Below are 144,179 nucleotides of genomic sequence, written 5' to 3'. Positions count from 1 at the left end.
CCTGTTTGCAGTGTGTTTCCTCCCTGCTCTCTAATGGGGCGGGTCAGTCAGTCCGCCGGGTTATTGGTTCACCTGGGAAAGGCGTGGTGCTGTTCCTGATGGCAGGCTCCCCACTCAGCTGACGTCTGAGGCACGTGCCGGCCAAGTGCCCGGGGACTGGCGCTGGCGGGACGGCAAGTGGGTGCCACCACTGTTCCTAGGGCAGACCTCCCCGAGAAGGCAGCCGCTGTTGTTTTTTTTTTTAAGATTTTATTTATTTATTTGACAGAGAGAGACACAGCGAGAGAGGGAACACAAGCAGGGGAGTGGGAGAGGGAGGAGCAGCTTCCCGCCGAGCAGGGAGCCCGATGCGGGGCTCGATCCCGGGACCCTGGGATCATGACCTGAGCCGAAGGCAGCCACCCAACCGACTGAGCCAGCCAGGCGCCCCCAGAACGCAGCCTTTGAGAGAGAGGAGCCGTGTGGACGGCTGGAGGAAGGGCGCTGCAGGCCCGGAGAGCAGGAGGCTCGGGTGCCCGGGATGAGCGTGTGAGGCGGGGCTGTTCTAGGAACTTCTGGCGGCTGCTGTGGCTGGAGCAGAGGGGACAGGTCAGAGAGGAGGGGCCCGGCCATGAGGGCTGGCTCGGGGGCTACAAGAACCCGGGCTTTTCCCTGAGTGAGGTGCGAGTCCGTGGACGGTGGACAGGGCTGGACCTGCGTCCCCAGGGATGCTGGGTGGAACAGAGGAGCTGGGAGCGGCGAGGACCCGGGGGCACAGCCGGGGGAGACAGACGAGTTGTTTCTTTTCTCGTCCTCCCTCCCCCACACACATACTTTCAGTCGGTAATTGGCCAGACTAATCTTCCGATAAAGCCAAATGCACGTTCAGGTGCACAGAGGAGGTATTCAAGTGCCTTTCTGGGGATTCCCCTGCGCTCAGCAGAAATACCTGCTGCTCCGGGTCAAGGCAAGGCAAAACCACAGATTCTTAAATAGGAGTACAGGGCAGGTGCCTCCCAGTCTCTGGGCCCGGGAGTCAGGATTCTTGACTTTGGACAAAGATCTGGAAATTTTCCATAAAGGTGAAGATTTGCAAATCTAGGAATTCAGGGAATTCTCAGTCAGTGAAAGTCAGTCTCTCCCCAGCCATCCACGTCAGGAGTGGGCTCTGGTGAGGAGGCTGTGTACAGCTGTGTTGCCTGTCCGACTGTGTTGTCGTGCTAGCCCGGCCCTTCCAGCACATTCTGCGCCTCTCTCCCCTTCCCTGGGTTCTCTGTTACCCTGCTCCGTCCTGGGCTGGGGCTCCTTCCTTCACCCAGCCACATACATGACCTCCATTCCTCTCCTCTGGAACTATACTTGAGAATGGTGGGTCCTTCTACCCTCACCATGTCCCTCACTCCCCGCACCCTGAGGTGAGCCAACATCTTTACTTTGTCTTATTGCTGGTGGTTGATGAGTGAGAGTGTCTCAGGGTGTTCACTCCCCTGTCCCAACAGGCGGCGGATAGGGCCTGGGGCCTTCAATTCACTTGGCACAGCTCTGGGCACGCTGGATGAGTCTCTTAATGCAGTGGGTGGGAGATCATATAACACCCTCTTCTGAGGCCCTCACTGTAGCCATCCCTGAAGTAGAATTAGAATCTGCTGCTCGAAAATTCTACTTAGAACTTCTTGGTAGAATGCTGAAATCAGAAAGAAAATTCTGGAGAGAGACTCTGGAAGGGCCCTCCCTGGACATGGCCCTTTCTGGCCACCCAGTGCATTCCTGCTGCAGATGGACCTGGGAAGGGTCAGGGGACAGATCTTGGCTCATTCTTGTGAGGCCTTAAGTTTCCCCAAATCCTTCCAGAAGCTACATCCCCCTTTCATATTAATTAAATGTGCACTCTGTAACACCCAGGATCCTTATTTTTCCCAGAAAGTACTTTTTTTTAAAAAAAGATTTTATTTATTTATTTGAGAAAGAGAGCGAGAGAGAGGGAAAGCACAGAGGGAGAAGCAGGTTTCCCGCTGAGCAGGGAGCCCGATGAGGGACTCGATCCCAGGACGCTGGGATCATGACCTGAGCCAAAGGCAGATGCTTAACTGACTGAGCCAATCAGGCCCCCCCCCCCGAAAGTACTTTTAAGAGTCCCCAAATTTTGGAGCAAAAGGTTCCCGTTCCTGTATTCAGAGCTCCTTTGGGGGGCTGGGGGGATGGGAAGCCAGGATGTTTTTCTCTTCCTCACTAATTCCTCGTCCTGATCTAGCACATTCCATGAATTTGTTGATTGGGTCTGAAGTAATGTTTTTTCCACTCCCGCATTTTAAAAATTAGATCTTCAGTGGGTCCACAGGAAATTTTTGTATGTAAATACATGGGCTTATCTTTTAAAATACTGCCTTTAGGCTGGGCCATATTTGGCTACAGTAAAATGCCATTATACAATGCTTCATTACGCCTTGAACTCACTTAGGTCGCAGCTCAGAGACTGCTCCCCGCCCCCGCCCAGGTCCCTCAGCCCTGGCACTCAGACCCCTAACTGAGACGCTGTTCAGTCCACCCGGCAGTTTGGTCCTCGGGGAAGTGAGACCCCTCTGCTCATCACCCGCCCTGTGGGGGAGTCGAGGTGCTTTCAGCTGCTCTTGCAACCTGCTCCCCCCCAAAACTCCAGAGCCAGAGCCCGGGAAATGGCATGGCTTCTTAATTGAGTCTGTGGGGAGAGGCAGTTAGTTCTAGCTAGTTCTGGTGAGAGAACGCCAGGTCGGCTGGGTGCTTGGGAGTCCCGACGCTGCCGGGCCTGCAGACCCATGCCGAGTTCCTTTCTGCCATTCAGGGCTTCCCAGAGACAGCGTCCTACTGGAATAGTTGGGTTCCTCAGAATGAAAGTGGATGTGAAATTATTTTAAAGTATCAGCTTGAAAATCTTAATACTTTGCCTTATGTTTACTGGTAAATCAATCTGTGGGATTTAAAATGGAAATCTTGCAGCTTGAAGACTAACCACGGTGTGGAAGTATTGATTATTTGGCATTTTTTTGGCTTCTCCGAGCTCTTAGGCTCATTAAAAAGGAACTTTCATTTGTGAGCCCATCTGTAAGTCTAGTTTTAATATAGTCTTTATTTCATATTAGGGACAGATTTTTTTTTTTTTTATGCAGCCCTGACAGAAGAGTTAGGACTGAGAAGGCATAATTGCAGGTGATTAATGAGAAAGCACACATTTATGGATTTTTAGAGAAGAGCTAAAGGAGTGTGGTCTCCCCTGTGTTTTCCTACCAACTCAGCTTTGGGGCTCACTGATTTCTGTGGACTTCAGGTTTGCAAGAGATTTTTCCTTTTTCCTTTTTCTTTCTTCCGTTTTCTTTTTTCCTTTTTTAAGTAGGCTCCACAGTGGAGCCCGACGCAGGACAGAACTCACGACTCAGACGCTTAACTGCCCGAGCCACCCAGGTGCCCCTGCAAGACATTTTTCTAAAGATGAATAGGAAGAGGATGCCTCCCACCTATCTCTTCACCCGCCATGTGCAGCCTGCTGCCCCTTTGTGATTCACTCTTTATTCCCAAATGGAAATACCACAGCTCAGAGTTCACCCACCAAGCAAGCCACCCCAGAGAGCAAGGAGTAGTTAGGATATAAAGCCTCCAGGATCCTGGCTGTGTGCCAGGCTGATGCTTTTAGCTGAGCTCTAGAATCGCCTTCTGCTCCTCACCACAGCCCTGTGAGGTACATCACACATCCTTGTATCATGGATAAGGAAACTGAGACCCAGAGAAGTTAAGGTTGCCAGGCTGCTGAGTGACTGAGGGCTTGGAAGGACCCCCTGACGCCCCCCCCCCGAGATCTCCATCTCATCCAGCTCTTTATGAAAACTTGGGGCACAGGATCCATGTGACTATGTTGTAAAGAGAGTATCAGCTGTGGAACCCCACACCACAAGATTTACGTTGGTGAGCGAGGCCAGGAAGGTGCAGCAAGTGGAGCTCAGGATGTGAGGCCCTGGCCTGCAGAAAGGCTGCTGGGGGGCTGGGCGGCTGGGCGCGAGCCTCCAGGGCGCTCCCAGCTGAGGCCTGGCAGGGCTGACCACCCAGGGACACCGTAGGCATCGGAGCTGAGGTGGGGCTCTTGAGGACATGTTCGCCACCTTGGAAGGGTTCTACGAGCAAGTAGTCCCTTAGCACAGAGGCCGGGGATGGGGGGACAGGGAAGCCTCTTGTTCGGGACCTCAGAGGCAGGCTGGCTAAGGGCCTGGCAGCGCCTCTGCAGGGACCCAGGGTCCTCTCCCAGCTGCCACAGGCCCAGAGACCGTGCGAAGTGGCTGGCCCCGGAGCACCTGGAAGCTTGTGGGTAGAACTGGGGCAGAGAGGAAAGCCCGAGATGGCCTCTGTCTCTGCTCTCTCCAGTTCTTCTTGCCTGTTGGCGTCCTACCTGTGTCTGGTATTAGCTGTGATTTTCCACCTGCTCTGGGCTGTCTTCTTAAGCAGCCGAACATGAGGAAGTCAGACACACAAAGTGGGCTTCGAAACAAAAAGTGTGTCAGCCCCAGCTGCTCTCCTCCAAGGGTCCTGCGGAGAAGCTGTAAGAACTGAGCCAGCAAAGGGTAATTCTCTTGCCAGACACACTGTCCCTCTGCGCACAGGGCAGGGCCTCGGGCCACCTGGGGAAGCTACTCGCCGCCCCGTAGGAGGAGGGACGAGGGTCTGCGGGAGAGCATTCGATGGCCTGGGGGCTTTACTTTCAGGGAGATGCGTTAATTCAGTTACGAGCGCTCAGGCAAGGTGGCGAAGTGGGGAGGAGGTCCGCGCTGATGTTCGGTATATTTGGCGTGGTGGTAGAGCCGTGCTCTTTGTGCGTTTATGTTACATATATTCAGTTACACTCCTGGGGGCGGGGGGAAGGAGGGAGAGAGGTTGACTGAGATTTAAATGCTGCCATGATATCTGTCCTCCAGTCCTGCCCACGTGATCGTGAGTGACCCACAAATCTGTTTTTCCCTGATGATCTCAGCTCCTGCATGTGCCCCACGTGTGTGAGCATCCCTCCACTCTGGGGGTGCTCGAGACCCCTACACACACCTGAGCGTGTCCCTCCAGATTTGCACGCCAGTTCTCTGTTTCTGTGGGTTGGCAGAACTGACTTTACTGGAGGTAACGGAGAGGGCTTCTGCTGGTTCCAGAAGAGCGTCGTCGGTTAATCTGCAGACGGTAGCACATCCGCGAGTAAGGGGATGTCAAGGGTAAATTGAGTTATAGTTGTACGCGCCTTCACACTGACTTTAGCAACTCAGCATTCAGGACTCCTCTGTACAGTTCAGCCCCATCTGTCCTCAGGCCCCCGGGCAAGCTCATCAGTACTAAGAACCACGCTGTCTCTACTGGGCATGTTCTAGCTCTAGTTGATACAGATGCTTGTCTAGCCTGAGAGGGAAGTACTGACCAGCCAAATTACTTGAAACCTGAGTTTCAATTTCCTCCTCCTTACTTAAAAATGACAATTATTGCCAAGTGGAGTCATCGTGAAACTTAACCGACATAATGCGTGGGAAGCCCGCAGGAATGCCTGGCAGCCAGAAAGTGCCAACACACATGGGCACCACTGACCCACGGGGGGCCAGGCAGGGGCCACCACCAGGGAGGGGCGAAAGGGCAGCGCGTTCCTTCCTGCGACGCACAGTGCACCTGCTGATTGCCAGGCTGGGAATGAGCTGGGAGAGAGGCGAGGCCGTGTGCAGGTCCCTGAGCCCCAGGGCTGGAGTGGGAGGCGGAGAAGGTTCCTTGCACGGAACACATGTCAGCCCGTAGCCTGGTTCTTGGGACCTCTGCCAGCCTGTCTGGGCTTCGGGGTGCAGCGAAATGCTGCCCCTCGACTGTGGGTGCCCAGCCTGGCAGGCCATAGCAAGGGCTGGATTTCAGCCCTCACAGAACAGCACCTTGTGTGGTACATAAACTGTACAACAGGATACAGCTAGGCTCCCAGCCCTGGGAGTTGGTGCATTTAAAGCCTGGTCATGTCAGCCTTTGAGAACTTGACAAAAACCGTGGCCCCTTTCCCTAGAAAATAGACAAACCCACACAATTTTGCATTGTTCCAGAAGACTAAGACTTGTCCACACCTAATGCTTGGAGCCTGCGTTGGAGAAGCCCTCATCTAGAGGGACATTGCCCGTGTGGCTAATGCCTGCCCTGGGCTGCTGAGAGCAGTGTCCCGTCTGAGTTCTCTAGCTTCATGAGAACCGTGAAGGTCTGTGCTGCTCTCAGGAAAAGGCAGAACTCCTTTACATGCTATTTCAAAGCTTTTTTTTTTTTTTTTTAAGATTTTATTTATTTATTTGACAGAGACACAGCGAGAGAGGGAACACAAGCAGGGGGAGTGGGAGAGCGAGAAGCAGGCTTCCTGCTGAGCAGGGAGCCTGATGCGGGGCTCGATCCCAGGACCCTGGGATCATGACCTGAGCCGAAGGCAGACGCTTAACGACTGAACCACCCAGGCGCCCCGCATGCTATTTCAAAGCTTAAAAGAAGGTCTGGCCCCTGCCGAATTGGCCAGCCTGCACACCTACTCCCTCCCTTTGTGCACGTGGGCCCTTCCCTCAGCCCTTCCCTGCTCCCCAGGCTCCTTCCCACCACAGGCCCTTTGCACATGGTCTTCCCTCTGCCTGGACTATTTCCCTCCCCTCTTTAGCTTCGCAACTCTTACCCGGTCCAAACGTCCCTTCCTTAGGGAGAACTCTGTTTCCAGGTCAACTATCGGAGGCCCCCATGGCACTGGGCACTTTGCCCTCCCGCCTTCGTCACAGTTGGTGATTAATGGCCACCTTCCTGTTCTCCTTGGAGGAAGAAAGTGGGTCTGCTCACTGTTGTATTCGCAGCAGGTCTGGCAACCCGGAGGGCAGGGAATAACTAAATACGTGGCCAGTGAGCAGCCGACCCTTGCGGGGGTGGGAGACGCAATGTCTGTTGCCAGAGGCTGTTGGGTTTGTCATCTTGATGTCTTTTGATCCCCGGCTGCCCTCTTCTTGTGTGCCTGACTCTCTCCTCCTGTCTCCCTGGAGGTGTGCTGAGGCTCCTGGAACACGGGGAGGAGTACGTGTTCACCCTGCCCAGTGCCTACGCGCGCTCCATTCTCACCATCCCCTGGGTGGAGCTCGGAGGCAAAGTCAGCATCAGCTGTGCGAAGACCGGCTACTCGGCGACGGTGATATTCCACACGAAGCCTTTTTACGGAGGGAAAGTGCACAGGTAGGAAGGAGGCGGCCGCCGAGGGGCTGTGTGTCTGCCTTCACTTGATGCCCTTTCTTTCCTCCAGAGGGAGCTGGGCTTTCCACCCTGGGAGGAGCTGAAACTCTAAGTTAACAGATCTTGTTTAAAAGAGGCGCCTCTTTCCCACCACCAACCACCCCCCTTCACGTGGCAGTTTTTTGAAGCCCTCCCCACTCTACTCTTCCAGTGAAATCCTTTGGTGATCGAGTCACAGGACCCACAGCAGGGAATCAAAGCTGCTTCCATTTCTCAAGATAACCTCTCCCTTCTGAGGCCACAGCCCATTTCTCTGCTCTGAAGCAATTTCATCTGTGAGCTCAGATGCTGCCTGAGAGCTCTTTAAAAAAACAACAACAAAAAAAGATTGTATTTATTTGAGAGAGAGAAAATACAAACGGGGGAGGGGCAGAGGGAGAGGGAGAAGCAGGGTCCCCGCTGAGCAGGGAGCCCCACGTGGGGCTTGATCCCAGGACCCCGAGATTACGACCTGAGCCCAAGGCAGACGCTTAACCAACTGAGCCACCCAGGCACCCCTGAAAGCTCATTTCGTGTTAGGTTGGTTCCATGAAATATCCCGAACCCCGTATCATCTATGAAATCAGGACCACTGTAGAAGCTGGGGAAGCCTGATCCTAGGAAATTGACGGAAAAGTCTGCTGTTTGAGGGGAGCCTTAAGTTGTTCTTATTGCTGCGGTTACAGATCACCGTATAAGCAGGCTCCCATCTTGGCCCTTTCTCCTGGGAAGTGTTGTTCCGAATGGCGTTCACGCGAGGTGTCCGGGTGCCCCCCGGGAACCGGGGTGCCCACGGTGGCTGTTTCCCAGGCATGCGCGCTGGCTCGCACGAGCTGATGGTGTGCGTTTGTTTCTCCACGGCTCCACCGTCCCTCAGACCCTGTCAGTAGCTTGAGATCAGCTGTGGAGGGCACCCCCGAAGATGGCAGATGCTACAAATCAGGTGTTTTTCCCCGGGGAGAACCGTTTACTAAAGCCGTGCCAGCACCCCACTAGCAGCCTTCCACTGCATGCAGCCAGAAGATTCCTGATGCTGCCCGTGAGCCTTGGCCTCGGCACCCAGGAGCCATGGCTGTGCTCAGGCTCAGGGACAGAGCTTCCAAGCCTGTGTTTGAAAACCCTGGGTTCAGCCTGAGCTGGGCCATTAGAAAGAGAGGAGCTCAGCTCCTTCCTACCCTTGGCTGCTTCGGAGCGGGCTTTCCTGTTGGCACTGCGCGACTCTGACCACGGGTCAAGCTTCCAGATGGAGAGGGAGCTGGGCTCAGCTTTCTCCCGGAGCTGCAGACCCGGAGCCCCCTCGGGCCAGGCCGGAGAAGCAGGGGAGGGCACAGACCTCCACAAAGGCCCTTGTGAAGGTGGTCCCTCGGAGCTGCTGCTGGGAGGAGGATGGCGTTCAGTGCCGAGAGTCGCGGTTTTTGCCCCGCCTTCGCTCAGAGGAATGTGCAGGTGCCAGGGTGAAGGATTCCCTCCTTTTCCCTGGGATCTCAGGCCGCTTGTGGGCAGTCCTGTTTGGCCCGCCATTGTGGGTGTACTCTCAGGCCCTGTTGGTGGTTAAAATGTAGCACTCTTCGATGCTATTTTAGGGAGAAGTATATACTTTGTTTCTACTGAAGTGCCTGATTTCCACCCCAATAAAAAACACACCACCTTTGTGTGTTTATCAAAATTAAGCAATTAGCATTGCTGCATTGCGATCAGCTAACCTACAGACCCTCACCAGTTTGTCTACCAACGCCTGCTTTCTCTGATCAAGAATAGTAGGTCACATTTTAAGAGCTAGTCTTTAAGCAAAATGGCAAAACGCAATCCCTCCCCCTTGCGACCCCATGAAAAAGAATCTCTGCATGTGAGTACAGCTTTTCAAGTGTGAGCCTCTGTTTTGAGAGTCTCGCAAAGTGTGTTCATTTGACTCATTCATTCATTCAGGGTCACAGCCGAAGTGAAGCACAACCCAACCAACACCATTGTTTGTAAAGCCCACGGGGAATGGAACGGTACCTTAGAGTTCACGTACAACAGTGGAGAGACCAGGGTCATCGACACGACCACACTGCCAGTGTACCCCAAGAAGATCAGACCCCTGGAGAAGCAGGGGCCCATGGAGTCCAGGTGGGGACCCGGCGGGGTGTTTCTCTGGGGCTGGGCTCTCCTCAGCACCTGACCCTAGGGACAGAGAAGAGGCCGCTGTGCGCTCAGCTAACAGAAATGGGCCAGGAATAGTGTTCTTACTTGAATTTCTCACTGCATGTGGCTTTGGGGTAGATCCTTTGTAGCCTTCCGCTCAGTTCTTCTGTAAGTAGGGGTGGGTTGTGAGGATAGTCTGCAGTAGACTTTTAATGCTCGTCCTGAAAGAGTTTGTCCACTCAGCTGGTCTGTTGCTTGATCGCAGAGTTCGGTACGGGGCTGCTGGTCATCAAAGAACTGTGCCTAGAAGCCACGAGAGACTGTTTTTCTCACTAGATTAGCGACATGATTAAAAAAAAAAACAATGCAGCAGCGGCAAGAATGGGATCAAACTGATACTCTGTACCCTCCACTTAGAGTGACAGTGTGCGCAGGGTAGCTGCAGGGGTCCCTGGCTTCAAATTCATGAATTCACTTTAATTTTGTAGTCCAAAATTAAATTTGTAGGGATCTCTTCTGAGGGAGAATTCTTAAATTCAGAAAAGGTTTTAAGTATAAAACTGGGTATTTTTTTTCAAAAAAGAAAACTAATAGAAGAAGAAGAAACCACCTACCTGTCCAACAAGAGGAAAGTGGTTAAAGTAAATTATGGAGTATCACCCCAGTTAATAGGTCTACTCCGTGCTGTGAATATACTGCAGCTGCTTAAAGGGATGTTTATGCAGGTACAGAAGCAGAATCTTCTTAGAATATGCCTTTTTAAAGTTTTTAGTCCAGGAGGTTAGCAAACTACAGCCCATGGCTGATTTTTATAAAATGTTGGGGAACCATAGCCATGATCCTTAATTTACATATTGTTTGTGGCTGCCCCTTTGCACGGCATTTAAGCAGTTGCGACCCAGACCATATGGCCTGCAAAGCCTACCATGTTTGCTCTCTGGCCCTTTAAAGAAAATGTTTGCTGACCTGTTTTAGAGGGCTCTGCCCTTTAGAGGGCCCTACCTTATGATGAGACTCATCATGGGACGTCCTGCCCTTGAGAGCACCCCCACCTTGGATGTCCTTGTGCCCAGCTTCTCCCTCAGCTCTAGATGTGTGTGGAGGGTGTGGGTGATGAAAAGGCCATGATTTGACCCAGCACCCTTCCCTCACTCTTTCCTCCCCTCCCCTCACTGTTTTGGCCAGTTGGACCTAGCTTTATAGTCCAATTCTAGAAGTTTCTCCTGCTGTAAAATGGAAGCCAGAGCATTGTTCTCCCTGGGGCTGTGTATGGTGGGACTCAGGGCAGGTCCAGTGGGCAGGCTGAGCTTACAGAAGGAGCTCGCCCCTTGTCAGCTGCCTGATTCTGATCCCCTTCAGAAGGGGTTGCTCATTGTCCCCACTTTGCTGGCAGCCTTGTCTGCCTTTTTTCGGCATCATCATGCCAACACTCTGTGCTTCCCGCTGTTCTGGCCCTCTTGTGGACAAGGCCAAGGGTACTGTGGGAGTGCTCCCTGGCCGTGGATCTAATTATGGAATGTTCGCTTACTCCTGGCTGCCGAGGCGTCTTTTCCCCAAAGTCAGGGAGGGAGTCCTGGCAGCTGAGAGTACTGATAGTTCCTTTTATGCAAAATCCCAAATTGCCCGGATGCATTTACATGAGGAAGTACACGCACGGGTGATGGTATTCTGCTTTACCTCAGTCCCCTTCCTCCGCCTCTAGAGCAGAGTATGAATCAGGGATGGTCCTGGGACATTCCGAGGGGGGCAAAGCTATCCATCAGACAGGAGCCATTCTAGGCTGCCTTCTGCAGTGAATGAATGAAGAGGCAGAGAAGTGGCTTTCCATGTAGACAGGGGCGCGTGATGGATCGTGCCACATAAACACACACGGCCACTCCCCCCCAGCCTACCACTCCTAATACCGGGTTCCCCTGTGGGTCAGCAGCCATTGTTCCTATTTATCAGCTTGCTGACCTTGGGCCCGTCACTTTACGTGCATCTTATTTTTCTCTTTAAAATGGGGATGGTAATATAGCATCCATGCCACTGGGTTGTTGTGATGGTGAAATGAGCTAAGATACACGACAGTGTTAGAAACACGATATGCAGTGTGTCTGCTCTGACAGTTGTAACAGAAGGGTATTCATACCGCTGACCACTGCTGTTATGACTAGATTCCACTGCTAGACACTCAGAGCCCTGAGAGATGCATGCTGCTCAGGACAAGAGAGGACTGGAAACTTGGGCACCTGTTAGCCCTGGGTTCTCATCTTGGCTCTAGGGGTCTTTGAGGCACCTGGGATGCGCTCCCTCTGCCCAAATGCCCTCCCCACCCCAGTTCTTGCTGAGAACTGCCCTTGTCAAGCCAGTTGCCCCTGTCCGACCACTTCCTCTCCTCCATGCATCCCCAGGAACCTCTGGCAGGAGGTGACCAGATACCTGCGGCTGGGGAACATTGATGCTGCCACCGAGCAGAAGCGGCGCCTAGAGGAGAAGCAGCGGGTGGAGGAACGGAAACGGGAGAACCTCCACACACCGTGGCAGCCCAAGTATTTCATCCAGGAGGTAACTCTGCCACCTGCCTTTGGGGACTTGTCCCAAGCGAGGGGCGCATGGGTTTGTCTTGCCAATGCAGCCGTTTGGATGGATGAGGATGGGGGAGGGGAGGTCCTGGGAAGGTTTGGGGTGGCTTTGCTCAGCCCCAGCTTTGGGCCAGGCCGTCCTAGGGGCACAACAGAGTGCCTGACGCTTCCCCTCTGACATCTAATGTCAGAGTAGCCCATCAGCCTGGTGGGGAGTGCAAGGAATGAATGGGGTGGAGATCTGGATGCTGTCCTATTTAAAAAAAACAAAACCAAAAACACACCCCCTGCTACTTTATTGTCAGTAACAAATTAGCTGTGAAGCACCTCGAATGGACCAAAGGGGATGGACATGCCAGGAAAGGCCAGTATGAGTCCTGGGTCCTTAGTACCTCTGCTGTCACCCGGGAAAGCGACACTAGAAGAGTAATAGCCACCAGGCTGCCCACCCCCTGGGCAATTGGGCAAGGTACCCCGGGCCCCGTTGAGGTTCTTAGCTTTTCAAGTTGTTTGTGGAGCAGTTGGGAAGCTTTCTGAGAACAGGGTTAGAAATAACGAAAGTGTGGCAGCCACAATTTTGAATGCAGGCCCTCAGGAGCCTGGCAGCATCAATGAGAGAAGGACCCGTGAGGACCGGGGCGGACACAGGAGTCCATAAAGGGAGTGGAGGCCACTTAACCACCAGGCGATCACAGACCGTCCCGTTCTTCACAAGAAGTGAGAAGTCACATATTCACATGGGAGCGAGGAATTTTAGCAAGTTGCAACCCTGAGAGCCCATCGAAGTATGTCGAGGCTTTTTGGCCCAGGTGCAACTAGCGTCTGACTTGAGCTACAAGGAAGTTACTCTGTGTAGCAGGCAGGCGGCAGGGTGAGTTAGGAGCTTTGAGGTGGACTTCTGGTCAGGAACAGAAGCAGCTGCTGTTCTCCCCCACAGGCAGGAACTCCGACACTTCAAGGTTGGATTCTGGTTCAGGCAGGAAGCCTGCTTGAGCAGACTGCCTTATGAGGCTCTGAGCGAGAACCACGTTGGGAAGCCTTGCCTAGGTGAGGCGAATCTGTATTAGCCAGGGTTCTCCAGAGAAACAACAGAAACAGAAGCATGAGATGTAAATACGTAGAGATTTGTTATGAGGAATTGGCTCCTGAGATTACGGAGGCTGAAAAGCCTCAGGATCTGCCGTTTGCACGCTGAACCCTAGGAAAGCCAGTGGTAGAATTCAGTTGCGTCCAAAGGCAGGAGATGAGCTGTCCCAACTCAAGAAGTGAGGCAGAAGGAAAAAGAAAAAGGAGCTGAAGTCCTCCTTCCTTTACCTTTTTTTGTTTTCAGGCCTGCTCAGTGGATCGGATCATGCTCAGCCACTCTAGGCAGGGAAATCAGCTTGACTGAGTGCTTATTATCTCATCTGAAAACACCCTCACAGACACATTCAGAGATCATGTTGAATCTGGGTACCATGGCCAATCAAGTTAATACACAAAATTAACCATCACAAAATCAGTCAAGGATCCTTTTGTGAGGTGGATCTGGTCTCTCTGAGACAACTAGTTTGCCTGGCTTCTGGGAAAAGTTGGACATAGAAAAACCCAAAAGATGACAAAACAAAACAAAACAAAACAAAACAAAAACCCAGAAACCCATACAGTTCTTCTGGGGTTTAATAAAAAGCCAGTATGTTCATAACAGAAAGCTTGAGGGTATGTAAAGAACAAAAATCATCCCAATACCAGAATCATTACCATTCAGTACATCCCCCTCTAGGTAAACCCCAGATTGTGTATACCATTTTGATTCTTGCCCTTTTCCTGATACTTGGTATCATTTCTTGTGTGTGCTGATTGGGTTAGGCACTCCCCTCCAGGCTGGTGGGCTGTCAATCACTGGTTTGGGCAAATTCCTCAGAGGCAGGCCTTGCCTTCTCTCTTCTGTCTGCTTTTTTTTCTCTTGCTCCACTGTTTCGAAGAGCTTTTCTGGCCAATTAATCTTACGTGATATAAACCAACAAAGCCCCCCTTCTTATGTTATTTTGGTTATTTTGTGGGGTTTCCTCCTGAAATGCCAAGATGTGAAGATTTATGGTATCTACAAAGCAGCCAGGCCGAGGAGGGGTAGTGAGACCACCAGCATGGCGTGGCTGTGAGCTGCATTAATGGCAGTCCTGAATGGCTGCTAAGGGAGCACTGCTTTGCCTGGTATTCGGCTTTTAACATAGCAGAGTCTGGGGAAATATCTTTGCTTCTCCCCTTGCCCAGCTGAGAGGTCTTCATAAAATGTCTCCTTCTCTTACAGGGTGATGGCTGGGTATACTTCAATCCTCTTTGGAAGGCGCACTGATGGGGTGGAGGTGTAGAGCTTTCAGAAATAGCCCTGTTTTAGTAGGAATTAAAGTGGTACAGTATCAAGGTTCTGCTGGTATTCACTAAGACCTCTTGATACCGTTCAAGAAATGGTACCTGAGAGAGAAATGATATACTGTGAAAAATGCACCACCAAACTACTCCAGGATTGAGTTTATTCAAGAGCCATTTGGGGCATGTGTGTGTACACAGGTCTGTGTGTGAGCTCTCAGTACGGTATGTTCACGCACATGCACTATATACACATGTCTACTAGGTATTATTACACATGTAAATATTGCACTTACCGAGATTTAAGTGGGTAATTATGAGCTCCTTTTTATCAATGAGGTTTGAAGTTTTCTATTTTTCACTTTGCCAAAAATGTTTTGCACTCACAAAAGTATTCTCGTGTAGTCAGCTCCTGTCGAAACAGAGGTGAATTGGCTTGGCCCAGGTGAGGTCCCTATGGTGGAAAGTGGCTCATTCCTGGGAGAAGTGTAGGTGGTGGTCACTTCACAATTAGTGTTGTGATTCTCACCTCTCTCCCCACTTGAGCATTTTGTTTGTCCTTAAGAAAGAGAAGCTATTTCCTGCCGAATGGTGAGTGGGCAAGAAGCTGTTAAAGGTTTATGCCAGAGCCTTCCAAGATGGAGCATCTTTGGGAGAAGCAGGCCCATCTTGGAATTTGCCTCCCGTGTCCTTGCCCCAGAATCTTTCTGACAATTTCTCCTGCGCAAAGCATTAGACATTTTTCAGAAGCTGCTGCTTTTACAGTAGAAAACAAGTCAGATGAAGACTTCACTACTTTTGTGATGAAAAAGGGCTTTAGAAGTTAAATACACGCATGCATATATAAAACTGCACAACCATAGCCTCAATTTTGTATTTCGTTTGGGGAAAGAGAAAAGAACTTCCTGTGGGTTTTTTTTTTAAGTGCGCCTCTCTTGTTTGACCCAAACTCGGCAAGAAAACCACTGTGATTAAATGACACACACATAAAGCCTGCAAAAGCGTTCCATGGTTTCAGCTGAATTTCAGTCCTCAGCCTTTACAAATGAGGTCAAGACATGACTAGAATATAAAGCAAGGAGAAAATGAAGTATTTGATTTTTTGCTCAGTGCTTAATTTATTTTTTACTGTGCCACTCAGAATATTTATAAAAATCCAGTAGCATGAATGCTTCTCTGTAGTAATACTGATTTTGTGCCTTTTGTCTGCTTTCTTAAGACCAATTGTTCACTTTGTAGATATTAGACAATATATTTCGATTAAGTACTATACCTATCTGTGTGTCTGTATTTTATTTTTAGGGATCCAAAATTTCAGTTGGAACTGGTGGCTCTGAATGAGCTCAGATTTTATTGGTTAGATATTGCTAATTTGATGTGAACAGCAATCATATTTAGATCAGAACGGTGTTTTAAACACAGTAAAAAAAAAATCTACCAGATAAACATTATTTATGGAAATGTTCTGACAAGTTGATATGAACATTTAACTCCTATCTAGTGAATTTTATGGTTTGTGAGAAGTTACTACTGACCAAAGTCCTAATGTAGTAGGCCTGTTCAGGTTCATAGTCTTAAGACATCTGGGAGAATAAAGTGTGTGGAATCATTTTATTTCTGAGAAGGAAAACAGAATAGATGCTATTTTGAGGAAGAAAATCTTCAAAGAGAAGACTGCAAAATAATCACTGTGGTGTGTTTAGATTTTTCCAGTCTTATGTTATGCCAAAGTATGAACCATCTAGGAAATTAAACATGGACAAGGTTCGCTTTCTTTTCTGTTTTGGGCGGGAGAGGGTTCAATTTGCCTTTTTAAAAAATTGTGAAATATATACAGAAGATTTATATAAAATATATTACAGTTCCAAGAATAAACACCCATGTACCCAGTGCCTAAGTAAAGACCCCCAAGTTTGCTAGTACCTTAAACGCCACATTTGTGTCCCTACAAAATTGTATCCCCCTCCTTGACCACAGAGATAACACTACCACTGTCCTGATTTTTGGAGGAATTTTTTTCTTTTGAAACCACCACACGTGCTCTGTGGATTTATAAAGAGCATGCTTGGTTTTGCCTGTTAGAGCTAACATTTTGTTTATAGGTCAATCTATGTTATGAGTCACTCTATTTGTTCACTTTTCTGTTCTTTTTTGCTGAATTCACATTTTGTTTTATACTTTCATTGTGGCAAACTGTATGTAACATAAAATTTACCATTTTAGCAATTTTTAAGTATACAGTTCATTGGCATTAAATACGTTCCCAGTATTGTGTGACCAGCACAATCATCTGTGTCCATAGTTTCCACCTCCCCGAATTGCAACTCCCTGCACATTAAACAATGACTCTGCGTTCCTATCCCCCCATCTCTGCAGCCCTTAACAACCACCATTGTACTTTGTTTTTATTGACTACTCTAAGTACTTCATATAAGTGGAATCATTCTACACGTATCCTTTTGTGTCTGGCTTATTTTACTTGACATAATGTGTTCAAAGCTCATCAGAATTTCCCTTCTTTTTAGGACTGAATAATATTCCATTGTATGTATATATACCATATTTTGTTCATCTCTTTACCTATCCATGAACATTTGGGTCGTTTACATCTTTTGGCTATTGTGAATAATGCTGCTGTGAACATGGGAGTGCAAATATCTGAGTAATATCTGCTTTCAATTCTTTTGGGGATATACGTATCCAGAAGTAGAAGTACTGTATCGTATGAAAATTCCTTGTTTAACTTTCCAGTACCTGCCATACTGCTTTCCACAGTGCCTCCATCATTTTGCAGTCCTACCAGCAATGCATAAGGGTTTGAATTTTTCCACAGCCTCCCCAACACTTGTTTTTTTGTTTTATAATAATCATCATAAAGGGTGTGAAGTGCCATCTCATTGGGGTTTTGCTTTGCATTTCTCTAATGATTAGTGATGTGGAGCATCTTTTCATGTGCTTATTGGCCATTTCTGTATCTTCTTTGGAGAAATGTCTTTTTAAGTCCTTTGCCCATTTTCTAATTAGGTTTTGTGTGTTGAGTTGTAGTTCTTTATAAATTCTGGATATTCTTTATCAGATTATATTTTCTGATTTATAATTTTATCAGATATATAATGCTTCTTCCATTCTGTAGGTTGCCTTTTTACCCTGTTGATAGGGTTCATGATGTACAAAAGTATTTAGTTTTGGCGGAGTCCAATTTATCTACTTTTTCTTTTGTAGCTTGTACTTTGAATTGTCCTACCCAAGAAATCATTGACAAATCTAACTTCATGGAGCTTTTCTTTTCTTTCCCTTTTCTTTTCTTTTCTTTTTTCTTTCTTTCTTTCTTTTCCTTCCTTCCTTCCTTCCTTCCTCTCTTTCTTTCATCTTTTTCTTTTTTTTTAAGATTTTATTTATTTATTTGAGGGGGGAGAGGCAGAGGGAGAGGGAGAAGCAGACTCTCCCTGCTGAGCAGGGAGTCCGACACGGGGCTCAATCCCAGGACCCTGGGATCATGACCCGAGCCAAAGGCAGATGCTTAACCAACTGAACCACCCAGGTAGACCCCCATGTAGCTTTCCCCCTACGTTTTCTTCTAACAGTTTTATATTTTAAGCTCTTATGTTTAGGGTTTTGATCCATTTTAAGTTAATTTTTGTATATGGTGTTAAGGGTCCAACTTCATATCCTGTATTCCTAGGACCATTTGTTGAAAAGACTCTCCTTTCTCCATTGAATGGTATTGGTACCCTTAACAAAAATCATTTGACCAAGATGCAAGGGCTTATTCCTGGGCCCTTCATTCTATTACATTGGTCTAGGTATCTGTTTTTATGCCAGTACCACAGTTTTGATTACTATAGCTTTTTGAAATTTTTGAAAATAGGAAGTGAGAGACTTTCAACTTTTTTCTTTTTCAAGATTGTTTTGGCTACTAGGGGTCCCTTGAGATTCCACATGAATTTTAGGATGGAATTTTCTAGATTTGTTAAAAACATCACTGGAATTTTGATAGGTTAGGCGTTGCACTGACTCTGTAGATTACCTTGCACAGTATTGACATCTTAACAATATTGTCTTCTAATCCATAAACACAGGTGATCTTTCCATTTACTTATTTCATCTTCCATTTCTTCAGAAATATTTTGTGGTTTTCAGTTTTCATTTTATTGCATTTTGCTTTATTGTGCTTTGCAGATACTGCTTTTTTATAGTTGAAGGTTTGTGGCAGACTTCCTTAAGGTAGAGCTATCAGCACCATTTTACCAATAGCATTTGCTCACTTTATGTCTCTGTGTCACATTTTGTAATTTTTGCAATATTTTAATCTTTTTCATTATTTTACTTGTTAGGGTGATCTGTGATCACTGGTATTTGATCTTACTATTGTAACTGTTTGGGGGTGCCATGAACTGCACCCAGTGAGATGGCAGGCTGATTGGATAAATGTTAAAAGTTGTGTATGTTCTGACTGCTACACCAACCATCTGACCCCCCCACCTCTCTTCCTCTGCTTGGACCTCCTTATTCTGAGACAGACAATATTGGAATTAATTACCTCCCAATGGCCTCTAAGTGTTCAAGGAGAAGAGAGTCACACATCTCTTATTTTAAATCAGAAGCTAGAAATGATTACCCTTGGCGAGGAAGGCATGTTGAAAACTGAGAGAGGCCAAAAGCTAGGCCTCTTGGACCAGTTAGCCAAGTTGTGAATGCAAAGGAAAGGTTCTTGAAGGAAATTAAAAGTGCTACTCCAATGAACGCAAATGATAAGAAAGCAAAACAGCCTTATTGCTGATATGGAGAAAGTTTTAGTGGTCTGGACAGGAGGTCAAATCAGCTACAACACTGTCCCTTTAGCCAAAACCTAATCCAGAGCAAGACCCTAACTCTCCTTCTAGGAAGGCTGAGAGAGGTGAGGAAGCTGCAGAAGAAAAGTTTGAAGCTAGCAGAGGGTGGTTCATGAGGTTTAAGGAAAGAGATTGAAGCCATAACATAAAAGTGCAAGGGGAAGCAGCAAATACTGATGTAGAAGCTGCAGCAAATTATCCAGAAGACCCGAGCTAAATAATGAAGGTGGATACACTAAACAACAGATTTGCAGTGTAGATGAAACAGACTTCTATTGGAAGAAGATGCCACCTAGGACTAGTGGGGAGAAGTCAATGCCTGGCCTCAAAGGACAGGCTGAGACTCTTGTTAGGAGCTAATGTAGCTGGTGACTTAAGTTGAAGCCAATGCTCATTTACTATATTCTAAAAATCCTAGGGCCCTTAAGATCTACTCTGCTTATCCTCTAGAAATGGAACAACAAAGCCTAGATGACAGCACATCAGTACAACATGGTTTACTGCATATTTTAAGCCCACTGTTGAGAACTACTGCTCAGAAAAAAAAGGTTCCTTTCAAAATATTACTGCTTATTGACAATACACCTGTTACCCAAGAACTCTGATGGAAATATACAAGACGTTTTTATGCCTGCTAATACAACATCCATTCCGCAGCCCATGGATCAAGGAGTAATTTTAATTTTGAAGTCTTATTATTTAAGAAATACATTTTGTAAGGCTATAACTGCTATAGATAGTGATTCCTTTGATGTATCTGGGCATAGTATATTGAAAACCTTGAAAGGATTCACCATCCTAGACACCATTAAGAACATTCATGATTCATAGGAAGAGGTCAAAATATCAACAGTTACGGGAGTTTGAAAGTTGATTCCAATCCTCATGGGATGACTTTGAGGGGTTCAAGACTTCAAGTAGAAGTAACTGCAGATGTGGTGGAAATAGCAAGAGAACTAGAAATAGAAGTGGAGCCTGAATTTGTGATTGGATTGCTGTAATTTCGTGAAAAAATTTTAATGGATGAGAAGTTGCTACTTACAGATCAGCAAGCAATCTTATGGATGGTTTCATGAGGTTGAACCTATGCCTGGCACAGATGCTGTGAAAATTGTTGAAATGACAATAAAGGATTTAGAATATCATAAACTTAGATGATAAAGCAGTGGCAAGATTTGAGAGGATTGATTACAATGTTCTACTGGTGGGTAAAATGGTATCAAATAGCATTAGATGCTACAAAGAAATTGTTCATGAGAGAACTGATGCAGCAAACTTGTCTTATTTTAAGAAATTGGCCACAGCCACTCCAATCTTCAGCAACTGCCAACCTGATCAGTCAGCAGCCATCAACATCAGCAACAAGGCACGATCTTCACCAGCCAAAAAAAGTAGGACTTGCTGAAAGCTCAGATGGTTAGCATTTCCTTAGCAAAAAGTATTTTTTAGTTTAGGTATGTACCTTTCTTTTTAGACACTATGCGGTTGCACACTTAATAGTGTAGTGTAACTTTTATATGCACTGAAAAACCAGGAAGGTCATTTGATTTGCTTTAGTGAGATAATTTGCTTTGTTGTGGAGTTCTGGAACTGAAACTGCAGTATCTCTGAGGTATGCCTATATGAGACTTTTGCCTCCTTAGTTTATTGCTAAGTATTTTACTCTTATGCAATTGCAAATGGAATTGTTTTCTTAATTTCTTTTATGGATTGTTCATTGTTAGAATACAGGAACAATTGATTTTAATGTGTTGACTTTGTGTCCTGCAATTTTGCTGTATTTATTCCAACAATTTTGTATGGAATCTTTTTTTTTTTTTTTAAGATATTTATTTATTTATTTATTTATTTATTTATTTATTTATTTATTTATTTGAGAGCAAGAGAGAGAGAGAAACAGCATGAGAGGGGAGAGGGTCAGAGGGAGAAGCAGACTTCCTGCTGAGCTGGGAGCCCGATGTGGGACTCGATCCCAGCACTCTGGGATCATGACCTGAGCTGAAGGCAGTTGCTTAACCAGCTGAGCCACCCTGGCGCCCTGTATGGAATCTTTAGAGTTTTCCAGATATAAAATCATATCTTTCGTGAACAGTTTTACTACTACTTTTCCAACCTGGATGACTTTTATTTCCTTTTCTTGTCTAATAGCTCTGGATAGAACTTCCAATACATGAAAGGAAGTGGCAAAGCTGGTATCTTAAGAGGAAAAACTTTTAATCTTTCATCATTTGCTGTGTTTTTCATATATAGCCTTTATTATGTTGAGATAGCTTCCTTCTATTCCTAGTTGTTGAGTATTTTTATCATGAATTTTGTCAAATGGTTTTCCTGCATCATATTGAGATGGGTTTTTCCCTTTGTTCTGGTGAAGTGTGGTGTATAACTTTGATTTCATATTTTGAACCATCCTTGCATTCAGAGAATCCCACTTTGTCATGATATATAATACTTCTAATATGTTGTTGAATTTACTATTACTTAGGACTTTTTGCATCAGTATTCATAAGGGATACTGATCTATAATCTTACTGTAGTATCCTTTTCTGGCTTAGGTATCAGGATACTGCCTTCATAGAATGAGTTAGGAAGTGTTCCCTTTTCAGTTTTTTTGGAAGAGTTTGAGGATTGGTGGTTAATTCTTCTTTAAATATTTAGTAGAATTCACCAGTGAAGTCATATGGTCCTGGGTTTTTCTCAGGAGGTTTTAAATTGCAATCCAATCTCTTTCTGGATATAGGTCTTCTTCATATTTTGATTCTTGATGATTCAGTCTTGGATAGGTAATGTTTCTAGGAATTTGTTCCATTTGTTGATGTATAATTCATCTAGATCATCCCAATTTATTGATGTACAGTTGTTCATGGTATTTATTCTTAAAAGCCTTTCACTTATACAAAATTGGTTGTAATGGCCCCACTTTCATTTGATTTTTTCCTTAGTCTAGTTAATGCTTTGTCAATTTTGTTGATCTTTTTGAAGAAACGGTTTTTTATTTCATTTTTGTATTTTTGTTCTCTATTTTAGTTATTTCTGCTCTAGTCTTTTAATATTTCCTTCCTTCTGCTAGCTGTGGGTTTAGTTATTTTTTTTAGTTCCTTAAGGTTCAAAATTAGATTGTTGGTATTAGATCTTTAAATGTGTTTACAGCTGTATATTTCCTTTTAGCACTGCTTTCACAGCATCCCATTTTGGTGCTTTTATTTTTATGTCTTGAGATATGTTCTAATTTCTCTTGTGATTTCTTTTTTGACCCACTGGTTAAGAGTGTGTTGTTTAATTTCCACATGTTTGTGGATTACCCAGTTTTCCTTCTGCTGTTGATTTCTAGTTTCATTGAATAGTGACTGGAAAAGATACTTTGTATGGTTTGTCTTAAAATTTATTGACTTGTTTTGTGAACTAGCACATGGTCTGTCCTGGAGAATGTCCCATGCACACTTAAGAAAAATGAATATTCTGCTCTTACTGGGTGGAACCATCTGTATAAGCATGTTAGGTCCAGATGGCCTTACAGAGTTGTTCAAGTCTTCTATTTCCTTATTGATCCTGCATAGTTGTTTTATTATGGATTGTGGGGTATTGAAGTCTCCTATTATTGTAGGGCAATTTCTCCCTCAATTCTGTAAATGTTTGCTTCCTATATTTTGGAGCTCTGATATTTGGTGCTTCTATGTTTATGTTATAGTAGCAAGTTAATTTTTATCAATATGTAATGACCTTGTGTCTTATAAATGTTTGACTTTGTTATCTGATATTAGTATAGCCAATCCTGATTGCATGAAATATTTTTCCTGTCCTTTCACTTTGAATGCATGTTTCCATAGATCTTAAGTGAGTCTCTTGTAGACAGCATAATCTCTTCTGCCAGTGTTGGCCTTTGATTGGTGAATGTCACCTAAATTAATTACAGATAAGGACTTACTTTGCCATTTTATGTTTTCCAACTTCATTTGTCTCTCATTTCCTCAATTATCTTCCTTTGTATTTAATTTTTTGTAGTGTCATACTTTTATTCTCATTTTCTTTTATCTGTGTTCTCTAGTCGTCTTTGTGGTTCCCGAGAGATTACACAGAACGTCCTAAAGTAATAGCCATCCATTTTAAATTAATACCTTCAGTCACATAAACTCTACTCCTTTACAGTTCTACCCTTGTTACTGATGTCACAAATTACATCTTTGTATGTGTATACATGGACTTACAATTATTTTTATGCACTTTTAAGTCCTGTGGAATTACAGGACTGGAATTATGACCCAAAACTATAATACTGGTTTTCATATTTGCCCATGTATTTACCTGTATTGTTTTGTATGCCTTTGAGTTATTATCTAAAGCCTTCTATTTCTACTTAAAAGACTTAATTCCTTATAGGCAAGGGTAGTGGTTATGGACTCCATCAGCTTTTGTTATGTGGAAATTTCTTAACTACTTCTTAACTTCTAGATTTCTTGGTTTACAGTTATGTTCGTTCAGCACTACTGCTTCCTGACCTAAGTTTCTGCTGAGAAACCCACTGATAATCCAATCACTTTTATGTTATAAATCACTTTTCTCTTGCTGCTTCCAAGATGCTCTTTGCTTTTGGCTTTTGACAGTTTGATTATAATGTCTCAGTGTGGTCTGTGGGTTCTTTTGGGTTTAACATACTTGGGAGTTCACTGAACTTCTTGAATATGTAGATTCCTACCTTTCCTCAAATTTGGGGAATTTTCTGCCACAATTTCTTCAAATCTTGTTGCAGTTTTCTCTTTTTCTTCTGGGACTCCCATAATGTATTTTCATCCATTTAATGGTGGCCTGTAGGCAGTTTTCAGATTTCTAAAATTTTTTGTTCTCCTGAGACCAAATAACTTCAGTTGACTGGTTTTCTTGATTTTTCTGTTCCAGTGTTGTTAAACCCCCAGTCAACTTTTCATTTTTCAGCCACAGAATTTGATTTTCTTTAAAAATATAATTCCTATTTTAGTTGATATTCTTTGTTCATGTTTTCAGTTTAGTTTGTTGACTGTTTTTACTTTTAGCATATTTAAGACTGCTGGTTTAAAGTCTTTAGTGTGTCTGATGCCTGTTTGTTAATGGATGAGTCCTGTCAGATTATGTTCTTCCTTTGAATAGGCCACGTTTTTGTTTCCTCATATGCCTTGTGATCTTTTGCTGAAAATTAGGCATCTGAAAAAATAAATCTCTTCCAGTCTTTTCAAACTGGCTCTGTGCCAGAAAGACCTTCATTAACTTGCAGTGTCTGAGCCTTGGGATCAGCCCAGGGGGAGATTTAAGGTCATCTCAGGTCTTTTCTGGCCATGTCTTCCTTAGGGCTGTGTGCTGTTTTTTTATTCCCCTTTTATACATGGCCTTAGCTGTTCTTGTTCCTGGACCCATAATTTCTTGCCTGGTCATCTCCAGGTCTGTAGTATCCCTGCAGCTTTCCCCAGCCTGTAACACTTTTCCCTGAGCCAAGTTAGGTGAAAACCAGACGAGTTTTTCAGGCAGCCTTAGATACATTACGGTGTTGAAAATAAGGTCTGTCCTGTTCCCTGCTATTTGAGAAAGATCACTGGGAGCTTGGGAGGCTGCTCTCTCCTGACCATGCCACAAGGGTGGGGGGGGGGGGGCGGCGTAGAGAAAGGTTGAATAAAAACATGACATTTTTGAATGTGACTTTGTCTTGATTGGACATTTACTCAGTGCTATCAACCACTGTGGGTTTTCTGGGAAAGTTGGTTTGGTTTTGTTTTTAACTTTCGTGAAATGAATGAGCGCCTGGAGCTTCCTAGTCTGCAACTTTGCTCTCATTTTGTGTGCAGTATAATACAAGCACAATACAAAAATCAAATGTACAGTGTAATAAAGCAGACACATGTAACCACACTCCAACTCAAGAAACAGAACATTGTCATCACTCCAGAACCACTCTACTTACCCATTTTTAATCAAAGCCCCCAAATTATCCCTTCCACCTCCACAAAAAAATAATCACATCCTGCCTTGCCTTATAGCTTTAACACTATTACATTCCTAAATACATTCCTAAACACTATATATTAGTTTTTTTTGAACTGTATATAAATGAAATGTTATATAATCCTTTAGTCTAACTCATTTTTAAGATCAGTTATTTCTTATAAATGTAGTTCATTCTTTTTCATTTTATACTATTCCCTTATATGAACATACTGCTATCAGCTATTTTTGCCAGACTTAGAATTACTGGGAAATGGGGAATGTGTATTTTCAGAGTGGTCTGAACAGTTTTAAGTTCCACCAACAATATGGGACACTTTTTGTACATCCTAACTTACTTGACGCATTTTAGCTAACCTGATAGTATGTTCCTTTACATATACTGCCATTTGGATTTCTTCTTAAGAACTACACAAACTCTAGATAGTTGCAGGTTAGGTGATGATACATACTGAGTTGCCCAAAATACCCAGTGTGTGTTTGTGGGCCTAGGGTAAGTATTAAAAGGCCATTGAACAAAGGTATAGGACTCACATTACCGGATTTCAAGACTTAAAGTTAGTATATAGTTTGTATGTGGCTCCTACATCAAGCCATATACAAAAAGTAACTCAACAGATTACAAACCTAAAAGTTAATTCTATATAACTGAAAGATACAAAATGTAAAGTGGGCTTGCCTGCTGTAATGTTTGCTAGTGTAGTCCTTTTGTCAATAGGGCCATAAAAACATTTTAAAAAGTATGTATTTCCTTCAGCAGGATATACGCCTGGGCTCTGATCCATGTTCATCTCATTTTGCAAAGAACAGAAGATGTTTTATCTATCTAGCTTGTTTGAATAATTAAGAGAGTGTACTGAGGTTATAAGAGAATGCACACTGTCACACTTAGTCACTCTGGTTCCCATTTGATCTCCAGCTTTCACTGAAGCCAATTTCACAGAAGCAGAGACTTGATATGACCTCCAGGTTCTTTTTAAGATTTAAGAATAACTCTCCAAGAAAATTCCGTATTTTCTAAGTAAAGTATTCCTGACAGTGGTGGATTAGGGAGTTTGGGCCAATTCCTGGGCTAAGGACAAGTAGAAAAGCTAGACAAGACATAACATCTGCTTTAAGACTTCATAGAACTAAGATAGTAATCACCAGCCCATAATCTAGGAAAAGATGGAAATCCTGAGAGAGAAGCTTGGCATTTGGTGCCATTTCCTCCTGGAAATTGGGAGACACCAAACAATAATTTCAGTAACTTTGCAGAACTAGGAGGATAAATGCTGATATTTAAATCTGCATAGGTATCATCCTTGAAGAGTTTCAATGTAGGAATAATGAGCCAGCCCTTACCTAGGGGTGGCAGGCTAGCTTTGTATATCGTCCCTTAAATTGGATTAAGATCATTCTGGCTTGCTGGTTTCCTAGATAACCTAGCAGAAACCAAATCCTCTCTAGAAAGGGAAACAACCTAGGCCTGAACTTCCTCATACAATTTCTTCAATATGTTTAGAACACATAAAAAGGCCTGCACATTGGGAGATAAGATCACATGAACGATAGGAAAAAACCCCCACACAATAGAAACAAGACACACAGAGCTCTAGACCATGGATTTATTCATATAAGCTTAAAACAACTATGCCCACTATGTTAAATAAAAGATTGAAAATGTCATTGGGTCAGCTCTAAACCATAAAAAAAAAAAAAAAAAAAAAAAAAAAAAAAAAAAAAAAAAAAAAAAAGGGATAAATTCTAGACCTGAAAAACAGAATAAGTAAAATGAAATCAGTGAATGGGTTTAACATCAGATCAGCCATAAGTAATGAGAGAATTTAAGGAGAAAATACACAGAATGGAGGAGCAAAAGCAGAGACCCAAATAAAGAGGGTTTGTGTTTAATCAATCTCAGAAGGCAAAGAGAATGGGGGAGAAGCAATATTTAAAGAGATGACTAACGTTAAGCGTCTGCCTTCGGCTCCGGTCATGATCCCAGGGTCCTGGGATCGAGCCCCGCATCGGGCTCCCTGCTCGGCCAGGAGCCTGCTTCTCCCTCTCCCACTCCCCCTGCTTGTGTTCCCTCTCTCGCTGTGTCTCTATCAAATAAATAAATAAAATCTTAAAAAAAAAAAGATGACTAAGAATTTTAAACCTTGCTGTTGAAAACCAACAAGCTCAACAAATCCAAAGTAGGACATATTAGGAGTCTGAAAATGATACATCATGCAATCATCTTAATAAAGCTGATAAAACACTATTTTATTTATCAGACAAACTAGGCTGTAACAAAAAGTGTTACTGAAGATTTGGTATTCCCAAAAAACTGAAGGTTCAATTTATCAAGAAAGTTCCAAGTGTATATAACACCTAATAATACAGGTTCAAAGAAAAATTGACAGCTTAAGGACAATTAGGCAAACCTGTTAATTGCCTACAATTTTAACACATCATCCTCAGCAAGTAATAAGTTTCAGGGACATTTATAGACACACCTGTGTAGACTGTATGTTGGGCCACAGAGCAAATTTCAACCATTTTCAAAGGGTTAAAGTCAGAGTATCTGACCACGATGCAATTAAGGTAAAAACAGATAATAAAAGGGTAACTAGAAAATCACCACATTTGAATATCAAGAAATGTACATCTAACCCATGGTTCAAGGAAAGTACAATGGAAATTAAAATATACATTAAACTGAATAATAGTTCACATCAAAAATTTGTGAGAATGGAACTTAAGCTACATTTGGAGTAAATTTATAACTTTAAATTCATATATTGGGAAAAGAAATCAACACATTAAAAAGAACACCTCCTGTCCAAGGAAATAGAAGAAAATTGACACAAATTAATGAAATAAAAAACATACTGTAGAAAGTGTCAGCAAAGCCATAAACTGGTTTTTGAAAGGAAAAAAAAATTAACAAAATTGATTTAAAACTGCCAAAGCAAATGAGCATGGTAATGAGGGAGAGAACAGAGACAGAAACACATAGGGATGTGAGACAAAAAAAGAAAACCAATGTTAGGAATGAAAAGGACATCATTATAGAATCTGCAAACATTAAAATTAAGGGACATGAGCAACAATTTTAACTTGAAAATTTAGATGAAATGGACAAATTCCTTGAGAAACACAATTTCAACAAAACTGACGTAAGTAAAAAACCAAATCATCCTGTGTCTATAAAATAATTAAATCTGTAATTAAAAACCTTTGCACAAAGAAAAATCTAGGCCCAAATGTTTTACTAGCGAATTCTATCAAACACTTGTATTTCAAGCATGCAAATTTAGTTTAACACTGTGAACAAAAAGTCTAATTCACTACATTAACAGAATAAAAGAGGAAAATCAGAATCGTCTCAGTAAATGAAAAAAAAAAAAAAGCCCATTTGATAAGATTCATTCGTGATAAAAACTCAGCATATGGAAAAATACCAAAAACTTCCCATGTGAGGTGCCTGGGTGGCTCAGTGGGTTAAGCGTCTGCCTTCGGCTCAGGTCATGATCCCAGGAACTGAGCCAGCATCCCCGCATCAGACTCCCTGCTCAGCGGGGAGCCTGCTTCTCCCTCCCCTCCCTGCTTGTGCTCATTCATTCTCTCCTGTCGCTATTTTTCTCTCTCTCTCAAATAAATAAAATCTTAAAAAAAATTTAAAAATGGGTGCCTGGGTGGCTCAGTAGGTTGAGCATCTGCCTTCAGCTCAGGTCATGATTCTGGGGTCCTGGGATCGAGTCCCAAGTCGGGCTCCCTGCTCGGTGGGGAGTCTGCTTCTCCCTCTCCTCCCTGCTTGTGCTCTCTCTCTCTCGCTATCTCTGTCACTCTCTCAAATAAAATCTTAAAAAAAAAAAAAAAAACTTCCCATATGAGACAGAACAAAACACAAATGTTACCTTTTCCATGCAGTACTATACTAGATGTCCTATTGGTGCAGCATAAGAAAAAAAAATGTAACCACTAGAAAGGGAGAGATAAAACTGCCATTATTCCTCAATTATGATAGCACGTTTATAATAATCTGAACTGTTAGAATTTAACAGGTTGTGGAGTATAATTTCAACATACAAAACCAAACTTCCTATATGCTGACAATTGAAAAATAAAATTTTGTAAGACATCAAAAAATAACATATATTGTAATAAAAATTATGAAAATGTGCAAGGCCTATTTAAAAACTGGAAATAAGAAATTAAAGATGACCAAGCCCTAAATTGAAGGATATCCCATGTTCATAGACAGAAGACACAGTATTTCAAAGGTGTTCAGATTATTCTACAGTTTCAATGCCCAATCAAAAGCCTGACAAGATTTTTCTTTCTTTTTATGGTGTTACTTAACAACGTGGTTCTGAAATTTATATAAAAAAGCAAAAAAGGGCCATAAACAACCAAGGAAGATTAAAGAACAAGGTTGGGATGGGAGAAGGACTTGCTTTACTGTATCTTAGTTATCTTAAGCCTACAGTAAGTCAAGACCCAAAGGTAAGAACTCTCTGTAATGTAACAGACTCCAGAAGGAGACTCATGGACACTTGATTTATACTGCATAGGAGTACTGCAAAGGTGTAGGAAAAGTATATATTTTTTTTCAAGAAATGGTGCATAATTATATATACATATGCAAAACAAAACAAAAAGCATCCAAAAACAGTTCACACTACTCAACGAATGAATTCCAGGCGGACTACAAAGCTAAATACAAAATAATAACTTTCTGGAAAAGAATACAAGAGACTATCTTCACATCTCAGAAGGTTTTTTATACAGGGTATAGAAAGCTATAGGCATACAAAAGATTGAAAAATAAGGCTACATTAAAATAATAAATTCTTAGGCAGTTTGCAACACAAATGAAGGGCCTATATACAAGATAGATAAAGAACTACGACAAATAATAAACCAGAAAAATGGACTAGAATCAAAACCTATATAAAAGGATTTCCAAATGGCCATCCTCACCAATAACCTGGAAAAGGCAAATTAAACAAAATGAGAAATCATTATTCACCTACCAGAAAGGGAAAATTAGAAAGATTAATATGGGCTAATTAGGATATGAGAATTACAAGAACCCTCATATCCTACTTAGCAATTCTACTTTATTAGGTAAATACCCACCAAAAAATGTATGCATATATGCTCTGAGAGAGATGCAAAAGGATATTCCCATAGTATTTGTAATATCCTCAACCTGTAAACAATGCAAATATCTACCAACAACAGAATATGTGTGAAGCGGGGTGAAGAGAAAGAAAGTGACACACACAAGGAATACTATTTATCAGTGAAAATAAAAACATTGCATGCAACATTCTGGATCAATTTCATAAAAACTGAGGAAAAGAATACAAAAAATACTTTGATTCCATTTATGCTGTTTAAAATGTAGGTGCAATTAAACAGTTATGTTTAGAGAGAAATACTTAAGTATTAGAATCAGAAATCCGCAATTACTATGAAAGCTAGGGGAGTGGTTACCTTTGGGCGGGGGGGGGGGGGGGACTAGGACAGGCCAGTGACTGGGTTACAGCATGAGGAAACTTCTGGAGTACTGGTACAATTCTGTTCTCTTGACCTGAGTTGTGGTTACAAAGTTGCTCATTTTGTGGTAATTAACTAAGGTATAGTTTTTGTGATTCTGTGTTACATTTCACAGTAACAGAAGTTTATTTCAAGAGAATTAAACATCATGACATTTGTTTAGGGATGGTCTGTCTCAATTTCCTACCATCTCAATTGTAATTGCTGTTGAGCTCTCCATCTATCCACTATTCCACCTAAGTACCTTAATTGAGGATTATGGGCAGCAAGGTAGATGTCTAACAAAACCCACATCAAGCAGCAGCAGTTCCAGCAAGATGAAGAGAATTCTGGAGACTGGTTGCATGACAGTGTACTCAAAAGTACTGAATTGTACATTTAAGAATGTACAGTTGTGAGATGGTAAATTGTTATATATTTTTTGCCACAAATAAAATTTAAAAAAAAAAAAAAAGGAAGAACGTGCAGTAGCTCCAAATCTCTATGGCCCTTTAGTTATGAAAACAATATGCTAGAAGATGCTTTTATACTATCTAGCCCTCTGGCCTCTTGGTCATGGCTTAGGGACTCAAATGAAGTAAATCTCTACAAATGCAAACTCAAGTAGGTAATAATGTAAGTTTGAAAACTGAATTTTATCTTTGGATTTGCTGTCTCACTGACTTATACTCCAAAGCACTCAACTTTTTCAATTCTAAAACGTGGGACAAAAACAAAAGCTGTTTTATAGCCTAAATTCAAAGCTATGATCTTTAATACCTCCCTCTATGATGTATGGGGTTAGTGATCACACATGAATTTAGAGATTTAAAGAATATTCTGAGCCAATTATTGTATATTGCAATGTATTTAAACTACTATAATTTCACTTTTGTGCTACAATAAAACCACACATGGGGTTACAGTACGGGTGTTTTACTGAACCACTGAACCAAAATGGTGTTCCCTAAAACTGAGAAAGGTGGAAGATCATTTCTTTTAATGAGAAAATTCTACAATGAAGACTTGACTGGTTATATACTTTATGGAGCAGGGCTTTTGTTAAAGACCTATCCTCATTTAAAGGAGATAAAGTTCCTACTTGGCTAGGTATCTTCCCCCCCTCTCCCTTTCACTCATTCATAAAAAGTCAAAATAAGATTTTAATTCTTGAGTAGAAAGAAGGAAAAATAAAATAGTAGGTCGAGGTTGAAGTAATCTAGCACTTCTTTTCTGTAACAGTCCTCCCATTATCTGAGGGGGACATGTTCTAAGACCTCCAGTGGATGCCTAAGCATGTGGACAGTACCCAACCCTATACATTCATTCTGTATTTTCCTACACATAATACCTATAATAAAGTTTAATTTATAAATTAGGCACAATGATTAACAAAATAGAATGACAAAAATCTACTGTAATAAAAGTGTGAATGTGGTCTCTTTCTTAAAAGATCTTATTGTATTGTACTCACCCTTCTCGTGATGAGAAGGGTGAGTACAATGTGAGTACAAGATGTGAGATAAAATATCTACGTGATGAGATGATGTGGGGTGAATGATGTAGGCACTGTGATGTGAGTTAGGCTACTATTGACCTTCTAAGATGCATCATAAGGAGGATCATTTGCTTCTGGATCACGGTTGACAGCGGGAAACTGAAACTGAGGAAAGCCAAACCACAAACAAGGGGAGAGGACTACTGTACACATATTCTCTAAAATCTTTGTAAAAGTGAACAAGGAAGGAATTATGTGTTCAGTACTCTGAAACTCCTTTCAAAAATGAAATTTTTATGAAAGACAACACTTAACACAAAATTTGAATTAACTTTATTTCCCCTACAGTCAACAACTTCTCTGCATTGAATTTTAAAGCAATAAAGTAAAATAAAATCCCCCAAATGACAAGGTATCAGAAATCCAGATTTAGTTACACTTTATTTGTGAAAATGTTCAGCCATTTTATTGGTCTGTAAAAGAACCATCATCTGGGTCAAAAATGACTTCTATAAATCAAAGAATATTCTACACTTTGGAAAAGAAAATCAGCAGTAACATTCTCACTGAATATTGTAAATTACACTTTTCTTCATAAAAGGTACATACTATTCTGCACTTTTCCACCAAAAAGCAGTGGTAAGTTACGCTTGTTTATATAAAAAAAAGTTATATTCTGTGGCAGGAAAAACCCTTTCTCTTTCACTTTTACTAAACAACTGGAGAAAATTTTCAAGTCTATATAAAGTTGCCTATAAGCTGGAAAATGAACATGTTCAATCTCCATTTATATTTTAGTGCATTTTTTGACAATTGTCACATTTTTAATAAAAGTAAGAAAATGCATATAGCATTAAAGAGTGTTTCATCAAATGCTTCAGGGATTAAAAAAATAAATGGAGCAGAGGATAAAATCATTGTGATGGATGAAACTATTATAAAATGAAAGAAATCCAGGCAAAGTTTACAAATCCTTTGTCATTTTGAAGAGTCACAGAAAATGAACTTTGGATACCTGTCCACTTTAAGGGTTTTTTCCTTAATCTTTTGCATGTAAACATAGTGCTAATCTCAGTGATACCAAACCCCATCCTGGTAAGCAACATTCTGTGCAGTTGCCATGCCTTCCAAAGGATATAAATTTAGCCCTTGAATGAACAATGCATGAGATCTGCTCTGTTAAGTACCTGGTGAAAACAACTGCTAACAGCAGCAATGTGTCAACATAAAAGACTATTTGCATCAATTAGTTACTCAGAGGTCCATCTTTGAAACAGCAGCTTCTTTGACAGAGCAAACAGTAAGCAACAGAAAATGTACATTTGATGAAACAATCTTTGCACTGGAGAAACATGAAAATAAATATAGTTCAAGGAAGTATAATTATTTTTCTAATATCTCTTTTTCAGACCTGTACTAGTTTACTGGTTCAAGAAACTCACATCACATTTTGTCATTTGTATTTTACATATTGCTATTTGGGTAATTCAAATAAAATGTAGGTCTTGTAAAAAATAAAAACATTGACAAGTATGCATGTGCCAGGGACCAAATTAGAGGGTTCTTTGGTGCAATTAGTCCAAATTCTCAGATTTGAAGGATAATATGTACCAATAAAAAAAATCTGCTGTTAGACATTTACAGCAGTGCTCTGTCTTGCTTCACACTACAAATAGAAAATAGCTGTTCTCAATAAGCCAATTTTATTTTTTAAGTCAGACATTGCCAGAAAATTTTGTACATTAATCTGGACCAGTGATGGTTCTGTACCCTCTGTTGTGAAACACGACATGAGCTAAAGGCAAAGACCGGTTCACACAAGGACAACTGCGCTTCAAGTTAGGAACCAGAACAGTGTATTTAAACAGTCTTCTTAGATATTTTCTTGCCCTTCTTAACAACTAGCTTATTTTTAATGTAGCCACGCTTCCTTTTTGTAGTCTAAAAAAGAAAACAGAACAGATGATATTAGTGTAGGTTTCCCACAGATTAAAAAATATATACACACATGGTTTATAGCATTGTGATGAAGACTGCCTTAATAAAACCCTTAGTTTGTCCTATGACTGGATTGCTTGAACAGTCAATGAGCACCAATAATAGTTCTATGTGAAGTATGCTGAGAGATCCAAGGTAAACTGGACTAGGTCCCTAGCTTTAAGATGAAAGCACTACCACAGCATGCCTCAAATGCATATCATATATTCCTTACCATCAGGTAAATGAACTCTTCCTCCCCTCTCAACCACTAAATGCTTAGCTGTAATTATTACTCATATTTCCAAGCACGATAGAATATGACACTAGACTAAGGAATCAGGAAATGTTAATATGGCTCCTGGTTTGGCCTCCAAGAATTAGCTGTGTATGTGTATCAGAAATACAAATTAACTTAGGAACTTTCATTATGTGTATGATGAGGATGATTATAACCATCTACAAAAATGAAAGAAATAAAATTACTTGGCATATTCTCCCAATTTAGGTAGAAAAATAAGAACTTAAAAACCAAACACCAAGAAAAAAAAAGCTGTAACACTGAGTTTCATAGATCTTTAAAAAATAACATTTTTCTAAACACTTCAGGATCCCACTAAAATACGTTCAACAGATGTTTTCTGGTGTAAGAAACAAATCACTACAAATGTTGTTAGAACTTATTGCAAAAATATTTGCTACGTTAGACTCTTAGAAGACAAATCAGACAGACCACGTGTCTACCACTCTGACAGCCACAGATACTGAGAAGAGCAAATACTTTTTGCAAACAAATAATTTAAAGCACTTAGAAGAGGCTGAAGACTTAAATACTTAAAAACTCTTGCAGGTGGTTTCAAAATTCAGGGTAAATGCTAGATCATGTAATTTATGATGTCAGTTTAAAACAATTTATAACTTTTTTCTAACAGGCACAAGAATAAAAGGCAAAATGCAGTCCTTCCTAAGGTTATAAAAATTAGCTTCTGCTAACCTGTCCATAATTTATGTTACTTTATTATTAGTTCATAAAGGCAAAAAAGTAAAAAATTTCAGAGGGCACAATTTAAAAAGATTCAAACCAGGTCAAAGTGTTAGTTTCCTTATCATCATCACCTAAAGGTTTCTAACATGAAACCTTTTCTATAAGACCTTGTAAAATGCCCCCGGTCTATGTAAGTATGTAACTAGACCTCAGTGACCCATGCCAAAAAGTCTTTTTATCCAGCCCTGGACTACATAACAATTCCTAGTGCCTCAGCCTTGTCAGCTTTGTAGTAGCAGGAATAAGTCCTCAAATGACTATACAGCCCCAAAAGTAAAAACTGGGGTGGGGAGAGGAAAGCAAATATTCCTCTAGTGCTAGTATAAAACAGAATATAAAGACATGGAAACCTGAAATTCAAAATCCATGTTGTTGGCTAATAGAATGTATGTTTTGGGCATACAAGGCACAATAATTTTTATTTATCCATTCATTTACTGATTTTAGAGACATGATGGGAAGATAAAGGAGCTCAGAGTAAGAAAATTCACTATCAGAGGACTGTAAAAAAAAAAAAAAAAATTCACTATCATCAGTTAGACAGCAAGTTCAGTGGCTTTGTTTCTCAGACAGGGTAGACTTTAACTGGGCTTAGATGTCTCAGGAGTAAGTGCCTTGAGACTAGCAGCATTTGTTTTGACTTCCGCACTGATGGGACTCACCAGTTTCTCCGCCCACATGGCTATGAAAAACCAGATCATTTGATCTGTCATTTGATGTAAATACTGTTCAGTGAATTTGATATGACTAACACATGCATGTCAGCTCCATGTGACATATTTAAATATATCAGTCTAGATATGGCACTTTATATCTGACAGAAAGTATTAGTTTAAAAAGTTTCTATTTATATATCATACAATTCATATTCAGCCCTTTTATAATACACACTGAAATAATCTGTACTTTGAATATATTTTAAGTATATTTTAAGTAATGCAAAGGGAAAGACAATTGCATTAATGATTAAAAAAAACTCATCCAAGTAATGTAAACCTAAGCATTTTTCAAGACTTAAGACTGAAATGGGTCTAATAATTAGTATTATAAGAGTAGTACCTTAAAATACAACCTTAATATTTTACTTGACTGCTCATTATTTCCCATCTCCCATAGAGAGCAACCTATATAAATACTCATTTTTACTAGCCTATTACAGCAAAGATTAGATCTATTTGGCTTAAGTGAGCAATAATGACCTTCAATAAAATACTTCATATCTTATTAAATATTTATTACAAAAGGACTAGAATAGTCTCATCATTATAATTCCCGTCTACAACCTTTGTCATGATAATTACATTTAAAAATAATTATCTTAAGATAAATGATTTTTTTAAATTCAAGACTCTACTAATTCAGGCTTGGTCTTTACTCAGTGAGTAATATAGTAGCAACATACTAAGAATGGAACATGAAGGGCGCCTGGGTGGCTCAGTTGGTTAAGCAACTGCCTTCGGCTCAGGTCGTGATCCTGGAGTCCCGGGATCGAGTCCCACATCGGGCTCCCTGCTCAGCGGGGGGTCTGCTTCTCCCTCTGACCCTCTTCCCTCTCGTGCTCTCTGTCTCTCATTCTCTCTCTCTCAAATAAATAAATAAAATCTTTAAAAAAAAAAAAAAAAAAGAATGGAACATGAAAATGCAATATAAATTTGCTTTGACCAAAAGATGAGAAACCAATCACATTTTTACTTTCACAAAAGTTCAGAAAGTGATGGCCACAGATATATCTTACTTTCAAGTAAGTCTTACTGATGGGAATGACCCAAACTAAAGCCAGAATGCCTCTGGAAAATCTCAGCTTGGTTCACTGATAATCACAATGCTATCCAGAAAAGGCTGCTGCTTGGATATCTCAAGTGCTCAGTTTGAAAGGAATGGCCCTAATAGGCTAGTTTGATACTTTGTATATAAGCTATAGTCTACACAGATCTGGCAAATGAAATTTTTTTTTGTATAAAACTGTATCTTCTTTATTTTGTATACTTTAATCTCAGAACAAAATAAACAAAAAAAACCCCACAATACACATCCAAACCCCGTCAAATATCGGAAGGGACAGGGCTTGAGGGCCTTCTTTCCTGCCTCAAAGACAGGAGAGACAAATGAAAATTTATTAGTAATTTTTAGTAACTGTTTTTCAGACAAACCAACCAACTTTGAGTTACCCTTTTATAGACATGACTTCCCTTGGCACCTACCTTCTTTGACAAATACTTCTGTTTTGGGAAAATGTTGGTGACTCGAGGTTTATGGTCTAGTGTCTCCCTGTTATCAGGTGCTTTCACTTTATATATCCTCACAAGCCAGTGTTCTGATGTAAAGGCTTCCTCCAAATGTTTGAATTTAATGTCCTTGTTTCCAATCTCAGCATTACGTGTTCGGTCAAAACCTGGGGGTGTACGAAAATCCAGCTGCAAAAGTGGCATTAGTATGAGATGTTAACTGTATTGGAAAACATTCAGTATTAGAAGATAGTAAATGTTATAATCAGAGCGAAACTCTCCCTTTAAACTAGGAAAACAAAATCAGAGCAATATATCATAACATTTCTCATATGTTGCTAAATAGACAAGAAGAAATGAGGAAGAGAGAAATTAAATAGAGCAGAATTAGAATTTCACTGAACCCTTAGGGTACATGAGCAGCCTACGGGCATAAAAAACCGAAAACAGCCAACCAAAGGAAATCCATCAAAGCCCTTTTTATAGGTAACAGAGAAACACACCAGAAGGGACTTCTTTTCTGTTTCAGGGCCTTGCTCTATCTACTCTCTCAGCCTGAAAGTTCTTCATTCAGCTCTTTTGCTAGGCTGGCTCCTTTCTATCTTTTAGTCTCAGCCCAAACACCATCTATTCAGGGAAATATTTTCTTGAAATTGGTGGTTGAGAAGTCTCCCCCATTGTTTCCTCATCTTTTACTCTACAGCATTCACTGCTAAAGTTTTTTATTTATTTTTAAAATTACCTGTATCCTCCACCAGGATGTAAGCTGCATGATGACTTTATCTTATTCAAAGTGTGGCTTTTCTCCCCAGTGTTATTTGTTAAATAAATGCACAAGTAAGCAGCGATACTACATCCAGAAAGTGGAAACTACAAAGAAGTTAGAAAAGCCAAACCACAGGAGGATTTATGAGGAACGAAAAAAGGAAAAAATGGGGGAAGGGGAGAAGATTTTAAGAAATTCTCAGAGTAAGTTTATGTTCACAAAGAGCGTAAGCAAATTCAACTTTAAAACAAAAACAAATGCTAATAAGGGTGGAACTTGTTCTTGCATATCTATACGAAAGAAAAGTTGTACTCATGTCTTAAACATTTATTATTTTGAATAGGGAAGACATCAGAATGAATGCATGCTAGAAGCATGACTTGAAACTGTTGATAAATTTAAAGGACACACACACGAAAAAGTCTTTTGATGCCATCATTATGACCAGAAAAACTAATCTTTGATCCATTTTCTGAGAGAGCTAATTATCATGGTTTAAGTGCTTTTCTTACATGAGTTTAGAGACCACACAGTTGCCTTCAAAGAAAACCGAAACACAAACAAAACCCTAAATCTTGCAGTAAAATTGTCTATTTTTTTAAAGCCACCTGCAGAGTATAGTCAATGGTACTGTAATAGCATTGTATGGTGACAGATGGTAGCTACACTTGTGAACACAATGTCTAAACTTGTCCAATTACTACACTGTATACCTGAAACTAGTGTAGTATTATGTTGCCAACTGTACTTTAAAAAAAAAAAAAAAAAAACAGAAAAAAAAAAAAAAAAAAAACCACCTATGGAGTAATTCCGAATGAATAATAATTACCTTGACCCCTGCGTAAAGTTCAACAAGCAATTTTTCCTCTACCTTCTAGTATCAACCAGAAAGCAATATGAAATCAGGCAGTTTTCACTGAAATCTTAGTATGAAGGTCTAACCTGGCATTATAGTCATATAATCTAAGAGAGCTATAAAGAACCCCAGAAATCAACTCATCAGTCCAGCACCTATTATATAAAGACAAGGAAAAAAATGAGTCCAGGGAGGATGTGACTTGTCCAAGGGTTACATAACCTGACAGAGCCAGATCTAAAACCCAGGTATTATGGCAGGAAGTCCACTGTTTTCTTTTTGTCACAATGCCTCTTTGCACATTCACTCATTTTGGGGACCCTTAAGCTTTTGTACACACATCATTCTAATATTCTAGGAAACTCTTACCCAGATAGTCCCAGCTAGCTGTGATAACAGAACAGTGATAGAATATCTGAAGTGACTATATAACTTGACTCTTTAATTTCAGGCTTTTCCCCACAAAACAGCAAAGTAGCCTACTTACGATCATGTGGTTTCCTACCTAGAAGACCTCTCCCCTACAGAAAAATGTCTTCCAAAAGCATGAGATCAAAAGGTAAGATGGCAAGCGAAGGCTGAATTTGAGCCTAGTGTTAATCAATATTTTGGGAAGAAGTCTTTGCTCTAAAAAAATTTCCCCCCCCAACTTTTTACATAGTAGTTTCAGAAATTTAAATTTAAGGGGGTGTGTGGAATCTTTAGATAGCGTATTTTTCTTTACAGCACAACTAAAACATTCATTATCCTGTTTTCTGGAGGCAAACAAGACTACTTTAAAAATATTCCTTTGAATAAAGATTATAGGAAAACTGATATAACCGACCTGCATTTCTCCAAATCTGTAGTACGACATTTTATACATAAGGCAATTCAACAACGTGGGGGATCCTGCTTTGTCCACACGGAATTCTCCTTGTGGGGTGAAATAGTCACTTTCCTACAAAAATAGAAATCAAGTTTCTGTGTCAGTTCAATTTAACACATTCAAAGCTACCAGTTTCCCCCTCTCATTTCCCCATAAGAAGTAGCTCTTGAGGTATCTTCAAAAAGCCATTATTTAGTTATCTCAAAAAAATATGGTATTAGAAGATTAATTCATAAATTTAACATGACCCCTAAAAGAAACCTGCAAAAACTATCATGGGTGTTTTTTTAAAACTGAGTCTAGAAATCATTTATAAAAAATAAACAAGAGTGTCTAAGAAAACAAAAGAAAAGAACAAGTCTTTGTTGGATGAGGGAGGGCAGATTTTAAATCATGTTATAAAATCTCAATTATTTAAAAAGAATGGTGCCAATGCCACGGTTTAATACCAGGTAGGCTAGCTCTCTCCAACTGCTCCATCCTCAACCCCATTACACCTTTTCAGAGTTTTCCTAAAAATTATTTATTTTTCCTTATGAACTCTAATCAGTTCTTTGGTTGGGGAGGAGAAATGTCTAAAAACCTATGGTAGTTTTTATTGGGATTACATAAAATTTATAAATTAACATCTAAACTGCCAGCTGGCAATTTAGATAGAAATTTCTCATCTAGGAATTTATCCTACAGAGATATTTATATATGGACAAAATAATGAGTATAGAAAGTTATTTATTACACCACTGTTTATAAGGCTAAAAACCTGGAAATAACCTAAGTATCCATCAAGAGGGAAAGGTTAAATAAATCATGGTGCACACACACTACCGAGCAACCACTTGGAGAGGCAATCTGACAGAGAAGGGGACCTCAGGATGGCTCCTTGAATGGTGGTGGGTGAGGATAATACCATTCCTTTAGGTGCAGATGTGCAATAAAGGAATGAAGAAGGCTCTCCACATATTCTAATATGGGAAGATCTCCAAGATATATTGCAAAGTGAAGAAAGCAAAAACAAAGTGTATACTTCGCTACTAGTTACCTGCTTGAATAAGAATCATAAGAAAATAAAACATGGGACTTTTTTTTTCTTTTCTTGGGGGAGGGGATAAATTCTTATTGTATATCTCTTTATATTTTATTTATTTTTAAAGATTTTATGGGGTGCCTGGGTGGTTCAGGTCATGGTCCTGGGGTCCCGGGATTGAGCCCTGCATTGTCAGGCTCCTTGCTCAGCAGGGAGCCTGCTTTTTCCCTCTTCCTCTACTCCTCCTGCCACTCGTGCTCTCTCCCTCAAATAAATAAATAAAATCTTAAAAAAAATAACATTTTATTTATTTATTTAAGATAGAGAGAGAGCACGAGTTGGGGGTAGGGGGAGAGGGAGAAGCAGACTCCCCAACTCCCTACTGAGCAGAGCCGGATGAGGGGCTTCATCCCAGGACTTTGAGACAGGGTCACTTAATTGACTGACCCACCCAGGCACCCCTATATTTTATTTTTTGAACCATGTGAATGTATTATCTATTCTCAAAGTTCAAAAATACCCAGTTTGAAAGCATGGTAACTGGATCTATCATATGTCACAATTTTAACACTGCTAAAGCAAGTAAATGAAAATCACGTACTGGAAAAATTAAGATTAATACAATGAAGTAGTGTTTTAAAATAATAGTTAAGGGAAAACATCACACCATTTACATTTGAACAGAAAGTTGGGAGCTTTACTTCATCCCTGTCACATGACACACATACATACATTTTCCCAAACGTTTCTTTTATTCTGGATCAGTGGTAATCTTACTCTCATCTTTTGTCCCTTCATCATGTAACCACAATGCTGGGTGCCCATCCTCTATGAGCTCACAACTGAGAGGGAGAGATACCTTAGAATCTATTAATAAAACAGGCTACATGTGATTTGATGGAAACACACAGATGCACCAGAGAAGGGCTTCTAGAGAGTGGAAAATCTGTGGTAGGGAAAGTATTTCAAGAAAGAGGAGAGTATATAAACACAGGTATCACATAAGTCAAAGAAAGAAACCACAAGGCAAATTTCACAGGCTAGAGTAGATTGACGGATGGAAAAAAGTTGATAGAGGGACAAGAGGCCAGCAAAGGAAAGGAAAGTAGTATTAAGGGGTTTACATTCCAAGTGAAGGAGTTTGGATTTTATACCAATGTTTCATTACAGAGATTATTTCATACCAACCCCTAGGCTGAGCTTCATCTACATCCCTACAAATTTTCATAACAGCATCACAAATTAATTATTCCTGGCCTCCCCATTAGTGACAATCTTATGCTACCTTAGTCACCATTATAACACCAGAACCAAGAATGTGACCTAGTGCTTCAAACATTTAATGCTGCCTGGCCAAAAATAAGCTGCCCATATCACCAAGCTGACAGTGGCAGGGTTTTAGTCCTAACTCCTATCTCTCTGATTTCAAGACCATTAATCTACTGAGGATTTTAAGCTGGACAATGATATGATCAATGTCATGTTAGATAGGGACAGGAAACAAGATTAAGGCAAAGAGAGCAATCTCAAGGTTACTGTCCCATTTCAGGTTTATAATCATTAGGGTTCGTATCACAGTGGAAGCAATGTAAATGGAAAGAAAGGGCAGAACTGAGAGGCTATAAAGGAGTAAAAAGCAAGAGTCTTGAGAGAGGACAGTTTCAAAGGGAAGAACAGTCGTATCAATGAATTTCAAAAGTTTTAAACCTGGAAAAATGCTCAATGCTTTACTATTTCAAAAAACAGTAAAGTCAGAGTAAGGGACTAATTTAGGGGATAAGATGATAAAAACAAATACAATACAATCAGCAAGATAAGAAAATTACTTGGACACTGACAGCTGTCTCTCACACATGTAGAATGATCTAGTTTCTTACCCGAATGTCTTTTGGATGTTCCCCTTCAGCTATCCTAACCATCCAGAGAAACTTGTTGATGTCATCACCAGAATAGCCAATAACTCCTCCAAAAATAACCAAAACATAATCTACATCCAGACTCCTCATGATTTTATAGGCTGCTGATTCATTTGAAGACATAGCTTTTCCCACCTATAGAATAAAAAATGACAATGTGTGTACTTAGTCCCACAGTACACTAAATATAAAAATGAATGTACATTGGGCAGAATGCACCTCAAGAGTTTATTTACATGGAATTCTTTCTAAAGAGATGATCTGCTATGAATTCAACAAATTTACCAAGATCTATAAGCACCTCACTTACTATAACCAATTATAGCAGGAATGTCAACATCTGAATACATGTTCTAATATTGTGCTTAATAATTAAGCTTCATGAAATTAATATTTTAATATAAAAAAATACAATTTCTCATAACCTCAAGGCCAGGGATGACCAGCAATCTAGCTGACGCAAATATTTTCTTCTTCTCTGTCTACCAGATGATTAGCTACAATGCTAATACAAATAGAACTCATTTGCTTAACATCCATTATCTATTTAAAATCTTTAAAGAACGTGATTACCTTAATTTATGCAAATTACTTATTTAATAGAGTGAACGTAATTTACATGCCCATAAAAATGCAGTACATTTGGCTTTATATACTTGCAAATAATTTTAATTTTAAAAATGGAAAAAGTTAAATAATACTTAAAAGTTTCAGATTTTATCTAACTCTCCAGTGAGCTAAGTTTATCATGTGATATGCCAGAAATCAGCCTACAATTCTGAATATTTAAATAAGTAGACACCATTCTTAAAAACAAAGTATATTAGCATACCTTGAATTCACTTTATTGAATAAATGTGTGAAATATTATTCTGAGAATTCAGCAAGCAAAGAATACTTTTACCCACATCTTCCCTACTCAAACACAAAGTGAAGCCTGACTGCTAAGTAGTAAATAAAGATTTGTAATTTTTAATCTTTTGTTTATCAAATGCTTACCAGTGCTATGTGGCTGTTATTCCAGGTGTTATTATCCACCAAAGTAGTTCTGTTAGCCATTCCAGCTATCTGATAGCCATAATCCCACCAAGACATCACTCGGGCATGTTCATCTGTATTTTGCCTTAGCCAAAAGTAAGCTTCTCTAAAATCATCTAAGATATTCCTGGTGCTGAAAAGAATCACAATATTCTTTTAAATAAGATCTTAAATGTGAAGAGGGTCACGTAAAATCTTGAGGGGCTAAGCCATTAGGTAATTTCACATTGTAAAAGCCTCAACAACAGGGGGGAAAAATCCATGAAGACCTAGACTAGTGCTTTTTAAACTGTAATATGCACACAAATCACCTGGCCATCTTGAAAAAAAGCGATTCTGGTTTAGTAGTTCTGGGGTGGAAGTGTCCGTAGGGAGGTAAAAGGAAAACATGGTGGATTCAAATACAGAGCCTCACAAACATCATTCTATCTTTGAATTCTATCTTTTGAGACAGAAAAAAAGGGTAGGTAAAAAATCCTTTTATAGCCAAGTTGCTTTCTTTTTATTTTACTTTATTTACTTGAGAGAGAGAAGAGAGTGAGAGAGCACAAGCAGGGGGAGGGGCAAAGGGAGAGAGAGCCCAACGCGATGGTAGGCTCCATCCCAGGACACCGGGATCATGACCCGAGCCGAAGGCAGACACTTAACCGACTGAGCCACCCAGGTGCCCCGCCAAGTTACTTTCTTACCCATCATGATTGTAAGAGGCCAGGACCACACTTGGACTGGAGTAGGCGTTGCTTGTGACCCAGGTACAGTGGACTGCAAACATCATCAGTAGCATCAGCATCAACATGGTGACAATACTTTTTATATTAGGACCTAATCCTTCTTCAGTTTTTTCCTGTTCAGTTACATGTTTCCTCACTTTACCTGCCTGAAAATAGAAAAACTGGTTAAACAAATCAATTATTTCACTTGTGTCATTAAGACATTCAGGGAAAATGTTAAATCAATTTAATTCTTTGAGAAGGAAAATGTATAACCATCAGGTATTCCTGTGTGGGTGATATGTTTTCTAAAAGTTATCAAGGTAGATTTTAAAGTCAAATGTGAATGAGAAGGATTTCTGGGACTATACCCAATTCAGGAGCTGATCACAAAGCAAAATACTTCTAGTATGAAACTTTTGAACCCAGGTGCCCTTATGTTTTACTTAAACACAAAGGCAGAAAACAAAACAAAGACAAAGGCGGTAACTTTGGTTATCTCTAAATATTTGGCCTCATTCTGGCAACCTTTTCTTATAAAATCTGAATTTATCATCCTGAAAATGGCAATGCCCACCTATAATTCAGATTGCAGGACTTTAGTATAGGGAAAACCTGCATTATCATAATCTTCTAATTACCAAAGCCTCAAAATAACAGGCTTGTTATTTTGTTAAGATTACAATCTTGTTAAGATTACATTTTTGAAAACAACAAGAAAATCCCACCAAAAACTGAGTCACAGGTTCTAAATTGCAAGGCTAGTTTTAAAAAACCACAAAACATAACAACCACAAAAGCAACAATGTGCTTTATTAACACAAATCTGCATAAATTCTATGGGACCTATAAAAAGGAAAAGAAGAACTTCAAAGTTAATACTTATAATGGGAAGTCTCATTGCTTACTGGTATTTAAAAACCTACTGAATGTTCAAATAGTGAAGTTTAACATGGCCCCTGCACAAGGATGACACGCAAATTCAGAAACATTCCATATTTTTTCATAAAAGGTTCTTTTTTGCCCCGCTCATGAAAATAAATAACATGGGATAAAAAAAAAGGTCATCCAAGCCAAGTGCTCTTACAAGTCTTTTCTATACCAGCACCAAATATAATCCTGCTGTGTTATGTGAGAGGCTAAAAGTAAATTACATTATACCGAACAGCCACCTGTTACTAACAAACTAGAGGCTTTTTTTTTTTAAGAGAGCAAGACAGAGAGTATGTGTACACACTCATGCCAGCTGGGGGGTGGGGTGGGGTGGGGTGGGGGCTAGAGGGAGAGAGAATCTTAAGCAGGCTTCATGCCTAGCACGGAGACTGATGGAGGGCTCAATCTCATGACCTAAGCCAAAATCAAGAGTCAGACACTTAATCAACTGAGTCACCCAGGTGTGCAAGAAGCTTTTTTTTTTGTTTTAAACGCACTTTATTCCCTTTACTTTTCAATCAACCAAATATTTAAAAAGTTTAAAATACGGACCTAAAGGATTAATGCTTGTACACATCGTTTCAGAAGGGTTTAGAGTGTGCTAAATTTTGTGTAATTAAGTAGAGCACGAGGTTTTTGACTCTCAAAAGTGGAGGGGTTTCAGATAAAACCTGAGCAACAAAAAAAGAGAATTTCTTCTCTGATTACACTGTATTTTCTTATTCTAAGCTAAAAGACCAAAAGACCAAACAGGGCCCAAATGTTGAGGCAAAAAGTCACAGGTTGTCTAACTCCTTGTTTAATCATTTTTCTTAATACGTATAGTTCTTACCATGGTAGAAAAATAAAGCACATAAAATTTTTAAAGGCCTTAGATGCCCACCTTATCATACAAATTTCCTGGGTTTCTTTTATCATCCTCATCACTGCTGTCTTCCACAGGTGGGTTTTCCCTTTTCATGTCATCCCCCAAATAGTGCTCAAAAACATTCGAGAAGGCAATTGCGGACAGCATACAGACGACCGGAGTCAGAGTCAACATCAGCCGCACCATCACTCCAGCAAAATAGACAGCACTGATTGCATACAGAGCAACTGCAAAGACAAGTTCGCTTATAACACTTCAGAAAATGTCCACAGAAAACTGAATTCAGTATTTAATACTACATTATAAATCAAAGCTAAAAAAGAGACACACATCCATAAAGAGCTAATTGTTTTTAAATTGATAATACAGACCAACTGATTTAATAGTCATATTTAGAAATTATAAGGCAAGTTGACTGAACACTACATATCAACAGTTTTAGGTTAATATATCATGATTCACATTTAATTATCATGGGAAAGATGACAATTTAGTACTTGTCAATAGCATCACACATTAGAAAATCCATAGCTAATAGACAAAAACATACTTGGTGAATTGTATTATTAGGCACAGTAAGTTTACAGAATCAAACAGTCTATGAAAAGCCAATGCAAATATCTGGCATAAAGCCTGCTTTAAAGTAGGAATGGGATGAAAAGAATGTAATTTATTAACCAAAGGAGGAACTTGTAAAGTTACTGCCAAGAGACTTAAATTTTTGAAAGTAATTTTTAACAGTCAAAGCCTTCTAGATAATGTGCTAACCAAGGGAAAGGCTCCACCAATTCTGGCTAAAGGCTCCATGACTTTAGAAAGTCAGTGGTCATCAGAGCTCTTATCTCATTTGAAACTAAATTTTTTTCTGACCACAGATTTATTATATCATATTCTTAAGTGTACAGCTCAATGAATTTTTACATATGTGCACACCTATGTAATTACTACCCATATCAAAATATAGAACATTTGTATATCTCCCTCAGAAGGAACCCTCATGCTTCTTCCCAGTTAATAGCTGCCCTTCCTCCTCTCTAACAAAAAAGGTAATCACTATTATTTGAACTTCTAAAGCATTAATTTGGTTTTCTTTATTCTTGAACTTCTTAAAATGAAATTATACAAAAATGTTCTCTTTTGTACTGGCTTCTTTTATTTACCCATGCTATTCTTTTATTAAATGCTGTGTTATATTACATTGTACAAATACATCAGAATTTATTTGTCTCTTCCACTGCTGATAACCTTTGGAAGGTTTCTAATTAGGGGCTATTATGGATAAATTTGCTATGTACATTCTTAAACATGTCCTTTGTTGGACATACGCACTTATTTCTCTTGGGTATATACCTGGGATTGGGAGTGCTGACTAATGAGGTGGGCAAAATGTTTAAGCTAATTCTATCATTCTTCTGAATGACAGAATATTAACAAGACCTTATCCAAAGTCACTAATCTATATAAACAGGACAAAAATGAATGTTATCCTCGGTTATAACTCATGCAGGTGCTATTTTTCTCTCCCGACTTTACTCTAGAATAGTAACTTGAGTGTCACTCATGGTTCATACATCATACTTGCACAAATTCAAGTGTGCATGTTACAAATCTTTTTTAAAGTTTCAGGTTTTAACACATACTTCTTGTGATGACTTAATCATGTAAAGGTCTTTAGTATCTGCTTATTTTGTCTACTTATATCTTGAATGTCAAATCTTAAACACTTGGCTTTAAAATAGTTTGAAAATACCACCTTGTTAGTTTGAAATAAACACAAATCTATCAGTGAAGAGGATGTTAACTTAAAGGTGATTCCTACTCCATTACAAAGTGACTTTACACTGAAATATGGACAATGGATGAGGCTGTGAACTTCTTCCTACTTAACCAGATCTAATTCAGAAAATAAAGACTATATTGTCAACAAAGTTATAATTTCCAATTCTCAGCCACAGACTATAGTAACATTCATCTCTCAGAAAACATACTCAATTGAATGAAAATTTTATATAACTGTTCTAAATTAATTTAAAACATTTTAATATGAGTAAATATAATGCAAATTGACTGAATTTTTCTTCACTAAACACGCAAAATGAGAGAGGAAATTTATCTTGAATATGCATAGACTCAAGCAAAGAAAAATAAAACTTTAAAGTGATAACCTCAGTAAAGAAAATAAATAACTGTCCCAAATCAAAGTATTTATTAAAAATCTCTTACCAAATACTCTTTCATCGTTGATATTTTTAATGCAGAACCATAGGCCTGCTGGGAAGGTACACACAAGAATATGTAGATCAAAGAAGAAAGATACCCAAGTCGTAGGTTGATGTTCAGACACTGATGCAATAATTGGAATGTGTATTTTTGCATACCTGGCATTTAAAAAGTTAATATTGTTTAAAATTAAATAAAACAGGAGTTTCTTTTAGATGAAGAAATTTCCTTTGACTATAAATATGGTTCCGATCCCCCATCCCTTCTTGCTTGAAAGTATATTCCAATGTAACCTACAAATGGAAATAAATCTGGTCTACAGTGGTAAACTAAAAACCAATATGCCACTCCTAAAATTGGGAGACTTATCTAAAGCCAGTTATAAAAGTGTTGGCTCTGACTTTTAATACAAAAATCTTTGTTCAAATACGAATTTTCTGCAGTTTTGCTTAGCTCCTATGTTTGTTATCAACAAGCTTCACATCTTTTAGACTTATTACTAGCAGAAATACCTTATCCTGTAAAATACCATATTGCCACAATACCTTTCTTAACAAGATGGCACAAAGGCAGGGGAGGGAAACTGAAAGGACAGGACAAATTGCTCCTGAAATGCCCTGAGATTCCAAAATAGTCAATTAAATAAGAATGACGTATAAAAATTTGACCTAGTAATTTAACCTCATCAGAATAACTGTCTACAACCAGGGTTCTCCCTCAAACTTTTCGGTGATCCACAGGCTGATCTCTTGAAATAGGTGTCTAAATGTTAGCTTGTCATTTATACATAATTTACTTACGCCTTTAATTAGACCTGGGCATGAGCCCTTTTGGTATTGTGTCAAGCAGGCCCAATCAATAAGTTGTTTATTGGTAGGTTTACTGAGCCACATAGGGAGTAATAAAGAAGACAAAGAGTGGGAAGAGAGAGAAACTATCATCAACAGATTATATTCTTATCCTTAGGAAAACATTTTAGACACAAAAAGTTTTACTGAACTGGTTGACTAATTTAAAACCAAAATTTTTTATTAATTCATTTTATAATAGCACTCTTTAAAAATGCAAAAATATCCTCTAGTGTATTTGACAGATTAAAAATATCAAGAACTTAATGTGTTATTAGGGAAAAAGTTAAATTTTTTCCTCATAACTACAGCATATGGGTTTATAACACAGCACCTTAAGAATTAAAAATTAAGTATTACTTAAGATGGAAACTGAATGGTTAAAAGCAAAAATCAATTATTAAAAGGGTACAAATGTTACCTGCAATGTTTTAACAAACAAAACTAAAATAAGGAGTTGAACATGTAGAACAGAAATGTATGACTTATATATATCATACTAAAGGTGCATTCTAAGAAACAGGAGTTTTAAACAAAGATAAATTCCAAGGGATGATTCAAAATTTATTAAACTAGCATATGCTAGGTACGTCAGAAATGTTGCCCAAGTACTGACAGAGATACTGAAATACAGCAACAGAGGAAAAAGGTATTTTAAAATAATATTAGGGCAAATAACTTATCTGCACTTACCCAGTGTCCCACAATGAGTAAAACCTGCCACTCCATGGTGCAATGTAACCTTGGAAGGAAAAATGTAGAGGAAATCAATCTGCCTTTTTATTGTTTATGTTAACTGATTGTTATGGACTAATGTAAATTAATACTAAAAGAATTTCAGTTTTCTTTTGTAGATGACAACATATTTCATATAGCTGGCAGTCAGATAAAATAAGGTTAGTAATGATATAAAAACAAATATCCATGGAGATCACATTTCCAGAGAAATACAAGTTGATAGATAAAATTATAGAAAGTTTTCCCATTCTCCTTTAAACTTCTAGTTGACTAGTAAAATAAAGCTAAGACATTAAGATAGCATTTGATAATTTTAAAAGGGGGAAGATGTCTAAATTATCTAATCCAAATTTAGATAAAGTGCAAAGATGATTTTAAACATTCTTGCCTTCACTCTTGTCAATTAATCCTTCTTGATTTTGAGCTAGGCAAGTACATTAATTTGACAGATGGAATGCCTTTAGAGAGAATCTGATTTGTTTCTAGGGACTATTGAAGTTCAATATTAGAAAGTCACTTGGAATCTAGACACAGATGGAAACTGATTTGGTTGAGTGTTTAAAAGTTGGAAAGAGAAAGAGTGTATGCACACAGAGTAAGGGCAAGCTTACAGTAGGTAACACTGGAAACTCTGAATTTAAATACTTTGGGGCTATTTATCTATCAAGAGAAGGATGCTTGAAAGTGTATTTATCTGGGACTGAAGCATTAAAGTTGAGATGCAGTTTAAAAAAAAAAATTACATTTGTAGTGCTCTTCAGATTTTAGAACCTTTGACTATTATTCTCATATTGTTTGTAAAGACTACCACCACAGTATTTAACCTAAACAGGATAAATAGAAAATGTACAAAATTTGTAAAATAATTACCTTTTTGAATAATCTAAAGACAAGATTCACAGTCTACAGGTGATGACACCTACCTGTATAAGTCAAATAGATGACACTAAGGAACACAGCACCTGCAGCTAGTGATACACCCAAAAAGAAAAGGGTCTGGAACTCTTGTTTTGTTAATCGGTCTCTCAGATACTGCAAGAAAGCATAAGCTTGCAGCAATGCAAAGACACCTAATTAAAGAAAAGGGTGATATAAATAATCAACAAAGCACTTTTCCAAAGATACTTAAAAAGGTTAATTTAAAGAGCTTCTTAAAAATACCCTGTATCATACATATCAAAGCCTAGTCATTTCATCTAACCAACATTTCCTTTGTCAAAAACACTTAAAAAATTGTTTTACATTTTTAAAAATGATCAGAATCCCTATATATGGACCAGATACGAAAAATCTCATTCATTTCCATAACTAGAGCCTATTAATCCATTAAATTCCTCCCTTGTCCCATATTTTAGTGACAGGTTTTCTAGGGGTAAAAAAAAATAGAATTGTCATTACAAAAAGAGTCCTTAGATTTACTGAAGGATACAAATGACTTGGACCAGGAGAATCCTGATAGTTACTCTTTATGATTGAGTGATAGGATGTGACCTTAGTTACAAACTTATATAAGATTCTAAATTACTAAATATAAGGGTGAGTGCTAAGATAAAATTAGAGCAGTAAGAGCAAAAAGTATTTAATTGTTAAAATAGACAAAACATAATACAAAAGCACTAGGTGTAAAACTAAAAGACATGAGAGAATCCTAAACCCATATGGCATATTGATTTTTCTTTTAAAAAATTTATTTTTCAGAATTTTAGAATTTTAACCATTTTAGAATGATTAAAAGTTAAGTATAATCATAGATTTAGATTTTAGGAAATATAATAACCCATGTAACAGAAAAAGTCAGGTGATTGTGTATCTTTACACACATTGCTATAAAGGATTATATACTCAAAACTGGATATACATTTCTTGCATATAAAACTACCTGGTAATTTTATAATATCAAATTAGAAATGTAAGTAAAAGTATTCATAAAATGCTATGTAACAGTAAGGTGTGGGTTCTTAACTTTTTGGGGGCGGGAGTTCAAGATTCTTAGAATCTCATAAAAGCTATGGAATATCATATCAGAGTTAAATATACTGATAATTTATAAAATGTTGCAAATAAAATAACTACCCACAGGAAGTCTGTGGGTGTCATGGACCTTGTGTTAAGAATCTCTGTTAAAGTTTTATTCAAAGGTCTCCCATTATCTTGTTAATTGTGACCTAGATTAATAATGGCAAAGTAGTCTGCTCATATGGAAAGGAATTATATTACTTCATAATCAATATAAAAGTCATTAATTTCAGTTAGTAGATAAAATATTTTAGGGAGATGTAAGGGACATAAAAATAAAATGTTCCATCTAAATTTGCTGAAATGCAGTACACTCAGTGTAGATACACTGTTTAATATTTGTTTAAACCAAGCATATGTTATTTAGTATTTGCAAATAACATGGATTATGCAAAAAGGAATATTTCCCCTTTTCAAAACAACAGTGCTGGGAAAATAGGCACATTTGGGAACACAGTATCAGAAAGTCTCAATAAAACTCTATGACTTCATATTTTATAGTGGCAATGTTTTAGAACCGTATGATGAAAATTAAAATCAAAAAGAAAATGAAAAAAGAAAACTTAATTCCCTTGAAGACTGGCTGGTAATACATTCATATATTCTTTAGAAAAAGGAAAATATATATTTTTTCATACCAGCAGCTGCCATGTGTTCACTTGTCCTGATTGGCTGGAATCCCACAAAGGGTATCTGCATGGATAATATTAAACCCACAATGTAGAAAGTGCTATATGCTATAAAGACAAAATAGGAAACAAGGATAATTTACTACTACCATTAAGTACTTCAAACATAAATGTATACAATAGCTCACATTTTTAGCAAAGTTTTAACTAACCTTATTTTAAGAATAGAATCTTGAAATGACTGCTCTATTTGATATATATTTGCTGATTAATCACATATTATAAATCATGAAAATTCTTTCTACCAATCTTTAAAGTACTTTATTTTGTAAAATATCACTTAGAACAGTTTAGAAGACTGGTGCTGCTTTCCTTTTCCTAAAATGGAATCAAGTTTTCAATCTATCAATAATAACTGACATGCCCCAGAAGCTATGTAATATATAAATAATTAAAAACTATTCCTATTGGCATTACTCTGAAGCATGACCTAAAGAATACCGATCCTCATCATACATAAATAGCTGCTATCGTCTCAAAAACTCTCAAGTATTCCACATCCTTTTTATAGTCTGACACTTTGCACAGTACCTCTCAGTAAGAAACAACCCCCACCATGTCTGTCCACCAAGTTTTCAGTCATAAAAGAAGAAAAAGACTAAGTATACAAAAGTCAAGCCATAAAACAGACTAGTTTCTGAATTTACTAGGGTCTAATAAAGGAAAACTACTTGCTCTTGACATTGAGTAACTATAATATTCTTGGCTTATATAAACATAAATGTAGGGACATGGGGGAGGGATTAGAATTTGTGTAATAACTTGTTTTGCATTTAGGTGTTCACAGATCACTATTTTGATTAAGTTCATTACAGAGAAAGTTAGAATTAGGAATCATTATAATTGGAAGTTATTTAGAAATGAAGGTAAAACCCATCTCAAATAAGTTAATATGAAATTATTCCATTTATAATAGAAGCTTATTCACATTATTTTATGAAACACAGTCCATAGTTGTTGGCAAATAAACTACTCTATTAGGAAAAAAGACTGTGGTGTATTTAGGAAGAGAACTGTTATAGTTTATCTATCCATATTCTACACTGTATGTAGCACAGCATTCAGCATACACTTCTCTCCCCCAACTCAGCTGAGAAAGAATGTTTATTTGCTTTCAAAAGAAACCCATCTATGGAAGGTAAACCATGGGCTAATGGTTCAAATGTTAAGTTGTCTCCCAAGCTGTATGGTAAGAGATGACTACAGTGTTAGGAAAAGGGCTAAGAAGCTCAAGTAAATTTAATAGGAAGGACCAGTGTATGTGAACAGTGTCCAATATGCTCAAGATAATGCAGAACTGGTTGTCTAGAGGAGACTACAAAAGTAGTCCACCTAATAATGCACATTCCAGGAATATTAATTATGGAATGGAATTATCCTCAGTGAGGTACTTGAACACAAATGCATAAAAGTTAAGTCTTTTATTATGTGACTCAAACTGTCAATCAATTTGGTTAATGGGATTTCTAGTATCAGCATGTTTCTATCAGTGTTGTGTAGACGCACTGGCAAAGAGTCACTGAGGCAGAAACAGAAAAAAATGGAAACAAGTGATCCTGATCTTGAACACCTACTTAAAAAATTTCAGTTTTCTCACTACAGAATGAGGGTTTGGACAAAAAGATTTGTAGATCGACCCCCACCCTTACAACAATAACCTAAGATTCTATGACCAACAGGCCTTACTAGACACCTACTGCCAAGAAATCAAACCCTAGACGAATACTGAACACACAGAGGCACACTAAAAAGGCCAGGTCTGGGAAAACCTTATGTCATTTATGTATTTTATTTATAGTTAAGTCTACTTATGTCCAAACAGCATCATCACCTCTTAGGCTAGATTTCTCTTTCTTATAAACACTAATGAACACTGAATGTTATAATACTGTCACAAAGTTTGTATTAAATACGATAAATGGCACATGCTGAATAAAAATAAAGCCTTTTAAAAAAAACTCGAGATATTTATGTATAATCATTTAAAAGTGAACATTTTAGAAGTATTTAGTACATTCACAATGTTATGCAAATACCACCGCTCTCTAGTCCCAAAATGTTTTCATCACCCCAAAAGAAAACCCCACACTCATTAAGCAGCTGCTCCCCATTCCCCCCATCCTAGTGCAAGGTAAACACAAATCTTCATTTGTCTCTATGAGTTACTAGTTTGTTCTAAGTGCAAAAGCAATATGTTTTGTGTTTTAGAAAAAAATAAAAAGTAGAAAGTCTCTAGCCCATTTACTTCTTTAAGTCACATTTTTGAGAAATAATCACTAAAAGGTATGGTGAGCACACATAAACATATTCACATTCTCTCTTTTCAAACTCGACTATTATATGCTTGGCAATGTAAAAACGTAAGCAACCACTTGCTTGGGAACTATCAAAGTTTCCTCTCAGGGATCTGCTCATTTCCAGACTTATTCAAAAAGAAGAATAAACCTCCTAATATTCTCAATTCGGTGGTTTTATGCAACCCCACAGAGACACTGTCATTGGTAAAGAAAAAACTCTTCATATAGAAACAGATGCACTAGAATTCAAGTTATTTAATAAGAGTGATGGAGAGTTGTTCAAGAAAAAGAACCTCAATCTCAGAAAACATAAAAGACCAGGTGGGACTTTAATTTCTATTACTTTGTAAACATAGGTTAATATTAAAAAAAATGAATTAATAGAAAGAAGTTCAACAATATTTTACCTTTGAATGCCCTTATCCATATTAGATATGCACCAATGATACAAAGCTGGTAAATGATATATGTAATAATCCAAACTCACCATTTTCTTCTAAGAGAACTGGATTCATGTTTTCCCTAATTTTATATTTTTTGGATCACTGATCCTGTGATGTTTACATAGGGGGATATATGTTCCTCCTCACAGCACTTTTTACTACACAGACAAATATTTCTATTAAAAAAAGTCAAGATTGCTTGCCAGGTAATAAAAAATATCACAAACTCATCTTGCTTAATATTATCCTTCTGCTTGACTCTGTAAAATTAAATATGCATTTCTGTACCTCAATTTAAATTCCATTTACAGAGCTATGTTTTAAAACACAGAAAATAAGAATTAGATATACTTGGGTGGAAAGAAATAGTGAAGTGACTCTCAATTCTTAAAAATAAACAAAATCTTCACTATAAAGTGAAAACATTTTCCTCCAGGCTTTGTACAATAGCATCTAACAGTGTGTTTAAAAATTACCTAATTAATTCATTCAAATATAAACTTTATGTCATTATGGTCAAGGCATTCTAAGAATACAAAAAAGCTATTAAGATCAATTCCATCCTCTAAGAGTTAGACATCTAATTGGGAAAATCAGAGATGTACATAACTACAATACAATGAAGCAAGTACATGTCACGTCGGTGAAAAAGCCTGACTCTACAAAAACTCAAGGAGGGAGAGATCTCTTCTTGACATCAGCACTGAAGAGGCAGTGGAAACCATCTCTGCCATTCTCTAATGTTCTCAGAAGACCTCAACAACACAAACCCACAGACAGCAATCATTCCCAATTCTTCCTATGAACTCTCTAAGGAAACTTGACCAAATTACTTACTATCCATATCTAGCACGACTTTTTATCCATCCATGTTAACCTACTTCTTTTACCCTTTAAACCAGAAGAACAAAGATTTCCACCAAAGTAGTGATCTCTAAGAAAATGCACAATGCCAAAAATGTTGTAAATCATTTATTACATCATGAAAATGTTACCACACTGCCATCCTGTGGAAGCACAGTTACTGGCATTCACTACTGCACATGATATTCTCAATGTACTCGAAGAATTCCAGAAAAAATTGCCATTAGATATTTTACAAGGTATACTATTCTGTTTGATTATTTCCAGCCAAAGAAAATCTCTTTGACTTGGGTCAAATACTAATCTTCTAAACAGAGCCTAAACATCTTTCACTGTTAAAATACCTTATTTTTTATCCAAGGGTATGTATGGGGTAGGGCCAAAATGAAACAGAAAACTGCCGTCCTTAAGGCACACAAATGAGTTGTTCTATAAAAGGTACTGAAACTTATGATTCAAGCTCCATTAAAATTTTAAGTTGTCAAGAAGCTCCTGTTGTTCCCCAAAATAACCTTTAAGTACCTTCTCCCTGACAAAGCAAAGACTTATGTTGATGGTACTCTATACTTATAAGATACTGTTGTACTTCCTTTTACTTAAAGTTGGCAAAGGTTTTGTGAATAATAAATTTCCATTAACTAGGATCCACCATTGCTGGAATGGTGGGGGGTGGGAGGGATGGGGTGGCTGGGTGACAGACATCGGGGAGGGTATGTGCTATGGTGAGCGCTGTGAATTGTTAAGACTGTTGAATCACAGACCTGTACCTCTGAAACAAGTAATACATTATATGTTTAAAAAAAAAAAGAAGATAGCAGGAAGGGAAAAATGAAGGGGAGGAAATCGGAGGGGGAGATGAACCATGAGAGACTATGGACTCTGAGAAACAAACTAAGGGTTCTAGAGGCGAGGGGGATGGGGGGATGGGTTAGCCTGGTGATGGGTATTAAAGAGGGCGCGTACTGAATGGAGAACTGGGTGTTATATGGAAACAGTGAATCATGGAACACTACATCAAAAACTAATGATGTGATGTATGGTGATTAACATAATAAAAACAAAACAAAACAAAACTAGGATCCACCATTAAATCACCGTAGCATTTCTGAGTTCCTTCATCTCCTGATTGATATTTAATGGAAAGGGCTAACAAAATATTCCTTTGCCATTCTTTTCTCTCAACCAAAACAGTATTAACCAAAAGAAACACTGTGGGGAAATATTTGAAAATCCAACCAATTTTGCTTTATTATTAACAAATATGATTAAAGGACTGTAAGACTGCTGAAGCCTTTTCATAAAGATACTCTACTACTTGGTTACTGCGAATCCTGGGTAAATAAGCAGGATGAAGAATGATAAGAAACTTATATGAATTAAAGCTTAAAACAAACAAAAAAAAAACCCACATAAAAATATGAATTCTTCTTCTTAATGATTAACAAACATATATAAGGAAAATAATTTTTCTTTTCCAAAAACACTGCCCATCACTATGTAGAGAATGAACCTTTGTGGGTTTTTTTTTTTTTTAAGGTTTTATTTATTTATTTGAGATAGTGAGAGCGAGCGAGAGCACGAGCTGGGAGACAGAGGGAGAGGGAGAGGAAGAGGGAGAAGCAGGCTCCCCGCTGAGCAGGGAGCCCAACTCAGGGCTCGATCCCAGGACCCTTAAATAATTAACTCCTTTAGAGCTAAGATTAGTTACTAAACTTAATATGCAAAGAAGCAGTAACAGACAAATATCAGCAACCTTAATTCACTCATAAACTAAGTAAAACAAAACGAAGAATTTAAACCATGCAGAGTCACAAATCACGTTATCACTAAAAAACTAAATTTGTTTAGGTTCTTCTTAATGTATCTCTTAATGTCAACTACTATTGCTAACTAGGTTTCTAAATTCATTTAAATAATACCACCAAGAATCTGTTAATTTATACTACACAAAAGCAAGTCTTCTGGACTATGAAACAAGATTCTCAGTAAGAACAGATCCTTAAAGGAAATCTCAGATCTGTTCTTCTAGATGAGAGTATAAAATGATTCACTGCTTCTGTTTAGTTTGTAGAACATGAACATTCGTTGTTTCTATTCACTGAAGAAACCTTTTTGATTAAGCTAATGATTACTGCTAAATCATAGGTAAGACTCTTGTTCTATATATCCTGGGTCTTAAAATAAGATGACAGTAGAAGACTAACCCTTTGCAAACTAAATAATATTAATACAGATAGCAGAAGCAACAGCATCTTCAAGTGCACATCTAGATACAAAATTTTCCCCCAAATAACCATTAAAGTACCCACTGAAAAAGTTGTAAAAGGAATCCTTAAGTATTATAATCTAGGCTAAAGAAAATTTCCCCATCCCTTTCCTCCAATAATTAGTTTCAATGCTTACTACAGGACAGTCATCTGGAAAATTCACTTTATTGAACTAATACTGCAAAAGAACTTTAAAATGAAAACTTCGTACAAAAATTTGGGGGGGGGGGACAAATTGCTAAATTTAGGCAATTATGGTAGTCCCTGTTTGTCTGTCTGCTCTTGGCTCATGTTCCCTTGAAGGTACAATAAAGAAGAAAGGCAAACCAATTAACTCAAGATAAAACATCACTGACAAATCGAACATTCTAGGTAGCACGGGAAAATCATGCTTTGGTGTTATATGGACGTATTCATTCCTTATAAAAATCTATTTATAGGCTATAAATGTAATCTTTCATTGTGGTAAAAATTTATCTGCCACAAATATAAAACTTTTATACTTTATTACTTTCAATATCTCAGATCAAAACTATCAAAATGATTTTAGTTTATTTACATACAGAATCCCTTTTAGGAGTTATTTTATAATAAAAGTTACTATTTAGAGTAGGTTTTAAAGATGTTCTATTACCTATAACTGTGTATCAGCGCAAAAGGGAAAGACACCACTTTGATATTTAGCATTTCTAGCCCATCAATTGTTACTGGCAATTAAAAAAATTGTATTTCTGTATAAGAAACATAATTCTTATGTTGTTTTTTGAATTCTCAGCTGATTTAGAGATGTCATTTTAGAAAAAATTATTCTGTGTCTAGGTGTAATTTTTTTCTTCTCTGAGTTTTCATTTATTTAACTGTAAAATGCAGGTAACTCTAATTTCTTGGGAAAATTACCCTGTAAGACAATAGAAGTTATGTGCAAGACCAGGAATGACACTTCTCTTCTATTCCATCAATTACCCCATGCATCTACCTCAGTACGCTATTGCCCTATAGTCTTTGATTGACAATACTCCTAAGGCCTTAGAATGGAATATGTTAATAAAGATAAGTATTAGTACAGATAATAAAGAGTCAGTGTCATAAATACTTTAGCTGTTAAACTTCATGTGAACAAATGGGAGCTGTTTCTGATCTTAAGCCAATAAAATTAAAGCCTGTCATAGTGTTTTTCAAGGGACATTACCAAAACAAAGAATTCTATATATTTCAAAAAATAAAACTGGTAGTCTTCCCTATTTAAGCAGATATCAGATTTTATTTTTAACAAGAATGCATTTAGGAGCAGAGATAGGAAAGTGTATTTGTGTCTAAGAAATTAATGATGGTAGCTAAATCTTTTTTTTTTTTTTTTTTTTAAGATTTATTTATTTGAGAGAGCGAGAATGAGAGAGAGAGAGAGAGTACATGAGAGGGGGGAGGGTTAGAGGGAGAAGCAGGCTCCTCGCCGAGCAGGGAGCCCAATGTGGGACTCGATCCAGGGACTCCAGGATCATGACCTGAGCCGAAGGCAGTCGCTTAACCAACTGAGCCACCCAGGCGCCCCGATGGTAGCTAAATCTTAAAAGGGTAGATACTGGAAAATAAAAATCAAGAAATAGGAGTTTCAAGTTGTGCTACTATGTTTTATAAGAAGAAATATATATTTGGTCTTCATCCACTGTTCCTCGCACAGAGCTCCTAAAACCGGTGGAATTTCCTAAGTGATGAGAATGATTAAGGTATCTTTTATTATGTTTCTGAGGTGACTTTTGCATCTCACATAAGGATAAAGGCTGGCTGCCAAAGGGAACCACATGATTAGTGGGTTGGAATATCAATCCCACCCCCCTGACCTCCAGGGATGGGTGAGAGGTTAAAGATTGAATTCAATCACCAATGGCCAATGGTTTAATCAATCATGACTGTAATGAACCTCCATAAAACCTCAAAAGGACAGGGTTCCAAGAGCTTCAGGTTGAATAAGTGGAATTTGGGGAAAGTGGAGTGCCTGGCAAGAGCATGGAAGCGAGAGCATGGAAGTTCCATGCTCCTTCCCCATACCTGGCCCAATGCATCTCTTCCATCCGGCTGTTCCTGAATTACATCCTTTTATAATATACCTGTACTCTTATAATTACTCTAGCAAATTAGTCAAACCAAGGAGGGGATCATGGGAACCTCTGACTCACAGCCATATGGTCAGAAGCACAGGTAACAAACCTGGACTTGTGACTGGCATATAAAGCAGAGGCCAGTCTTGTGGGACTGAACCTTAACCTGTGGCATCTGATGCTACCTAAGGATAGATGGTATCAGAATTGAGTTGAGTGGCAGGACACTCTGCTGGTGTCAGAGAACTGTTTGATGGTGTGGGAAAACCACCCCCACACGTTGGAACTGATGAAAGGAACCCTTTAGAAGCTTATTAGTGGTAAAAAGCAAAAGAAACCACTGAAAGAACTGAAAGTGGCTGTCTCACATAAGAATTTAGGGAGCGAGCCAATCAAGGAAGTGGAAAAAAAGACCTGCTGATTTTGCTTATAAGCCTTGTAGTAATATTGGACTTTCTCAATTATATACATTATATTTTAAAATTATAAATAAAAATAAGCACACCACTCTATTATTAAGTTGTGTTTTAGTTGCTATTTGGTACTTTATGTAACAGACCAGTGTTATTTCTCTGCTACTTCTCTCATAATCAAAAATAGTTGTAGTGAAAGTTTATTTTCATTAAAAAAAAAAAAAAAGGAACAATCTTTAGATATCCTCAGTCTTTATAATCACCTCTCAGCCTCTGGAATTCTTTCTTCCTGTCTAATTATTCCTTCATAATTTTAACATCAACAGCAAGAGGCAAACACTTAAACAGCACTTTTCATTTAACCTTAAAATTCTGCAAGGTGGGAATTATCTCCATTTGATTCATGAGGACATTAAGGCATAAAGAAAGTAAGTAATCTGCCCAAAGTTGCACCACTAGTAAGTGACTAGACCAGGAATTGAATCCTGTTAATTTGACTCTGCAGTTCATATTCTTACCCCATTATGGCACCTCTCATTTATGGTTACATCATCACAAACCCTCTGTAAGTCTGTTTCTATACTATTTTCTCCTCTCAAGATCAAGATTTATCTCTAAAACTTTCAGGACATAGTCAGTTGGAAAGCCTAACAAGACTTTCCTGAAACTCAAAAGTCAAAACTGATTTTCACAGACTCCTTCCCATTTCCATTTTGTTAATATGCTATAATTACATTGTAATAATGAAATTATGTTGTATAATATAAGCTCCCTAGAAAAAGACCACCTTTTGATCATCTGTGCATCCTAATGGCTGGCACAAAACGTAGTATCTATTAAATATCTAATTCTCTAGTGAACCGATTTGCTTAAATTTCCTCCAAAAAAAGGTAAAATTAGACAAACTAAATTTTAGTGCTTCCAGCTTTTGTATCCTAGAATTTTTACATGCAATTTTTCTTTTAAGTTTTTCTGTTGTTTAGCATTAGATATATTTTGTTTATCTATGCCAAGTATAAATATGATGCCTAAAATTTATGGTTTTACTTTTATTTTTTGGTTTTACTTTTTAATTAAAAAAATTTTTTTAAGTAAGCTCTATGCCTAATGTGGAGCTTGAACTCATGACCCTAAGATCAAGAGTTACATGCTCCATGCAATGAGCCAGCCAGGTGCTTTCCTAGTTTTAATTCACTTAATAGCAGGATTCTCTTTCTTCACTCACAAACTCTACAATCCTTAAATAATTGGTACAGAACTAAAATATATGGTATGTCTATAATACTTAACTCTTTATATGATGGTTCCACCAGTAAATATTACCATAAAAATACATTTTAGATAAAAAAGTGATTCTGTTAAAAAAAAAAAAAAGTGATTCTGTTACTCTCCTTACTCAAATGACCTTACTAAAACAGACAATAGGGGTGCCTGGGTGGCTCAGTTGGTTAAGCGACTGCCTTCGGCTCAGGTCATGATCCTGGAGTCCCGGGATCGAGTTCCGCATTGGGCTCCCTGCTCGGCGGGGAGTCTGCTTCTCCCTCTGACCCTCCCCCCTCTCATGCTCTATCTCATTCTCTCTCTCAAATGAATAAATAAAATCTTTAAAAAAAATAAAATAAAATAAAACAGACAATAAACAAATTCCTCAGTGACATTTAAAAATCGTTTATCAATACTAGAAACTAATTTCTTCCTTCTCATTAAATTATTATTCTAATTTAATGAGACCCTTAACAACCATCAGAGATAAAATTCACATTCCTGTAAATGAAAAAGCAAGTCTCATTTATTGTGAATTCAGTACATGCTCATTGTAGAAAATCTGGAAAGCAGAGAAAAGTATGAAGAAAAAATATCAGTAGTAATCCTTATTGTCTTCCTGCCTTTTATTAACATTTTCCTATATCATCAAATACCAACTTTAATGATGCCATAATATTTCATATGATATGGCAACACTACAATTTAAGTGTAATTTAAATGTCCAATAGAAAAAATAAAATTTAAATCTGGGCATTTAAACTATTTTCACAATTATAACTTACATCATAGTGAACACCCCTAAATATGTCTTCATATCTTTACTAATTTCTTTCATGATAAGAAGTGTGATAAACTTTATAAAGGCTAAATAACTTCACATCCCATTAGTGTTAGGTGATACCTGCAAACCAGTCTTTCTATAAATGCAAAATAAGATATGGGTGTTCTTTTTTCTTGTTAAAACATCAGAATCCTATTTGTAACGTAATTTTGTATAATTCACATCCCAATATAGTGACATATACCAAGTACAAAATATAACTTCACAAAATAATTTAACTTTATACAACAATTCCTCCCCACCCAAATTTCAAGTAGTAGGGGCTTTTCTTATCCCTTAACCCCCCAATTCCCCCCACTCCTGTGCCGTACCTACCCTATACAACCACATTATCTTCCATGTGCCCCCCTTTCCACATATGAACAAACTTGAGTTTTCCCTGGCTTACCAACAGATTCTAAATACTCATGCAAAAAATTTACTGAAAGAGAAAACCATTTTTCATAATTATTTCAAATGATTCATTTTTACTTCATTTAATTTGATACTGAGAACTCAATCAAACGTATGGTTATGAGTTTGCCATTTATCAATCATTATTTCTTTAAATGTTTCTACTTATAAGGAGAGAGAACTACAAACAAAGGATGTTAGGTGGTAAAATCAGAGGACAACCTGTATATATACTTTATAACGCTTTCATATTTTTCAGGACCATTCAGTTAAACTGAACTTAAATCTTTTTTTTTTTTTAATTTATTTGACAGAGAGAGACACAGCGAGAGAGGGAACACAAGCAGGGGGAGTGGGAGAGGGAGAAGCAGGCTCCTGGCCGAGCAGGGAGCCCGATGCGGGGCTCGATCCCAGGACCCCGGGATCATGACCCGAGCCAAAGGCAGACGCTTAACGACTGAGCCACCCAGGCGCCCCAAACTGAACTTAAATCTTGATACATTTAGGATAAAGAAAGAGAACTGACTGTTCTATATACCATCACTTTCCATCCATTTAGAAGTAAACTATGAAAGAGCATAAAAATCACCTAAAATACTCTTAGTTATATGAATGTAATAAGCGATTAAGGAACAAGGAAGATGGCGTAGAGTTTGAATACTATGAAATTACCTGAGGCGTTCACTAATCTAACTTCACACATATATATAATATGCCCAAACTATTTTATTTTTCTTCCCCCTGAAAAGAAGAAATATTTTCAAGAACCAACTAAAGCAGTATTGAGTACTTTTGTAAAGTTACCAGAGAAATCCTATTCATCAAATACAAGGTCTTTTCTTAGTTCTCACCCTACTAGATCTTAGTGCTAATACTCAAAGGAATTGGGCACTGCTCATGTTTTAAACTTTTATGTAGAAAATCCTTTCATTTGACCTCTTTAACAATGTATTTATCTGGCTACTTCTGACTACTTTGGCTCTTCTTCCTCTCCCTGATTCAAGGACATTTAACAAGTCTATCCCTTAATCTGCTGCCCACTCTAATCCCCTGACCAGTAAATTTTCAAGACCTGGGGCACCTGTGTGGCTCAGGTGGTTGGGCATATTACTCTTGATTTTGGTGCAGGTTGTGATCTTGGGGTCACTGGACTGAGCCCTGAGTTGGTCTCTGTGCTCTGTGCTCGACTGGGAGTCAGCCTGAGATTCTCTCTCTCCCTCTGCCTCCCTAAAATAAATATATAAATCTTTGGGGAAAAAAAATAAATTTTCAAGACCCAAAAGTTTTTAAATTAAACAACCTCATAGCTCCCCCCATTACCATTTAACTTAAAAAAAAATCCTTTCCTTATATATTTCTAAAACAGAAAGTTGAAACTTATAGTTGAATCTATCATTCTCCTTTCTGGATCCCAAAGACTGTTTACAGTGTGTTCAGAGTAGAAATGTATCACAGGTTGATGTATTTCAATAATAAGGTATTTATTTATATGGTAGGCACACAGTTACAGTAATTTTTAGCATCATGGGTTATGTAGCCATAAGTTCAAGCTTCACCCACATGATCTTGAACAGATTACGTCCTTGTTTCTCCATCTGTAAAAATGAGGATAGTAACAGTATGTACTACACACAGTGTGGTTATGAAAATTAGTTAAATACATGTCAAAAACTCAGGACAGTTTGTGGTGTAAAATAAGCACTCAATATATATTAATAATTTCAGTAGTGACTGTAACAAAGTATGATAAAAATGACTATATATGAATTTAATTGATATGATTCATATACTATAAAATTCACCCTTTTAAATGTACCATTGAGTGGTTGTTTTTTTTTTTATTATGGTCACAAAGTTGTATCTATTACCACTATCTAATTCCAGAACATTTCCTCATCCCAAAAGAAACCCCATACCCAATAGCAGTTACTCTTCCCACTCCCCAAGCCCCTGGTAACCACTAAACCTACTTTCTGTTTCTCTCTTTTTAAAAATATTTTTATTTATTTGTCAGAGAGAGAGAGCACAAGGAGGGGGAAGCATCAGGCAGAGGGAGAAGCAGGCTCCCCACTGAGCAAGGAGCCTGATGTGGAACTTGATCCCAGAACCCTGGGATCATGACCTGAGCTGAAGGCAGACGTTTAACCGAATGAGCCGCCAGGTGTCTCCCACTTTCTGTCTGTAAGGATTTGTCTATTCTGAACATTTCATACAAAAAGAATCCTACAATACATGGCCTTATGCGTCTGGCTTATCTTACTTAGCATAATGTTTTCAAGGCTCATGATGTATCAGTACTTCATTCCTTTTTGTGGCTAAATATTCCACTGTATGAATATACCATACTTCATTTATCCATTCATCAGTTGATGGACATTGGGTTGTCTTCACTTGTTGGCTATTAGAAATAATGAATACTGCCATGAACATTAGTGTACAAGTTTTTGTGTGAATAATTACTTTCAATACTCTAGGGTATATACATGGGAATAGAACTGCTGGGTCATATGGGAACTCTATGATTAAGTTTTTGAGGAACTGCCAAACTAATATGGTTTTTTTTTTCCTTAATTAAGTAAATAAGCTTTATATTTTTGTGTTACTGCTTACCAACAACATTACCATAATGGAATTGTATTATTTTACTAAGACACTGGGTTCAGACCACAACTTCTGATTAATTCAACACATAGAAGTTCTGTCATAGAAAATGAGCTCTAAGATTTGAGACAACATCTCTCATTAAGCATCTTATTCAAAAGACATGTTTTAACCTAGAGAGAAAAAGATTTCATAGAAAAAAGGTTCAGTCTATGCTATTGTCTGAATGAGTGTGTCATTCCCCACCCCCCAAATTCTTAAGTTTAAAACCTAATGCCCAAGGTGATGGTATTAGGAGGTAGCCTTTGGGAGGTAATAAGGTTCTGTGGGCTATGGGGAATAGTACCCTTTTAAAAGAGGTCCAGAGAACTAGTTCATCCCTTCTATCAGGTAAGGACAAAGCAAAAAGGTACCAGCTATGAACCAGGAAAGGAGCCCTCACTAGAATGTGACCGTTCTGGTACCTTAATCTTGGGACTCTCCAGCAACCTCCAGAACTGTGAGAAATTTTTTTTTTTTTTTAAGATTTTGTTTATTTATTTAACAGAGAGAGACACAGCGAGAGAGGGAACACAAGCAGGGGGAGTGGGAGAGGGAGAAGTAGGTTTCCCGCTGAGCAGGTAGCTCGATGTGGGGCTCGATCCCAGCACCCTGGGATCATGACTTGAGCCGAAGGCAGACGCTTAACGACTGAGCCACCCAGGCGCCACCAGAAATTTCTGTTGTTTATATGCCACCTAGCCTTTAGTATTTTGTTTTAGCAGCCCAAATGGACTAAGATTGCCATATATTATACAGAGAGGGCTTTCAAAAGTTTATAAAACTGTTTACTTTGAGGATGTTCAATTTCATAGTGACTAAGCCGAATCTGAACAATACATATATATGAATGATTTTCACAATAGAATGCCCATTCCCACCTCCCCCCCAAAAAAAGGCTAGGCTGACAAATATTAAATCTAGTATGTGTAGACTAATTTCTACAAAAACAAAAGAAAAACTCATCAAGGAAAAGTTGGTAACAATGCACTTAGGTAAAAATGCCTGACCCACCTTATTAATACAAAAAGAGCAAAAAAATATATGAAATTATTTTTACCTTCTTATGGGTAATATGGCCAAACAGAAATAGCTGTTCAATGAAAAGAATGTATATGAAACATCTCTTACAAGCTGAAATTTCAAAAGTCAGATCACTTACCTATGTAGACTCTCTTGCTGTATCTCTGCATCAGTAATAACACAAATACATGCAGCGGAATAAGGTTGATGATAAACACATAGCCACCCCAAGCAGAGACCTAGGCGTTAAGAAAGGCAAAGTTAAATAATTTAAGATGTTTGGTAAGTTTTATTTGTCATGACAATCTAAATATATAATGAATAGACATAAACACTAGGATTCTTAGCAATTGTGAGATATGCTTAAAATTGATTTATATAACCTACAAAAAACCTATTTCTACTTATTTTTCTTGATTATTAAAATAACACAATCCCATAAATCCAACATGCTTTTCTGTGTTCACTGGAGAAATGGTCAAATTAAACTAAGAACACTAATTTGTGAATCAGTAATAAGTCTTTCATGAAGGTAAGGATTCTTGGGATACAGATCATAAATTTTTAAAAGAAAAAAAGGGTTTTACTTCCCCCATTTTTGATAAGTACATTGCAAGAAGCTTGACTGAGAATAAGAACAATCAATGTTAGCATCAGCCAACAAGTGAACTACAAGAAACACTCAGATAATCTGGATATGCTTTGAGATACTCAAAATAAAAGTGCTACCTTGAGTATAAATTATTTCCTACTAATGGATTACAAATCAAGATTCCATTTTAGTGTTTAGCATGTATCATAAAATTAGAATAGCCTATTTAATCAGAATAAATGAGTATGTCCTGGTCTAATTTTTTTATGTGATTCTTTATTTTTTAAGTAAGCTATATGCCCAAAGTGGGGCTTGAACTCACGACCCTGAGATCAAGAGTCGCATGCTCTACCAACTGAGTCAGCCAGCCATCCCTATTCTGGTCTAAATTCATAAAAATTCTAAAGATAAGGTTTATTCTCAACCAATAGTATTACCTTTTTGAGTACATTCAATAGGCAATAAGCTCTTGTCAGTATCAAAGTTTTAGGTGTACTCTAATAATTAAAAGCTTAGAAGAACCACTTTACCAACAGTCATAGCAGGAGACTAGACATTCACATATATATTGTAACGATGCTACCCTTGTCTAAAATATCTCAGGACCACTTGTAATGAACTACCTGCCTTCAGTGTGCAATGCATATAAGAATATCAGTTTAGTGCTTCAGTCACATGCTATTTTGCACCAAAAACAATGTTACTCTGATTGAGCACAAGTCCTAACTGAAGGACTTCAAATTACCTTCAAAATTTTAATGTAAGCTTCGAAGAGAATGAGTTTGCTAGTACTTGGGTACAACTGCACAGAATGTGTCTCAGGCTTCAACCATTTTAAAAGGGGCATGGATAATCTGGATGCACAAATTCCATGGTATTTGTTTAAAATCAGAAAAAAAGCTACCTAAAATTATCACTAATTTTCAGCACAAGACTACTATATAGGCTGTGCTGTGGGGAAAAAAGGCAGGAGAATGAAGAGGTAATTCTGAGCCCCAATCTTATCTATTGAAAAAAGTATGTAGGTAAGTTTTCCTAGAAGATAGGAACATTATTTAGATAAATTATACATTTGAAAAGGAAAATTTTTGTTTCACTTCCTGCAAATATTATATCTGAGGGCTTGAGTATTAGCCCTTCCACACACCCCAAGGATGGGGGTAGAGAAGAGGATGGCAGTAATGAATGGGAATACATTAAAATTAGGATCCTAAAAATTTCAGGAGAAAGGAAGTGAAGAACTAGTCCAGATGAGAAGAAAATGATGAAGAAGGGGAATTGGTCTAATTTCCGAATACTTGCTAGACCTCATGTAGTTTCAAATATAGTTTCAAATATGAATTCTTACCATATAGAAATACGATAAGCAGCAGCACATTGTCCAAAAAACTGACCCAGTTTTTACAGATTTTACCTAAAACACAAACAAGCAAATGTTTACAAATGTTCCTGCTATTCAAACAAAGTTAAATATTTAGTACACTTGTACTACAAAAAGCCAAAGTTATATACTTAAAAAAAGTACAGTGGTTATTCAGATATTCAGATCCACTTAATATATGCATTTAGAACACTGGGCAACAGTCAGACATTTTATGAATAGCCCTGATTTTTCTGTTGTTGTTTTCAGTAAAAATCATCTTAGAAGAAGCAAACCTATGTTTTTCTATTTGCTTTATTTTCTATTTTAAAATGATTAATATCAACAAATTTGAGATTTTAACTAAATAAACTTGTTCAGCAAATCTATATTTTTACATATGGTTGATTTTCTATATAATTCTAATTATGAGCATCCATTTTTGAAAACCTATCATCTAGGAATTTTCATATACCATAACCAATAACAATGATCAATAAATAATCTATATCTTCAAGAAACTGACAGTCCTATAATAATTTCTAGGATATGTCAGTAAAATTCTCAATTACCCTGAACCAGAAAGAGAACCTACAATCAATGAAAGGTTCAAAAAAATGACAAATCTCTACCGTCTAAAGAAAAAAACTAACCAAAGAAATAATTCCCAGATAAGTTTATATGTTCCTCTGAAAATAATGGTTTGGTTCAGAAAACTGAATTTTAAATTTCAAAAACACAAGTTCTAAATACTTATTTATGCCAAGAGCAAAATGTCTTTATTTAAGAACTATATATATACCTGATCTCAAGGAATTTACTTTTAAAATGAGTCTCTACTAGTACATTAAAACAAACTATAGGTGACATGTAATCTTTGGGGGAATTGTAAAGCAAACACACACACACACACACACAGGAATGAAAAGAGGGGGAGAGGAAGGAAAGAGAAAACATTCCTAGTTTACAGCACTTAAAGATATTATCAGGCTGACTTCTATTAGACTAATTAAAGACTGCTTTGAATTCAACATCATAGTATATGGGTGTGACAAAACACATCCCCCCTTCCCCCACTGAAACCAGCTTGATCTATGTTAAAATGTCTCAGTATATTAAAATACTGACATTTTAAAAGTGAAAAAAATTACCAGGGCTGATTAGAAATTGTTCCTATAATATCCAATCTCTACAGAGTGGAGAAGTGAGTTGAAACCAAGTGCTAATGCCAAAATCACAGAGACCAAAAGATAAATTAGAGAGACCAAAGATGATTTTTAGAAAGGAAAGCAGCTACCAGAGAAATGGGAAAGAATGTTCAGAAAGGCCTAATTATTTTTTTTTTTTAAAGATTTTATTTATTTGAGAGAGAAAGAAAGAACATGAGGGGGGAAGGGGAGCGGGGCAGAGGGAGAGGGAGAGGCAGGCTCTCTGCAGAGCAAGGAGCCTGAGGACGCAGGGCTTGACCTGAGCCACCCAGGTGCCCCAGAAAGGCCTAATTCTAAATGGAGAGATTAGAAGAAATAGTGTTCTCAGAGGACGAGATGCTCCAGAAACAAAATGGAATCCCAAGAACAGGGGCACGAAGGCTACAGCAGGTAGATCAATAGAATAAAGAAAAAAATGATTCTACCTAGTGACGGAGAAAAAAAGGCTATCCAGTGAACTGGAGGTAGAGAAGATAAATGCTGGCAGAGAAAGCTTGGAAATGAGTGCAATTCAGTGCTTTATATTTGTGTGTCAGTTATCATTTTATTGCCTCTTAGCTCCAAATGCACCCTTCAATATATGTTCTATGATAAACAACAGAATACTTTCTAAGTAGTTCTCCTTTAAAGTAAGTATGATGTTAAGTTCTCTCGGTAGAGGGTGCTGAAAGAACACTGCAGTAGAGGCTCTCCAATCATTTTAGGTGTAGGCTGGCGTTGGTGGTATAGGTGTGAGAACATCTGGTGGTGCTGACCCCAGCCATGGGGCAGAACACAGTCCTTATGTGACTTTGCAGCCTTGGTCTAGTAATAACTTTTCTGCGGTCCTCTTGACATGGTAACACAGTCTAAAAGCTTCCTGCCCATGCTGGTACCCAGACTCCCACTGCACACTATGCTACAGGTTACCAGCTCCCCACTCCTGAATGCCTATACTCCAGAGGGTGGTCAATCGCCTGTCGGGCAGCTCCAAAGAAGCTCTAGGCTGGCCTAACCATCAAACTTCTCTGGGGTTGGTGGGCTGAACCACACCCTAATGAAATCTGAATCCTAAGTCTGTCCTTCCTTGAGTACTTTCCCTCAGCCTTAGCATATCATATAGGGCTTCCTTCTGTATTACTCTTCTATCATAGTTAATACTTCTTTTTCTAAAACTCCCCTATGTAATCTACTGTGACTGATTGGGCCCAGTCCTGCTACAATCTATTACCAAAAAACCAAAATATACTTATAACCACTAAATATAGTCCATACCCTGAAATTTCCTCAAACCCCAAAACCAACTGTATAGGCTGAGAGAGAATGAGAAAAGGAATCAAACATATTCTGCTGTATTTACCAATACACACAAAACTCTGCAAGGCTATGTTGGACACACAAATTATAACTCAGTCATGCCCCAAATGGAGAGGTAAGACAAAAGCAAGAACTACAGTCAAAGCACAATATGACAGAAACCACATGGGTGAGTATAGACACTGAGTGGCATAAGGTCCTTATAGATCCTGTTGGTAACAGAAATACAAGTCAGGAGGATGGTATATGACTAAGTGAGTGTTGAGGTCCAAATTTACAGTGGTAGGAATGTAGACATAAAGGAGAGGGTATGTTTAAGGGCCAAATCAACATTTTTTTTGGTGAACTACTAGAATTAGTAGTAGAGAAAAAGAAGTTGAGAACTCCTAGTTTCCTACCTTGAGGTATTACCCATCAGCGGGGAGGAGGAAGACCAAGAGATGGTAGGTTTGGATAGGGGGTTTTTTAACTCAGTCTTTGACATGTTAATATTAAAACTCCTGAATCAGAAATCTTCAACAATGGAACTAGAAATCAAGAGAAAAAAAAAGGCTGGGAAATTCCAAATATTAGGAAACTAAACAACACACTTCTAAAGAACCCATGGGTCAAAGAAGAAATCAAGAATTAGAAAAATATTTTAACTACATGACAATGAGAACACAACATACTGAAATATACAGAATATAGCTAAAGCAATGATGAAAGTATAATTTAAATTTCATATTAGGGGGTGCCTGGGTGGCTCAGTCGTTAAGCTACTGCCTTTGGCTCAGGTCATGGTCCCAGGGTCCTGGGATCGAGCCCCGCATCGGGCTCCCTGCTCAGCAGGAAGCCTGCTTCTCCCTCTCCCACTCCCCCTGCTTGTGTTCCCTCTCTCACTGTGTGTCTCTCTGTCAAATAAATAAAATCTTTAAAAATTAAAAAATTAAAAAAAATTTCACATTAGAAAAACAGAAATAGCTAAAATAACTTAGGCTTCAACCTCAAGAAGCTATAAAGGAGCAAACCAAATACAAAACAGAATAATAAAAGTCAAGAATTCAATGAAATAGAAACCAAATACAGAGAAAAATAAATGAAACGAAAAGTTGAATAAACTTTAACTAGACTGACCAAGAAAGAAGATACAAATGACCAATACTAGGAATGAGAGGTAACATCACTATAGACTGTACAGAAATTCAAAGAATTATAAAGGAGTATGATGAATAATTTGTGCCAACAAATATCATATACATGAAAAAAAATTTCAAAAAAGAAATACTTTACCAAATTATTCATAAAGAAACAAAATCAGAACAGAACTATGTCAATAAAAATTGAATTAGTAATTAAAAATCTTCCCAGGTTCAGATGGCTTCACTGGTGAAAAGTATCAACAGTTAAGGAAGACATAATACCAATCTTATAAAGATTCTTTCAGAAAACAGAGGAGAAGGAAACACTTCCCTAATTATTTTAAGAGCCCAGTATTAACTCTGTTATCAAAGCCAGATAGGGGCGCCTGAGTAGCTAGGTCAGTTAAGCATCTGCCTTGGGCTCTGGTCATGATCCTGGGGTCCTGGGATCAAGCCCCTGGGATTGAACCCCACATCAGGGTCCCTGCTCAGCAGGGAGTCTGCTTCTCCCTCTCCTCCTGCCCCTCCCCCGCTTGTGCTCTCACGCGCGCGTGCACGCTCTCTCAAATAAATAAAATCTTAAAAAAAAAAAAACAAAAAAACCAAAAACCAAAGCCAGACAAAGATATCACAAGAAAAGAAAACTACATGTTAATATCCCTCATGGATACAGATGAAAAAATTCTTAACAAAATATAAATACAAAACCAACAATATAAAAAAAAAGGATTATGTGTCATGAACAAGTGGAATTGATTCCATGAATTCAAGGTTGTTTTAACATCTGAAAAAAAAAATGCGGTGGTTCCTAAGTGAGGAATAGGGAGAAAGTACTCCTGGCATCTAGTGTGTGGAGGTAAGGGATGCACTAAACACTCTACAACACAAGAAAAAACTGCCTGTCCCCAAATGTCAATAGTATTAAACTAGAGAAACCTTGAATTAATGTAATTAAGGACAAAACCATATGATCATATCAATAGATACAAAAAAGCTACTGACAAAATCTAACACCCGTTCGTGATAAAAATTCTCAAACTAAAAATAAGAAAGCTTCCTTAAGTTATGATAAAGGACATCTAGAAAAAACAACTAACATCATACTTAATTTAATGGTGAAAGCTTGAATGCTTTCCCTTTAAAATTAGGAAGGAAAGGATAAAAAAATTCTCAATGCTTCTACTGAACACTGTGTTAGAGGTTCCAACCAGTATATAATGAGGCAAGAAAAAAAAATTTAATTTCTGCTCTTAGAAAGATATTGTTAAAAAAAAAAAAAAGGACAAGCTACAAACCGGGAGCAAATGTTTACAAAACATACATCTGATAGAGAACTTGTTTCCAAAATATATAAAGAACTCTTACAGCTCAATAATAAGAAAACAACCCAACCAAAACATAGGCAAAAGCTATGAACAGACATTTCACTAAAGAAGAATCAGAATGGAAAATAAGCACATGAAAACATGCTCAATTGTTACTCACTGGAGAAAAGCAAATTAAAACCATGAGATACCACTACACACCTACTAGAATGGCTGAAATTTAAAAATCTGAACATATCACATGCTGGTAAAAGCAGAGTAAATGCAATGCCTCATACTTTGGTGGAGGGAATGAAAAATAACACAGCCATTCTGGAAAACTATTTGGCAGCTATTTATAAAATTAAACATGTACTTATATTACAAACCAGCAATCCCACACACCTAGGCATCTGTCCAAAAGGAATACTAATATATGCCCATATGCAGAACTGTATGCAAATATTTATAGCTAGTTTATTCATAAATGCCAAAAACTGGGTAACAAAATAAGCAATAGTATATCCATATAGTACCCCCATACTACTCAGCAATAAAAAGTAACAAACTACTAAAACATGCAACAACATGGATAACTCTCAAAAGTCTTATGTTAAGTGAAGTAAGCCATACATAAAGGGTCGCCCCTCCTCACTGTATGTTTCTACAACATGGCAGTATGGAAAACAAACTCCCAAAAATATGAAGACAAATTAGATCTGCGGTTGCAAGAAATATGGGTTAAGGAGAGGACTGATTACAAAGGCAGGGGAAAAAACCTTAAAAAAAAATTTCTATAGGTCGCAACGATATTTTACTGTTCTCAGTGCTATTTTACTTGCATCAGCTCTGTTGTTGGTGAGTGGTAACACAGAGGTAAAAACAAACATGTACTCATCAATTTCTGGGTTCTATAATGTTCTACACATTAACTTATTTAAACCATATAAGGTAGGTACTATTATTACTTCCATTTTATAGTTGATTTAATAGACATGGGGTGGTTTAATTAACTCCTAGTGATAAGAACTGAAATCCAGGAAAGAGGAAACCAGACCAGGGCAGTTTGGCTCCAAAGACTCTACTCTTAAGCACTTGATCCTGACAAAAAAAGGTTAGAAACTATAGAACACAAATTAGCATACACAAAAATGTCTGGAAATGGTGCTTTGAAAACAAAGTATTTAAAAAATTTTAAAGACTGTTGAGCAGTTTAAAAATAAACACACCAGATAAGGAATTAGTAGACATCTTAATGTAAAATGTTTCAGCTTCATGTCATTTGGCTACAAAAACTTTTCAGAGTAGTCAGAGCTGTTATTATTTTTACTTTCAATTGGTAAAGATCAAATTTGACATAAACGTAATTATCTAATGCAACTCTGTAGCTAAAACATTTTTTATATTTCATTTATAAGAAAAGTGAAGGATAGTAAAGTGTCAAACACCTTGCCACAAGTCAGAAAATGAGTTTTTATGCCAGAACTCCAAACCAACTCCTCATTTCAAATACTGGAGCTGCTTCTACTTTAAACCTAGTTTATTTTAAATATGTTGCTTTAAAAAACAGAACAAAGGAAAAACTCACAAAATAATCTTTTAGTCCTTAGTGAGTATGCTTTATCATTCTGTCAAGCTATTATTAAAAGCAATAGGATACTACTCATAATTTCCCCTACCAGCTCATCAACTTCATTTAAGTCTGTATAATCAACATATAAAATAGCACCAGTTCCACACTGTGTTCTACAAAATTATCTGTTGAATTAATAAAAAAAAATTATGCCACTTAAAAAACCATGTTGTAATGGAGAATCCGATGCAAAATTCATATGGGAAATACAAAGGACCTTAAATGTCCAAACAAAAATTATCAGTGTATAAAAGCTAGCATTATTTTAACTTTGATTTGTAACTCCAAATTTAGTTTTCTAGATACTTTAAGAGACTAATACAATTAAAACAATTATTAGTTTGTTTTTGCACACACAATGTATAAAAATTTAATTTTGTGACATCAACAACCAAAAGGGGTAGGAAGAGAGTTGTAAGGAGATTTTTTATATACTATTGAAGATGAGCTAATATAAATTGAAGTAAGAGTTTTATAATATTAGAATGCTAAAAGTAACCTCCATGGTAACCACAAAGAAAACAGCAATATAATATATACCAAAAGGAAATGAGAAAGGCATTTAAACATTTCACTACAAAAAAAATCAACTCAACACAAAAGACAGTAATAAAGGAAATGAGGGACAGAAAAGCTACTAGGCATATAGAAAATAAATAGCAAAATGACAAATAAGATCTTTCTTATCAGGACTAAATGTAAATGGTTTAGTCAAGCTCTCCAATCAAAAGATAAAGCCTGGCATAATGGATAAAAACACATGGTCTAAATATATTCTCTCCACCAGGCACTCACTTTAGATCCAAAGACACAAATATATTCAAAGTTAAAGGATGGAAAAAGATATTCGATGCAAACAGTAACTAAAAGACAACAGGTAACTATACTAATGACAGACACAACAAACTTTAAATCAAAAAAAGCTGCAAGACAAAAAAGGACAATGTATATTAATAAAACATTCAATACTCCAAGTATAACAATTACAACATTTAGACACTTAATGACAGACCATCAAAATATATGAAGCAAAAACTGACAGAAATTAAGAGAGAAATAGTGCTATAATAGTTGGAGACTTCAATACCCCACTCTCAATTGGTAGAACTAGACATAAGTAAAGAAACAGAGGACTTCACTCAGTAGACCAACTAGACCCAATAAGATCAGGATACACATTCTTCTCAAGTGCACATGAACATTTTCTAGGATAGACCGTATGTTAGGCTACAAATTAATTCTAAAGAGACAGAGATCATAGAAAGTATATTCTCTGACCACAATGGGATGAAATTTGAAATCAGTAACAGAAGTGAAATTAGAAAATTCACACATTTGTGGAAATGAAACAACACTTAACCAATGGATGAAAGAAGGAATAACAAGGAAATTTAAAAAATACTTAAAGAGGAATGAAAACGAAAACACAACACACCAAAACTTATGGGATGCTGCAAAGCATTGCTAAGAGAAAAATTTATACCTATAAACATATACATTAAAAAACAGATCTCAAATTAACAACCTAACTGTAAAATTTAAGGAACTAGAAAGAGAACAAACTAAACCCAAAACTACTAGAATAAATAACATAATAAGTAAACTAGAGAATAAAAAAATAATAAAATTAGGACACCTGGGTGGCTCAGTTAATGTCTGCCTTCGGCTCAGGTCATGATCCCAAGGTCCTGGGATCAAGTCCCACATCAGGCTCATTGCTCAGTGTGGAGCTTGCTTCTCCCTCTACCTGCCGCTCCCCCTGCTTGTGTGCCCTCTCTTGACAAATAAATAAATAAAATAAATCTTTAAAAAAAATAATAAAATCAACAAAACCAAAAAGTAGTCTTTGAAAGTATCAACAAAATTGACAAATCTTTAGCTAGATGGACTAAGGAAAAAAGAGAAAGTCAAATTACTAAATCAGAAATAAAAATGGAAATGTTACTAATTCTGTAGAAATTAAAAGGATTATAAGGCAGTGCTATGAGTAACTGTATTCCAACAAAGTGGATAACCTATAAGAAGTGGGACGAATTCCTATAAATATAAAACCTACCAATACTAAATCATGCAGAAATAGAAAATCTGAATAGACCTGTGACTAATAGATTGGATTGGTATTCAAAAATCTTTCAACAAGGAAAAGCCTGGGACTTGATGACTTCCTTGGTAAATTCTATAAAACATTAAAAGAAAGAATATCAATCCTCAAACTTTTCCAAAAACAACTGAAGAGGATGAAATCGTTCCTAATTCATTCTATCAGGCCAGCATTACCCTGGTATCAAAAACAGACAAAAAACACTAGAAGAAAACCTACTGACCAGTTATCACCTATGAACACTGATGTAAAAACCCTCAACAGAATACTAAAAACCAAATTCAGCAGCATGTTATAAGGAGAGAAGGAAAACAGCCAAGATAAAGAAAAAGGGTCATAAACCAAGTGATATAGAAGGCAGTTAGAAAATCCAAGAAAAACAGTGAAACAAACTGATATTTAAAACTACAATCAAAAACAACTTCTCAGAGGGGCAGTTGGTTAAGAATCTGCGTTCAGCTCAGGTCATGATCCCAGAGTCCTGGGAATGAGACTCTGCTCAGCAGGGAGCCTGCTTCTCCCTCTCTCTTTGCTCCTCCCCCTGCTCATGCGTGCCTGCGCTCTCTCTCTCTCAAATAAATAAAATCTTAAAAACAAATAAACATGCAAAAACAACAGCAACAAAACAACTTCTCAGAAATAATACCAATCTACATGTTGAAAGGGATCAACATTACCAGAAAGGTCAGCTTTCAGACACATCTAGGAAATTTATTACTTTACGGATATAGAAAAAAAATCTCTATTACTTCAGGATTAGAAGACATTTCTTCCTTTTTTTTTGCCCAATAAGATTTATTTTTTTTAAGTTTATTTATTTATTTGAGGGAGAGAGAAAGAGCATGCACGAGTTGGGGGGCTAGGGAGAGGGAGAAGCAGACTCCCTGCTGAGCAGGGAGTCCAATGAGAGGCTCAATCCCAAGACCCTGAGAACATGACCTGAGCCGAAGGCAGATGCTTAACTGACTGAGCCACCCAGGCACCCCCATGTTTCTTATTAAACAATAAAATTAGGTTCTTGACAGTAGGAAGCAAAATAAAGTGAGGGTGGTACAATTTCAAGAAATTCAAACAAAGACTATATGGCCTAGAATTTTATATCAGTCCAACTATCAAGTATGAGGCTACAGAAAAACAGGTTTAAACATGCAAGGACTTGAGAAATACTGTACTTTGAGACTTTCCTAAGGTGTCTACTAGAGGAATACCTTGGTCCAACTGAAGAAATATATATAAAAAATATTTTAAGGGGCACCTGGGTGGCTCAGTCTGTTGAGCAACCGACTCTTGGTTTCAGTTCAGGTCCTGATCTCATGGGTGGTGGGACTGGGCCACATCGGGCTCTGTGGTCAGTGGGGGGGTCTGCTTGAAGATTCTCTCCCTCTGCCCCCCCCCGACACGCACATGTGTAACACGTGCTCTAAAATAAATAAACCTTTAAAAATATTTTTTAAATATACAAAATATGTATTAACATTATTACATACTTAAATAACATTATGTTAATATACAACATATAATATAAAAGCCATATATGAAAAACCCACAGCAAACATACCCAATAGTGAAAGACTGAAGTTTTTCCTGTAAGATCTGGAATAAGACAAGGCCCACTTTTGCAACTTCTATTCAACATAATACAGTTGGCCCTTGAACAATGCAGGGGGGTTAGGGGCACTGGCCCCCACACAGTTGCAAATCTGCATATAACTTTTGACCCTCAAAAACTTAGCTACTAATAGCCTACTGTAGACTGGAACCTTACCCCTAATATAATCAGCTGGTTGACACATAGTTTATATGTTACATGTATTTTACAATGTCTTCTTATAATAAAGTAAGCCAAAGAAAATATTTTAAAAATCATAAGGAGAATACATTTATATACTGTACTGTATTTCTTGAAAAAAAAAAATCCACTTAAGTGGATCCTCACAGTTCAAATCTGTGTTGTTCATGGGTCAGCTGTACCTGAAGTTCTAGTCAGAGCAATCAGGCAAGAAAAACAAAAGGCATCCAAATTAGAAAAAAGAAAAATGATTCCTATTTGCAGATAATACGATTTCATATGTAGAAAACCCTAGATTCCACACACAGAAACTGTCAGACCTGGCAAATGAATTCAGCTAAGCTGCAGGATACAAAGTCAATATATAAGTATCAGTTGTATTTCTTTTTTTTTTTTTTTTAAGATTTTTATTTATTTATTTGAGAGACAGAATGAGAGAGAGAGCACATGAGGGGGGGAGGGTCAGAGGGAGAAGCAGACTCCTTGCTGAGCAGGGAGCCCGATGTGGGACTCGATCCCGGGACTCCAGGATCATGACCTGAGCTGAAGGCAGTCGCTCAACCAACTGAGCCACCCAGGTGCCCTCTGTTGTATTTCTATACCAACAATGAATAATCTGAAAAGGAAATTACTGAAAAAATTCAATTACAATAGCATCACAAAAAGAATAAAACACTTATGAATTAACTAATGAGATAAAAGACTTATAACAATGAAAACTCTAAAACACTGCTGTAAAAAATTAAAGACATAAATGGAAACATCCCATGTTCATTCATGAATTGAAAGACAGTATTAAGATGATAATACTACTCAAAGTGATCTACAAAGTCAATGTAATCTGATTCAAGATCCCAATGATGTTTTTTGCAGAAGTAAAAAATCCATTCTAAAATTCATATAGCATCTCTAAAGACCCCTAATAAACAAAAGCATCTTGAAAAAGTTTAAGCTAGAGAAAACACACTTCCTGATTTTCAACCAGGGTGCCAAGACCATTCAATGGGGAAAGGACAATTTTCAATAAATGGTGCGGGGAAAGCTGGACATCTGTGCAAAATAATGAAGTTGAACCCTTACTTAACATCATATACAAGATTAACTCAAAAAGATCTAAATATAAGACCTAAAACTCTTAGAAGAAAACACAGGGCAAAAAGCTTCATCACATTAAATTTGGCAATGATTTCTCAGATAAGACACCAAAGGCAAAGCAGCAAAAGAAAAGACAGACAAATTGGACTTCAGGGAAAATTAAAAATTGTCAAAAGACAATACAATAAAAAAGGTAACTCACAGAATGGGAGAAAATATTCAGAAGTCATGTATCTTATAATGGATTCATATTGAGAATATATAGAGAACTCCTAAAACAGATCAACAACAAAAACCTGATTCAAAAATGGGCAAAGGACTTGAATAAACATTTCCCCAGATAACAAATAGCCTTTTTTTTTTTAAAGATTTTATTTATTTGAGAGAGAGAGAGTGAGAGAGAGAGCCCAAGAGAGGGTAGGGTCAGAGGGAGAAGCAGACTCCCTGCTGAGCAGGGGCCCGACGTGGGACTCGATCCCAGGACTCCGGAATCATGACCTGAGCCGAAGGCAGTCGCTTAACCAACTGAGCCACCCAGGCACCCTACAAATGGCCTTTTAACCACAAGCAACATCATTAGGTACCAGGAAAGTGAAAACCAAAACCAAAACCACAATGAGATACCATCTCATACCCATTAAGATAGCTACTATCCAAAAAAAAAAAGAAGAAGAAGAAAAAGAAAATAACAGGTGTTGACAAGGATGTGGAAAAACTGGAACCCTTGTGTACTGCTAATGGGAATGTAAACTGGTACAGTGGCTATGGAAAACAGAATGGTAGTTCCTCAAAAAATGGAAAACAGAATTATCACATGATCTGGCATTTCACTTCTGGGTATATACCACAAAGAAATGCAAATAGTATCTCACAGATATCTGTACACCTATGTTCATGCAACATTATTCACAATAGTTAAAATACAAAACCACCCGTGTGTCCATCAACAGATGAAATGGATAAACAAAATGTGGTATATAAACAGAATGGAATGTTATTCAGCCTTAAAAAGGAAGGAAATTTTGACATATGCTTACAACATTTATAAACCTTGAGGACATTATATTATGCTAAGTAAAATAAACCTGTGACAAAAAGACAAGAACTATATGATTCCACTTATATGAGATACTCAGGGTAATCAAAACCACAGAGACCAAAAGTAGAATGGTGGTTGTCCAGGGACAGGGGAGGGAAGAATGGGGAATTACTGTTTAATGGATATAGTTTCAAGTTTCATAAGGTGAAAAGTTATAAAGATGGATAGTAGTGATGGTGAATGTATTTAATGTACTTATAAATGGTTAAATTTTATGTGTACTTTACAATAAAAACAAACCATGAGATATGACCTCATGCCAACAGGTGACATATTAAAAACACACACACAGAAAAAAATAAGTATTGGCAAGGATTTAGAGAAATTAAAACTTTCCTAAATTGTTGGTAGGAATGCAGCATGGTGCCACCAGGCACATCAGGATATATTATTTTCGATTATTATTATTTTTTAAATTACAAAATATATAGAAGAGTAAAGAATAGCCATCCAGACTTCTAAATGAGAATACTTACTTGCTTCAGATGATTTTATTAAAAATTTTAACAACATAGTTGAACCTCCCTTAAAATTCCTTCCTCAAAATCACTCACTCATACTGAGAATACCTACTACGATGTACATGATGGATATATATGCTATATTTTTATACACAACATATGGTATGATTTATACTGTTTAAAATTTAAATAAAATATCATACTGTACATATTGCACCTCAACTTATTTTTCCACTTGGCATTATATTATAAAGATCTATCAACATTCATACATACTTTTAAAATTTTTTAAATTGTATGTTAAAAGGCCTCAAACAGATGTTCCAAATTTTGTGTTTTTTCTTCATATGCACAAAATAAAGACTACGTTTTTAAACATTTTTGGATGAATGCAGCAGCGTTAGCAGCATCCTACTGCTTGTCATCATATTCATCCCCATGGGTGTTTTCTTCTGAAACTCAAAATCAAGCAACCATCTACACTGTTGACTAAAACATTCTCCTCTGAAATTTCTTGCCAAAGTAAAAATTTCCAAGGGCTAAGTAATTTTAAAAGATGTAATTATTAAAGAGAAAATAACACTTCCAATTCACCTAGATACCTAAAAATATACTTAACATATAAAAAAGTATTCACATGTAAAAAATTTGGCAATTTTCAACACTGAAAAAGTATGAGCATAGGCTACAGGTAAAATAAAATAAATGCAAGCTTTAAGTTGAAGCCAGTACTAAGTAACTTTCTTTTACATGTTAAAAAGAACATTAAGTTTAGATAACTTGGCAACATACTTCTGGTTTCTGGTTCCAAATGTAAGGAACCATTCTATCCTAACAAAAAGTAAAAAGCTGAACAGTTGAAAAATCAATAACTCTAATCAACAAGATTAGAGACACACAGGGGCGTGTGGGTAGCTCAGTCATTTAAGCGTCTGCCTTGGGCTCGGGTCATGATCCCGGGGTCCTGGGATCGAGTCACACATCAAGCTCCCTGCTCAGCGGGGAGCCTGCTTCTCCCTCTTCCTGCTGCTCTGTCTCTCTCCCACAAATAAATAAATCTTAAAAAAGAGAGAGAGATTAGAGACACACATGCAAACACACAGTCACACGAGTGGGAATTGATATGGGAAACAGTACGAGACACAGAACACAGGAAAACCTAAACTGTTTGAGGAATGGCTGGAAGCTCAGTGTGGAAACCTAAAAAGTACAGGGTGGACCCAGTCATACAAAGGCCCCCACAATTCTGTGGGATTTACCTCCAGGATCTCCACCAGGTTCTTACAAGTAAATGTAAGAAACAAATCCCCTTGTTTCCAGCACAAGGAAGGGAAAAGGAACCATTTTGAAATATGCCTGAGCATTCTGTTCTTAACAAGGCCTATCCTGGGGCGCCTGGGTGGCTCAGTTGGTTAAGCAACTGCCTTCGGCTCAGGTCATGATCCCAGAGTCCTGGGATCGAGCCCCATGTCGGGCTCCCTGCTCAATGGGGAGTCTGCTTCTCCCTCTCCCTGCTGCTCTGCCTACTTGTGCTCTCTAACAAATAAATAAACAAAAAATCTTAAAAAAAAAAAATAAAACAAGGCCTATCCTTGGAGAAACTTACGTCAGGGAGGGGAGTATCCAACTCCAGTCAGCTCCAGACAACCCTGTCTACTTAAGTAAGGCAGGGGGGAGAAGGGCAACATACGAAGTTTACAATCCTGCTTATTAAAAGACTCAGACCTAATCTTACAACTACAGAATGCTTTCCCTCTCCACACACCTTAACTCCACATTACTAAAGGCTTATTTACCCTAATTCCTTTTACCTAGTACATGAGGAGAAGAAAGAGAGAAAGAATAGAGTATTTGAAACAATAATGATAGAGAATTTCCCCAAACTAATGTCAGACACCAAACCATAGATCCAGGAAATTCAAGCACTAAAGAATAAATGCCAAAAAAAAAATCCAACTACCCTGTACCAGGCACATCTTTGTCAAACTACAGAAAATTAAAAATAAAAATCCTGAAAGAAGCCAAAAGAAAGACACCTTACCCAGAGAGGAACAAAGAATTTTATGACATCTACTCAGAAACCAACCAAGCAAGCAAGAATAGAACAGAATCAGATATTTAAAGTACTGAGAGGGAAAAACACCAACCCAGAATTCTGTACCCTGTGAAATTATCCTTCAGAATTTAAGGAGAAATAAGGACTTTTCCAGACAAACAAAAATTGAGAGGATTTGTTGACAGTAGACCTGCCTTGCAATAAACATTAAAAGTTCTTTAGTGAGAAGAAAAAAAACATAGATCAGAAACTAAGATCTACATAAAGAAAGTAAGAGCACTGAAGATGGAATAAATTAAAATAAAAACTATTTCAGGGTGCCTGGGTGGCTCAGTTGGTTATGCATCTGCCTTCAGCTCAGATCATGACCCCAGGACCCTGGGACCAAGCCCCTCATTGGGTTCCCTGCTCAGTAGGGAGTCTGCTTCTCCTTCTCCCTCTGTCCCTCCCCCTGCTCATGCGCTCTCTCTCTCTCTCTCTCTCTCTCAAATAAAATCTTAAAAAAAAACTATTTCTCATTCTTAATTGAGCTAACGCATAAGTTTTTTGAAAATAATACCAACTATGTATTCTATTATGTATGCTAGTGAGTATACCTTACATATATATATGATTATGTATGCATGAAATGAATGACAGTAATGATACAGGGAACAAGAGGGAGGAATTAGGATTATGTTATTATAAAGTACTCACACTGCCTGTGAAGTGGTACAGTGTTCTTTGAAAGGCGACTTGGAATAGTTGTAAATGTATGCTGCAAACTCTATGACAACCACTAAAACAGTAAAAAACAAAACAAAAACTGATACGCTAAGAAAGGAGAGAAAATGGAATCCTACAAAATGTTCACTTAAAGCCATAAGAGGCAGAAAAAGAGTGAAGGGCAAAAAAAGAAACAAAGATCAAGGTAATAAATAGAAAACAGTAAGACATTTAGTATAAATATTAATCCAACTGCATCAATAATCACTTTGAATGTCAATAGTCTAAATGCACCCATTAAAAAATGAATTGACAGGGTGGATCTAAAAACAAGACCTAAATATATGCTGTCTGCAAGAAACCTAGTTTAAATATAAAGATATATATAAATTAAAAATAAACAGATGGCAAAAAAATGTACAATGCTAACACTAATCAAAAGAAAGCAGGAGTAGCTATATTAATTTCAGATCAGACTTCAAAGCAAGTAAAGTTATCAGGGATAATAAAAGGCATTACATAAAGATAAAGGGATTAATTCTTCAAGAAGACATAACAACCCTTAAAGTCTATGCACATAACAACAGAGCATCAAACTAAGTGAGGAAAAAACTGATAGAAATGCAAGGAGAAATGGATGAATCCACTATCATAATTGGAGACTTCAAAACCTCTGTCTCTCAGAAACGGACAGAAGCAGCAGCTAATCAGTAAGGATGTAGGTGAAACTCAAACTCATCAATAAACTAGGTATCCTGGATCTATAAACTACTTCATCTACAAGCAGGAAAATATACCTTCTTCTCAAGGCCACATGGAACATTCACTATAAAATACATCTTAACAAATTTAAAGAACAGAAGTCACATAATGTGCATTCTTAGCCCACAAAGGAATCAAACTAAAAAATCAGTAACAGAAAGATAACTAAAGAACTGGGATTAAACAACATGCTTCTAAGTAACACATGGGTCAAAGATTAACTCTCAAGAAAAAATTAAAAATATTAACTAAGTTAAAAATAAAAACACAACCTATTAAAATTTGTGGGATACAGAAATAGTAGTGCTTATAGGGAAATTTATAGCACTGAATGCATATATATTAAAAAAGAAAGATCTAAATCAGTAACCTAAGTTAGTTTCTACCTTAGGAAACTAGAAAAAAAAAAAAAAAAAAAATTAAAAACAAAAGAAGTAGAAAAGAAAAGAATTACAACGGAAATCAAAAAACAGAAAACAATAGAGGAAAAAAAATCAATGAAACCAAAGGCTGGTTATCTGAAAGATCAACAAAATCAATAAGCCTCTAGACAAAGAAAAAAAAGAGGACATAAATTACTACTAGAAATAAAAGAAGTGATGTCACTACAGATCCCACAGACAGTTTATTAAAAGGATAGTAAAGGAATACTAGGAACAATCTAATGCCCACAAATTTGATAACCTAAATGAAATGGACCAATTCCTTGAAAGAGAAATCTGCCAAAACTCGCACAAGGAGACAATCTAAATAAGCCTGTATCTATTAAAGAAATTCACCCCGTAATTAATAATAACCTTCCAAAATAGAAAGCACCAGGCCAAAGTGGGTTCATTGGTAAATTCTACCAAACATTTAAGGAAGAAATTATACCAATTCTCTATAATCTTTCAGAAAATATAAGTGAAGGGAATACTTTCCTAACTCATTCTATGAGACCAGTATTATCCTAACATCAAAACCAAGCAAAGACATTACAAGAAAACTACAGACCAATATGTATCATAAATACAGATGTAAAAATCCTCAACAGAATAATAGGAAATCAAATCCAACAATGTATTATAAGAATTATATGCCATGACCAAGTGAGATTTATCTCTGGTATGAAAAGCTGGTTCAACATTTGAAAATTAATTAATGTATCACATCAAAAAAAGGGGGGGGAAATTACCGATACAGAAAAAACATCTGACACAATCCATCCATTCATGATAAAAATCTATCAGCAAGCTAATAATAGAGTGGAACTTCTTCAAGTTGATAAATATCTACCAAAAATCTGCAGCTAACATCATACTTAATGTTGAGAAGCTCAAAGCTTTCCCACTAAGCTCAAGAACAAGGCAAGGATGTTCCCTCTCACCACTTCTTTTGAACATTGTACTGTAAGTACTCGCTAATGCAAAAAGACAATAACAGGTATATAGATTGGGAAGAAATAACTTGGAAACAGCAAAATAATGCTAGTTTTGCAACAGAATTCAAAATCCCAAGTCATTAAATCACATTTCAACCTTCCTAAGTATTTTTGGCCCCTTTCTCGACTCAAAAAGAAACAAACCACTAGATGGCTTTTTGATAACCTCTTTTTTGGAGCTATGACATAAAAATTAAGGATATATTATCATCATCTCTAAAATAGGCATAACAGGATTGTTGAAAACGATCATCTACACATGGGGGGGTGAGGGAGAGTGTGCACAGCAGCAGTACATGACATTTTTAAATGTTATTCATTATTAAGTTTACTATGAACAGTAATAGATCCCTGTATGGAACTATAATTGATAAAGGACAAATGTGTACAACCTACAGCATTTCCACACAAAGTTCATGAGTATTAAATGGAAGCAAAACATTGTTACTTACCCACAAGTAGTATGTGAACTGAAGTGCAAAAATAGCAATGCCTTCATTATCAAAGGAGCCAGCTACTGACCGAGAAATGTAACCTGGTACAATAGCAATAAAACAAGCAGCTAAAAGTCCTGCTCCTTGGTTCCAAAGTTCTCTGGTAAGCAGGAAAGTAGATACAGATGTAAGGCCGCTAAAAGTTGGTGCAAGGAACACACATACATCTCTTATATGAACTGTTATGTTCAATGTATTTAAAATCCAATGGATAAGGCCAGCTGTTATCATCAACCCTGGGTAAACCTAGGAAGATAAAAATGGAAAATTTAATTACATATAAAATAAGGTAGCTCAAAACACTAACATGAGTTCTTTTATTATTACACACTGTTTTTTATAGTAAGCTTGAGAATAGGTCTCAAAACAGTTTGCCTTCTTCACCACATTCCTATACAACAAAATTAAACGTTCTTTTATATTGGATACAAAGGAAAAGCTCATATATGGAGCAACAGATATTTAAATAAAGGAAGATCAGACAAAATGAATCATTAAAAATGAAAATGTTTAGAAATGAAAAACGGTAGGCAACTTTCTTATTAATTCTACTCACTATTTTTTCACTATAAAACAGGGTCCTAGTCTAACTTACTCTTAAGTTTAGGGTTTTAACATGCTCCAACTTTGCCCACACTTTTATGTATATAAGGGAATGAGAAAAAAAAGAGAAGATAAGAAAAGTTACGTGCAATATTATGTAAGTATCTTCCCTCCCTTCAAAGCCAAGATTTGGAATGTAAACAACTCTAGCTAGGGACAAAAAACCTAGTCAGCTGATGAATTCAAAGAAATGTTTTTGGACTCCTGGAAGGTTGAACATTTTTACACCACTTAAGGTATTTAAGGATGGAAGAGAATAATAATAAACTAGAAGAAGCCAGTTAACAGTTATACTCCTTACCCTCATCCTGGAAGAGGAAGATGAGAAAAATAAGTAGGATATTATTTTTGTGCTATTCACAGCTGATTAAAATGTGTAATTACATTTCCATCCTTATCTAAATCCTAAAAGATTCTTTCCTTTCTCCATCAAAGAAACTACAAAAAAAGTTATAAATTTCCTTTCCTAGCAATACTATTTAAAACTGCAAACTCCCTATGGTCTTTACCCCTTTCCCTTGCTTTTTCTCCCTCATACTTATCACCATTTCACATACTTTTTATGTTACTTACTTTATTGTCTATTAACTCAACACCCTCACAAGAATATAAGCTCTGGAAGAGCAGGAAAATTTTCCTCAGCACCCAGAACAATGATTAGCACAAAATGGACACACAATACCTGCTGAGTTGCATGGAAGGAGGATAGAATTAAAGGGTGTAAAGTGTGGCAATCATCACAATTCTTAAAAAATTAAAATTTTGTTCCTTTTCACATATAATACCAGGTTCCAGTGTATGATTTTGACAGTCATATTCAAAGAAAATGAAAAAAAAAATCCAAATAACCTCTAAAGGTAGTCAATACATCCACGATAATATGGCAGACTAAACTGACAAAATATAGCCAAAACACATACAACTATAGGATCAAAGGACCTTAAAAACCAGCCAACCAAACAAAAAACCTGCCTAACAACAATAAAAAAACATATTTAAGCTCAAAAGAAAGAGAACTCTCCAAAAATAAAGCGGGAATTCAAAGTAGGTACTGAAGCCAAGGGAGCCCAAAAGAGGAAAAAAGCACTCCAGGCCGATACACACCTTAGGTTGGTAGGATTATTGCTCAATACAGGGATCAGAGAAAATGCCTAATTCCCGGCACAAATCCAGGGCCTGTTTATGAAACTAGACAAATTATACCCATCCACCAAGGGAAGCAGTAAGGAACTTTATGCCTTACTTCCAAAGCTTTGAATAGAAACAAAATGAGAAATAAACTCATTCAATACATTTATGAATATGGGTTCCACATTTATAACAACTTCAGGTGTGAGAAACTTCAAGCTAAGAAACAACCTCTGAAAACTGCCCTAGAACCAGTGAAACCCCTATGGGCTCTAGTGAAAGCAAATGAGAAAGATTATTATAGAAATGGTCCTAAATACTAGGGACACCAGGAGTCTCAGAAAACAAACCTCCAGTAAGTATGCATTCAAAATAAAAAGTTATAAACACAGCCAGAAACAAACTGTAGTCATCAAATATTACAATAAGGTACATAACAGGATTAGCACCATGAAGTGCAGATAATAGCCATCTATCACATCTCTTACCACTCAATACCTTCCTAATTTGCCCTGGAGACCATGACTCCTCTCCTTCCATCTCTGTTTACATCAAGGATAAGAAAATGCCCCAGATTAGAAACAACATCTTACTATCATGGAGAACATATTCTTTCCAAACAGAGAGGGAACATTTAAAAATGTGGCTATACGCTAGGCCACAAATCAAGTCTCAATAAATTTCAAAGGACTGAAATTACAGAATTTGCTCTCTAACCATAATATAAAGCAAAAAAATAAAACTAGGAAGTCCTCTTACGTTTAAAAGTTAAATAAAATTCTAAATAACCCATGAAGCAGCAGGAATGATAAGGGGAATTGAAATAAATTTCAACTTGAATGAAAATAAAAGTACTACGTATCAAAACTTAGGCATTATAAATGTAGCTAAAACAGTGATTAGTCGGAATTTATAGCTTTAAAATAAATACATTAATAATAAAGAACACTTAATGAGCAAACTATATCAAGAAGTCAGAAAAACATCAAAATAAACTCAAGAAAATGGGAGAAAGGAAATAAATTGAAATACAATAAAAGACAAACACATAATAAATATAATCAACAAAGTTAGTTTCTTTGGGTTAAGAGATCTAATAAAATTGATAAACATTTGACAAAATATCAAGAAAAAAATAAGACTAAACATATATTTCCCCAAAGATATCTATCTTGCACTTTCAACATTCTCCTTACATTCCAGACCGTAAAAATATTTCCCTTATGTCACATTCTGAATATAATCGCTCTCTATGAGCTATATGATCAGTACTCAATTACCTGAAATAATTTAGGGCAGCTTTAGGACCTAAAAATTAAAATTATCTGGGGGCGCCTGGGTGGCTAAGTTGGTTAAGTGTCTGACTCTTGATTTTAGCTCAGGTCATGGTCTCAGGGTTGTGACATTGCGCCCCACATTGGGCTCTGCACTGGGCGTGGAGCCTGCTTAAGATTCTCTCTTCCCCCTTTCCCTCTGCCGCCTCCACCCCCCAATATAAATAAAATTATCTGATTCTTCTAAATTTGTATTTTCTTCCAAAAAATATTTTTTCAATGAAGTTGCTATAGAACAAAACCACAAATAACGTGAACTTAAGATGTACTATGACAAGAAATGTCCCCTCCCAGCCTCCACTTGTCAGAAATAATGACTAGTGTGAGATAACCCAAACAAGTGCAGGGAAAGGGGTGGGGGAAGAGAACGAGTGTCAAAAAGAGATTTAGTATATTAAATACTAATCAGTCACAGAAAACTGTATTAGTTAACTATACAAAGGTTTCAAAAATCTCCATCACCTTAGCAACTAATGATTTACTCAAATAGCTATAAAAACTTTATGATTAACATAACTACTATGATTTACAAATAACTGCAGATATACTTACAGTACCACCTACTATTCTTCCTAGTGGATACCATGCTCTTTCATCAAACCAATTTAAAAATTCATAGAACCCATGAGATGCAAGATGATGTGTTGATCTATAGTTAAACCTAGAGAAAAGAGGAAAAAAGGAAATGTTATAAAAGTTTGCTTAGTAGAAAGAAATAGCCCTATCTTTCTATTATAAATGTAAATATCTTTATATTTAACTGTATGGCCTACATACATATTTCTTTCATAGAAATTGACATTATTCTCCAAGGAATAGGCTTATACCACTTACCTAAAACCAAAAACAAAGACCCCCCCCCAAAAAAAACCATGCCTACAAAATTAATAATGCTCAAATTAACATTTGGCCATTGTTAGGGTACCGGCAGCGGTACACAGCTATGGATTTGAACAAAAAACGGTGAGGGTACACAGAATTCACCACATGGTCCAAGTCAATGACTCTCAAAAGATTAAGAACCACTAACAAAAGACAGTATCAAAATGAAAGGAGCACACTTGACATGATCGCCTCCAATCCTACAACCCTAAAAATTACAGGACTAAAGAATAAATTATAATAGCACTAAAACCATAAGAGAATAAACTATAAATAAACTATAAGAGCACTGTGAAACAATAATATGACCTTCAGTAATGAGAAATTTAATCAATGGAAGACAAAAGACAAATGAGAAGAAATGCACTGCAGCATTTTCAGATAAATTTCATCAAATACAAAAATAAGCACACCCCCAAACCCAGCACTGGAGAAAAGTAAGCAACACGAAAGCTATGCATTAAAAACCAATGGAAGAATACCATAGGAAGCAGAAATACGACTATCTGCAGAGACTAAGACAAGCCACAGCAGCCTGAAAGGATGTAACAACTGTAAATATATACACACTCAACATCAGAGCACCTAAATATATTAAGCAAATGTAGCAGATCCAAAAGCAGAAACAGACAGCAATGCAATAATATAGAGGACTTCGATACCTACTTTCAATACTGGAGAGATAATACAAAAAGAGTATCATTAAGGTGATATTGGACTTGAACCACACTTCAAACCAAATGTATCTAACAGATTAATATAGAACATTACATCTGACAGTGGCAGAACACATACTATTCTCAGGCATGCACAGAATTTCTCCAGAATATATCATGTTAGGCCACAAAACAAGTCTTAACGAATTTAAGAAGACTGAAATTATATCAAGTATCTTTTTCAACCACCATGGTAGGACTCTAGATATCAAAAAAGTGGAAAATTCACAAACATGTGGAAATTGAAAATATAGTCCTGAACAATCAATAGGCCAAAGGAAAAATAAAAAGGACAATAAAAAATATCTTGAGACAAACACAAATGGAAATGCAACATAGTAAAACTTACAGAATGCATCAAAAGCAGGTTTAAGAGGGAAGTTTAGAGCAATAAATATCTACATTAATATAAAACCAGATCTCAAACAACCTAACTTTACACTTCAAGGAACTAAAAAAAGAATAAACTATTCCCAAAGTTAGCAGAAGAAAGGAAATAACAAAGATCAGAGCAAAGATAAATGAAATAGAGACTAGAAACATAAAAGATCAACAAAACTAAGAAAAGATAAACAAAATGGACGAACTTTTAGCTAGACTAAGAAAACAGAGAAGACTCAGACAAAATCAGAAATGAAAGGGGAGACATTATAACTGATACCACAAAAATACAAAGGATCGTAAGAGACTACTATGAACAATTATATACCAACAAATCAGACAACCTAGAAGAAATGAATAATTAAAAACATATAATCTACATCAAGACTGAACCAGGAAGAAATAGAAAATCTAAAGAGAACCATAACAAGGAGATTGAATCAGTAATCAGAAACCTCCCAAAAAGAAAACCAACAAGATGGCTTTAATGGCAAATTCTACCAAACACCTTAAGAATAATTAATGCTAATCCTTCTCAAACTCTTCCAAAAAATCAAAGAAGAGACAACACTTCCAAACCCCCCTTTGAGACTAGATTTGCCCTCTTATCAAAGCCAGATGAGGGCACTACAAGATACAAGACTACAGGCCAATGTCCCTGATGAACATATATGTAAAAATCAAGAAAATACAAGCAAACCAAATTCAATAGCACATTCTTCAATACACCATGATCATACAGCATCAACAAGTATTTATCCCTAGGAGTCTAAGATGGTTCAACATATGGAAATCAATCAATGTGATAGACCATATTAATAAAAATGAAGAAAAAAATCACATGATCACTTCAATAGATACAGAAAAAGCATTTGGCAAAATTCAACATCCTTTCATGACAAAAACTCTCAACAAACTGGGTAGAGAAGGAAGGTACCTCAACATAATAAAGGTCACATTTGACAAGCCCACATCTAACATCAAACTCAATGGTGAAAGTTTTTCCTCTAAGATCAGGAACAAGACAAGGGTACCCACTCTTCCACTTCTATTCAAGACAAAACTAAAGTCCTAGCCAGAGTAATTAGGCAAGAAAAAGAAATAAAAGGCATCCAAGCTGGGAAAGAAGAAGCAAAACTGTTTGCAGAGAACACAATCTTATATATAGAAAAACCTAAAGACTCCGCCAAATAACTGTTAGAACTAACAAAGAGGATTCAGTAAAGGTGCAGGTTACAAAATCATTTTTCAAAACTCAGTTGCATTTCTATGCACTAACTGTGAAATATCTCAGAGAAATTAACAATCCCATTTATAATAGTATTAAAGTCAATAAAATATTTAGGAATAAATTTAACCAAAGTAAAACACCTGTTCACTGAAACTATAAGATGATGAAAGACACAAGTGAATGGAAAGATATTCCATGTTCTTGGATTGAACCATTAATATTGTTAAAATATTCACAGTACCCAAAGCAATCTATAAATTCAATGCAATCTCCATAAAAATTACAACATTTTTCACAGAAATAAAAAAAAATAATCCAAAAATGTACATGGAACCAAAAAGACTTTGAATATCCAAAGCAATCTTGACAAAGAAGGTGGTATCACAAAGGTGGAGGAATCATACTTCCTGACTTCAAACTCTATTACAAAGCAAGAGTAATTAAGACAGTATGGTACTGGCATTAAAAAAAAGAAAAAGAAAAAAGAAAAGAAATAGACCACTGGAACAGAATACAGGGCCAAGAAATAAACCCACACATATGGAGTCAACTAATCTTTGACAAGGGTGCCAAGAACAATAACAGGGAAAGAACAGTCTTCAATAATGGTATTGGGAAAACTGGATATTATATGTGAAAAAATAAAAGTGGACCCTTATCTTACACCATACAAAAAATTAACTCAAAATGCATTATAGACTTACATGTAACACCTGAAACCATAAAACTCTAAAACAAACAAAAAACAGAAGAAGTTCCTTGACATTGCCTTTGGCAATGATTGGGGGGGGGGGGGGCCCAAAAAAAAAAAAACACAAGAAACAAAATTGAGACTGTATCAAACCAAAAAGTTTGTGCAAAGCAAAGAAAAAAATAATATTTGAAAAGGCAATCTATGGAGTGAGAGTAGTATCTAAAATATATAAGGAACCCATGCCACTCAGTAACAACAAAAACCTCCCCAAATCAAAAATCTGATTTAAAAATGGAGCCGAACAGACATTTTTCCAAAGATATACATATGATCAACAGGTATAGGAAAAGGTGCTCAACATCCCTACCCATCAGGGAAACGCAAACCAAAACCACAATGAGATACACCTCACACCTATTAGGATGGCTATCATCAAAAAAATAAGAGGTAACAAACGTCAAGGGTTTGAGAAAAGGAAACCTTGTACAGGGATGGTGGGAATATAAATTAGTATATCCATTATGGAAAACAGTATGGAGGCTCCTCAAAAAATTAAAATGGAACCACCAGCAACCCTATTTCTGAGTATATATCCTAAAGAAGAAATCAGTATCTGGAAGAGATACCTGCACTCCCATGTTCATTGTAGCATTTATTTTTCCTAATAGCAGAGATATGGAAACAACCTAAATGTCTGTCAATGGATGAATGGAAAAAGAAAATGTAAATATATATAATGGAATCTTATTCTGCCACAAAGCAGAAGGAAATCTTGTCATTTGGTTTGTAACAACATGGATGAAACTGGAGGGTATTATGCTATGAAAAAATAAGCCAGACAGAGAAAGAAAAATACTATCACTCATAAGTGAACTACTAAAAAAAAAAAAAAAAAAAGTTTAACTCAGTAGAATGGTGATTGCCAGGGGATGTGGGAATGGACAAATGGGGAGATGATCAAAAGGTACAAACTTTCAGTTATAACATGAATAAATTCTAAGGATTTAATGTACAACATGGTGACTATAGTTAATAATAATATACTATATACTTGAAATTTGTTGAGTAGATCTTCAGGGCCCTCATCCAAGCAATGCATATGTTTATTAAATTGATTGTGGTAATTATTTCACAATGTAGGGCTATCAAATCATCAAGCGGTACATTTTATACAACTTTGTCAATTACATTTCAATAAAGCTGGAAAAAGTATTATGAAAAAAATTAAGAAATCTAAAGATAAATCCAGAAAGTTTTTACATTTCTTTTAACTGGGAAAAAGAAACCGCATACACATCTCAATAAATTTCAGAACACTAAGGATTACTACAAGTCTCCAGATTTTTACCCCACATCTCCAGTCCTCTTCCTGCTTTCTGTACAGACAGCCTCCTTTACCCTCTCATTAACTCACTCCAACTCTCCCCCAAGAGATGTCAGTTACACCTGGGTCTCTTCAGTAATTATTACCAGCATGCCCAACAATTTACCAATCCTTTCTCCCTGCCTACGTCAGTTTTTTTGTTTGAGTTTGGTTTTGTCTTTGAATGTCACAAAGGCATCTCAAACTCAATAACTAAATTCATGATCAGACTCCTCCAAACATATATATACACTCTGTCTGCTTTTAGGGTGTTCTACCACCTAAGTTAAAGACAAAAATTGAGATGTCATCCTTGATAGTTCCTTCCCTCTCACATCCTATACACAGATCATAATCAAGTTGTCATTTTACTTCTTTTTTTTTTTTTTAAAGATTTTATTTATTCATTTGCGAGAGAGACAGAGAGAGAACAAGCAGGGGGAGAGGCAGAGGGAGAGGGAGAAACAGACTCCCTGCTGAGCAAGGAGCCCGATGCGGGACTCGATCCCAGGACCCTGGGGTCATGACCTGAGCCGAAGGCAGACGCTTAACCATCTGAGCCACCCAGGCGCCCTGTCATTTTACTTCTTAAGTATCTCTGAAATTTGTCCACTATAACTGATATCACAAAAATACAAAAGATCATAAGAGACTACTATGAACAAGTATACACCAACAAACTGGACAATTTGTCCACTGTTTTCCTACTCTGATACTAGCACTCTAATCCAAGCTATCATCTTAACTAGACTATAGTGGTAGTCTCCAATTCATCTCCCTAGATCCATTTTGCCTATCTCCTAAATTTCCAATCTGTATACATCTCAACAAAGAACATCTTTTCAAAATGCAAATGTGATCATATTGCAACCTTCTGCTAAACTATTCAAAGGCTTCCTCTCTTAAAAGTAAAAAAAAAAAAATTTTAAGGGAAGGAACCTCCACTTCTTAACATAAAGCCACACACACTCTAGCTCTTATATAACACTAGTCTCATTTCATACCTTACTATCTCCCTACTTCCCATATACAGTAGCCCCCCGTATCTGTGAGGGATAGATTCCAAGACCCCCAGTGACTACCTGAAACTGCAGAGTATGGAACCCTATATATATTACATTTTTTCATATACATACCTATGATGATAAAGTTTAACTTATAAATTAGGCACAGTTAGAGATTAACAATAATAATAAAATAGAATTATAACAATATATTATAATAAAAGTAATGAGAATGTGGTCTCTCAAAGTATCTTATTGTGTGGTACCACTCCTTCTTCTTATAATGATTTGAGATGATAAACTGCCTATGAGAGGAGATAAAGTGAGGTGAATGATGTAGGCATTGTGAAGTAGCATTAGGCTACTGTTGACCTTCTGACAGGAGGATCATCTGCAGTTGACCACAGTTAACTGAAACCACAGAAAGTGAAATCACATATGGGAGGGAGGAGGATTACTGTACCATCTTTCAGTTCTCCAGACTCACTTTATTCCTTCCTAAGATCTTCAGACTGCTAATTCCCTCTCCCTGGATCACTAATATCTCCCCTTCTTAGCCTAAATAACTCATCCTTCAAACTTCAGCATTTATAGGGATGCTATTCTGAAATGGTTCAGTGTACTTTTCTTCCTAGCACTTGCCACAGATCCAATTTCACATTAGTTCACTTAATATGCACCTCACTAGATAAATACTCCCACTAGGATACCACTGTGTCTCCAACATCTGGTACAGCACGTAACACACAGCAGCCCTCAAATATGTTAAATGAATAACTGATTTCATAAATATGTTTTTCAGTGGGGGTGAGATACAATCAAGCTATCTTGATAGGTACCTGTACCTAATGCCAATTTTAAATGGTATCCCCAAATTAAAGACAAAGACAGATTTAACTATACTTCTGAGATCCAAGCCTGAAGGCATAATTAAAAAGTTAGAACAAACAAGAAAGCTCATTAAGATTCTATTGAAAACCTAGTCAAGGTACCTAAAAACTAAACATAAACATAAGTAGAATGTGTTTAGTCCAATTTTATCCCAAAGATCAAGTTTCTCCTGGTATGCAAGACTCCCAGAACTCCTTTATGGATTCTTACATACACATTCTCTTTGATTTTCAGTTAACTTCCTCCTGCCTGAATTGTCATTTGTTTTTCTATCCATTTTCTGGCTCAGTTTCCAACCCATCACCATGAATGTTCTTCTGAATGCCCTTATGGCTTTCATCTCTTACCTCCTGGAAGTGAAACAACAGGACTATAAAAGGCAGTACACTCATTTCACAGGGCACTTTCAGTGTTAGTCACTAGTTTTTTTAGACCCATAATACAGTACGCCATTCTCATCCTTCCCCCACACAACATACCACTCAACTAATCTAAGCCCAGTGTGATAGCTAAATTAACTATGACTATAGGGATAAATAAATAAAAAGTGGACACTCTATCCAAGAGTTCTTGTTGCTTAGTAATATTACCAACACACGATTACCAAAGTTAATTCTTGCCAACAATGGTAACTATGTTTGAAATTTCCATGAGAACTCCTGAGGTTGAATACTTTTCATATATTTACTGGTCATTAAAATTTCCTCTTGGGTAAAGTGTGTGTTGAAATACTTTGCACACTTTTTTTTCTAGGTGATTTAAATAAGTTTTTTATAAGCTGTAAGCGTCTTTCCATGGCTTCTCTTTTCACTTGCGATGGTATTTAAAAGAATAGAAATTCTTTTTTTTTTAAGATCTCATTTATTTGACAGAGAGAGAGAAAGCACAAGTAGGGGGAGCAGCAGGTAGAGGTAGAGGGAGAAGCAGGCTCCCCACTGAGCAGGGAGCCCGATGCGGGGCTCGATCCCAGGACCCTGAGATCGTGACCTGAGCCAAAGGCAGCTGCTGTACCAAATGAGCCATCCAGGCACCCCAAAAGAATAGAAATTCTTGAAATAAACCTAATTTACCAACTTTCTGCTATAGGGTTACTGCTTTACTCCTGGTTAAAAATAAAGTCCTTCCCTACCCCAAAGTCATAAGGATTTTGTTTTATTTTCTTCTTTGTGATCATTTCAACTTACTTATTTAGGTCTTTAATACACCTGGAATGGGTTATTTCACATGGTATGAAATAGGGATTCAATTTTATTTTTATTTTTATTTTCTCCTTATAAATAATCATTCCACCATCATTTATTAAAACAACTATCTTTTCTCCATTGCTCTACAGTTCCACCTCCATCATATATTAAGGTTCATTAATGTGCAGATCTGTTTTTGGATTCTTTTTTGTTCAGGTGGTCTTTATGTCTATCCTTGCATCAATAATATGTAAGCTTCATTACCGGAGCTTTAAATTATATCTTGATACCTGGTAGAACTTTTTTTTTAACTGTGTTTTTTATTTTGTCCTTTTGCATTTCTATATAAATTTTAAAATAAGCCTGTCAATTCCACCAAAAAAAAAAAAAAAGTGAGGTTTTTGACTGAAAATCTATTAACTCCACACAACAGTTTGGGGAGAATTAACATCTTTACAATACTGACTCATCAAACCTATTAATACAGTTTATCTCCTTCATTTAAATCTTCTTTAATGTCATTCCAGAAAATATATAACTTAACCTTAGAGATCTTGCACATCTTTGCTTAGATTTTTTCCTATCTTTAATGGTATCTTCATTTAATTTTTAAAAATTCTGTTTGACATTGACATGAAATCTCTTGATATTTTTACATTGATTTTGTAACCAGAAACCTTGCAAATGCTTATTAATTCTAGTAATTTATCACTAGATTCCTTCAGACTTTAAATTTGAAAATCAATAAACTTCCCTGTGACTGTTAAAAACAAACAGATGTGGGGCGCCTGGGTGGCTCAGTTGGTTAAGCGACTGCCTTCGGCTCAGGTCATGATCCTGGAGTCCCGGGATCGAGTCCCGCATCGGGCTCCCTGCTCGGCAGGGAGTCTGCTTCTCCCTCTGACCCTCCTCCCTCTCATGTGCTCTCTCTCATTCTCTCTCTCTCAAATAAATAAATAAAATCTTTAAAAAAAAAAAAACAAAAAAACAAACAGATGTGTCAAAGACAACTTGGCAAACTTCAGGTTTTGAAAGCCCTGTTGTAAGAGGTAATAGTTTGTTTCCATTTTGTTCTATCCAATTTGTGGTATTTTCCATAATAAAGTTTCCATATATATGTATTGTGTGACTATTCAGAGACACTGTATTTCATAATTGCCTTTCTCTATATCTATAGGAAACAATGAAAAATAAGAAAATAGGAATAAAGAACTTGCTTCTGGAAGCCACTACCTGTTTGGTTTTTTTTAAATACATATATATGTATTGTGTTCCTTGTATAATTATGTAAATAATGTGTCTATCTGTATATAAATTTTATTACAATTAATAACAGACCTGTGTGTGTATATGTAAACTATATGTATACACACACACACAATATCATGGACAATTCCAAACATACACAAAAGTAGATCTAATACTATAACGAACCTCCAGGTATGTATCACCCAACTTCAACAGTTACCACTTGATGGTCCTTTTGTCTATAACACTCCAGCTACTTAAAAATTTTTTAATATGTAAACTGGACATGCCAAAATTGAAGACTGCTTTTGTGCACACAATTGCTTCAGTTTAATGAAGAAAGGAATAGAAGACAAAAATTTAAGTCAGTGTTCTAATTATTGGTGTGCTAAAAAAAACCCTATGATCCAGCAATTCCACTATTCCCTAATTCTTATTCATGAAAAAAAGGTTGTATTTCTTGGGTTCTAGTAGAGATATTACTACAATGCTGTATTCAAAACATTACAGCTTAAAAAGAATTTTACAAGCTGGTTTAAGGTTTATCCGGCGTATACTGTATTGTTTCCTTATGAAAACAAAAACTGAATTCCATCCCATTTGTAAACTAGTACTAACTACCTTTATGAACAAGAGGAAAAAGCCACTAACAGCTGCCTCTGCATTTTCCTTCTATAAATCCTGTTGGAGATGTAACCACTTGTACATTTGATTTTGGATTTATTTCATCTAAATGAATTACCTAATGTACACTCAAAACAATAAAAACAAAAACAGAATCTCATGATTATGAAGCAACATACCACAATATACCCTTAATCTTAAAGAGGGTTAAAAAAAATTATGCCTCAGCCCTAAAATTAACCTATAGCTTTTCTACCTTCAAGAAGAAACCTTGGGGGGGGGGGGGAAGGAGAAGAAGAAACAACAGAAACCTCTGAGGTGGGAAAGGGATTTGTATGTTTAACATTTCCAATTCTCTACAAAAATATGGCAGTGTGTCAGAAAAAATATTAACATAATTGGAAAATGCCTAAGAATAAATTAAGGGGAAGAACAGTCAGTATATTGTTATCTTAATGCTATGACCAACCTCAAGGCACCTAATACTTACCCTGTGACTAGCATTTGAAACGTAATATATGGTATGTGTAGAATTTGAACTGGAAAAGCTAAGAAATAAAAGCTTCACTTAATTTATAGGAGAAAGTAAAAGACAAAGTTCTAGCCTCAAGACAGGCGCTAAAGGTAGCACTGAAAGTAAAACACAAGTTTTCCAAGGGCCAGTTCTGTCATTCTTTTCCCTAAACCATGTTCCTTCTCTAAAATTATCTACCAAATGCATACAAATAATTAAATCTTTAAAGTTTGCTATCTGACATTTCTGGAGAAGGGAGGTGAGGGCAGACGATGTTGCTGTTTCTTAACACTGGCATTAAACTGATTGTCTCAAATAAGTGCCCGCTATAATAATTCCTACCTTTTTCCTATACAGATACAAGATTGATACAGTTTTAAATACACACAGTAAAAATGTCAGAACTTTAGAAACCAGGACTTATAGAATAGATTCAAACTAGAAGTAACCAGTATAAATACAGAGGCGATGAGAGGCAAACATGTTCCACCTCCCAAGTGTTCAGTCCACAAATCTAATTTTCTTAAGACAACACAAATCTAGTTTAACTCGGCCTTTGCAAATAAAATCTTAAGAAACAGAAGAATCAATCAGAAATAGAAAGGAGGAAAGAAACAAAGGAGAGGCAAGCAGCTTTGATCAATGATGGTGCTAAAGAACAACAAATACAAGTAGCAATCGAGGGAAGGAAGGGAGGGAGATAGAGCAAAAGGAGAGTGAGGTGGTGGAGTACTATACCAAGTATTACCACATCTCAACACAGTCCCCTTAAGACAGAAGCCTTGAATCACCCTAGTGTTTTAATTTGCCTTGAGATAAGAAACCAGATTCACTAAACTTAAGTTTCTATCAAAAATAAGGATACACGGACTCCAAGTGAGGGCTCAGGGTTGTCCTCTATGGATAGATAACATCTCAATTTGACACCATGTCCTTCAAAACCTCCCCAAAACTCTTGCCTGTCAAAACACAGTATGTGCCTCTAAGGGTGGCTACTCTATACTGGGCATTAGTATGGTTTTCATTTTTGAAAGATAAGAAAAAAAATTTTTTTTTTAAATTCTTGAGCAACAAATATGCACCAGGTTTCTGCTAGGCACTAGGAACAGAGCACTGAAAAGGCCAGGCAAAGTCACAGCTCTCCTGGAGCTTAAGTGCAATAAACACAAACCAGGTAATTACAGATTGAAACAAGAGCTTTGGAAGAAATTAAAGGGACGAAATAAAAGAGTGAAATAGGAAGAAGGGAAAGAGGGAGGAAGGGGTAAAGACTTCTTTAATCAAGGTGTAAGTGGAGTCTTATAATATTTGTGAGACTTTTAAGGATGGGAGTAACCAGCCATTCCAAAAGGGGAAAAGAGCTGTCCCTAGATAGGGAAACAACCAAGGGCAAAGACCTTAAGGTGGGTGTGTTGAGCATGTTTAAAAAGTAAGGGAAAGAGGTTTAAGAAGGGGAGTGGTAAGGAGACAAGTTTTGCACCCTATTTATTTACAATTATTTAAAAAAATTGTTAACAATTGTCAGGTACTATAAAAGAATAGCTTTCATTTAATCCTCACACACAAAAATAAAACCTTTGAGGTAGGATAGGATTCTATGCGCAGTCTATAGATGATTAGACTAAGGCACAAAGATGTCAAATCCAAAGTCATACAGCAATTAAGTGGTCAAACTGTGATTTAAACTAGGGAGCTTTGACTCTGGTGGGCACGGTGAACCTTATAAATGGATTTCAAAGTTCCCTATACCTCAGGGATTCCAAAGTGCCCCTCTAGAACTACATTTCTGACATGAGCCAGGTATAAACTTTGAGGGGAGTGGGATACACACTTTGGAAAAGGGCACCATCCTATTTAATATACTTGTTTATATATTAGATTCTTGTGTAAATTCTCACTTGAAGAAAGGGTTCAAAAAAGCTGAAACAAGTATTTGAAAAACAGTGGTATGTTTAAAATTATATACACAAAAAAACCATTAGCACAGTTCTCTTAAGATGTGTTAAGATGAAACTTTGAATCCTGAAGTTTATGCCCCTTCTTAAGTCACTTTGGAAGCAAAAGGACAGAGAGGACCAATATATCACTGATTGTATCTTTTTAGATTTCAACTCTTTGGTACATATTACCTTTTAAACAATCACAGCCAGAATACCCATGAACTTGAATGTTACAATCATTCTGCCAGAGAGAGAACTTTAGAAGATGGAGCACAACAAATTCTCAGCTGGGAAGAAATACATACCATTTATACTCTCAATTCATTTACCAGTTCTAGTCACATGGCCCCCTTGTGCTCAGAAAACAGGGAAAGGAGGCATTAGTGAACAGCACTAACGGCTACCATATATGTCATGCTGTTTTGTAGATGAAGCAAAATTCATTAATATATATGATCCTATTCATGCCAATAACTTAAAAGTTATATGTGCATGTATATGCACATAAATATTTCAAAGACTGGGTATCCTTCAAAAAAATTCGAGGAGGCTACATAATGAGTTGTCAGTAGATTGTGCCTCATTCTTTGACTTTTTTTTGAAACAATGAGCAACTGTTAAAGTAAAAATTAAAAAGAAAAAAAAAAACACAAAAAGCCTAGAAAAAGAAAATCATAGCCAGAAAACATTATTAAGTACTGTTTGGCCGATAATAACCATTATCACACCATCTTATTAACATCGCACACAATCTACAAAATGCTTTTTCCAAACCCTTCAACAAATATTACTCTCATAAAGAAGATACAAAGCAAGTGGTCCTCATCTCTGCCTCAAATTTCTCCCCTTCTTGGCACCTTTCTTATGCTTCATATATGAAATCAAATCAACCACTGTGTGTCTCCAGACAACCATACTCTTCTCAGCATGCTATTAATTTCTTTTTTTTTTTATGATTTTATTATTTATTTGAGAGAGAAAGGGCATGCAAAAGAGCAGGGGAAGGAACATAGTGGGTGGGAGGGAGAGGAAGGGGTAAAGAATCTCAAGCAAAGTCCAGGCTCAGTGCGGAGCCCAACTCAGGGCTCAATCCCAGGACCCAAGATCATGACTGAACCAAAACCAAGAATTGGATGCTTAACCAACTGAGCCATCCATGCTCCCCATACACAATAATTTCTAATCTTTACTCCCTGAAAGTCTATTTCTCATCTTTAAAAGTTATATGTAAGCATGGGTACACATAATTTTCCAAAAGACTTGCAATCCTTCCTTCCCCTTCCACTATCAACACAGGCTTTTTTTTCCCCAATTTCTCCTCCCTTATAGACAAGCTTGCCACATAAATGTTAAACAACTACTCCTGGACAATGTTTAATGATAACATGAAAATAATGTCTGCTATCATTTGCATATTCAATGTATCAAAAAGAAACGAGAAAGGATGGGAAAGTATTTTTTCTCAGTTTTCTCCTTCATGGTTTTAAAACTGTTTACAAGGTATAAAACAGAGAATTAGGAATTCCTGTTTGACCTAAAAAGGCTGTTTCACTTTTACAGTATACATGGATCAAAAATTTATTGGGTAGAAAGCAAAGTCTCAGTTCTCATGAGAAGAAAGAATGCAAGACAGAGAGACACATGTAAATTCTATTGTTCCTACTGCCCATTACTGCAACATCTCCCAAGAGATATACAACTTCCATTATTATCACCATAATCATCTATCAATATTTTGACCTGAACAAACTACTTATGAGATTTAAAGTTTAACAGTTTGTTTTGAATTTCTTCCTCTTTCCCCTGTTATCAAGTATTTTCTAATTCCATAGGAATTTCAAGTACGGTTGTTTCTCATTTTTCATTAAATCTTTAAACAACCTTGCTACTAACAAGTCAGAAAATTATTCATATACCCATTTCAGAAATGAAGTCTATAAATAGCTTATTTTGTCTGTTTTAAGTCATTCTCCCTCTTTCTGAGGGAAAAAAGTGCCAAAAATTTGTAGAAGTAGCTAATTTGCAGCTCCTTTTGGCTTTCACTCTTAGTGTAACATATTACTTGAATAATCTATCTAAAAATACAATCTCCACCTTAAGTGAAGCAATGGAAGTTCACCGTCTCCATTACATATGTCCAATACTTAACTATTTCAATTCGGCTCTTTTCTTCCTAGTATTAATTTAGGTCTTCCATAAGAGAAAAAGACTTTTCCTATTTCTTCAACTACTGTAGCAAAAACTGCAGTATGAAAACACAAGAAGAAAAAAGCACTGTCTTTTAAAGAAGGTACTGTTTTTACAGAAAAGACCTATTTTTCTAATTTTAGAATTCTACACTGCTTCCTAAAGAATGCTATTTAACCATGATCAGCTTTATTAAAATGAGAAAATCTGTGCTAACTATATAAAAGGTTGGCTCTGTCCTAAGGAAGACCATCTGAATACCAAAATTCCAAATGAGACACAATTCACCAAAGCATCGTAAGATGTGAATTGTAATTTCTATCCCTGAAGCTGACCTCTGTTCATTTTTCTCTTCTCAACTAATATTTACTTTTCTGCTCTACCTCATGCTTTAGAATTCGTAAGATCGTCTTTATAATTTTTTTGAGTTGCTCTCATAAATATCTTAGGATATATATTAGTCAGTACCTTAAAGATAAATTTGCTATGCTTGATCTCTATAGATTATGATACAGCAAACAAACTTTTAAGAACTGAAATTGTCAGAAAGAATCATAGAGTTGTCTCAGTAACATGTATTTTACTTGTTCTCTTTAGAGAAAGCACAGTATTTCCACACCAACACTGTGAATTGTGCCTTCATTTGGAACCCTAGATTTTCATATCTTAGGGCAACATATAGGACAGGTGAGTGATATGCTTTCCTCTTATAAAACAGCTGATGGATAACGGCAATAAGATATGGGGAAAAAAAATCAGCATGATGCCTAAACTTCAGTTTTAAGTACATAAAGAAGCTGAGAATCTGAAAATTAATTCTTTTACAAGTGTCACATGTCCTTAAATCCCTTGGATGAAAAAACTGAGGGCCAAAGACAGAGATTTTCTTAGTCACGATGCTAAATGGCTCCAAATGCTCGATGTCAAAGCTTGGTCTTCATTGTTCCCTTTTCACTGTTACCTCTCCGCTTTCCTTCGTTCATTTCCTGAACTTTGACTACAATGTATGATAAGTACGCAATTCCTTTTTCTAAATTCTAAATCTATATATTGAATAGCCTACTTGAGTATCTACTTAGATGTCTCCACAGATATGATATTCAACATACTTAAAACTGAACTCATCATTTACTCTGCCCTCTACTAATAAAGTAGCTCTTGCAGTTCCTGGGTGGCTCAGTCTGTTAAATATCCAACTCTTGATTTCAGCTCAGGTCATGATCTCAGGGTAGTGAGATGGAGCCCCGCAGGTCTCTGAGCTGGGTGTGGAGCCTGCTTAACACTCTCTCTCACTCTCCCCCTGCCCCACTCTAAAAAAGTTAATTAAAAAAAGTTGCTTTCTATCTTAGTTAAAATGTTACCATTATCACTGGTATCTTATCTGGGAATCATAAAATCCTCACTCCCTATACCCAGCTCTTAAGTTCCCCTAGTTAAAGCTCTCTTCATATTTTATCTAGACTATTTCACTTGCCTTCTTACAGACTTCCTAGCTTCTGGTATTTCCTTCCGACCTTACAATCCATCCCCCACACAAGAGAAAAATTTCTAAAACGATTATACCGATCCTTCAACTGTTTCCCAAAATCTACAGGATAAAGTCCTAATGTTTTTAAGATTCCCTTCCCTATCCTTACCCTGAAATGGCTCCTCCCTACTTCTCTCTCACCTTGTATACCTCAACATCAGGTTTTTCGCTAAACAAATACTATTCATGATTTTTCATACTTCCATACCTGTGCACAAGCTGTTCTTGTTACCCGAAGAGCAAATCCTCCTTTAGTATCCTCCCACACCTATCTTTCAAGACCTAACTCAAGACACCTCTTTCTAAGCCTTAACTATCCTTTTCAGGTAAGAGCTGGCACTTCCCCCTTTATACCTCGATCTTGCACTTTTTGTTTTACCTTTTTCAATGCAACATATTAAACAGAATTAATTTACTATTAGTAGGTTCCAACATAAGTAAATAATAACAACAAACAGTGAACATTTAATGAGTGATTATGAATTATACACTGTTCTAAGTACCTTCATTTGTATTAATTTAATCTTCATGACAACTTATTGATATAGATATCGTCATTCCCAATTCACAGATGAAAAGACAAATGACGGGGTTAAGTAACTTGCTCAAGGTCATTCAACTAATGAATAGCAAAGCCCAGAGTCTATTTCACTTGATCTCTAGGCAAAGATAAATGAATTGATCTTCCTACCCCTAGCACCAAGCACACTGCCTGGCATGTAGTAAGTTCAATAAATGTTTGTTAAAGTGCCTCTGAACATTTTATATATCATCCAATTGTAAAACATTTTCCACAAATGTCCTGAGTTAAGTGAGTTAGTGCTAGCATGAGGTTAGGAGTTGTATAAAATGTTTTAACTCCCACTCTAAGGTAAACTATTCTTTCTATAAAAATATACTATTCAGGTAGAAGGTAATAAAAATAGTGTAATTGATTTAATTAAATTTTCATGTGTGAACACTCCATATACCTGAGTCAATGCATCTGGATCCCTTTTTATGTTCTGGCCTCTAAAGCCTTTCATCACTCATAAAACTATTCAGTATTGTATGTAGAAATGAAAAACACCTGCTGCAACCAAAAGAATTTCTGTTCCACTTACTCTTTTTTTTTGAAATTCTGATTAAGAGTTTAACTTCCATAATTACCAATCTCAGCACTTGATCTGGCCCTATCCTAACACTATCCATACCATGTTTGTCACTATATCCTAGCCATGGGGGCCTTATTTTGTCCATTCACCATTCCAAGGTGTTCCTGGTTGGAGGGATGCTCTTAAATTAAGATCCTCACAGGGATAGCTAACTCCTTGTCATTTTGATCTTGGCTTAACTATCACCTCAAAAAGGCCTCTTCACTTCCATATCTACAGTGGTAGTCCCAAAGCCACATCCCAGACACTAGCTGCCATATTATTTTTTTCAGAGCCTTTCTCACAACTGAAATTACCTCGATCTTTGTTTACATGTTTACATGCCAGAAAATAAGTTCCACTACAACAGAGACCCCTATATATATTCCTAATCCTTGGTACTATGCCTGCACAATTATCACATAATAAATATTTGTTAAAATGATGTGAAAGTTGAACGTACCCTTAGTACTAAAAGCTTTTGTAATCAAAGCCTATAAAAAATTATTTTTAAAATCCTAAGATTTGTAAGACATCTTATCTCTTATTCCACAAAAACAAATAATAAAATAATAAAATAAAGGTAACACAGAAAGATAAAGGACAAGAGAAGTGTAGATATAAAAATTCAAGACTACATAAAAACACACAAAAATGTAAGTCATAAGGACACACATAAAATGTAGTCATAATGGACTAAAACTAAACCTAACTTCATTTCCCAGGAATCAAAGCCAAATAGGAGGGAGCCCGTGGCTGGCTCAGGTGGTAGATCATGTGACTCTTGATCTCAGGGTCGTGAGTTCAAGCTCCATGTTGGACACAGAGCTTACTTAAAAAAAAAAAAAATCCACAGTCTTTAACTACAATACTAAAGTCTATTTGTTAAACTAAAATAGAAAACAGATATCAAAATGCAATGACTCTAACATGAATTTTCTTAATTTTTGCAATCATGACATTTTATCTTTTTACAGGTTTTTATAGCTAGGTACCACCTCAAAGATAAAAGCAACAAGATTAGAAATAGGAGAGTCAGGACAGAGTAAGTTATCAGGTGACAGATAAGATATGTATGCAGCCACATAGTTTAAGATTTTGATATACCTAAAAATCTTGCCAAGTATACATTTCCCCCACAAAACTGGTATAATAAGTGAGAACAAGCATTTCTGACCAGAGAGTCCATAAAAAAAACCCAAAAAATCAGGTTTACTAAAGAAGTATTTCTTCTTCATCATTCTATCTGGGATGGTTTGGAACACAGAAGCAAAGAGGGCAGTTATTATGATTTAGTTCTGCAACTAAAAAGGTCATAAAAACAGTCAAAACAACAATGAAGACATGAAGAGAACCAACAGAGACATCAAATACACTTCCACAGTGTTCAGTACAGGTAAACACTCAATATGAAGGAATTAGTTGCCGACCTTAGAGTTGGTTGTTTCTGAAAAGTTGGCAAAACCATGTACTGGCAATGAAAAAGATCTCAAGAACAAAAAAAACCTCAGAGATTGAGATAGGTTTTTGCATTTTTCTGGGTGAGGGACTCTGAGAATCTGATGAAAACACAGATTCTCTCACCAGAAGAATGTGCATAAAAATTCTGCAGAATTTTAAACTTAATTTTAGAAGACCCCCAACACATAAGTCATATTAGAAAGGCATTTCTTTCCAGCACTGAAAAATCTGCTGTGAGTTACCTTGTTCAATAGTTTGGAAAAAACTACACCTGTGATCCACTGAGGCAGTTTTGGGAAATCAAGACTATACTTATTTTTCAGCCATGAAATCATTTAAAACAATATTATTTTAATAAGGGAAGTAATAAGGGTCTCTTTCAAATTACTGTGGTGCATAAGGCTTTCTGTATTGAAAAGTAAAATAATAGGTTATCCTTTTTTTGCCCATTCTCAAAAATTTAAGGAGAGATGACAAAGATTCAGGAGAAAACAAGATTCATATTTAGTTTTCATTTGTTTTAAAGGAATAAAATAAACTTCACATTTATGAAAAAGATTGGATTTTTAAATTTTGGTGTATAAATATAGCACTGTGCTATCTCAAACTGTGGTTGGCAAAGCTGTAATTGGAGCAAGATTACTCTACCAACACTTAAACAGATGTCTTTTGTGCATCCTAGAGCAGAAAAAGCTAGAAGCTACATAAAGAAAAACACTGAATACAAGATTCTGTAATAATGCAAATATTTTTCTTGAAAATGCAACCATAAAGTATAGACACCAATTTATGAATAGAGTTCACAAATAACTTTTCCCTCAGAGCCAATAAGCCTGGGCATTATGCATACAAATTCACAATTCTAAGAACCAAAGGCAAATGTGGTCTGTGACCTCATAAAGCTGACAATCTTTGACAATCTGGCAGGAGGGACAGGCAACAAACAAATAAAATCAAGCAGAGAAGGGAACAGAAGGGATACAAAAGGACATCTAACATTTCTCCGAAGAGTAATTTATATTAAGCATTAAAATATACTGACCTTACATGTTTGATTCAATGAGTTTTGACAATTTTATATATACCATCAACCAAAACTATCACCCAAAACCATCACCCAGAAAGTTCCCATGTGAACCTTTCCTGTCACTTCTCCCTCCCAAACACTTTGAATTCTTTCACTGTAGATTCATTTTGTTCTCAGATTTCATATAAATATAGCATAGGGGCGCCTGGGTGGCTCAGTCAGTTGAGTGGCTCTTGGTTTCTGCTCAGGTCATGGTCTCAGGGTCATGAGATCTAGCCCCGCATCAAGCTCTGTGCTCTGTGCTCAGTGGGGAGATTGCTTGAGATTCTCTCCCTCTCCCTCACCCCACCCCCACCTCACACTCATGTGCTCTCTCAAATAAATAAATCTTAAATTTAAAGTAAATAAATTAAATTTAAAGTAAATTAAAGTAAATAAATATAGATCATAGATTCTACTTTCTATATATTTCTACTTTCTATATAAGTGTCTGGTTTTTTTTCATTCAACATGTTGAGATTTATCATGTAGCAGCAGTTTGTTCTCTTTTTATTGCTGAATCGTATTCCATTTTATGAATACTACAGTAAATTCTGTCTTGTTTAAGAACATGTGTTTATTTCTTTGGATAAATATTTAGCAATTCCACTCTTTTTGTGGATAAATATTTAGCATTTCATTCAATAACCACTCTTAGATTATAGAGTACACATATATTTAAAAACATCAAACAGTTCTCCAAAATAGGTGTACCATTAATACTTCCACCAGTAAGGTATACTCTCTATCAATGTTTTTTGTTGTTGTTGTTGTTGTTTTTTTTTTAAATGGGCCTACCTGAACTGTGCTAGGTACTGGAGAAACAGACCTGTCCTCACAAAGCTCCTCATGGAACTCAACTGACATCTAACTTAAACCTGGATGGACTATTGAGCAAAACGGCAGGAAAGAATATAAGTGTTTTAAAAAGAAGAAAGAGCATGTGCAAGGGCTAAAAAATACACGTAAGTTATTTTCATAATACTAACAGGAAATAAAGCTAGATCAAGTTTTGTGGTGTCAAGATTATGCTAAAAAAATGAGAAAACAACCTAGGAAGAGTAAGTTTTAAAAAGATCAATTAAGTCCTAAAGAGGTATTTATGTTTATCAGATGCTCTCATGGCATCATAGGTCTTCAGAGTATTTGTCGTTCTTAATGGTTACAAGTCTCTCTCTCCCTCAGACTAGAACCATTTCTATTTGGGCTCACACCACTGTATCCACAAGACCCTGGCAAATAGGTAACATTCAGAGATGTGAAAGGTTTATCAAGGGTATTTGTATTAATTTTCTTAAAAAAAATTTTTTGGTATGAATTTTCTATCGCTGTATAACAAATTACAACAAAATCAATGGCTTAGAACAACACACATTATCTCATGGTTTCATGGGTCACATATCTAGGCACAGCTTAACTGGATCCCCTGCTTAGGGTCTGAAGGTGAAATCAAGGAGTTAACAGGGTTGGGTTCTCATCTGGAGACTCATTCAGGGAATGAACTGACTTCCATGGAAAGCTTACTTAGGTTGCTGGCAGAATTCATTTTCTTGAGGCTATAGGACCAAGGGCCCTGGTTTCTTGTTGGCTGTTGGTTGGAGCCTCTTAAGAGGCTTCCTGCAGTTCCTTGTGCATGGACTTCAACAAGGCTGCTTACTTCATAAGCCAGCAAGGAGTCTCTGGTACAAGTCCACTAGTAACACAGTCTTACATAACATAATCATGGAAGCTACATTCCCACCACCCTAGACTTTGTCCATCACACTACTTTTCAAAGGCTATCAACAGGCTACTTTGAAAATAATATTCTGTGAAAAGATTCATATAGTCAATTATAACTCTGAGTTTGTTTGCAAAGTGTAATGTTAAGATTTTACAAAATTGGCCAAGTTAACATGTATTCACCTAGTAAATGAGAAGGCAACTAGTTCCACCAACAGAAACGACCGATTATGGATGCCAATGTAAGTGTAAGAGAATCAAGAAATAAAGGAAAGGACAGAATTCCACAAAGAAAAAATAAAAATAGAAGTAAAAAGCAAAGTATTAGAATACCGATGATTATATCTAGGATTAAAGGTTTTCTGTTCCTTCTCCTTTACCCTGTCACTAGGCACACTCTCAGGCTACCAGGTACCAGACCTACTTAAATCCCACTGGTTGAGAGACTCCATATATACCCCAAATTCAGCACTAATGGGAACAGAGAATGAAGGTAAAGGAAAAGTACAAAGCAGCTAAGGCCACCAGCTGAAGATGGCATTTCAATCTACCATTTATTATTCCTGCCATCTAGCGGCAGGATCAAAAACAAAAGCATACCAGACTGAGGCTAAAACAGGTAGGTACACCTGGGAGAAAAAAACACCAGTTTACTAGGACTACTAAAACTAATAATCTAAACCCAGTCCTACCACCTCTACATATAAACACCATCTAGGTAACATATTAAACACATAGCCAATTTTATTACTTAAACAATGAAAACTCCTGCAAGGACACATTCAAGCCTAGTAGGGTAACAGATTCATCACTGTTTAATTAACAACAGCAAAACAAGAAAATTTCAAAGAATTACTAATGATACAGAATAAAGTAGTCATTTTTTTTCTTACTGTTTTACTTTTACTAGGTCAATTCTGAAGTTTGTAAAGACCCAGGAACACACAGAATGACCACTACCATGTCACCAAATCACCACTACTCATTTATATATAAGCAGTTCCAACTGGGTCTTAAGACTACTCTCACTAACCTCTCTGCTCTTAAAACCGATGAATCAGTCATAATGATTCAAGATCTTCCCTAAGCAGAGTCCATGCTGTATTTATCAGATGGACAAACTACCTGTTTTTCTATTTGAGCAACATATGGTAAAAAAACAAAAACAAAAACAAAAAACAAGGGTTGGGACACCTGGGTGGCTCAGTCCGTTAGGCATCTGCCTTTGGCTCAGGTCATGATCCAGGGTCCTGGGATTGAGTCCTGCATCGGGCTCCTTGCTCATCGGGGAGCCTGCTTCTCCCTCTGCCTGCCGCTCCCCCTGCTTGTGTTGTCTCTCTGACAAAAAAATAAAATCTTTAAAAAAAAGGGGGGGGGTGGTTGTTCAAAAGCTGATACTGTCCTGCAGACTTTTTTGAGCTTCTCTCTATACCTTCTCACTTAAGATGAGATGCATTACAAATCAAAAAGATATTAGAACTCATAAGAACAGAGCAAAACTCCCAAACATTATTAATTGAAAACAAGATCTATGTTACAGTCCTATCTCTTAACTTCTGCTGTAACTGACCATGACAGCTATCAATTTTCCTAAGTATTCATTTGAAAAAGGAGAATCTGTTCTGCTTTAAAAAGGGCACTTAATAAACTAACCGGAAAAAAGGAAAGGACAATGAAAAGTTGGTACCAAAAAATTACATCAAAATAAGACTGATAAAAGTATTTTAATGCCATTCAAAAAAATCTGAAAAAATTCTAGGATCACATATAAAATAGTGGATTTGGGGGCACCTGAGTGGCTCTCAGACGCTCATCTTAACTGATGAGCCACCCAAGAATCAAGCCCCATGTTCGGGGCTTTGGGGGCACCTGAGTGGCTCTCAGACGCTCATCTTAACTGATGAGCCACCCAAGAATCAAGCCCCATGTTCGGCTCTGCACTCAGTGAGGAGTCTGCTTAGGATTTTCTCTCTCCCCCCCAACCCCCGCACCTCCCCTCCACTGGTGCATTCGCTCTCTCTCTCTTACAAATAAATAAATCTTTAAAAGAAATAAAATCAAATAATAAAATAGTGGATTTGATAAATTAAAACTATTCAATGATATTTTTTGCTTAGTTAAATCCAATATATACTGAAATCTAAAACACCTGCACAAAGGGCAAGAGCTTCACACACTTGGGATGTACTCTCTCTCCACAGAGCACACATACATGTGTATGTAATACATATTTAGGGCAGACACACATTCATATACTATAGAAATAAGATCTCCAACAAACATCATATATATATGTGTCATATTTACACTTAATTGTTATTATATATCTACTTATTGATATTATATAATTGCTACATACCATACTATATAAATAAGATTTCCAAATAAGCATTAAAAATATAAATATGTATTATGTTACATATACTTAAATCAGGACATATATTCATATTCTATGGAAATAAGATTTCCAACTAACAAACATTAAGTATGCATTGTATGGAACACTTATTTAAAAAAAAAAAATCCTACAGTAATTCCTAAATTAAATATGGTAAACACCAGATTAAAGAAAATTAACACTGTATTGAAGAACATCTCAGCCTTTAACATGCTAATATGTATTATAAGTAAGTGGATGGGATATGCAGTTTTTCCAAATTTAAATTATCAGAGATTATTTTGTTTTGAACTACAATTCCTGGGATATGTATTCTGCAGAACACGCTTTGGCAACCACTCTAACAAATAATTTCTATGATTTCTATGTTCTCTTCTAGGTATGAGGTTCATTCTATAGTCCAGAGAAACCAAAAGTGTTCCCATTTACCTAGTTTTTAATCAGAAACTTTCAAACAAAGTATCAGCAAACATAACTCAAGAAGGGGCTAAGAAAGAATAAAGTCAGTCTTCTCTTCCCATTTGAAAGGGGTTGAAGGAGAGAGACAGAAAATACTGAACTATATGAAAACTTTGGTATCCTTCACATATCTAAAGTAATTTCAAAAAAATAAAAATAAAAAAATAAAGTAATTTCAGCAATTTCTATAAAATACATTAAACTCCTCAGAGATAAGCATGTTTGGGGTATACTCTATTTTAAAATGTGTTTATTCTGAGAATTACAAATGTTGCAAATGCATTTACTGAATTTTAAATGGACTTACCCCTTCTCCCCCTTTTCTTTTTTACAAATGATGTTACATTATGTTCAACCTGGTGGAATCTGGCATTAGCTTTTTGCCAAATTACTGCACTTGACACCTACACTTTGTCTTGGTAACATTGTATCAATATTATAGCAAATACATTATACTTTAGTTTACTTCTTGAGGAAGGTAACTAATTCCACAGCGTGACACTGAAAGTGGAAGAATCTGGGGCAGGAAAGAGTAAAAATGAGTAAAAGGCTCGGTCATTCAATGGCTGGTATCTCTGGTGGAAAAGGTTTCTGAGTCGAAGTCTAAAGATGCTCTGTGTTCCACTACATGTCAAAGAATTTCTCCAATAAGCAGATTATTATGACTTTCATTTCTGCCTTTGAATCTCAGATCCAAGAAATCTGAAGGGACATGAAAATAAGTCATGCTCCCTGAAGCACTGCTTTTACACTGGAGAGCTGTACTGAAGTCTGTCTTCAACATACAGAATTGTAATGGTGGGAAACTTAACACAGAACAATCTTCCTAACCTGAGAGCTGGAAAGTATCTACAAGTTTATTTCTGTGTATTTTGTATTTGTTCAGGCATGATAGAAAATTGACTCATTTTATTTAAAGCCTTGCATTATGGAATTCAGAATTATTCTGTAGTATTTTCAGTTTTAAAGCAACTCACTGCACTCAATGCCTAAAAGTGTGCTTTTTAAAATACATAAAGCAAATATTTGAATATTGGTTGTGAATGTCTGGCTTCTATTATTTTGAAAAAATATTCTGACCACAACACTTAAGAAACTTAATTTCCATGATAAAGTTTGGAAGTGGGATCAGTCAAGAAAATCTCAAATATCTGCCAATTCCTTACCACTGTCTTCTGAGATCTCCAGCATACCCTCAAAGTGGGAGAACTAATAGTGGAACTAGTCCGGCTATCAAAAACACAAGGTTGGCAGATAGTGACTGATCCAACTGAATAATTTAGTGGGAAAAAAACTGAAGTATGGGTATAGGCAAGACAGGTAAGACATGAATGTACTGGTTCTAACTCTGTCACTCTGGCCAAGTCATTTAGCACTTTACCGAGAATATTATAATAGATCATAAGTGAATAAAAAATACTTGTAAATTTTTCCAAGCCTCATTCTTTTGGAAGTGGAGGGGTGTAATAAGTAGATGGATGGAAGCATCCTGTCATTTCATAATTGCACACATTTGCACATGCTATTTTTAAAACCAAAAATACCACCCAAGGCTTCTGACTTCACAAAGTATTATCTCAATATACTAAGCAGTACTTCCTTTTCTCATCTGTAAAACGGGGGTAATAAAATAACTATCTTAAAGTGCTTAAGGACCAATAAGCCACAAAATACATTAAAATTTGCAACAAATTTAGCCCAGACTTAGTATCCCTCCCCCCAAAATACAAAATAACTGAGTTAAAAAAAAAAAAAGGAAAACTGACCAGAGACACAAACATAAAACATAAAAGCACAAAGTCTTCTGTGAATGACAGAAGAAATAAAAATGATACACTATGGTAACCAGTCTCCAAAGATGGTCCGAAATAATTCTGTCCCTAACAGTATATATGACTCTCTGATAGGCCTGTGTCTATTTTGAACAATAAAATATAGTGGAAGTGACACTGATCATTCTATGCCTAGCCCTTAATTGGACAAGCAGCTTTCTTGCTCTTGGAATGCTTTCTTAAAATTCAGCTGCCATGCTGTGAGGGAGCCTAAGCAGCCACATGAAGGAACTAAATGCTGCAGCTGAGCTCCCAATCAAGACTCCAGATGACTCGTAAGCAGTACAGCATCCCAGCACTTCTAGCCCCAGCTGACTGCAGCCTGTTGAGCCTCCAGATGACTCTCATCATCCCAGCACCACAGCTGACATCGCGAAGCAGAAAAAACTCCCACTCCACCCACAGAATTGTGAAACAATGAAATGCTTTTTGTCACCAAGTTTTGGGGTGGTGTATTATATTTTTATGAATTGAAACAAAAATAATCACAAAATTCCCAGGTATATACTCAAGCAAACATCCATACATATGCATCAGAAAACAGTCTTCAGTGTTCATAGTAGCATTATTCATAAAAGCAAAAAGTTGGAAACCCAAATAGTCACCACCTAGGAAATGTATAAATACAAATCAAAGAAAATTATATACAGAATACTACTATTTTTAAAGCTCCAAACAAAGCAAAACTTAGCAACATATTGTCTAGAGACACAAACATATGTATATATATATTTTTTTAATAATGAGAAAGGAGATGTTAAACACTCAGATAACGGTTTCTTAGTGCTAAGAGGAAAACCAGGAGGACAGGCTAGAGAAGAAATATGGATGGATGTGAAATTGGTAACACCCTAGCTGGGTAGGGGTTTCACATGGGTGTTTATCATTATGTTTATAATTACATATATGGCATATACATTATTTTATATGTAATTTCCATTTTCAATATAGTTTGATTTATAAAAATTTTTATAGCTTTATATTATGTTGCAATTCATATCCAACAATTATAACAAGTACTTATAAACTTTTTAAAAGTCTAGAATTATTTTTACTTCAAAAGGAAAACCTTTTGTTTTAAATGCCATTTATATTTACACTTTATTTAAATGTGGTAAATTATTTCAACAATCAAAATAAACTATACTAAACAAGAGAAAAGATCTCCCTTTCTAAAGAAGTGAGCCATTCATTTTAACAACCTTCAAAAAAATACTTAAAAGGATTTTAGTTGCAGGGCACCTGGGTGACTCAGTCTGTTAAGTGTTGGACTCTTGGCTTCAGGTAGGGTGGTGATCTCATGGATTGTGGGGTTGGAGCCCTGTGTGGTTTGCAGCTCTTTCACCACTCCACGCTGGGTGGGGAGTCTGCTTGGGGATGCTCTCTCTCTCCCCCTCCCCCTGCATGTGCTCTCCCCCTCTCAAATGAATAAATATATCTTAAAAAAAAAAAAAAGATTTTCGTTGCTTCTCAAGCTCATTTTTCTACTTTCAGTGAATAACTGGCCTTTATAGATTTAAGATTAGGTTTATTTCACCTACCACACATTGTTTCATTATCCTGTTTCTTCTAATACCAGAAAGCTGCTTGGCCTATTAAAATACAGTTTTCTTTAGCTATATATGGTGTAGAGTAAAAATGATTTTAGTATTAAAATTAAATTTCCATGAAGCTTATTAAATTTTTAAAAATTAAGAACACATGCAATATTTTAATTGTCAGTACATTCAACAAACCCTATTCATTGTAACAGATTTAAAGGCACACTGATGGATAAAGGTTTAAAAAAAAAAAAAAGTACACAAAAACATATGGTGAGACCATTACAACCTATCAGTTTTAGGACTCACAGGAATGTTGCTATTATTACATGGAATAGTATAAAGAGTTGACCAGTCATTTTATTAGAGTCCAATCCATAGTTTAAAAAAAAAAAAAAATGGGTAAAGGCTTGGGGCTCCTGGCTGGCTCAGTAGGAGGAACACAGGACTCCTGATCTCAGGGTTGTGAGTTCGAGCCCCACATGGGGTGAAGAGATTACTTAAATAAATAAAAACTATTTTTAAAAAAAGGTAATGACTTTATATTTTGGCTTACTTAACTCTCAGGATCTACAAATTCAATGATCCTCCCAGTAATTAGACATAGACAAAGCTATTTCTGTTGCAGAGACACTTTATTGGAGACAGGCGATTTATTTAACCCCAATGAGTATTTTTATTTAGTATCCTTTAACCTCTTGTGGGAAGGTTTAAATGAAATCAGTCAGAGCTGTGATGGCTTCCTAAAGTGTTGCTTAATTTCCAAATTAATTACCAATAGAGGGCTTTTTGAAATTTCCCCTTCTGCCACTTCGCCTTCAACTTCACCACCAACCTACATTAGTACCTACGGTCAATAACCGAAAGAATCAAAGAGGATTTTCACTTTTAAGGAAAATGGAAAAAAGGAAAAACAGGGTTCACTATTTGTTTTGCAGCATGCCATTAAGGAGGCAGCCTACACCCTGAGTAGTGAGAATGGCACCATCAAGCTCCGTCCCTTGGGAACAACACTCAACATCAAGCCACCATAGTTTTGAATTGCGTCTGTCTATTCCTTATCTCCCTTTACTTTGTGCGTCCTTTAGGCCTAAGCCTCTTGTGCATCAGAAAAATGCAGGGTTATTTTTTGGGTCTAGGAACACCAAAAACAATTTTTTCCACATAAATTAATGGTTCTTTGCTTTATGCATTTTTGGCTTACAAAAGTTTTCGTTGGAATGCTCTACTTTTGGATGGGGGATGCTGTAATCACAGAGTTAAATCAAGAGCCAAGAAAGCAAATGGATCATTAATCCAACCCCACCCAAACTCATCACTTGCATGAATTTAATGCCTACATACCCAATGATCATTTCTATTCTTACTATTCCTCCACATCAAGATATATTTCTCAAGTTCCAACAAAATGCCACCTTGTAAACTTTACTTTTATTGCTGACATGTCTTTTTTCATTTATCAGCTCAAAAGTTAGCAGTATTAACTGGTCTGTCTTTTCTTATTCAATATTCCTTAACAGTGAGTTAAAACTTGAGACAATTATCTGTACTTAGAAGAAATACTGAAAATCTCCCTCCCTTAAAGTTCTTCTAGGATATTCAGCTAGCTAGTCATTTCCCAATTGCTGATGGCAATTACTCACATAAATTATTTTTCCATAAGCATTATCACCTCCTTTCTGCATCATCAAATCTTTCCTTCTTCTGTAAGATTAAAATGACACCCTTATTGATGGTGAGATTATGATGTTCACTACTAAGAGGTCCACCAACAATTCCAATGAGGGGGTGGTGAGTTTCCACACAAAAAATCATTTTTCTAACATCTTTGTCCTACAAATCACCTTAATTCTGACACTAAGATAGTGTTAAATCCCACAAAAGTTCAGTCCTACAAGATGGACCTCCCCAGCCCCCAATCTCCCACTTCACAAACCAATCACAAGTCCAAGTTGCCACCAGTGCTTCTAGCCAACTAGCTATAGACCAGAAGTTCTAGTGACCCCCTCTTTGGATTCAATTAATCTGGTACAGCTGCTCACAGAACTGAGAGAAAATATTTAGCTTACTAGATCACAGATTTATTATAAAAGGACAGAACTCAGGAAAAGACTGATAAAAGAGATTCATAGGGCAAGATTATGTGGGAAGGGGCACGAGGCTTCCATGCCCTGAGTATACCACCCTCCCCAAATCTCCTCATAGTCACAAATATGGAAGTTCTCCAAACTCTGTCCTTTGGGGTTTTCATGAAGACTCCCATTACATTGGCATGATTGATTAAATTATTGGGACCACTGGTGATTCAACCTTCCAGCCCTTCTCCCCTTCCCAGAGGTCAGGAGGAAGAACTTACACTTCCAACCCTCTAATCACAGGGTAGGTTTCACTGGCAACCAACCCCTATCCCCTTAGGCTTTCCAAAATCACTTCATTAACATAACAAAAGATGCCAAACCTACCCCCCCTCCCCCATCACTTAGAAAATTACAAAGGTTTTAGGAGCTCTGTGCCAGGAAGGAGGATGAAGACCAAACATATCTTCTTATTACGAATCACAGTATCACCACACATGATTCTACTGATATCACAGTCAAATCCAAGGTTTATCAAGGTATTACACAACAGAGACTTTCTGTGCTATTACTATCATCACCGAAACATAAATTGTACCCACTACGTTCCTAATACAGTGTACGATATTCTAGCATGATTAGAAATGATGTTCTCACCCGAAAGGATCTCATCTGTCTATAATAACAGTAAGTTATTATTATTCATTAGAGAGGGAAATAAGAACCATATCACCATAACAGTATTTTACCACTTTAGGCAAAAAAGAAATAACTTAAATCCCCTTGAATGTTTTTACATTACAGGTGTTAAAAATCTTCAAAACGGATCTAGCCTATTTAGTTAAATGAACAGTCCTGAACAAAATTTAACCGAAGTAAGTTTGTTCTATAGTGGGATCAATAAAACCTGTATCTATACCTCTCACACAAGGCAGATAAACTATATTAGATTGTTATTTCTTAAAGAAGTATTCCTGGCATGTTTCCTAACAGTTAATGCATTTCAAAAAAATTATCCCTACTTCCCTGGGGAATTCAAACAAGAGAAATACTAGAGGTATTAAAGAAGCTTAAATCATTAGGTTGGACCAATATCCAAATACAGCCTAATTCAAAGTCATTTATATTTCTCTTTGGCATATATTACAAGGGATATAGGGGACAAGGGATAGTAAGTATGTATATACCTTCCTTATGATACTTGGTTTAAATTTTAAGTTTGAATTCTGTAGAAATACTAGCTGACTAAATTGGGAGTTTGAAGAAAGACAGTCCTGGATTTAAATTCTTCAACAATGCATTAACTATGAAACAAGCTTTGTTCACAAAAGAAATCAACTGTTATCCATTCATGGAGTATGGGTTACATACTAACGGGCAGCAGAAAAATACCACCAAATTTGATCAAAATCATTCTGACCAATAAATAGACATGCGTTAGGAGAGCATTCTTGTTTACTGTTTCACTTAAGCACTGCTTTCTAATTAAAAGAAAAGCTTACTTGGAAGAAATACTCACTGAACTAAAATCTTCCTCCGTTAAAGTTCTCCTAGGATATCCAGCTAGCCAGTCATGGCCTAGAATCTCATTTCCAATATCCTTAATCATTTGCTAACACATAATGCCAAATTTCCACGCCCCAACAGATTTCAAGCTCCTGCATAAATAATCATGTAGAATCCTACATTAAAAAAATCATTTGCTTTATTATTCTCTTTTTTAATTGAAGTATAGTTGACATACAATGTTGCCTTTGTTTCAGGTGTACAACATAGTGCTTAGACAATTGTATACACTACTCAATGCCTGACTTTTACTATTCTTTGAATAAAACTTTTTATCCCCTGAAGACAGGTTCTGAAAGGAACCTACTACTATCAAACCTCTCCTATTCCTGAAGACCAAGACAGTTACTAAATCAATAAAGGAAATAAAGATATGGGAAAGAAAAACAATAGTAGCCATGGAAGACTGGAAGAAGAATAGAGAGCAATCCTTTACAAATATACCAATACATTATTAAACATCCCATTCTTAGGGGTCTCCTAAATTCCTTCAGTTCAGATCTCTTTCCAACATTCTCTTTCCTTCTTTCTTTCAAGAACTAACGACCACTCCCTACCTTATATAAATTTTAATATGTTTTAAAGTGACAATAGTTGGCAAAAGCTATAGTTTAAAAACCAGTCCTTTGCATTTATCTGATTATTTATCATTTGTCTCCTCAATGACAGTGATGTCTCCTCCCTCACCCTCTCTTCCTTATAGTCTCAGTGTCTGCTGAAAGACTGGATCTCTCTGGCCAGTTAGTACTTTCTGAAAAGCTGTCAAGGTTATCTCTTGACAAGATTGACTCCAGCTCAAAATATCAATCTTATGATAATTTTTGATCTCAAGTGAAGAGAAGGATGCTTTCCCTTTCCTACAAGTACTTCCTGCTGCAAAAGAGCAGGCAACCTCCTCAGGGGGGTAAGAAGCCTGGTTAATCAAATTATTGCTAAACCTTATTACCACACATTCTCCACAATCCTTTGATCAATGAAGATGGACCTTAAATACAATGCCGAGCAAAAAAAAAAAGACACAAAAGCTCTAAGTGCATTTATCTCAAGTTTTAAAACAGGCAAAACTAAATTATATTATTTAGGAATGCACACAGAATTGTTCCACCTATGAGGAAAAGCAAGTATGTAATTACTATACAAGTGGGAAGCAAGGGAGGCAAGCACACATCAAGACTTCTGAGGTGGGGCCAATGTTCTATTTCTTAATCTGGGTGATGATCACATAGGTGTTTATCTTATAATTAGTCATTACATTGTACATTTGGTTTATATACTTCTCAGAATGTGTTATATTTCACCATAAAAGAAAAACTTTTTTAAAGACTGAAACCAAACATTTTCTCATCAAAAGCCTTTGCAAAACATTTTTCTCATGCTTATATAAACATTTAAGACATTTTCAAAGAACATCTCAAAAACTTCAAGAGTACTGCCTTCCAATAATTCTGTGCTCCATTATTGTTCCTGTGGATTATACAAGTAAGATGGTTTAATAATTAATCTGAATAATAAAACCTACTTAAATAGAATTTATTCTACTTTAAGGAGTTACTGGCATTTTAAGAATAGGCATGAACTGCTGAGAGAGTAGACCTTAAAAGTTTTCAACACAATAAAAAAATTTTTTGTAACTTTATATAAGGTGACAAATGTTAACATCTTATTATCATTTCAAAATGTATACAAATACCGAATCATTATGCTGTACACTTGAAATTAATAAAATGTCATGTCAATTATACTTCAATTTTAAAAAAAAGAATAGGCATGAAATAAACATGGTGGTAACAAGTGAGTTTCCCCGTGGTGATTCCTTTCACCAATCCTACTCTACCCTTTTGGCCAGCAACAAACAATAATTTAAGCTGTGCATATACAGGAACTTTATAAATTATGAATTACTACATTTTAATTTAAAACAGCATATGCTACAATATTATCTATCCATCTATCTATGGAGAGAAAGACCCAATAACTTAAGTTTAAAAACCAAATTCATCTGAAGTCATGTGTAGGTTGGAAAGATTGCTAGATATCACTGAAGAAAAGAACACTGCACTGTGAAGAAAAATCTTTACTGGAGAAAAACTGATAAACCTGTAAGGCATAAAAAGGAAATTAAAAGAAAACCTCAAAAGAAACATTATCAATTTAGTTATCAACTAATCATTTATACTTTATTAATATAAACATAAATTTTCTTTATGATTTTATGAATAGTCTTTCTCCTCAGATAGGAATAAATAAAAAAAGTTAAAAAAAACTGAAAACCTAAAGCATGAAAACTATTAACTCAATGAAACTACAGATGAGTGAAGCACACAGTTTTATATCACCAATTCTAAAGAAGTCAAACTTCACATAAAAATCGTTTCATAGCTGAACTTCAATTGCCAACATTTCCAATATTGTCAATTTAAAATGAGTGGTAGAAACAAACTTCCCTTCATCTCCTCAAGTAACAATTTTCAAACAACTTCTCACAAAACGCCCTCTAATGCAAACAAAGGTGCAAAGAAAATAGAAAAGAATCTAGCCAAAGTACAACCTTAGAAAAAGTACTTCACCCCTCTGGTGTTCAGCTTCTTTGCCCTGAAAACAAGCCAAGCCAGCAAACACTCTGGAAGCCCTGCAGACCATAGAATTCTGGGTCTACTCTGAGCTCCCACCCTGTAAAAAGTCCCTTAACTGGAATGGCTTAATATTTCCAACCTTATTGCAATGAACTTTTTACAGACAAAATAAATCTAAATAAAACAACATTCACTTGGATTCATTCATCTTTTCTTCTCACTCAGCTATTCCCCTTAAAAGCCCCATCTCTGAAAACTCCCTAGTCATTCGGTTTAAAAACTTGAAGTCAGGGGCACTTGGGTGGCTCAGGTCATGATCCCAGGGTCCTGGGATCAAGCCCCACGTCGGGCTCCCTGCTCAGTGGAAAGCCTGCTTCTCCCTTTGCCCCACCCCACCGCCCCCGACCCTGCTCCTCACTCTACCTCAAACGAATAAAATCTTTAACAAAAAATAAAAATAAGTAAAAACTTGAAGTCATCATCAACTCTTCTCTCTTCCCTACATCAAAACAAGTAATTAGCCATCATCCAACTAGTGAGCTTAGTTAGCTAGGCATGGATTGTGCCCAGGCACTCTGATAGGCCAGTATGTTAAGACTTAAATCAGGGCAGCTGATTAAAAAACATAAATTAAATGGAGGACACTTTCATTTAAGCCTGTCTTGAAGGCAGAAGATGCAGTAAAAAGGACATAGATTTTGGAGACAAGCAAACCTGTATTATTCAATTCTTAGTGGAATACTGAACTGAAGTACCTTTTATCTACAGAAATAAGAGATGTTACCTTATCTCCTTAATTCTAAGATCTAAAATCAAGTTGTAAGACACTGTAAAAACTAAGCATCTACTATCATTTAGAACGTATATTAAAGTTATCCTGCAGCACTAAGTTCCACAGAAAGAAAAAATGGTCACTAATGATATGGTCAATTTAATTAGCGTAGCAGTCACAATTCTTTAGAAATGTGTATTTCTAAAAATAGTATAAACTTGACCAACATAAGGGCATTCACCAACCTATGTATAGATTATATTCCAAAGTATGTTTAGATGCCTTTCATTTGAAACTCTGAAGGTGTTTTTACAAAGAAATAAAATTCCAAGTCTACAAATGCCAGTTTACTTACATTTACCTAAAATATGAGAACCTCTGGCAGTTGTTCCTATCTCTTCCAACTCTTACCTCCACCTAACACTTTTTAAAAAAAAATCCTATGGTATTGACACTTTCTATCAATTTCTAAATCCCTGGAAATTATGTGTCTGAATTAGGTCAAGTGAGGACACAGAAACTTTCTAAGAATAAGTGATTTAAAAACAAAAAATATCCACCAGAATCAGGTAAAGGAAGTAAAGGAGTTAAGATGGGGTACCATGTTAACCATTTACATTTTTTCCCCTTTCAACAGTATTAATTTGGCCCATAGATTGTATTCATGGGCCCTGTATTATTTGAAAATGTTTTCATTTTTTCCTGTTTATTGTAGGGACTGAAAGAAGTCACTTTTGCAATTATACATAAATTAAGCATTATTATCTGGACAAAACATGGCAATAAAAGAGCATAAATATGACTCAGAGTAAGCAACAGGCGGACCAATAAAAGGCTTCTAATAACCCAAAAGGAATTTAGGTATTCCACAAAAATTAAGTCTAGTAAAACCAACATCAATACCCTTCTAACAACTTCAGGGTTTCTTCTGTGACATCAGATTTGGCAGTCAGGTCATTTAACAGACATCCATTGACTTATGATGTACTCAGGTAATTTACTAACCAAAACCTAGAAAGATTAAATCTTGATTCTAACCTGCAGTCCAATTGAGGGTGATACAGAAACAGTATTTATACTCATTATGTTCAAGTATTATAGAAAACAAATGTTGTCCAGAAATAAGAAATCCTCTTAATTATGGAGTTGGAGAACAAAGATAACACTCTTCATATTACCATAAACGATGTACTATCAGTGTCTACAAGCAGGATTTAAAAGCAGTATTAGAAAGATATGATAAGGCAAATTAAGTAAAACACTAACTGCAGAATCTAGGTGTAGCAGGGTTTGCTATAAAATTCTTTCAACTTTTTTGTATGAAAATTTTTATAATGTAACAATCTAGCAATGTACAAATCTGTTGAATTGTGGGGTGCTTTATAATTTAGGTTAACAGCAGTATGGTCTCTAAGAGCATTAGGTTTTCAAAGTAAACAAGTAAAAAATATGATTCAGTCACTCCAGAATATTAATCTTTCCATTTTTTCTGAGAGCATGTATGCACTAATGAACACTAAGAAGGTACAATGAAGAGAACTTTTAACATTTTCTCATATCCCAAACTACTCATAACTTATAGGGAGTATAAAAATCAGAAGTAGATTAAGTACAGACAGGCCAGTAAGTTTCCCCATATTCGTTAACAACTGGGTCAGAGCCATAATGAGCTTCTAATGCTTGGTCTACAACCAATGTTGAATTTATGCAAACTACTCATGGCAATAAGAGATCTGCAGTCTTACTCAGGTTAGCACTCAAAATACGAAAATCCAGAACAAAAAGAAAAAGTTCCAAAGTCTTTGCTGACAGATCCTAACTACCCCAGGACCTATTCTATATGCCTCATGAAACCTATGAGGCATAAGAACCTCTAAGAACCACCACATTTAAACCAAATGGGAGCAAGTCCGATTCCATTATCCAATGCAGCAGGTCAAGACACTCCCTGCACCTCCTCCCTAAGTGTTCTTGTAACTTACAACGACTTCAAGCTCGAGGCTAGAAAAATTGTAAATTACAACGACTCCAGTGACAGGATACCTGTTCTGAAGAGCAGCTGGACTGCTGTTGCTTATGATTCCACAGTCAAAGTAACTTTTTAAGATTTGGGATGTTTTTTTCTAAAACTGGTTTTGTTACCCATTTTGTCTTCTTCAGAACTGAGGTCAATAGCCCCTTTTTGTCATCTGCAAAGTGAAGAAAAACATGGAGACCTCAAAGTACAGGAACTAGTTCCCAGCTTACAAACCGCTTATGTTCCAAAGGTTTATCAATCCTTTGAAAACATGTTTGCACTAATTAATCTATTTATACCATAGTTTCTTTGAAAAACTGTATTCCAAGTTTCAATTCTAAACTGGAGCTTTCTGCCCTGCAAAAAGACATCTGCTGCCCTTTTACAGCTAACTGCAGCCAAAACTCAGAGAGGCTCAGAGAATTCTCTCTAGGGCTCTAGGGAGAACCCACTGCAACCTGTGCAGGCAGGGAAAAGGGCAGCTCTCCTTATATAGGTAGCTTTTACATCACCTCTGTGGGAAAAGCTACTACAATTTAACAAGATAACGGCTGTGAAAAAGATACTTGGTTAATATAAGAGTATTAACATACAAAAATAAGTAGAAACTACATTTTGCTCCAGATAAAAAGAAGATAAAATTAGGTGCTGTTAAACTAGTTGCTCAACCAAATGTCTGGCAAGTACAGACAACATACTCTCAAACTGCTTCCTCATGTCTGATCAACTCAACTGATAAGGGAGGAAATTACTAAAGTGGTGAGGAGATCATACCACAAATGTTGCTAAGTTCTAAAAAAGTGTAGTGTACTTTAAAATTCAATAAATCTATAATAGCCAACATTATATTCCACCACTTACAACAACTGCAAGATTTATAAAATAAATTGAGTGACAAATTTAAAAACAAGTATAACTTTGTGACAATGAGTCACCTCTGGCAACTAACTAGAGTCTTACGCAATTTAAGAACTACTGTAAAATTATAGAAATAACTCATAATCAAACAGAAAAAGTAAACTTTTCACTAAAAAGACTTCAGAAATGAAGTCAGTAACAAAGACATGAAAAAAGGAAACAGAGAAGGCCAGAACAAATTGATTTGTTGATACAAAATCTGAAAGAAACGTTTAAATATTATTAAACGTTCATGGCATTGCTGTATTATAAAATAGTAATCTGGGAGACTCCCAAGCTAGTATAACACTAGAGTATTAGATTAAAGATCAAAATATTGGTATTCTTAGTAGCTTGGAAGGAAAAACTGCTTTAAAAATCCAGAGTAATTGGGCGCCTGGGTGGCTCAGATGGTTAAGCGTCTGCCTTCGGCTCAGGTCATGATCCCAGGGTCCTGGGATGGAGTCCCACATCGGGCTCCCTGCTCCTTGGGAGCCTGCTTCTCCCTCTGCCTCTCTCTCTCTCTCTGTCTCTCATGAATAAATAAATAAAATCTTAAAAAAAAAAAAATCCAGAGTAATAATGATAGACACTCTAACCCTTTTTCAAAATTTTTCAACAAGAATGGATTATAAGAATGAGATACCTAACTACTTGAGATCTTCAAAAGATATAAAAAGAAAAACAAAAGTGAGCGAAGAAGGGATTTTTTTGGTCTAAAACCTAATTTTCTCATTAAGTCAACCCAAATTATACTTAGACATCAAATTTATATTGGCAAATCTCTGTTCACAGTAAGGGATAGGGACAATTCCTTTATTGTAAAAAGACTAATACTAATGACAATTATCTAATAGTATGAACAGAAGCATTTAACTAGGAATATGATAAAATGTAAATATCAAAACTATTAGTAAGCAGAACACCTAAAGTAGATATTTAAGAATGAAGAGATACATATACCTTTAGATTAGCTTATATGAATTAAAGTTCAAATTTCATACATTTAGCTAAAAGACAGTGTTTCTGAAATGTGTTTCTATACATAAAAAAAATAGAAGTGAAACAAATTTCATGTGGATAAAAGAGGGTTATGCTCTCCAAGCATATTCTTGAAACTTGAAAAAAAGATCAACTTCTAATTCTTCGCCATACTTAAAAAAAGAAAAAAGTAATATTATCAGTGAAGCAACCTGATAAGACCTCATGACTACAATACTCAATTTCAATAGTAATTTTGGGCTGACTTGATGCAGATTTCTAATCTTCCTTCAAAATAAGGAAAAATAACAAAATCGTCTCATCATTCAGTTGTGAATTTTTCTGCAATCCTTAATTGCAGCCTCAAAGTTACTACTAAACAATATTCAGCCTTTGTAAAAATGATACTCTCTGTAGAAATACTATTCACAATTTTTGTTACCCGTGATGTTTGGTTGCCATGCACTTCTGTTGTAATCTAAAAAGACAACTTTCTCTTTTTACACTGTTCAGTAAAATATTAACAGTTTTCATTTTCTGGTTCCAATTTCATTTTTATCTAATTTGCTTAAGTGTTTCAAACCTAAGACTAAGAACACTGTACCTAGTTCCCAAGGCTTCACAGTATTTTCTTCTGTGATTCCAAGTAACATAAAGTTATTTTTTTTAAAAATGTTAGAAAAAAATCAAAACCTCTTCGTTTCACGAAGAATGTCCCAGTAATTGTTTACCTAAACTGAATTCTCCATGAGTGGGCCCCTGTCGTGTTCAACAGATGCAGCACTACCAATTTTTCTATCCATAACAGAACTTCAATCCAGTATTTTAATATATGGATAATTCACGACCCCAAATATTTGTAATCCATATATTAGTAGCTCTCAAGAAGATTCTTTGTATTAAAATGATAAATATCCTAAAATTTAGTTAGATCTAATTATAAGAATATAAGATTAACTCAAGGCTGACAAGTCGGGTCAACATGAATTTAGTTTAAAAGGCACAGGCTCAGATATAAAGCAAAAACAAAAACCAAATAGGCTGGGAAAGCTGGGTAAAAAATTAAAGCAATCTTCCTATCTATAGAATTCACAAACCAGGGTAGTGCCTAAATTAGCTAGCGCTCTTATAGGGTAATTTCCTAAAACATTCAGGTCAGTCCCGGATACCACGTGCAACTTCTGTATTATAACCTAAGGCTCCCCATCACTGTGGCAGTTTGTTCTCTTATCCACAAACCTTCCTGCAGAGACCAATAAAGGAACTAATGCCATGCTTTCGGATATTGTGCATAACATACTGAGGGTGACAGTTGGGCTAACAGAGTAATGTTCTTGCTCTAAAAAGCAAACCAAGATAATTGTGGAACAGTGAGGTGCTGAGTGCACTTAGGGGCCTTGAAAAAAGCCACTCCTGAAAATATCTAGTGTTAAATAAGAGTCCCTAGCTTTCAGATTACTTTCAGGGGTATTATTTCCTTTCCTACAACACCTCACTACTCACTCCCTTTTCCCCTTCTTGTATAAAAGAGGAGAAACACTAAAAGCGTAAAACTGCGAGGCTGAGCAGACAGGGCTCCTGCACATCTGGCCTCACCTCCAACGGCAACAGGGCAACCCCTGGGCGATCCCATCCCAACCAGCAAAAACGCGCCAGCAAAAAAGAGAACGCGAAAGCCACGGGCAGGGAGGCGGGGAGTCCGCCACGAGTCGGCCGAGGAGAGACCTGCCGGCTCCCGGCGTGGCCACTCCGGACTGGGCAACCCAAGAGGGCTGCAAGGGGGCTTCGCTCGCCCTCCCAGGAGGCGTCACACTTATTCGGCCGGGGGGCAAAGTCCCACTCGGGGACCCCCGACGCCCCGCCTCGGGCTGCGCGGGGGAAACTTCGCCCACGGGCAGGGGACGCGCCCGGAGCTCCGGGACCCGCGCTCGCCTCTGCCGGGGTGCGAGTGGGGCTCGGCGGCGGCGCCGGGCCAAGTCCGGGGCGAGCCGCGGCGGGCAGAGGCGTCGGTCCCGGGTCTCCGCGGGCCGCGGGCGGGGGAGGGGCGGCGGGGCACTTACCACGGGTCGAACTCGTGAATGATGCTTTCGAAGCGAATGACCGCGAAGAGGCGCGAGCTGAAGCCGGCAAGCCAGGCCAGGAAGAGGATGGTGAAGGAGAGCAGCGACTGCCAGCCGGCCGGCTGCGACAACCCCCCGGACAGCCCCGCGGGGGCCGGCTTCGGCGGCGCCACGCCGCCCGCCGCCTTGTGCGCGCACTGGGCCCCGGGCCCGTGGTGGCCGTGCCGGCTGTTCCCCAAGGCCATGAGGCCGCTCCACGGGGACGAGTTGAGGGACGACTTGTGCTTGCTCTCCGGGGCCGAGGGCTCCGCCATGTTGTGCCCCGGCGGCGGGTCTCCCTCCTCGCCGCCGCCGCCGCCTGGTGCGAGGGGTGCTGGGCGGGGACCCGGAGGAGGAGGAGGAGGAGGAGGAGAAGGAGGAAGAAAAAGAAGGAGGAGGGAAGAGCGCTGCGCGCTCCCGCCCTCAGCGCCGCGAGGCCGGGGGACAGGGGGTGGAGGCGGCGGCAGGGAGTCTCCGCCTCAGCAGCGGCCGCGACTGCCGCGCTCTCAACTCGGATGGCCCTTGCGCCCCACTAGCCATCCGTATCCCCCGTGCAGCTGCGGCAGCGGCGAAAGCCGACGGGACGAGGGCGCCAGAGAAGAAGCAGCAGACGGAGGCGGCACCACAGCTCGGAGCAGCAATGACATTCCTTCTCACACTCGCCGCCCGCCCCGCGGTGAAGAGCAGGAGGAGGAGCCCCCTGGAGTCCGGGCGGAGCTCAGGCTACCTCTGACTCCGCCCCTGACCCAACAGGAACTGGCCCTTCCACCTGTCACAATGCGACAGGTCCGTTAGGGGGCGGGCCCAGAACCGCGGAGCCCACCAATGGGGGCGCGAGCTGGGGCGGGGCTTAGCCCAACAGCTCTCCCCCACTCCCTCCCCCTCCCGCCTCGCGCCCGTTAGCCCGGGGCGGCCGTGCTGCGCGGCTACGGCTTCATTGTCAGTTGAAAGACGCGGTTTCGCGCGCCTGTGTTGTCGGCATGGAAGGGTGCTAGGCTGCTCCGCTCGTTGCATGAAGCTGGGCCAGGACGAGGGGTCGGGAGGTGATCGAGAACAGCGGAGCAACCTCCGTCAGAATTAGTTTAAGGAAGGCGAACAGCGGTGCGCCGACCAACCGGGCACTCGCCGGATTGCGGCGGTCGTGACTTTTAACCCGCTTTGCGCGGAGCGCCCCATCACGTAACTGAGCGCGCAGGCGCGTTACACTAGTCTTGCGCGCGTGGGACTGGCTGGCGGGGTTCTGACGCCCGGGGCGCCCAACACAGCCTGAGCAGTCTATGAGCGTCGGCGGCGGCGCACGGGTCCACCCTGCCGGCTGCGCCGGGCGTCCTGCTAAAGAGGTTGTGAGCGAAGACAACTTTGCCGGCGCTGAAAACTCTTCGGAGCCAGAAAACAAGCTCCTAGCTCCGAAGAGACCTAGGGGGCAGGCAAAGTGCGACTTTCTCTCGCTTTTTTCGTTTCTTGTGTCTTTCTGATTGGAAAGGTCGTGTTTGTTCCCTGGAAGTACGAGCAGATGCAGGGCTTCATTGTTAACGGGCAGCATACAGTCCACCGAACGAGTGAAACTTTGTCAGCTGTTACTGAATTTTCTTTAGTGAATAATAACGGACCGAAGATCCCTGTCCACAAAGTTTTGCACGTCTAGGTTGTATTTTTATACCTTCCTCCCCCTTCTTCTTGCCCCCTCCCCCCCAGGAAAGTGCCACCGGGGAGACTAAATTCAAGTCAGAATGAGTTAAAACGTAAATGGAGTAGTGAGGAGACTAGAGTTACTCTAATATACGCCCCGCGAAGGGCATGGAGCTTTGATTCCATAAATATTCGATTCCCTTTTCATGTAAAGTAATTGTCCATTTTATTTAGGTGAATAACGTGAACTTAAAAGCCTGTGTTCGCATAATATTATGAAAGAACTCAATTATTAAGCCATTAAATTTCAACACAGCAAATTTAAACATTTAGAAATTGTGTTTAAACAGTAGGCCTTGTTAGATAAATGAACGACTAAGTTTGAGATTGGGCTTTGAAACTAATGGATCCAGCTACTCTTTTAACCTAAGCGATTGACTTTTCTCTGGTTTCCTTACAAAAATAAGTAAATAGTCTCATTAAGGAAAGGATGAAAGGTTTCCAGAAGTAGACTTTCCCACCAACAATTTAATAGCTGACGTTTATTGGACACCTAAATTTTAGTGAGAATTATCATAGAATATTAACTGAGACCTGTTGTAGGAGAAAGGTGACATGCTCTTTCTCAGAGCCAAACTGTACATGCTAAAATGCCAGCATTTAGAGTATTGGTGCCCATATTCCATGAACCAAAGTTCTATCAACCTAAAATAAAATTTATTTTGTATTTTTAATTTATTTGAATATTTCCGTTTTACTATCTTTTGTATAGATGCTCTCTATTAAGTTACACATTATCTTGCTTCCTTTTTGGTTTTTTAATCGCCGAAGTTCTGGTCTGAAAAGTGACAAGACTCAGTTCCAGTTGCCCATTGTTGCTTACTAGCCACGTAGCATTGGCCAAGTCACCTGCATGGGTTACCCCTTCTACTCATAAATTCAGTTCTTAATATCATGTGAGATAGCTTATCTGAAAATACTTTGAAAAACTGTTAAGGATCATAAGCAAATGCAGCTTAGCAGTGAGTGTAAAAGCAGTAGGAAAAAAACCCTGTTATTCTTGGTGTTTATTCACTTATTCACTAATGCATTCAACAAGTATTTATTGAGCTCCTTTATGCCAAGCACTATGTGGGCCCGGGATGCAGTAGGGAACATGAGAAGCGTGGTTCTTCCCTCGCAGAGCTCACCAGCCAGTCCTAGGGAGATGGGCATTGAGTAAACCATCACACTGCTAAGTACCAAAATGCAACGTGACAAACGCTATCAAAGAGAGACACATGTGGGATTTGATCTGCACAAGATGAGAATGTTACCCAGGGAAGCAGCACTGGGGATAAGGATAAAATGACCAGGGGAAGAAGAAAGGGAAGAATTATCCGGAGAAGCACATACAAAGGCCCTGCTTTGGGTCTGGGGAGGCAGGTACAAGGAACCCAGAAAATGGCCAAAATGGCTGCAACACAGTGGAACAACGTGAAATAGGAGTTGAATAAATGGCCAGAGAGTATAGGTCATGTTAAGAGGTGTTTTTGTTTTGTTTCAATGGGAGACTAATAGGGAACCATAAAGGGATTTAAGCAGAATTTGGTGTGTATGAGATGCAGTGTCATCAGCTGTGTGTTTTGAAAAGATTACCGAGAGTGCAATGTGAAAAGCGTGTTGCAGAGGGGACCTCAGTCCACCTGTGCCAACATCTGAAATTGTAGAGGTTACTTTTGTGAGGAATGCATTACAGAGGATCCACTAAGGAATCCATAAAAATAAATTGCAATACGGTGAATTCTCAATTTCCAGCCATCAACATAGAAAAGTGACTCAGTTTGTGCATGAACTTGAGTATATTATTCTGCCTCTCTGCACTTGAGCTTCTTGATCATCCTGCTAAGTGTTTTGGATGCTGAAACTGGGACAGTAGGGCCCAGAGAGGGAAGGATAGGTAGGGAAGATAGCAAAAGAGTGGAATCCAGAGGGACATAAAGTAAGGCCAGCAGTGACACAGAGTGCAGAGAAGTGAGTTCGCCAGTTACTTTAGCAAGGTCAATTTAGTGAAGTTGTAGGGAGCAGAAGCCAGATGGCAGCGGGTGAGGAGGGTTTGGAAGCAAAGGATGTGGAGGCAGGGAATGTAAACCACCCTTTTTAGAAGTCTGGCTTTGAAAATGCATAGAGAACCAAGTCAGACAAAGGAAAAGACAAAATGATCTTCAGCTCCTGGCTTCTCCCAATATGGTCAAGAAAAGATTTGAGTGCAGAAAATGTGCCTCAGAAATGGCACAGGTCTAAGAGAAGGTTTCATTCTTCTTAGAGCAACAGAAACAACATAACACATACTCTTGCACTGGGCACTGGGCATAGTAGGGAGCTGCCAGAGTCTGGCATATAATTGGCATTCATAAATATTTGGTGACTGAAGGACTTCTCTACCATCAAGTCCAGAGAAAGGTAGTTGCTGGTATTGATTCCACTGCTCAAAAATGTCTTCAGGGTTTTCTGTCTTTCCACTCTATGCTGGATTGTCTGGTGTCAACTCATTTTCACCCCCTTCCGTAGTCTCTGCATTGCTTGGGAGAAGCTGAGAACTACATTTCCCAGATCCTCTTCCCTGTGTGGTTCCACGTTAGAGTTTGAGAGGAACACAGTCAAGATTTAGAAGACAGAAAAGAGAGCGAGGCGGTTTTGGACAAAAGGAGAAGAATGAGCAAACCTAAGATTCACAACACCCTTTCAGCTGCTGTGAGAACCACTTACAACATTGTCATCAAGTAAGACAGTAAGACAGAGTAAGGGAGCTTTTTTGGAGATGATTGGAAAGCTTTTGAGAACTACCTGCTTCAGTCCTTCAGGTTGAAGTTTTCAGAGTTGGCTTCCCTGATCCTGACTTTTTGGCAGCAACTTCACTGATCTTAGTTCCCCTTGGTTTTCCAACATTTGTACAAGTAATCATTCCTATATTAAATCCTTTATTCCTGAAATACCTGGAGTAGCTCTGTTTTACCAGTTGAACCTAATAAGACACATTCAGTTCTCTTAGTGTGTTGGTTTTCATTCTCTTGACTGTTGCCTGAAATTTTTCATTCCTTTTTATGGCTTCATGATATTCCAAAGAATGGATGTATCATACTCATTTAATCAATAATCGATTGGTGGATGTTTGGGCTGTTTCCAATCTTGTGCAACTGCAAACATGGATACAATGAACAGACTTATAAAGAAGTAATTGTTCCCAAGTGTAAGAGTGTTGGTTGGAGAAATTACTGTAAGTGAAATTTGGGATAAACACATTTGGAATTTCAATAGATAAATTGTTCTCCATATAGACTTGTATCAGTTGCATTCCCAGGATGTGTGAGAAGCCCATTTCCTAGGGACTCACCAGCAGAGTGTGTTAAGAAACTATTGGCATTTTGCCAACAACTGAGGTGTAAATTGGTAGTTTTAATCTGCATTTCCCTTACGAGTAAGGCCGAGGGTATTTGATTGTATATTTAAGGCAATCTTTTCACATCCTCCATGAGGCAGAATTGGCATCACTGATTGTGTATCTTTAAGTGTAATTATTGGAGTAGTATGCTCCAATGTCATGGAAACCATTAGCATGTAGAGTTTTATTGGCCAGCTGCTCAAAAAACGAGGTCATCTATATTGAATTCATGCAAATCTGTTCTTAAAAAAAAACAAAAAACTCTTCTGCTGTTCAATTTAGCACATCCCCTAGATGATCTATTCTAGATCATGTACTTCATGAAAGTACTTTTGAAGTAATGAAGGGATTTTTTTATGCTGCATTAAGAAATTCAGGTAGAAATTTTCTAAAGATAGAGTCACTGTTAGCAAATGTCTCCCCTGATAGAAAGGTGGTTTTTTGTTTCGTTTTAATGTCATGAAATTCTGTGCCTTCCTGATGTGTAGCTAAACTGCCCATCTCTCCCCGAGAGCCTTATAGGAATAGATGAGTAAATAGGTTACTTAAGCAAATAATATTTTCTTTCAAGGTATTTCAATTACAAATATAGTGATTCTGATGCAGTATTATCACCTATCCCCATACATTTGGGATATTTTTTATGTTAATCCAAGTAGTAACAATAACTGCATTATATTTATAAGAGTATTTATTAAATTATGTTCTTATGAAATAAGTCAGAGTAATGCTCAAAGAAGAAGTTTATAAAATATGAAGAAATACTATTATTTCTAGTATAATACTAGTATTTCTAGTACTAAAAATACTATTATTTCACCCTAGAGGTGTCAGGAAAACAGGAAACTTGAACTCCCTCTTGCTTAACAAGAGAATTTGATATATATTGAGCTTCAGAATTTGTGTATACATTTTTTTTAAATCTTTTTTCTATTGTAAATTGTTGATATCCCAAATGTTAAACTTAAGAACAATAAATATTATGCTGAAGCAATGTATTCCACTTAATAATTACACAAAACAAACTCATTTACTAAGGAATTAGAAGAGATTTTGTTGGTTATTAAATTAGTGACACAATGGAAAACGGAGGGTATATTAGCTGGAAGTTATAAAATTGAAAACTATGTTATAATTTTGATAATAAAAACAAAATTAAAAGGAGCTGAAGGGACATATTAATTAAAAATATTCTAAACATCTAAAGCATTGTAAATGCATTTATGATTGGGGTGTTAATTTTATTTCTGAAAGTGTGGGCTTCTTAGGCTCTTTCAGTTTTCAACAAACAGAGATATATTGGAGGTCCTGGGTAATGGAACTTATTGAAAGGATGCACAGAGGGGTACGAGAGACAGGAAGACATCTCTGTAGCTGCACAGCCAGACCTCACAGAAAACAAGAAGTTATTTTGGGACACACAGCGATTGTGGTGGCTCAACAAAACTCTGCTAGGCCAATAGAATGATCTGTCATTTCCCTTGCACTCAGCAGCTCCTATACCATGCCCTGTTCGTAGGCCGAGTCCACTGTTCTGTGTTGCTTCCCATTGTGACTACCTCTCCTGTCTTTACTCTTTAACTCACTATTCTTGTTCTCAAAAGCTCTTTACTCTGCTTCCATATAACTCCTACAGGTTTGGGGCTTCTCCTTACAACCCTCTGTTGAACAACTCTGTGCTTCTCATGAAATCTTTGCACATTGGCCTTGGATCTGTTTCCCTAGAAGCAGACCCTGAGATGAACTTTTGTGTGATTTATTATGGTAGTGTTCTCAGGAGGGAGAAATTGGTAAGGGAGTGAGAAGGTCAAGGAAAGGAAAGAAGCCCATCAAGGATGCAGTCTCAGCAAAGTTCAAGGAGGGTCCCCCAGCATAACCCCAGTGGGGGAGCTTGGGAGTGTAAGTTATGCCTCTGACAACTAAACAAGAGGCAAAGACCTGAGGCATTGTTGTCCCTACACCTGTCGGTCACTGGCTAAGGGTCAAGGAAATGCATGAGCTTCTAGGCACTTCTGGCTCTCTGGTTATTTGAAGGGAAAGCCTAGGGCAGAAGCACAGGCACATGGTAGAGAGGGACCTGAAGGTCCTGGATGTAGATGGAACATTGCTTCAGCATCCCTCTCACGTTCAAATATGGCTCAGATTGGAGTTCCCTGAGAGAGATGATCTGCTGGGTCAAGAAGTTATCCTCCTAAAGGAGCATCTACACCCCAATGTTTATAGCAGCAATGTCCACAATGGCCAAACTATGGAAAGAGCCCAGATATCCATCGACAGATGAATAGAAAAAGAAGATGTGATGTGTGTATGTATATATATATATATATATATATATATATATATATATATATAATGGAATATTACGCAACCATCAAAAAACTGAAATCTTACATTTGCAATGATGTGGATGGAACTAGAGGGTATTAAGTGAAATAAGTCAATCAGAGAAAGACAATTATCGCATGATCTCACTGATATGTGGAATTTAAGAAACAAAACAGAGGATCATAAGGGAAGAGAGGAACAAATGAAACAAGATGAAACCAGAGAGGGAGACAAACCATAAGAGACTCTTAATCATAGGAAACAAACTGAGGGTTGCTGGAGGGGGAAGGGGGTGGAGAGATGGGGTAACTGGGTAAAGGACATTAAGGAGGGCATGTGATATAACGAGCACTGGTTATTATATAAGACTGGTAAATCACAGACCTGTACCTCTGAAACCAATAACACATTATATGTTAATAATAAAAAAAAAAAGAAGTTATCCTCCTATGTAGGGTGCTCCTATTGGGCTGTTGTACTGGCTCACTCACTCCATTGGCTGTTGGTTACATCTAGACCAGTCACATTTCTCTGGTCTTGTTAGTTGCAGCTCAGGTAGTAGGGTCACATGGCTACGTGCATGGTCACCTCTGTACATGGTCACCTCCAATAGGTGGCTATGACCTTGACAGTTATGCCAAGGCTCTTAAAAGAGAGCAGAGTGACTGGCCTGCATCTTGTACCTTGCATGGTTTGTTCCAGTACAGACTAGTTCATCTTGTTTGAGTTTATTTGCATCTAGATGCATTCTTGTTACTATGATTTTTGTGTTTTGGGTTTTTGTTTTTGTTTTTGTTTTTATCAAGTGGACCTTAAAAGCAAGCCACCATCTCTTAATTCCAGATTTGATTTTTTGGATGAGTAGGAGTTCTAAATAGTAATTACTACTCATGTACAGGAAAGGGAACAGGTGCTTGGTATTTTCTCATTTAATTTACTTCTGACGATAATATTTCTCAAAACAAGACCCCACAATACATATATTATAACCACCTCTGGTGTTTATTATAAATGCAGATTTTTGCACCCCATACCCAGTATGTCTGGGGCATGACCTATGAATCTGCATTTTCTTTTTTTTTTTTTTAAAGATTTATTTATTTATTTGAGAGAGCGAGAATGAGAGAGAGAGAGTACATGAGAGGGGGGAGGGTTAGAGGGAGAAGAAGGCTCCTTGCTGAGCAGGGAGCCCGATGCGGGACTCGATCCCGGGACTCCAGGATCATGACCTGAGCCGAAGGCAGTGGCTTAACCAACTGAGCCACCCAGGCGCCCTGAATCTGCATTTTCAATAAGCATTCTAGGTAATTTGACTCACTTTGAAGTCTGAGAACCACTGCTTTACAGTATAAATATTATCAGCGTCATTTTACTTTTAAGGAAATTGAGGTTTTAAAAGGCTAAGAAATTCACCTGCGGTTATATACAACTAACACAAAGTGTCTCAAAAATTCTTTTCCATAAAAAGTTTTCACCGATGGCTATGTTTACAATGTGAAAGTTTACTTGTTTGCGAAAATGTTTATTATCAAATTAAAGAAAATTTCAAGGTGTCTATGACTAGATAGGGTCTCTGTGTATATGATCTCATTTAAGATAACTGCAGTCTCCCAACTGTGTCAACTACAAAATTATAATTTGAATACTGAACAAACACCTGAGTGCAAAGGCAGCAGTCAAGCAAATCTATGAAGCTAAAAGTGAAGGAGTTGGTAAGAGAACATCATCAAGAGATCAAAGTGGGGTTCAGCAATTTTGCTCCAGACACAGTGATAGTGTATGTTTGGTGAGATGCTGGGAGGGTTCAGCACCTCATACTTGAGCCAGGAACGCTGTCCTTTATGTAAGATAACCTGAGCATGCACATGGAATTTTGAAATGTTGCTTTTAACCCAGGTAAGAATGCAGGAATTGAGTGGGCCTGAAGTTCTCTCCTATCCAAAACATAGCTGTAGACCTTGCATGTCAGGCCTTAGCTATGTATAGAAATTGGCACATTTTTCCGCATAGCGTGGTTTGTAACATTTGGCAGAGTAATAGCAACTCTTCACCTTCAAATCCAAGGCTTGGCTTGCTTGTAGAAAGATGGAAGATAGTAAAAATCTGATTTCCTTGTTTTTTATTGCCCATAAGACATTCCTTTATGGAAACCAACTTAGAGATAGTAGGGTAGCAGGGGCCGATCCTAAAACTTGCATATTTGAAGCCAGAATCTGTGCTCTTTCTACTAAAAATTCTTCTTTCACTGTATGTGTTGTTATGGACTAACAGTGTCAGCCCCACATTCATATATTGAAGCCCTAACTCCCAATATATCTCCATTATATTTGGAGATAGTGCTTTTCAGGAAGTGATTAAGGTTAAATGAGGTTATAAGGGTAGATCTGGTGTCCTTACACTAAGAGGAGGAGATGTTAGAGATCTCTCTCTCATGTGCAGACAACACAGCGAGAAAGCAGCCTTCCGCAATCCAAGAAGAGAGATTTCACCAGAAACCAACCCTTCCAGCCCCATGATCTTAGACTTCCAGTCTCCAGAACTATATTGAAAATGAATTGCTATTGTTTTAGCAACCCAGTTTTTGGTATTCTGCAAGCTAAGATGTGTACTGAGCACAACTTAGGTGATCAATATAATTTTTTTAAGTGACTTTCTCTACTCTATAATAGTCAAAACATTTTTGAAATTACAGAATCTTAAACTGATAAGATTCAGCCAGGTTGTATCCAAGAAACTTACCAACACATACACAGTAATTTCTCGTTATCTGCAAGGGATATGTTTCAAGACCCCCAGTGGGTGTCTGAAACTGAGGGTAGTACCAAACCCTATATATGCTATAATAAAGATAAATTTATAAATTAGGCACAGAGATTAATAACAAGTAGTAATAAAATAGAACAATAATAACAATATACTGTAATATAAGTTATGTGAATGTGGTCTTACTCTCTCTCAAAATATCTTATTGTACAGAACTCACCCTCCTTCTTAGGAGGATGATGTGAGATGACAAATTGTCTGTGTTGAGATGCAGTGAGGTGAATGATGTAGGCATGTAATGTAGCGTTAGGCTACTGTTAACTTTCTGACCATATGTCAGAAAGAGTATCATCTGCTTTCTTACCCCAGGTGACTGTGAACAACTGAAATGAAGACCAAAACTGCAGATAAGGGAGGACTATTGTATCTCATTTATTTAGGAAACTCAGGAACATTAAAAGCACCCAGAATTCTTATGACTTGAATTCTCATTTTACTTATATTCTAAAATCTATTAGCATGTAAAAGGAACATTATATATAATTTTTATGTAAATATATGAATTTGAAGACCACAACCATAACATTTTTGCCTATAAAGGATTTAGTTCAACCATCATTTTATAGATAACTGGGAGGTCCAGAAAGGCCAAGTGACTTGTGAAAGACACAGAACTTATTAATGGCCAAGCCAGGATTACCACCCAGTTTTAGTGACTTCAGTGATTATCATGAATGCCTTCCAATTCAATACACTAAGTGCTATATGACAAAGGTAATAAGTTAATAAGTTTTGATTATAAAATATGTTTCAGATTTGTAAGTAAATACAGATTATCAGAGACAGAATACTTAGCACCTTAACATTTGAAAAGGAAGTGTTAATGTGAACATTACTTTTAATAATAATTTGGGGTAAAAGTAATTAGTCTGCTACTGATACAATAATGCTGCTGCATAACAAACAACTCCAATATTTAGTGGCTTATGACAAGTATTTATTTTCACTCATGGGTCTGTGACTAGTCTGTGATTCGGTTGGGCTTAGCTGACGTCAGTTGAGCTTAGCATCAGGTATGAGGAAAGATGAGGTCTCCTCCAAGTGTCTCTTCAATTTCCTTTGACTCAGTTGCTCTTCAGATCTGTTTTCAGGGCAGATGTCAGAAGCTCAAGAACCAAACCAAATCATGCAAACACATTTAATCTACTGTGTAATGTCTGCTGATATTTCATTAGCCACAATAAGTCCTATGGCCAAGTCCCAACATCAATGAGCTGGGTTTGTATGTATGATCAGCCCTCCTGAGATCATTGCAAAGCCTCAATAGCAAAAAGCATGGGTGTATAATTATATTATAGGAGAAAGATGAATTGAAAATAATAATCTAATCTATGAAAAATAACACTTGTGGTTTCTGGTGTTAGAATATAGTTCATAAAATGTACTTTATATAATTCTATGCAACAAATTTATGAGCCAAAAGTGAAAATAAATTTCAATATGCTGTACACCTTCTCGTCTTTAAGATAAGGAAATGTAGTATTAATTTAAAGTTCTATATTTCTTGAACAAAATGTATGCTTCCTCTAAACAGTGTCTGCTTTACTTATATGCAAGGCTTTGTTTAAATGAGAAAAAAAGGAAATATATTCTGGTTGTAAACTTGTCATTTTGGAAAAATTTTAATTATATGAGAAGTTTTAATGTTTAAGCTGTGTAAGCCTAAATTTTATTCAAACTTAATTTAAATTTAATTTAATCATAGACACAACCATTAGGTAAAGAAGAGTTCTGAATCTAAGAGTATGGAATTTAGAGGCAATAAAATAAAGAGGCCAATACAGAATCCAGGAAGAATGACAGAGAATAAGCTCTGTAGAATGCCAAGAATGGGAAGGAACACCATATAAAGCCACGTGATCCAAATCTTAACACCATCTAGCCAGAATTAGCCATTTTCCTTTTAGGCTACCCAAATATCACTTCTGAAAAAAAATCTATTTTTAAATTGGATTAAGAATAAAGATAACTTATGAACTCACTAGCGTGAAAATCCCAGAATTTGTTTTGGTTTCAGGTGCAGCTTGATCAGGGGTGTTGAACAATGTCACTAGACTCCCATTTCTCCATCACTACCCAA

The 144,179-nt window shown here is 37.4% G+C and overlaps 2 protein-coding genes and 1 non-coding gene across 4 annotated transcripts in view; 2 read left to right on the top strand and 1 right to left on the bottom strand.

Moving 5' to 3' along the window:
• Nucleotides 1–14,586, top strand: part of OSBPL10 (oxysterol binding protein like 10) — a 312,463-nt gene extending 297,877 nt beyond the window's left edge. For both annotated transcript variants that reach the window (XM_021678835.2, XM_021678834.2), the window contains 4 exons: nt 7,014–7,200; nt 9,163–9,345; nt 11,754–11,907; nt 14,215–14,586. In XM_021678835.2, the coding sequence (XP_021534510.1) occupies nt 7,014–7,200; nt 9,163–9,345; nt 11,754–11,907; nt 14,215–14,259 (569 nt within the window). In that variant the 3' untranslated portion in view covers nt 14,260–14,586. The remainder of the gene's footprint in view (nt 1–7,013; nt 7,201–9,162; nt 9,346–11,753; nt 11,908–14,214) is intronic.
• Nucleotides 14,587–32,391: 17,805 nt separating this feature from the next.
• On the bottom strand, nt 32,392–132,257 carry STT3B (STT3 oligosaccharyltransferase complex catalytic subunit B). Its single transcript, XM_021678930.1, has 16 exons — nt 131,863–132,257; nt 91,475–91,583; nt 87,816–88,103; nt 69,302–69,367; nt 67,501–67,600; nt 52,768–52,866; nt 51,037–51,183; nt 50,069–50,117; nt 48,531–48,685; nt 46,323–46,534; nt 44,486–44,673; nt 43,758–43,929; nt 42,720–42,893; nt 39,777–39,890; nt 37,305–37,517; nt 32,392–34,022 (listed from the first exon to the last, which is right to left on the bottom strand). The coding sequence occupies exons 1-16, from the start codon at nt 132,174–132,176 to the stop codon at nt 33,942–33,944; spliced, it is 2,481 nt and encodes an 826-aa protein (XP_021534605.1). The 5' UTR covers nt 132,177–132,257; the 3' UTR covers nt 32,392–33,941.
• LOC123326988 lies at nt 45,406–45,509 on the top strand. The gene has a single exon (XR_006541458.1). It is a non-coding gene; the product is annotated as a U6 spliceosomal RNA (small nuclear RNA).
• Nucleotides 132,258–144,179: the final 11,922 nt, after the last annotated feature.

Source organism: Neomonachus schauinslandi, chromosome 1 (genome assembly GCF_002201575.2).
Source record: "Neomonachus schauinslandi chromosome 1, ASM220157v2, whole genome shotgun sequence".
Lineage (NCBI taxonomy): Eukaryota > Metazoa > Chordata > Mammalia > Carnivora > Phocidae > Neomonachus > Neomonachus schauinslandi.
Note: the sequence above shows the minus strand (reverse complement) of the source record. Positions and strands in the feature narration are given on the sequence as shown.

Coding starts and splice junctions, on each gene's coding strand:
- STT3B (XM_021678930.1), bottom strand. CDS start 132,176: ATGGCGGAGCCCTCGGCCCCGGAGAGCAAGCACAAGTCGTCCCTCAAC. Junction 44,674..46,322: donor CAGGAAATTTGTATGATAAG/GTGGGCATCTAA, acceptor TTCTATTTTCAG/GCAGGTAAAGTGAGGAAACA. Junction 39,891..42,719: donor AACATCCAAAAGACATTCGG/GTAAGAAACTAG, acceptor CTATTTTTGTAG/GAAAGTGACTATTTCACCCC.